Consider the following 144,179-nt stretch of genomic DNA (forward strand, 5'->3'; position numbering starts at 1 on the left):
TTGTGGTTCAGGTTTGGTTCGCGCTCAAGCGTATTCCCGATATATCACTTCTGCTTCCGTTGGACATTCTGATATATGGCTCCTTTGATTATTATTCCGTTTCTTAATTAGATTATACAAATGGTGAAGAAATCTTGGAGCCTTTCGTACCGGTCGTAGAAGCCTTCTAGAAAGGTTAAGCACTGTACGTACAACAGCCCGCCCGCGTGTAGTACTGTTCACTGTTAGCTCCATAGCTCATATATTTTTATTGTCTAAATGGTACACCGGCAGCACTCACAGGTTATATACCAGATAATAGTATCGTTTAGAAAAGCCACTTTTGAAAATTTGAGACCACTAACTTTTTCAAGTGCGACAAGCGCCGTTCGGTGGCTGTAAAAACAGACAACTAAATATGCAGGAGAAGATGTGCGTACGAAAGTCTGAAGCTGCATGAATGCTTCAAAACACAAAGCAATAGAAGCGCTCCGTGTCTACATTTATCTCCGAGGCAGACTGTCTTGCAGATCAGCAAGAACGTACGCAACGCCAGCCCACAGGGCAGTGCAGAGGTCTAGAATGAGCGGGTCGTGAACAGTCATCGTGTCACCATCCGTGTGGTGGAAATAGAAGTATTTCCCATTGTCCGTCGTAAGTGACGCGACCGGAAATCCTGCTGAAATCCATTGCACGAGGTCTGGTGCGTCTGCTCCAGTCCTCAGTTCGGTGGCATTTATGTCGCTGAAGAGGCTGAGCACTTCCGCAATCACACATTTTGCCCGTTCACTGTGTCCGCTGAATCCGAGCCCCATCGGCCTGAAGGTTCCCATATCGGACTCCATGGCGATGTTCACGCGTTCCTTCTTTTCGTCCCCGTGATCCTTGAAGTACTGCGCAGCACCTATGAGGCCCATCTCTTCGGCTGTCCACAAGATCGAGCGAACAGTGCGACGTGGCCGCAACCCGAGCTGGTGGAGCACGTCCACTGCCCGCCAAGAAATGAACGCACCTCCGCCGTCGTCCATGGCGCCTTGGCCAACGTCCCAGGAGTCGATGTGGCCGCTGACGATGACGACCTGTGTTTCGAAATGCTAATTCAAATACACGCAAGAATTTGCAATAATATGCCGCACTTGAGTAGATGCGTTATTATAGCACAACAATATCATTCGGATGGGAAACTAGCCGGAACTTCTCCGGACACCTTATTGAAGTATCATTACCTTATTGCGATAATGCGCGAGTATAATACCGGGACAACCACTTTGCTGGCACCGTATTGCGAAGAGTGAAGAGCAAGCGCGGAGAAGGACAATGCACTATTTATCTGCTATTGCACTTATTACGGTAGTGGCGAGCTCTAAATGAATGATTTTCTGGTTTATTTCTTTGCCAAGAGCTGCGAATAAATTACGGCTTTAAAATATAGTTTTTAAACAGTGTGTTTTAAGGTATGTAGGTTACATAGCGCTTCCTATACGGCCCACTCTAAAAACCTAGAGAACTCAATGAACTTCTTGAGTACGCACAGTTGGCCAAGAAAATTTACTGGACGTGAGTTCCTCAACAAATGTGAATTTATTCGCTCTTGTGGAGCGGCGCTTCTAATTTATTTAATCACCGTGTGTATAACAAAGGCTACTGCAGCAATGAAAGTCTAAAATCGAGGCTATGTGCCCAGGCTTTTCAGGTGTCCAGCTTTTTCGCAACCTCCGTGTACAACAAAGTCTTGTGGCCGACTGTGTAAAAGTGGGTAATTTCTTGAAAAGTGCTCCAGCACGTGGAAGATGACAAGACTACAGTGCAACGACGACCATTTAAAACGATGTTGAAGTTGCGTGCGCCACACAGAGCTCAAAGACCGGCTTCAGTAGCAGCGCTGTGTAATACGCATACGAAGCCACTCATTAACCTCTCGTTATCATTAACCAATATACTTTAATTCCCCTTCCCTCTTCCCGATTGCAGAGTAGCAGGCAAGAGTGCTCCAACTAATGCCGATCCCTGTGAATTTCCGTTGTATATAAACAAAAATCTCTGTGTCATGCCTACATAAATGTGTCGGAAATGATGCATAAATTGTGAAATATTGATGGCATATTCATTCAAGTTTCCAGATCAGTTGACTTCAGTTACCTGAGTTACATCATTTGACAAAGTGAATTTTGTTTTTGTGTAGTATCAATTCGTCACGTCGCTTTGTGTGTGCGTACATAATCATTTTGCCCAGGTCGTGCGGCCACATCTAGCACACATTTTCTTTCTTGGGATATAAAATATTTTCTTTCCGTGTGCTCGTGCTGTTTTAACTCACCATTTAGTATCACGGGACTTCCATTAAATGACGCACTTATTTTGCATGACTATGGCGTTGAACTAAAACTGCAGCGCCATGTGGAGGGGAGGGGTATAACTTGAAATAGCAGGTTAGTTATGGCGTTCCTTTGTAAATACTCTTGAGCGAATTGCTGTAGGATGTGTCGTTGTAGTGCTCTTCTTGTGTTTTTCTTTGTTCCCGGTCTTTCCGCTTCTGTTCTTTTTATTTTATCATGCATTATCTGTTTAAATGCGCATACCGTAACTATCACTGATTTACTCTAACACCCCTGTGTAACGCCCGTATGGGCCTTCAAGATACTTCAATAAAAAAAAGAACTCATTGACCCATTACAGGGAAAATGAAGCCACTTGTTATAACAGCGAGATACCTAATCATAGACCTCCTGCTTAGAAAAGCGTCATACCTGTAGAGTTGACGTCCTGATCGCGGCACTAGATTGTCATGCGCATAATGGTGAAAGATACAGAAGGGAATGATTGCGATGATCGAATAAGATTAATGCAGTAAGTCCGGCATATTGGGACCCCGTTGCAGACAGAAATAAGCTTACCTGAAATTTTTTCTCGCTTTCACTTATCCGCGAATACTGGAAACGCTATTATGTATATACGAGTGCCACTGCCTGCAGGAATGGCGATGATGTTACGTTTAAACTGGCCAAAGCTTTACGATGGCCGACGATGATTCAAGGGATTTTTCACGACGGCTTCTGGGCAGGCATAATTATGTGTAGCCACTGAAACGTCCCCTTACTGCTACAACGGGTATAAACTCGTCAGAAGACGGCAAAATCGCAGAAAAAGAAAAAAAGAACAGACATCGTAATGAAGCGTTACGCTTCACTGACATCAGAGTTCCCTTCAGCTTTAAGGAAAAATCCGAGTCTATAAAGTCCGACAGCTTACCTCACGAGGTTTTTCTCTTCCGGTTATATCGGCTACCGTATTTCTGGAGATAACTGGAGGCAGATCCTTGTTGCGCATGATCAGCTTGACGACAGGAGTTATGCCTGAGTGAGGCACAGAGATTCAGGTATTTACAGGGAGAATACTACATTCAGAACAAGTCATGCTCGTTAAACCAGCATACTGCCGTGCACCGTAAGAGCGGGCCCGCGCTCGCATGTCCAGTAGGATGCTTTGGTGTACTCTTAGAATATTCTTTCGAGGAAGCGCAGCATGAATGGATAGAAAATCTTGAGGCAATGTGCGTGCATTTAAAAACAGGAGAAGTTGCCTTTGAAAGCGAAGTTCTTGCATAAATACGAATTTAAAAGAAAAGCAGTTGCCTTTCAACTAAGTAGCTTAATAGGCATTACAGTAGCTGACAGTTTTCTGGCCAATTATTTCTTCTAAGACGGAAATTACAATTTTAAAAAGGTCGGAAAATTCGCTTGGAACTATGGGTTTCTATTTAAAAGAATTCAAAGCCATATGATCAACCACACAACGAAACTAGATTAGGTTTGGCTGCATGACGACCAACCTGAATCTGATATACATGTTATATGATGCATATATGGTACCGGAGCCCACCATCGCTTATCTTTACGCGGTATTATTTGCTGCGGATCACGCCCGTGCCTAATGAAGCCCTATTGTAGGTGGTTACACCTCTGGAAAATAAATTTATGAGTCCCCAGACATGTCAACAGCGAATTCGTCAAGAAGCGCAGCGGCATGAATTGGACTTTAACGTCTGTGGTGTGATGGAAGGAAAACTTGGCTTAAAAGGAACCTTCATTTCGATGCCCACCACTGTTTTCCTTACTCAAATACTTGCAAAACACATAAGTGTCCTGTAGTAAACGCGTTAGACCGATTTGAATTAAATTCCTAGAATTTAGAGAAGAAGATAAATCTCGCAACTTTAGGAAGCGGCATTTTCATTTGCGCCGCAAGTCAGTAAAAACAGAAAAATAGAAGCACAAGTTTTGGAAACCCGTAATTCTGTATAGCAACAGTGTTAGTCTCAAAATTGAGGTATTTCTCAGAGCGGAGTCTAATACATTATTATTGTGAGCCTTACATATATTATTAGGCGCAGTTAACAGAATTGTGATATTATTTTCATTGCTGGGTGAAGAGTTGTATACTTAAAGATGCGATAAATTATGAAGTTAACCAATTTTCACACTTCTTTCAACAAGTCACATTTTTATAATACATCTGCTTCCAAAGTCGCCATATTTGAACCTTTTTGTTGTATATTTGATTTCGGTTTGGTGATCACTGCCACTGTTGGTACTAGTCTCTCCCAGTGTATATAGGCATACGTGCGTTTGAATAAAGGGATATTTGCTGCTGTGTCGTTTGCTCGATCACTTTTTATTTGTCAGCGACACACGTCGCCACTACATTGGCGACGAGGGTTAGTCGGCTTCGGGGGGCGCAATTTTCGCGAACGGCTTCCATTCATCACGAGCGTTTCGGGGCACGTCCCGCCGCCCCCGTTCCTGCACGCGCCATGGCCTTAAGCCGTGGCCAAAATGGCTGCGCAGCTTCGAGAACTTCCTGCTCGCTGCCGGTGCCTCGGACTGTACGCCGGATCGTTGCAAGGTCCTACAAATTCACAGCCTCGGCCTACAAGGTCGGGGCATATTTTACACTCTTTATCTTCCAGCATCAGACGATGCTAAGCGCTGTGAGCGAACTCCTAGTTATAAGCTATCAGCAGATGGCAAGGACACTGTAGACACACTGCCTGAAGCATCTTCGTACGGCATCGCAGTCGCGGCTCTGCGTACTCATTTCAAGACAGCAAGCAATGTTGTGTCCGAACGGTACCTTTTCGACAGCCGCGTTCAGCAAGCTCGTGAATCAATTAATGAGTACGTTACCACATTGCGGGAGCATTCTGCTACCTGCTCTTTTCATTCCCAGGAAAACTCGCTGCCTGGCCAGTTCGTTGCGGGTACATCACCTCAGAGCTTGCGTGAGTGGTTTCTTATGGAAGGTTCCTCTCTGGTTTTCTATAGCTGTACTCGCGACAACGCAGCTGCAGCAGGTAACCAACGGTCTCCAAGAATCGGCCCATGCAGATATTCAGCGCACAAATAATCGTGAAAGACGCCAACGCGCAGTATATTCAGACGGCAGCTAGAAGCGTTCACGCAGCCACCAGTCATACCGCCCTGCGGTAAATTCCAGCACAATTCCAGCTCATTTCGCTGTCCCACCAAGAACAAAGAGTTGTCATCGTTCCGGTACCATATGTCACCATCGCTGTGTTTGAAGGAGACGTCGCACCGGTTCCTGAGCTAGGAAGGGAAAATTGAGCCAACGAGGAAGTATTGAGCATTTTGTCTGTGGCGACGTTCGCTCACCCTGCAATTCACGTTACAGTGTCAATTGACCATACGGATATAACTGACTTCGTAGATTCGGGATCATCAGTTTCCATTCTAGCTCAGGTCCTTTTTAGGCGGCGTTTCGAAGGGCCGGTGCTTTCTGCCCCTAGCGTTAGGCTAGTAGACTATGTTAGGCTAGTAGACTAGGCTAGAGAAAGCGGCAGTCATTCGTTTGGTCTAACGAAGTAGACGCCAGTTTTAGAAACATTAAACACGCACTTGCATCCAGGACCATACTGCGAATGTTCTATGCATCTTTAATGTTGTCGTTTCCGCTGACGCTTCTGACTGTGCGTTTGGAGCGGTTCTACAGGATATAGATGGAGATGGATTACACACTGTTGCCTTCACGTCTCTAGTTCTTTTACCAGCAGAGAGAAAATATTCAGTAGGAGAATGTGAAGCGCTTGCGGGTGTGATAGGTGGCACGTGTACTTGTAGGAACGCCACTTCACGCTTCTGACCTACCACCAATCCTTGATAACATTGCTTTCAGCTCAGGGACACGGGAGGCGTCCCTTGAGGGTAGCACGATGGGCAGAGCGCACATTCCGGTTCAACTATGCAGTCAAATATTGCAAGGCATCGAAAAATCTAGTAGTGGGTGTATTTTCACGTCTCCCCGCGTCATCTTCGCAAGGAAGAAAACTTTGTTAAGCTAAGTGGCATCAGTTCTCCAACTCCCTTCTTGAATTACCAGAGAACAGCTTGAAGAGGCCCAGTGGAAAAGCATTGCCCTGCAACAAAGCAAGGCCTATATACAGTCGTCGTGGCCAGCTCACAAATCCTTGCGGGATGAACTTCAGCCCTTCAAAGTACGCGACGAACTTTTAGTGGTGGACAACTTGACCTTGCGTGGCAAACGGCTTGTGGTTCCCCTTTCACTTATGCTTCAGGTAATTGCCGCAGCTCACGACGCTCATCCTGGAGTGGTGCGGACAAAAGCGTGGCTGCGAGAAATATATTGGTGGCTGGCCATGAACCGGCAAGTCGAGCTAACAATGGATATACCAAGCAGCCTACAAAAGCACTAAGGTAACGGCTGCACCATTGAATTTGGTCCCCTTTTCAGACCAACCTTGGCTTAAGCTGGGCACGTACATTGTCGGCCCATCTGATGGAGCGCCGCACGATTACAGATATGCAACCACGCTAGTCGATTGCTATTCTAAATGAGCCGAAGTATACTTCTGCAGCGATACCACAACCCGCACAGTAAGAAGCTTCTTGGCGTCTGTGTTCGCGCGCGAACGCTACCCAGGTGAAATTGTTTGCGATGATGGACCACCGTTTTCATCTAGGGAGTTCGAAGCTTTCCTGGAAGACCCCGGTATCCGCTTGAGACATTCGTCCGTATACTACCCGTAGGCGAACGGTCAAGTAGAGTGGTTTAACAGAGTTCTTAAAGGCTTCGTTAAAGTGGCTACACTCGAGGAGCAGCGTTTGCGCCAGGCGGTAACGGACGTTTACCGTTGCACCCCGCACGCCACAACTGCAAGTGGCCCAGCGCAACTCCTGCCCGGACGGTTGCCAAGAACTCGACGGGATGTGGTCGGCCACCCGTCTGCCGCACTCATTCGTGGCCCTAGTTCGCAGCTCCGCCATTTCCGTGAGCGGGTGAAGCAAAAACAGCAGTATAGCAAACAATACACGGACGCTCGGAGGGCCGCAAGAGAAACCAGAGTGGATGTTGACGGCCTCGTCAGAGTAAAAAAAAATCTAGAATTGCCTTTAAAGGCCACCTGAAATTCAGTTGCCAAAGAAAAGTGATCACCAAGAAGCGACCGTCCTCTTTCCGCATTGATGACGGCAAAACGCGGGATGCCTTGAAGTTGTCAAGAATGCCACGAGACTTTGCTGGCCTTCTTACATGGGCAGAAAGAGCTTCAGAGCTAGGGAAGTCTCGTCTCCACCCACAAGTGAGGGACGTATTCCGGAAGCGACCACGCTTGAACTTCAGCTGCTGCTACTGCAAAGCAGTCGCCCATGCCACCTGTCACTTGCAGTGAGCCTGAACTGCTTCCAGTCGCCAGTAGTTCTCCTAAAGCAGCAGTGCCGCAACCTAGAGTTGAGCCACCAAGAAGTAGACGACCTCCAGATCGGTTGACTACCAAGTGTAGGCAGCGACGTTGCGCTGCTGTGAATAAGAGCCTGTCAGACTTCTCGCGAGTGTTACCTTTATTTGGAATTTCAAAGGAGTTTGTTTTTCTTTTTTCTATTTGTGTATAGCTATGTCTACAGCACAAACACGTTGTTGTTACTCTACATAGACATCGGTGTAGATGCACTAACTTACTAACTCACTTTACTACTCATCGAACCTCTGTTCTTGTAAGGAAGGGGATATGTTGTATATTTGATTTTGGTTTAGTCATCACTGCCACTGGTGGTACTACTGTCTCCCCGTCTATATAAGCATGCGTGCGTTTGAATAAAGCGATTTTTGTTGCTGTGTACTTTGCTCGACCCCTCTTCATTTGTCGGTGACACACGTCACCACTACACTTTTATTATAAATGCACCGATCCTGATTAGTATCCCTGCATTGGTTGCCGAGAAAACAACATGTCCACTACTATGTACTCAAATTAAGCTAAAGCTAAAGCTTCCTCTTTAGGTCAACAATCGCGTTCACGTCACCATTACAAGGATGAGCTCGTACGATAACAATAATGGCGTTATCAATACCGTTCATACTTGACAACGCGACTGAATATCAATATTTGATTGCCTTTGTCACCGCTGGTTCAAGCTACAATTAGTGTGTCTCTCATATTTAAAAAAAAAACAGTAATGGATGTGTGGATATAACAATGAAACTTTAGCCTCTTAGCAAGAAACCTTAAAGAGCACTTATATTTCATCCGCGGGGGTAGCACAATCCATTATGGGAGGATTTTCTTAGACCCATACTGTGCATGGCTCGTTAACAAACTTAGAAATTATTAGAGACAAGGACTGTCCGACTTGTCATTTGTATATCGCAAAGATGTTCAGTTTTGCGGTGAGAAAAAGAAAGCACAAAATCGGCCGAGCGTGGAAGACCGCCGCGGAAATCCGAGAATAAAACGTTCACGTAAGGTATATTGCTACGAAAATGGCATCCTTAAATATTTGCATTTCGACATGGAAAACAATTTTAGCGCCAGCAGACGAGGACGGAAGCAAGACGTGGACAACACGTATGCTAACATCGACAAATTTATTCCCAGGAAAAGCCTAGGACACATGACCACTTCGCCATGAGCACCACTCAGCCGTCCTTCAAGTTAGGAACTCCTCGCGGGCATGCGAGCACGTCGAGGCGCTCGGTCGACGCCTCCTAGATAGGGGAAGGCCGGTGCACTTTGATATGTGACGACATGCTACGCCCCCGACTTCTGTAGAATCCAATAGGGACGCTCTTGTGTAAGGGCCGAAAAATAAACTGTTCCTTAGCTCAGTAAGGAAGCCTTCATTGCGGTGAGGCCACTTTATGTCACTCTGAAAGCATCCTTACTGAGGGGCCTTCTGTGAAGACCTCCTTGGTGCTTCATCAGCGTAAGGTAGCTCCGAAGCTACCTTCATGCGTCCTTACGCCACTCCTGGCACTGAACGAGCGCTTCACCTCAACGCTTAGCCACGTGACGTTTTCTTGCGCATGCGCGCTGTCGCCCGCCTGCGTAGAAGCGCGATCACGCTACGTCTTTCCAGGTATGTTCGTTTCAGTCACGCGTGTGGCATGAAAGCGTTGCTAAGCCTTGCCAGGCGTTGCTGCAGCACATCAAGTTTTGCACTGTAGTGTGGTACTTTCTTTACGTTTAGTAAACAAAAGTAAAAGAAAGCGTCCACGCATCGCTACATTAGCTCTTCAATTTAAAATTGTACGACGATACAACATTTTTAAAGCTTCACTGTCCGCGAAATTGCGATTTCACCGTGGCGTTGCTTCGAGGACGCACATGACATCACAACGCGCGCCTCGCCGCGGATATTTCTCTCTCTCTCTCTCTCTCTGTCGCTCCCTAGTCACTACTGCGCATGTGCCACTAGTAGCGCCGAGCCACAGGTGTTCCGCCGCGGCGCAACGCCACGCCTTTCGGCCGCCGCCGTTTGGTAGGACGTCAACGCGTTCCTCGTCGTTGCACTCGCCTCCGCTCGCTTCGCCAGTTGCGTCGCATGCCTGATAACATGCCGGAGGATTGAAAAGGAGAGCTCGCATGCGCCTTAACCACAGTTGAGGCGGCAGTATGGACGGCGACAATTCTGATAAGCTGGAGGAGGCTTGGAATCGACATCGGAACGCGATGAGGAGGAAACGAATCGCCCAGGAAACAGACGAACAGCGCGCCGAACGACTGGCTAAACGCCGCAACACAGCGAGACAACCAGACTAACCTGGACTTGCAATGAAGGTTAACCAAGGCTAACCATGCTATTCCTTAGCTTTGGCTACGTATATCTTGGCATAGCGGAGCTAAGCCACTGCCAATTTTTTTTATAGAATAATGGGGTTCGCGCAAGGATTTTAAGAGATCATATCGAACCCTGGCATGCGGCAACCGCTCCTTACGTGAGGACGGGCGAAATGAACTTTCAGAGTAGGCTTGCTTCCTCCATCGGTCCTTCGCTGTAAGGAGGCCTGAGGTAAGGTTAGGAAGCGGTCGAAGGAAAGGAACGTTACATTGTGTGGGCCTAAGCCACGGTGACTTAATCTTGACGCCTTTCATCACGTCAGTCTTAGCAATGGAAATTTCGGTCCAAGTAGCATGACGTCATCAAGCAGAGTGCACAGGCCTGCTATCTAGGAGCCGTTGACTTGACGCGTTTTGATTTGGCCTTACGAAGGCGCAGTTAGAAAGCAGGGGAGAGCTCGCGCGGACACAAGCTAGTGAGAGCGACGATTCCCTGGGGTCGCGGCGATGCCGTCTCCCCTCACGCAACGCCTGGCGCACTATGAATTCAGCACATTGTTCCTTTCGCTCGCTCCGTTCCGTCAAGGCATGCTCGTGTCGTGACGTGGCATCGCAGCTAATGGGAGTTTAGCTGCTGTTTTTCGCTTGGCGGAGGGGGGGGGGGGGGGGGGAGGAGGCAACAGAGGCCCGCTTTAGCGCTCAATGGGTCGTCTGATGCTTTCGCATCAAAACTCCACCTTTGCACGCCATGCACAGCAGCGCCACACGTGATCAATATGTCCAACAATCTTTTCCACAACGGCTTTTTCTTTATCTAGCAGGTCTATAGATTCAGCACTCACACAGCTTTCACCATTACGATTGATAGCTTTCGCCTCAATAAATTTCCCGCACCTCTTTATCTCTGTGTCCGGCCACAACCATACAATCAGCAAAAAAAACGAGGGCAGCTAAATTCGTGACATTCAACAAACAGGTCACAGTCATTGTATTTATTCACGCTCAAATGAGGCTCTCTTATTCGATCATTAACACGTCGTCCTGTTTGTCCTATGCACTTTCCGCAGGACAGCGATAGCTCTACAACTCTGCGTCCTTCTCACCACTGCGTACAGCAACCGCAGATTTTCTTCACGGGTCTGTGAACTGACACACCTCTCTTAACTCTTTCTGGAGCTTAAAAAGCAACCCTTGTGTTCGGACACCTAAGCAATTTTTTAAGACAGTGGGCCGTCCTGTAAAGGTACGGCACAACCGCTTTATTGCGTTTGTTTTGCGCCTGTTCATTTATGTCCAATTGCTATATACTAGACGACATCTTTTCAGTAAGCCCTCAGCTACAGCAACTTGCAAGCAATTCGTAAGCCCTGCTTTAGATAACCGTTCTGATTGATTCTTCAGCCTTGTGGAAATCTTGTGATAGCACGACTTTTTTAAAGCATTTCCAAGGCATATGTTAGCGATGCTCTTTTCAACAACCTACGAATGGGCGCAGTTGTGCGGTAGCAAGCGCTTATAAATGCAACACGCGTGTTGGTCTGAAAACTCAAGCTGTGTGTCTGAACACCGCAGTGCTATTTCGGCGAGCAAACCAACCGTCAGTGTTAGTGGAATAAGGGCTTTATTAAAACATTCAAAAGTAAAACATAAAGAAGTTTATTCACTGTAGCATATGCGTGCTCATTAAAAAAATAAATCAGTGTCGGCATATATGAACAATTTAGAAACAATAACTAAATCAAGGCATCCGACAAGTTTCTATTCTGTCGTTAAAATGACGCTCGTGTTATGGCACTAAAAAATGCTTTCCAAGTTCCGATAACATCAAGCCGAACATACAGGATTGCATTTTAAGCCAGCCGCTTATGTGTCGCACGGACGAGATCATGAGCTGAAAATTCATGCCATTTATATTAAGGATGACGTCTTTCGCTGCTTCATATTCTTTTTTTCAATGACCGATAAGAGATTGGCACGATTGGCCTCCCAGTATTGTGAATACTATGAGAAAGAAGACGATGTGCTTCTGGTCTCTAGCTGCGCACGAGATGAGGGCTGCGTTCTTTTGGAACCGCCTGCAATTGCTCATTGCTCCGTGACCACAGTGAACTGCTTAAAAATATTTTTCCTATTAATAATTTCTTCTATGCTATAGGCCTTAGGAAGGCTACATTGTGACTGTTTCCTTCTATGAGTTGTTTCCTGCTCCGCCATTGACGGCAACTGGAACCAGGCGGTAAGAAGATTAATATAATCAATAGCTTTGCTAGGCAATACTGATCATATTTAGAATGATATATCTCTGTTCTGTGTAAGCGTTATCTGCAAGGAAAGTCGCTCAGACCGGAAATCGGTGCAGGAGTGCCCGCTGCCTTACCTCGGTTCTGCAGCCGTTTCAACAACTCGGCGTCTTCAACCGTTATGCTTGCGGCTGGTACGCGATTACTTTTCTCGGTAAACTCCGTGGACCCTGTGTGCGGAGACGCTATGGAAAATGGCGTCACCGAGCGTACTAGGACGGCGACAGCACCAGCTTTTGCCGCTTCGGCTGGACCTTGCTTCCTGTACCTTGCCGACGCACTGTAGGAAACGAACTTCTGGTTGAAGACGAGAATCTTGCCAACCACCTGTAAAGTGAAAGAATGCGTTATTCGCAAGCCCATGGCGTATCTATGTTCGATGGGACAGTTGGCATATGAATTAGGAGGTTCGTGATGAGATACAGATGACTTCGTACGCGACGAATATGCGATATCGAGTCAACGTTTCACTGCACTTATTGCACAGTCTTGATTGCTCCGTGTAACGGAGGAAATTGAACTTTTTCATGAAAAAGCACATGTGCAATTCTTAGCTGCTTGCAAGATAGTAGGGATTGTCAACCTATACAAGCAAACTTTCGTTTCCGTCTTCCCAAAAGCCGTCTTACTTAAAGATAACTTATTACTCCTTTCATGGCACGCAAGTCATAGCGCCATTTGAATACCATTTGATAAACTTGCTGAACAAATGTAAGTCAGTAGCCTCATATGGTATTCGAACGCAGATAGCCTTTTATTTGCACACTCATTTAATTTAGGTGTTCATATATGCAGAGTGTACTCAAGGGCGTATATAATATGCTGCCACTGTACCCCATCCCAACCTGTGCATTCTTGCGCAAGCACAGGCTTTTTGCATTTTCCCTGGTGCTTTATGCTCACTTTTTACAGTGAAGCTGTTAGGCGACCAGAACCGTTCGAAAACGCTTGATGACGGTGTGATGAAAGAAGTCGCCGATTCACCAAGCTTACATTTATATGATTATAAACAGCATGTCCAGGATCATGTCGGGTAATTGCGGGCTCATCAAAAATGCCTAAGCGCGCGTATATTACCTCTTCAAAGATGTCACATGAAACACTTGCAATGTGTCACCGCAGCCCTTTGAGAACCGAACGAGGAGGCAACTATATTTGAAGAAAATCTGCGGCATGCTACGGGCTATATATAAGGAAAGCTTGAAGTTTCTAAGTTACATAGGTGGCTTCGAAAATATTGGCGTAGCATCCATTCAAGACAACTGACGATGCTACAGTGATTAACAACTTCTCCTGCGATGTGTTACTTACTGGTGATGATATTTTATGATCATTATTAGAAGCGGCGCTCACCAACTGGTGCACAAGCCGTAGCATACACCCACTGGTTGAGTCGCCGACTCCGTTCTTCCCAGAGAGATTGCCATGCCCGAAAGCGTGTTGCTCTCCCTTTTGAGGAACGAAACGATTCATCTCATCTAGGCGCCTCGCCGGAAGCACCACAGCGGCTGTCACACACACACACAAATACGTGTAATTTTGAAGCATTGCGTCACAGGATCTGGCACAGAAATAGTTCAAAGCATAGGAGCACGTAGAAAAATAACAGCACTTTACGGACGTTTCAGCCATAGTCCGGCCTTCATCAAGAGTGCGATTGCAAGCACACGTTTACGATTTACGTTTTACCTTACATTTTAATTTTACATTTTATGATCTGAGCTCGCAATTTATACGTTTTTCTCCGTATAAGCAAAAAAGAAGCACGAATACAAACTGTGCGAACTTGTGCGAACACGCCCAAAAACGCACACACGGATATTGAATTTTCCATTGTATTAATAAATGCTTCTTTCTGTTCCTCTCTCACCCAGTCGCGCACAAGCAGTGGAATATAACCAGCGACATAACGGTTAAATCCTAAATAATTGCTGGGTAGTGCGTCAAGTGTCCTAACAATTCAAACTGCAATATTATTTCTAGAATATTCGTTTGCTCCCTATTTCCACGCATGACAAGAGAGCCATAGTTGATTTGTCCTGTCTCCTTGGTGAACTAAACAAAGTATGTTCCTCATGTGTCTTTTAAATGAAAAGCAGGTTGCCAGTCACCTGCGACGTAGGTTGAAACTGTGCACGTTGATAACAAGATTTCAAGAACGCTGCATGTACGAGCGTACTTTACTAATGGCGTAGGAAGTTGGCCCAAAGTCCTCAAAGAAGTCAACGTTCGCCAAAGTTGATATTTCAAGTGAATAGGGCCAATCTCATGGAAAATGAGTGGGCAACATTTAAAGAGCTTTACTTATATGGGCCTTGCAAATACGATCAATCGCCGAAACATAAAATGCGCGTTACGGTTTTTATCCGTAAGCTTTCCATGTTTGCTGAAGCAAATGTAAGTCATACCAGGTTCACATATGGAAAATATGTGGGGGATTGTAATTGTAACGTGTGGAAAACATTTTAATGTCCTTGGCCTAATTAGGAGCTTTGAAAATTACCACTCAAGCAACGTTTTCTTCCTATATAATGCCTGCCGCAAGGCACGTAGTAAATAAACAGCACGTGGTTCACATTTAGTGAGAGTAAGGTGACTGTTACGAGTAGGCAACGTTCAGAGCTGGTGGGTCAGTTGTGGCCTTTGCAGTAATATAGGCACGCAAGCACCACGGCGCATTGTAAGCAGCAGGCTTTAAGATCAACGCAAAGTTTGGGCCGCTCTATTGAGAGTAGTATAACTGCCTACGAAGCAAAACTATTAAAATCAGCAAAAACATAATACAGTTGTGTCGTATGTCAAATTTGTGCGAGTGCGCGGGAATTTATTACAGCTCTTGTGAAAAAAACCACCTGTGCGTCCTTGAATGCCTGATACGGTGCTTATTTGCAATGTTTCCCAATGTGTCCAGAGAACTCTATGCCACACAATGTTTATAATTGGTGGGAATTGGGTATATGGTGTAATTATATGTGATGAAAGCTTAACGTTTCCGAATAGTTATTCAATTCGTAGATCATTGCGAAATGCCTCTTTTCTCCACATCTTATTACGTTTCATGAGGTTCCTCCGGTGTCCTTTGTAAATTAAAGGAGCTACCTTGATTATGTTTTGATAAACGTGAGACAGCTTACTTCGTTATGTAAGTAAACATCTAATTACGCGGGTTAATCATGTCATTTGCAGAAAATTACTTATACTAGCACTCCAGAGCATTGTGGGTGCTTTATAAGTGTCGTAGACTTTAGCTAGCACTACTGGTAGAACCAACAAAGAAGCCTAGACAAATTGGGTGAAATTGGTGGGAACATTATGACTGATGGACGCACGAAGTACGATGAATGTGGTTGAACAATGACATCTGCTACAAATTTCTTTAATATGTGCCTAAAGCTTTTTTTATACCTTGTTTTCTTTCTTTGCTTTTGTGTTTGTGTGTGTACTAAGTGGGGTGATGAAATTTAGAAATCTGCAGGCGCAAGTTGGTGTCAGCTAGTGCAAGACAGGGATAATTGCAAATCGCACAGACAGGCATTTGTCCTACGGTGGATATACATAGGCTTATGATGCTGGTGATGATCATAAATGATGATGACTATGAAATAATGAATGAAGGAACGCTGTACCTTCATTTATATTGGCATACTGTAATTGTACAATGTGCCGTATACCGCACAGTATTTATGCTGAACTTCGATATGTGTTGACCTTCTCTATTGACCTCGAACTGTTTTGCCCACTTGGTGACAGGTACGTAATAAATAAATAAATAAAATACATAGATAAATAAATTTGAAATAAATAAATGCGCTATGTGAAACATTTAATGCAGCTGCTCAAGAAACGGCGTCGCTGGAAATTGGGTCATTATTTGGCAACATCGCCCGAGCCTGTTGTCTTTTTGGTAATATCATTACTTGAATTCTGTAAGCCAAAGAAAGGCTGCCAAGCTCAGTCGTGTACTGCATAATTCAGGGTACAGTTAAAGCTCCATCTAGCGAAACCCGACATTACGAAGTTCCCGATCTAACGGAGAAATTTGAGTTACCCAGCAAGTAGCCATCAGGTTCGATGTAGTCATTGACCCAAATTAACGAAATTAGCTTACATTCAACCCCAATTAGTGAAGGTTTCTCAGAAATAAGTACGTAAAAAAGCTGTAATTTATTTCTAATTTAGACGCAGACGAGCTTTTGTTCGAGTGTGCGCTCCACCCTATCGCGTTAAAACAAACAGGCACCGTAGTCACCCGCGGATGACGTTACGATCTGGGTGTCCGAGGGAAGCGACGGAGAAATCGAACAGCGATTACAGAACGCGGTGGAGGTGGTGGAAGAGTACCTCGTCGGAACCGGTCTCGCCTACTCGCCAGAAAAATCGGAACTCCTCCTCTACCGCCCGACGCTTAGGAGAAGACCCCCCAAGGCTTACATCCAGCATGCTGCATACGAAGAAATTTGCATACGCACCAAAGACGGACAAAAACTACCCAGGGTGAAGCAGATTAAGGTGCTCGGACTCATCATAGAATTGAACGGCAACAGCGGAGAAACGGTCAGGCATTTGGAGACTAAGATCGCGAACACGATGAGGCTCATCAGAAGAATAACCAACAGACATCCGGGTATGAGGGAGGCCAAAGTCGTCAGACTCATACACTCCTTCATTATTAGCCACATTACCTATGTGGCCGCCTACCACAACTGGTACGCAGACCAATATGCCAAACTGAACACCCTCATTAGAAGAGCACACAAGATGGCACTGGGCCTTCGAGACAGCACCAGCACGGAACTTCTGCTACAGCTGGGCGCCCACAACACGCTTGAAGAGTTAATTGAGGCACACCAAATCTCGCAACTCGAAAGACTAGCGAAGACACGAACGGGCAGGAGCATCCTGGACAAACTCGGGATAAGTTATCACAAGCAGCACGGCGACAAGACATCCCTTCCAAGCGCGATCAGGGAAAAGCTGCAGGTGGCGAATATACCCAAGAACATGAGCCCCGAATTCAATCAGGGTCGAAGAGAGAGTAGAGCCAAGGCTTTACTCCAAGCCTTCGGTGGGGACAAGGAAGCGCTGTACGTAGACGCGTCAGAATACGATAATCGACGTGCTTTTGCAGTGGCCGTCCTCAATACCGAGAAACAATTGGTCAGTTCTTGTGGCATACGTGTAAAAAACCCCGAGGTAGCGGAAGAGGTGGCGATAGCTCTAGCCATCGTTAACCCCAGTTGTAGATACGTACTCGGTTACTCGCAGACGGCGGTCAGAAACTATGCACAAGGCAGAATTTCGCCGAAGGCTGAGGCTATACTCAAAGCCAACGCGAACTATGTCACCTCCGAGGAGACGGAGGAACGACACATTATATGGTTCCCGGCTCACACGTACCCGGACACCCCCATACCCAACCTCAACGAGGAGGTCCACCGCGTAGCGCGAGGTCTCACGTTCCGCGCCCGCGAAGAAGGATCCTCTCTTGGGGTTGGAAATCCAACGCAGGCATGGACAGAGAGGAACAGAATGACCAGATACTGTGATATTACAAAATTTTATCGAAACTCAAGGCGGGTTTATCCGCCCCCCAACCCCAAACTCGACAGGGCCCAAGCAGTAGCCTGGAGGCAGCTACAAACAAAGACCTTCCCCAACCCCGTCCATCTCAGGAGGATATATCCGGACATCTACTCAGATGATAACTGCAAACTATGCAGCAGTGCTCACGCATTTCTTAGACACATTCTCTGGGAATGTTAAATTATATGCAAAGAAAATGCAGTTTCCCCAGATGAAGCTGCGGCGCGATGGACGGCCGCGTTGCGCAGCTCAAACCTGGAAAATCAACTATGGGCCATCCAGCAAGCCCGTGAGGCGGCGAGGAGACAGGATCTCCGGACCTCCTCGGGGGCGGCCTAGGCCCAGGCCACGAATTTGCCGGATTGTTAACAAAGTTGTTACCACCACCACCTAGTCACAGCCCTAGTTCTACATTGAAGAGGGTGCACGCCGCGGCCATGCACGGAACAACTGACTCAGCAGTCGTTATCGTTCTTAGGTACCAGATGGCACTCGGGCGCCGGTAGTTGGGCCGCCCTTACGGACTTTGAAAGCGAAAGGTTTACTACGCCAGCCAGCGAACCATTTCGGCTCGTCCTGCCGTATGCCGTGGCTGATGAACGACCTTGAGCCGCCATTGCCTAGCAACGCCGCAGCCGCGCTCCAACGGAAGGCGTCGCGGTCGACGCCGGTGCCGTCGCCGCTCGCTTCACTGCTCCGCTGGACGTAAAGGGAGAGGGGGTGTCGCCTCGCGGGGGGGGGGGGGCTATATATATATATGCGCTTCGCTCACAGTGTATTTGGTCGGTATGGAGAGCACGAAAGATGCGCAACAACAACAGAACGAAGCGAGGAAGAGACAACGCGCTGCACGACTCGAGAAACGTCGGAATGAGACGCTGCATAGACGACGTGTCGAGGAAACGGAGGGAGAACGTGCAAGAAGTCTCGGAACCACAAGCGTAGCCATGAAACTGTTGTTTCCCCAATTAAACTAGGGTTAACCAGAGCTAAACCACAGGCAATTTTTACACTCGCAGGAGTGGGTTAGCGGCAAATACAATGCCGTAATGCCTGGTGGGTGCCGCTACATTTCGATTTTAGGTTTCGAAGGAGCAAAAGCTCTCTTACTCAATTTTTCGAACTTCCCGATCTAAAGAAATAATTCGAGCGTAGTGAACATTTCGATAAACAGAGTTTCAACTTTATGCTGGCAAGCTCTCTAGTGCGTCGTTGCGACAATTCAAATGTCTCTCCTCAATTTGCTCTCTCTCTCTCTCTCTCTCTCTACACACATATATATATATATATATATATATATGTGTGTGTGTGTGTGTGTGTGTGTGTGTGTGTGTGTGTGTGTGTGTGTGTGTGTGTGTGTGTTTAAAGCCCACTACGAAAGCACTCTTTTTCTACTCACACAATAGTTGTTTCCTTGGATATATGCAGTTCCAGAAAAGGTTAGCCACGGTCTTTCTTTATAATATACAAAAGGCCATATCAATATTTTATGCGACATGTTGCATACCGCACTACTGTTTCCGAATATTGAGTTGAAGACCCCATAGCTGATTAATGCGCAGTTAGACAAAACTGGTACATTTACGCAAGCAACGCAGAAGTGTGAAGTTTTTGCTGCAGTGTTGTACAGAACCGACTTCAAAAATAAATATTATTGCGATAGCGATTATATGGACACTCAAGGTACATTTCCGCTGTCGCCGTCACCGTGAGGTTCCGTATAAAGTCAAAGAGCGATAAAACCGTCGGCGCGCTTCCTATGCTGTATGCGCCAGTGAAAGCGCCTGAGGGTGAGCCAGCGACCGCGGTTCAATCTCGCGTGCGCGAACGAGGAACGCGGGATGGAAGCAGGATACACCGGGATCAGGCGATGGAGGGGCGCGTTCTTCTCCGGCGGCTGCTAGGGTGCCTCGATGCCCTCATCGTCCGCCACTCCGTACCGAGTGGATACATGCGGCGTCTACTACGGCGTTGGGCCAAAACCGCCTAGAAAAAAAACGGCCGTGGCTTAGCTTGGTTAAGCCTGGTGATTGCGAAGCAATAGTGTGTTATTCTCGGATCAGCTGCTAGTATGGCTGGTGGTAGTCTTGGGTTATGCTAGTGTTACGGCTTACAGTGAATCATCTAAGAGGAAGTCATCCGTCGAATCCGAGTATGCCGACAAACATTTCCCTGACCAGCGTGCCCATTACAAAATCTTCCAGTATCGATGCAACGGCGAGATGCAAGATGCATCTTGCCAGCCTTAAGCTTCGCCTTCAAGAGTGGAACGCGATAGCGTTATCGCACCCCGTTCGCACCGCCTACGCAAACGCGCTACGCCAGGCAAACGTCGCGATCGGCACAGATAGCCGGGCCCCGACGCGCCATGAACGCGGACGCGATCATGGGGCGAGTGGCGCGCCACCTGTTCGGGCAGCGCCGTACATTGCGAGGAGGGGGTTTCTGTGTTAGCCGCGAGATAGCTCTGCGTGTGCGCAGAGCGCAGAAGAAATGTAGCGGAAACTTACTTCGCTACTCGTGAAACGGCGGCTTCTGTAAGTTACATGGCCATAATTACCGATATACACCGCACTATAACTTTCTACAGCACGTTTCTAAGGCAACACCGCATTCACTAGAGGCAATTTTGTCCCGCTTTGAAGGAACGAGCTCGTGGCTGAGTAATTCCGCGTTTGGCTTTCGAGGAGGACGGACGCGTGATGGCTCGCTCCGTGCGAGGTTCTTCGGCAGCCGCTGTTGGCCGCGGCAACAGCTTTTCTTCTGCGCCCTCATATTATAGGATTTTGCTGCCAACACTGCCTTCCGGCGAGAGCGTGCAACAGCGCGTTTTTTTTGCACGGTGACCTGGCAAGAAGGCCGTATCGGCTGGAAGATTTTCGAGAGCCATTGGAGGAAGCTGGTATCATCAAGAACATCACGGGTATAGGAGCCTTCCAGATGAATCACATCTGGCTAGTCAAGTTGCGCAGCAAGGCGGACAAGGATGCTCTGGTGAAAACGGGTGGACTTCAGGTCAAGGGCTGCTTCTGCGCTGTCATTGACCCCGTCCAAAAAGACGTCACCGTGAAAGTGCACTGGGTCGACTTTGCTGTCCAAAGTGAGAGCTTTCGACAAGCGTTGAGCAGCTTTGGTGACGTCCTTGACGTGTCGAACGACAACTGGTCCGTCGCCGGTTTTGAACATGCGACACCCACGACGAGAGTCGTGCGAATGAGATTTAAGGAAGGTATTGAGCTTGATGACCTGCCTCATCTTTTCAAGTTGGGAAGTGGCACCGTCCTTCTTGTGGCCCCGGGCCGGTACCCACTATGTTTGAGGTGCCGCAGGCAAGGACACATTCGACGGGACTGCCAGACGCCACGTTGTGGCGTGTGCCGGGCGTTCGGACACGAAAGCAATGATTGTGCAAGGAGCTACGCTAGAGTAACTAAAACGGTTCTCCCAACAGAAGAAGTACAAGAGAACATAATGGACGTGGAGTAGGCTGAAAGGTCTGCCCCGAACAGCAACACCCAGAAATGTGAAGGCAAGACCTGGGAGACTGACGCCGAGAAAACTGGAGGGACGGCACCTGACAGTCGGGACTTGACGAAGGCAACTGAGGAACGTGCCGATATAGGCGGCACGCAAGAGCCACTGCCCTTAAGTCAAGCAAGTGAAGTGGAAGACATGAGCGACAGCACCGAGATCACTACGGCCGAAGATCAAGCAGACGCTACAGGGGCGACCGCGGGACGCGGGAAGCGTCCCAGAACAGGCATTCCGAAGTTGACGGAGGACAGCACCGAACGCAAGGTTAAACGCCTGGAGCGTCAGTGGCACCGCGTTGCTGGCGCCAAGGGCAATAAATATGTCCCCGAAGTCCGGTCGGCGTCATCGTCACCAGTTCGGGGTCAGGGACGCGATAAGTAATACCCTGGTATTCCCACTGCAAGGTAGAGCCACGGTTACCGTTGTACTGGTGGTTCGCGCTTACAATCACAATGATTAGTATACCTGCACCATTACGCGTCGGTACGCTCAATGTACGGGGTCTAGGGACTAGACGCAAGCAATATCAAGTCAAACCCATAATGCAAGAAAGAGACCTAGATTTGCTTGCGGTCCAGGAGACGAAGGCTAGCACAGAGGAGGCGACCGAAGGCTTGGTAGGAAAATTTTCTTTAAGGTACAATGTATGCGTGAGCCATGCGGTGGGAACATCAGCCGGGTGTATGTTGTTTGTTAAAAATTCAGTTGGCATTGTCGTTGAAACGGTTACAAGTTGCTTTGCAAGGACGCTTTGTTTTGTGCGATCTTTCTTACGGGGAAGCGAAATTTAGATTTATTTGTGTCTATGCACCTACAAAGCCGCATGAAAGATGTTTGTTCTTTCGCGAATTGAGTATGTATTTTGATTGTGAGAGGTGTTTGATTGTATTGGGTGACTACTATTGTGTCCTTAATCAGGAAGACCGTTCAACCACTGCTAGTGTAAATGATGAAAGTGCTGCGTATCTTAAAGAATGCGTGCGCAAGTTCTCTTTAAATGATGTGGCACAGTTCGCAAGAGGTGGAAGTCGCCAGCATTTCACACACTTTCAAGGCACCAGCCATGCACGACTAGATCGAGTGTATGTGTGTTCGGAGATTGCGCCTTTGTGTCAGAACTACGATGTTGATGCTGTTTCTTTCAGTGATCATTGTTTAGTTACCTTCGAGATCGGCCAAAAGCAAAAAAGGAAACTTCAATGGGAAAGATGGAAATTGAATGCCAAGCTTATCAAGGATGACGTGTTCATAGATAAAACCAAAAAAGAAATGCATTATTTTTTTTAATGACACTCTACGCAGTGCCGCAGAGAAATGGGAGTTATTTAAACAAAGGGTAAAATTGAACGCAATAGAAAGAGGTGGGCATATGAAGTATCAGGCTCAAAAACATGAACAGGGGCTGCGGCAGGAGCTCGAAGACATGGTGAGAATCGAAACAGCTAATCCGGGTTTGGTGACGCAGGAACTGCAAGTCATTAAAAGAAAACTAGAAAGCTTAGAGGAGGATAAATACAGAGGTGCAATTATACGAGCACGAGCTGAAAAATATCTCGCGGGGGAAGTACCTACAAAGCGAGCTTTGTCAGATGAAAAGGCGTACGCTCGAGGAAATGAAATATTGTAAATAGAATGTAATGGTAAGATATTCAGGGAACAGAAAGTTATCATGACGGCATTTGAAAGTTACTATAGAGATTTGTTTGCTTGTCGTGAGCCAAAGGTGCTAGGCTACGAGGATGACTTTCTGGCAGAAATGCCGACGCTAGGCAAAGAGGAAACGAATTTATTAGAAACGAATATTAGTATGGAAGAGGTTGAGAGGGCTATTGAGGAACTAAGCTCGGGCAAATCTCCTGGTCCGGATGGCATTACCGAGGCATTTTACAAGGCGTTCAAGACGGACATGGCAACAGCATTGCATGAAGTATTTTCAGAGGCACTCGAGCGGGGGACTTTACCTCCATCGTTCAATCGTGCGCACACAGTACTAATCCCAAAAGGCTAAGAAAAAAATCTACTACGTAAAGTAACGGGATACAGGCCAATTACGTTGACTAATGTTGACTACAAGGTTTTCATGAAAGTTCTTGCAGCAAGGCTGCAGGGAGTTATATGCAAGTTAGTTGGGCCGCATCAGACATGCGGCATCAGAGGTAGGAAAATATTTACAAATATTCATACAGCTAGAAGCATTTTAGAATATTGCGATAGCACTCTCCTCAAGGTGGCGATGCTGCAAATAGATCTAGCTAAGGCTTTTGATATGGTACCACATAGTGTTCTCTTTTTATTAATTAATTATGTAGGGCTTGGTTCCGTCATGTGTAAATGTATCAAAATGGCATATCAAAGCTCATGTACCAATTTAATTGTTAATGGTGAACTATCACAACGCATACAAGTACTCTCTTCCGTTCGACAGGGTTGTCCGTTAAGTCCTTTACTTTTTGCTTTATTTTTGGAGCCGCTCTGTAGAAAAATAGTTAATAGTACAGAAATCAGGGGGTTTAAGATACAGTTTTGTGAAGTACGTGTTCTAGCTTATGCCGATGACGTTCCCCTATTTGCTGCAGATAGGGAGAGTGTTAGCTCATTATTAAAAATTACTGAAAGGTTTTGCGAGAAAAGCGGCAGTGAAATCAATAAGCAAAAGAGTATTGGTCTCTGGCATGGCCATTGGAATGCCACGCCCGGTGTTTTTGAAAATATTCGGTGGCTCACGACACCGAGCACTTACCTGGGGGTACCTCTGAATGGGTATAGTGAGAACGAGTCACTCTGGCTCGAAAAAACGGATGAAATACGTGCAATGGCCGAAGCATTGGGTGGCCGTGAATTGTCGATATTTGCACTTGCCACTATTTGTAACGTTTTTCTCGTTGCGAAAATATGTATCTTCTGCAGGCACTGTATTGTATACGCAAGCACTTTCAAAAATTTCACCGAATCTTTGCCACGTTTATCTGGTGTTCTACGTGGGAGCGAACATCAAGGACAAATTTGTTTCGTTGAGTAAAGAAAGGTGGTCTGTCGGTGTGCCACTTCTTTCTTCATCAGGTTGAATCACGTTTCATATTGATAAGGGACGAGAGACCCGTTCCTGTGTTGTTTTTTTAAACCATGTTAACAGTTTCTATGCCAGATTTTTTTGTTTCTTCAGCCATTGGCCCTCACTACACATTTTAAAGGTTCTTTCGTGAAGTTGTAACGTCCTATCGTTTCCTTAGGGCAAAATTTTCCCTTGAGTACCTCCCCAATGTAAAAAGAAAGCGTCTTATGAAGGATCTCATTGAAAGTGTGTTCCCTGTTCCATTCTATCGGTTAATTTTTCAGGAAGGACCTGGGCAAGACGTACTTAAAAGGGTTAAAAATATGTGTATACCGGCGAACGTTAAAACATTCTTCTTCAAGCTTCACACATGAACCTTGCCTGTTAAAACGTGGCTGGAGGAAAGAGGGATTGATGTTCCATGAGGAAGCAGATGCTTTCTGTGCAACAAAGCTGAAATGATTGAACATGTTTTCATTGATTGTAATAATGGCATATTCTTTTGGGATATATTACAGAGAACGTTAAAGATAGACCTACCCCTCAATCCACATGGCATTCGTTTTTTACCCCCTGAACGCGATTTTGAACAGATGGATGTTATCTTTTTACTAGGACTGCACGCAGTATGGCGTAGTCGCTTGGCATATAGACATTGTGATGTTAAAGGCCGAAATGTTTATGAATATTTTGTGGAAATGGTTGTGAAGGTACGTGACGTGTACAAGATGAATGACTGTGATGAAGCTGTGGTGTCAATGCTTGATACTTTGACACATATAAAACGGGTGTGATCTATGATCACAAATACTTTTGAGGCTTGTAGCCAAGCTGGAAATAAAGAAAAGAAAAAGAGCTCGTGGCTGAGTGGTAGCGTCTCCGCCTCACACTTCGGAGACCCTGGTTCGATTCCCACCAGCCTATCTTGCAAGATGTTTTTTACACAGCTGGTGTGACGTCACTCTAGGTCACGTGGTGTGACGTCACGCAGCGAGGTCACGCTAACGGTCAATGATGCCTACCACCACCTCGCCGCGGAACGGGCTGAAGTGCGAACTGAAGTAGTATCGCTTCGCAATAAAAATGTAAGGCCACCGCATCACCTCCTCTCCTAGTCAATACGTCACAAGAGTCGGATGGTAGCGGTGGATGGGGGAGCGCTGCGTTATTACAACGCGGCGCGCGTTCTGAAAACAAGTAGTAGTATAAACGTTTATTAAAAAAAAATAATCACATTCAGGTTCAGTGGGTGGGTCCCTCAGTCCAGGGCCCCACTGGCGATCGCGGCACGCCGGGCTTGGTCGAGAAGGGCCAATTGGTCCTCCCGCACCGTGCTGGCTAGCCACACCTCCCACTGCCTACTGTTGGAGTTTTGCCCCATAAGGGGTGATTGGATTTCTTGTGGCCGACTCTGGCACGACCATGTGATATGGTCAAGAGATGGCCGCCCTCCGCACCAAGGGCAAGTGTTGGGATACCGGGTGGGGTGTATGTGGTGTAGTAGGAGTAGGTGTGGGTATGTACGGGTTTGTAGCCGGCGCCAGTCCCGCATTTGCGCTGAGTCCAAGGATGTGTCTGGAAAGCTATACCGTTGCCTTCCTCGTCTCTGTGCCTCCAAGATATCTTTTGCTGTGATCGGAGATTCTACGAGAGTGCGTTCCGTCGCTCGGATGCTATATTCTCGACCGAGGCGGTCCGCCCTCTCGTTACCCCTCACTCCGGCGTGCGCCGGACACCACGTAATAGCGTGGTGTTCCGTGAGATTTCTTCCTAGGATTTTGATGGTGAGTTTGGGCAGGGTGCCTGCCATGAAAAGGCGACATGCCGATTGCGAGTCATCATCATCATCATCATCAGCCTGATTACGCCCACTGCAGGGCAAAGGCCTCTCCCATACTTCTCCAACTACCCCGGTCATGTACTAATTGTGGCCATGTTGACCCTCCAAACTTCCTAATCTCATCTGCCCACCTAACTTTCTGTCGCCCCCTGCTACGCTTCCCTTCCCTCGGAATCCAGTCCGTAACCCTTAATGACCATCGGTTATCTTCCCTCCTCATTACATGTCCTGCCCAAGCCCATTTCTTTTTCTTGATTTCAACTAAGATGTCATTAACGCGCGTTTGTTCCCTCACCCAATCTGCTCTTTTCTTATCCCTTAACGTTACACCTATCATTTTTCTTTCCATAGCTCGTTGCGTCGTCCTCAATTTAAGTAGAACCCTTTTCGTAAGCCTCCAGGTTTCTGCCCCGTACGTGAGTACTGGTAAGACACAGCTGTTATACACTTTTCTCTTGAGGGATAATGGCAACCTGCTGTTCATGATCTGCGAATGCCTGCCAAACGCACCCCAGCCCATTCTTATTCTTCTGATTATTTCACTCTCATGATCTGGATCAGCAGTCACTACCTGTCCTAAGTAGATGTATTCTCTTACCACTTCCAGTGCCTCGCTACCTATCGTAAACTGCTGTTCCCTTCCGAGACTGTTAAACATTACTTTAGTTTTCTGCAGATTCATTTTTAGTCCCACCCTTCTGCTCTGCCTCTCCAGATCAGTGAGCATGCATTGCAGTTGGTCCCCTGAGTTACTAAGCAAGGCAATATCATCAGCGAAGCGCAAGTTACTAAGGTATTCTCCATTTACTCTTATCCCCAATTCTTCCCAATCCAGGTCTCTGAATACCTCCTGTAAACACGCTGTGAATAGCATTGGAGAGATCGTATCTCCCTGCCTGACGCCTTTCTTTATTGGGATTTTGTTGCTTTCTTTATGGAGGAGTACAGTGGCTGTGGAGCCGCTATAGATATCTTTCAGTATTTTTACATACGGCTCGTCTACACCCTGATTCCGCAATGCCTCCATGACTGCTGAGGTTTCGACTGAATCAAACGCTTTCTCGTAATCAATGAAAGCTATATATAATGGTTGGTTATATTCCGCACATTTCTCTATCACCTGATTGATAGTGTGAATATGATCTATTGTTGAGTAGCCTTTACGGAATCCTGCCTGGTCCTTTGGTTGACGGAAGTCTAAGGTGTTCCGGATTCTATTTGCAATTACCTTAGTAAATACTTTGTAGGCAACGGACAGTAAGCTGATCGGTCTATAATTTTTCAAGTCTTTGGCGTCGCCTTTCTTATGGATTAGGATTATGTTAGCCTTCTTCCAAGATTCCGGTACGCTCGAGGTCTTGAGGCATTGCGTATAGAGGCTGGCCAGTTTTTCTAGAACAATCTGCCCACCATCCTTCAGCAAATCTGCTGTTACCTGATCCTCCCCAGCAGCCTTCCCCCTTTGCATAGCTCCCAAGGCTTTCTTTACTTCTTCCGGCGTTACTTCTGGGATATCGAATTCCTCTAGATTATTCTCTCTTCCATTATCATCGTGGGTGCCACTCGTACTGTATAAATCTCTATAGAACTCCTCAGCCACTTGAACTATCTCATCCATATTAGTAATGATATTGCCGGCTTTGTCTCTTAGCGCATACATCTGATTCTTGCCAATTCCTAGTTTCTTCTTCACTGCTTTTAGGCTTCCTCCGTTCCTGAGAGCTTGTTCAATTCTATCCATGTTATACTTCCTTATGTCAGCTGTCTTACGCTTGTTGATTAACTTCGAAAGTTCTGCCAGTTCTATTCTAGCTGTAGGGTTAGAGGCTTTCATACATTGGCGTTTCTTGATCAGATCTTTCGTCTCCTGCGATAGCTTACTGGTATCCTGTCTAACGGAGTTACCACCGACTTCTATTGCACACTCCTTAATGATGCCCACAAGATTGTCGTTCATTGCTTCAACACTAAGATCCTCTTCGTGGCTTAAAGCCGAATACCTGTTCTGTAGCTTGATCTGGAATTCCTCTATTTTCCCTCTTAGCGCTAACTCATTGATCGGCTTCTTATGTACCAGTTTCCTCCGTTCCCTCCTCAGGTCTAGGCTAATTCGAGTTCTTACCATCCTGTGGTCACTGCAGCGCACCTTACCGAGCACGTCCACATCTTGTATGATGCCAGGGTTAGCGCAGAGTATGAAATCTATTTCATTTCTAGTCTCGCCGTTCGGGCTCCTCCATGTCCACTTTCGGTTATTCCGCTTGCGGAAGAAGGTATTCATTATCCTCATATTATTCTGTTCTGCAAACTCTACTAATACCTCCCCCCTGCTATTCCTAGTGCCTATGCCATATTCCCCCACTGCCTTGTCTCCAGCATGCTTCTTGCCTACCTTGGCATTGAAATCGCCCATCAGTATAGTGTATTTTGTTTTCACTCTACCCATCGCCGATTCCACGTCTTCGTAGAAGCTTTCGACTTCCTGGTCATCATGATTGGATGTAGGGGCGTAGACCTGTACAACCTTCATTTTGTACCTCTTATTAAGTTTCACAACAAGACATGCCACCCTCTCGTTAATGCTATAGAATTCCTGTATGTTACCAGCTATATTCTTATTAATCAGGAATCCGACTCCTAGTTCTCGTCTCTCCGCTAAGCCCCGGTAGCACAGGACGTGCCCGCTCCTTAGCACTGTATATGCTTCTTTTGGCCTCCTAACTTCACTGAGCCCTATTATATCCCATTTACTGCCCTCTAATTCTTCCAATAGCACTGCTAGACTCGCCTCACTAGATAATGTTCTTGCGTTAAACGTTGCCAGGTTCATATTCGAGTCGGTTAGTATTAACGCAGAACGTGCTCTATTTTCAGCGTCACGTATAGCCAGAGCCACCGCAGTAGCCTCTGCTGTGGCCACCGACTCTGTTCTGACTGTTGCGGAAATAGTAGTTTGTGCGTTTGTGGCTACCACAGTAAAAGTTTTGCTATCCTGTTTGCACGCGTCCGTGTAATAAACCTCCGGATTTCTACCGAACCTGCGTTCGAGTGTCCTGGCCCGTGCAAGGCGCCGTTGTCTGTGGTATTTCTCGCTCATGTTTTTAGGGATTGGGGACACAGAGATCTGAGCTCGTATGTTCCGTGGGAGGAGTTCTGTTTGGTCGTTACAATATGCCGGTCTGAGTGGATACCCTAATCGACGGAGAAGTGTTCGACCTTGCTCCGTGGAATTGAGCCTTTCTCGTTGTGCAATCAGTGTTGCAGCCACGAGTTCTTCAAATGTGTTGCTAATACCCATTGCATTAAAAAGGGTCGTGCTAGTGCAAATCGGTAGACCAAGCGCCGCCTTATAAGCTGTGCATATGAGGGCGTTTATTTTAGTTTCCTCTGAGATACTTTTTGGAAAGGAAGGCCAAAAGTTACACGGCTTATGATAAATGCCTGTACGAGCCTTATTGTCTCTTCCTCCTTGAAGCCTTTTCTGTTTCTTGCTACTCTGTTTATCATCCTAGACACGCTGTTAACCGTTTTCCGGAGATTTGCGATCGTGTGCCCTACTGCTCCATTTTCCTGTATCCATAGTCCGAGTATCCGAGCTTTAGATGCCTCCTGTATTGTTTGACCTCCCAGAGCAAGCTTTATCGGAAGTCTATCGTCCTTTCGTGTATAAGGTGCTCTTACTCGGATTAGTTCGGACTTCTCCGGGGCGCAATTCATGCCAGCTTTTGTTACATGATCCTCAACAATGCTAATTGCCTTCTGGAGGGTTTCCTGACGTTCCCCTAAAGATCCCTTTGCGGTCCAGAGAGTTACGTCGTCCGCGTAAATCGCATGTCCTAAGTTTGGGATCCCTTGTAGTTTCACCGCTAGTCCTTTCAACCCTATATTGAAGAGTAGCGGTGAAAGAATTGAACCTTGCGGCGTTGCTCTTTTGGGGGTCTGTAGAACATCTGAGCGGGTGGATCCTAGCCCTATCGTGGCTGTGCGGTTGTCTAGAAAGGATTTTATGTATTCATAAGTGCGCTGTCCGCAGTGCATGTTCGATAGTTCCGTTAAAATGCTTTCGTGCGAGATGGTATCTAAAGCTTTCTTTATATCTAATGCCACTATGAATCTGTCTGCATTTCCTCTTTCTGTGTTTAATACTTATTTTCTCCGTGGCTGCAACGCTAGAGCGGCAACGCGTGGAGCATTTTCTTGGTGGCTTTGGTGGGGCTGACTGCACCGTAAACGCGATTGTTTTTCTTCGATTGTGCGTGGGTCATCGTACACGGAAGCGCAACGATGCCTGGCTGTTGTTGCGCACCAAACTGCAAGTGCAATTATGACGGAGGACCAAGTGTCCGAGTGCATATGTTCCCATCTGACCGAGCCACTCGGGAAGCATGGACGAGAGCAGTTCCTCGGAAGGACTTATCGCCAACGAAGTACACAGTGGTAAGCATTTCTTCTCTCTGTTGTTATTCTGGGTTTCCACACGAATTGGTTTCGTCAGCCTAGTGCCCAATGTATTCGTGCACGCGTGCACAATAGATGGGTCTCTGCACCTGTCGACGCGCTTGTAAATTCAACGTTTTCGTCGAGCTTCATACCTGTAATGGCTTGTTCTTTTTATTTCAGGTCTGTGAAAAGCATTTCTTGCCAACGGATTACTTGAAGACGACATCTTACACGGACGTCAAGACAGGAAAGTGGTCGAAGTTGCCACGAAAAACATTCGTCTGAAGAAAACTGCAGTTCCGAGCTTGTTTCCCAATTGCCCTGCCTATTTATCGCGTCTGCAAGCGTGCGTTCGAGAAGCGCCGGGTGCGAAAAGAGAGCGCTTGGAAGCCACATATTTGCAAAAAGCAATATTGTTTTCTCAGCAAACCCAAGCAGAAGAGGACGCCAAAAATGTGGTTGGTAGCTTTGCGGACTTGCTCAAGGCCTTGCCAAGCTTTCAGAGTTCGGACTTCTGGACAGTTTTGAACAACGGCTCCAAGGTTTTCTATTTGGACTTGTCACTTAAATTTGCTCCTGCAGTCCGTACTTCGGTGATCGTGTCCACAGACCTGCGCGTCGAAGTATTTTTTGTTGAAACGCGTGTGAGGAAGTGTGGTAATGTGTTAGTTCCTGAAAAGCTGTGCGACTTTAGAGTATCGAAAAGTGTGTTACACATGATCGAACAGACGCATAAGGATATCAGCACTGAGCGTTCTGAAAAGGCCCGTCATCTACTGGCACTGGTTTCGACATTGCTAGAGGAAGTAAGTGGAAAACATTTTGCACGCGAGTTGCAAGAATAGCATTTGTAAGTGCTTAAATTCTTGAAGAGTCAAGTTGATCTTGTTTTGAATAATGCTAGCCGATATCCCCCCGATTTATTGGTTTTTGCTAGCCTTTTGTTCACAATTTCACCTCATGCATACAGATTCCTGAGAAGTTCGATGAAGCTTAAGATGCCGCATCCTGATACGATCAGAAGACTGTGTTCATCGTACGATGTACGCCCTGAAACGGAGCAGCAAGAATGTAGCTTTCTTTCCTATGCATAGCGTATTGTAAGCACATATAAAGAGCATGAAACGACTGTAACGTTAATGATTGATGAGATTCACCTTCAATAATTTTTTTATTACAAGGCTGGCTTTGTTACTGGTGCTGCGGTAAATTCATCGACTGCAGGAAAAACTGCCAACGTATTTATGATACAGAGCCTGCTTTCTTCAAACAAGGATGTTGTGCACATTCTTCCTGTGGCACAAATCGATGCTAAGGCGCTGCACGACTTCCTTCGGAAGATTGTTCTTGATCTAGAGGCATCTGGTTTTAGAATAATCGCAGTGATCTCGGACAATAACTCTATAAACAGGAAAGCCATGTACTACTTTGCTAAGACGGCAAGTGTCAGCATTGTATACCAGCATCCTGCTGACCCATCAACACCCCTGTTTTTCGTGGTGGACCCAGTTCACATACTAAAGTTTATAAGAAATAACTGGCTGAGTCAAAGAAACATTGGCAAATGCATGTACTTTCCTGAACCGAAGAGTGATGAGGCGGAACCAAAGATACTTACAGCATGTTTCAAGGTATTATGCCAGTTGCACGAAGCTGACAAGCATGAGCTCATGAAGCTAGCGCCAACGCTCACTTTGAAGGCACTGAACCTCTCGAATATGGAACGGCAGAACGTTAAACCGGCGTTAAAGATTTTTAACTCATGTACTGTTGCTGCTCTCAGTGTCGCAACGTTCCGGCATGCAAAGGAAACATCTCAATATGTCGACACCATTTTGACTTGGTGGAACATTATTAACGTCAAGACGCCAAGAAAAGGACAGCGGTTGCGAGATCAGTTGCAAGGTCCAATAGTTTCATCGTCATGTCCTCAACTAGAATTCTTAGAGAGAATAGTTCAATGGCTTGATCACTGGGGAAGCCTCAAACATGACAATGGCCGCCTGACACGTGAAACGCACAGAGCTTTCAGCCACACTACCCACGCCTTGCACGAACTTGCCATATACTGTCTCGAAGAGCTTCATTTCGAGTATGTTCTTTTGGGCAAATTTCAAACTGATAGCTTGGAGGATCGCTTTGGCAAGTATCGGCAATTGTCTGGTGCCAATTACCACGTGTCTATAAGGCAGATATATGAATCTGAAAAGAAATTGCGTTTGCAGAAGGTTCTGGACCTGCCAGATTTGGACATGCTACTACCACCGAGCGCGAGCACGTTGGAGACAAGTGTAAATTCAGGAAACGGCTAGTTTCACGTCACTGTGACTGACTCTGACATTGAGAAAAAAACGTCAAGGCTACCGGCACTAACACATGTTGCCGGCTATTGTGCCCATGCAGCTCTAAAAAAGTTGACATGTGCATCTTGCAGTGAAAGACGTCGATCTAGATGGCCCTGAGAATGCATTAATCACGAAGATGACGAGGGGTGGCCTGAAGTTTCCACGAGCAGTTGTAGTTAATGCTGTACTCTTTACTGAAATTATATTGGACAAGCTCAGGACACCAGAATATGCTGTACGATTGTTCTGCCGTCCTAGGCAGAAAGATACTCTTGTCGGCCTTGTGTTCGCTACGCTTCATGACTTTGAGGATGTAGATGTGTGTGATTTCGGTCATCCTGCACAGGAGGTAATGGGCATGTTGTAAGTGCTGCAGCGAATACACTGCTGAACAACTTGTGCCGCACAGAAAATGACAAATTACGCAACGCCAAGAACGACCGAAAATTGCAGACCTTGAAGGCCTGAGATATGTTTCTCATTATTTATTTTTTATTCATGAAGCTCTGTTTTGTTAACATCTACGTATGTTTGTGTTGACATCTACGTTGCTTGGTTAAAAAGAAACCTGTGGCGTAGCTAGGACTTCTTTGCCTACATTATCAAAATTTAAACCCTGCATTTTGGCGAATTCAAATGTTAACGTTTGAGTTTATTGTGCTACCTGTTTATGATTCGAACTCCCCATGCTACCGCAATCCATTAATTGCATGTTTTCCTTCAGGACTGAGAGCAGGCCTGTCGTTTCTGACTTACTTTTTCACCATTATCTCAGCATTTTATGAAGACCAAAAAGGCCTGCAAACAAGGCGGGTGGAAATAAAAGAACCACAAGAAATGGTACGACAAAGACGGAAGCTTATTCTATTTGACAATTAGTTGTGCGTGACCCTATAATAATAAAATTTTCGCAATAAAATGAACCTCGACATTCGTGTGTCCAGCGAGGACTGTTTTACGCAATGCAAGAATGAAAATGATAATTGTATATGGAAGATTTAAAATGTTTGTTTCTGAATGCAGTTCTTATCATTGGTGAACAAAGTATATTCTGTCTTCAATATTCAGTTTGCCTCTTTCTTTCTTTCCGTCTAAGGTTAAAGTGACTAAGCAGCATGCAGTTTTCCTGTCTTAGTCTCGACCAAACATCACAAGCACAATAAGGCCGGTCGTGTTGCGATACACGCAAAAAAAAAAAAAATGTCGCCAGTCAAGTAATCTAAGGAAGGTATGAAATAATGTTGCTTCCTATGGTGGTGTTGACTGCAGTGAACCAGGTGCTCCCCCTTATTTTTTGCGTCAGCTATACGTGTCTTGCTTTGGAACCGAAGCATATGCATTTATAGGTTGCTGTCACTTTAAGGACAGCACTAATTTTCCCATGCCATAGTATCCGCGACGCGCAGAGACGCCCTGCAAGCGCAACGAACCTAGGTGCGGAGACGCCGACGGCGTCGACTGTCCGGCCCATCCGACTAGCGTGACGTCACACCGGCGTGGCTTTGGTTGGGCACGCAAATGGCGGACGCCGCAGTAGACGCCTTTGGCGGACGCTGTAGGGATGCGTTGCCGGCGCTCCTGTGTCTTGAAAGCGGTCTGCGACGCGGCCAAAGTGCGCACCCACGCGGCCCTGGTATTTGAAGCGTTCTGCGATATTTCCAGAGTGCGCGTAGTGCACGTAGCAATGTATGCGCTGTGCTTTCGATGTTTCGTATGCGTTGAGGCGAGACATGCACGAAGGTGAATTCACTTGCTGCTGCCGCGATTTTCAGTTCAGCATTTCGACCGCAAGTTTCCGCGTTCATCGAGTGAAATGTCTTCATGTTTACCTGTGTGCGTGCGAGACCGTGCTTTTTAATTCAGTTAAACCATGTTGGCAAGCTAGTTGGCTGGAATCCATGATGGAATATGTAAGCGTGACTGAAGATGGAGGTAGAAAGAAGCAGACACAAAAAGACAGCGCTGTGCTTGTGTGTGTTTCTCCCTATACGTCCTCGTTCAGTCACGATTACATATTCTGTCATTGCTAATATAGTTAGCAAGCGAATGTTTACAAGTTTACACGACCACTACTACCACTATCCTTTCTTCATATAGCTATTCACTAATTTGCTATTGCAATCGGTGCATCACCGTCTGTGCGAAACTGCAATTTTTTAGGGAGAGTGCCACATTTGATTTACAGTAAACAAATTTGGTCTACCTTCATCGCTCTTTTACAGATAGAAAAGTGTGATTACCAAAATTCAATATCGTAAAGTATGTTTAGGTAAGTTGTTCACTCACGCATTTACTTTAGCAAAAACATATCGTTCGGTTTCACCATACGCCCTGCCCGCTTCTGCTGTTTCCAGGCAATTTACGGTGCACTTGCTCAATGAAACTACAGAAAAGCGTTCTTCGTTACACAACCTCGAGAGCAAGCTGGGCATACTCCATGCAGTGCGAGCACAAAAAGGAGCCGTCACGGGTTAGTGCACAGCAGGGAAGGCGAGTGTAACCGCCTTTTGTTCTCGCCATATTTGGTATAGCTGCGTACGTATGTTCGGAAATTAGAATTGGCTTAGCCGCAGGTTCATTGAAAACGTACCTTTTGGCGATTTTTCCGCAGTTCTTCGAACGAGTCTACGACTAGGACTGGTGCAGTAATACCGCGACGAGGCGTGGCCGCACTGTATCCGAGTCCTAAAACGGGCAGCTTCTTCAATTGCGGTGACATCATCCAAGCCTCTTCAGATCCTCTAACCCAACGCGGTACTCTCACTGGCTCCGTGTGCACATTGTCGAGGCGGCGACGCTTGAGCAACTTGACCATGTAGTTTATGCTTCTCTCTAATGTAGCTGTACCAGTGAATCTTGTACGATAGGTGTCGACAAAAAATGCCAGCTCTTCGTAGGTCTTGTTTCGCTCAGAGCCGCGCACAACCTCATTGATGATGGAATGTATGACTGGGGCATATTCTCGAACCTCATTCACGATGTTCCTGCTCGGGAGGCGGCGGAAACAAGAACGAGAATTAGGGCGCTATTAGAGTGATATTGACGCGAGTGAAGCAACAATTGATACTTAAGTGATTCAACGAATTGTATCAAAGTAATAAATTCAGTGAGCGCACATTGTCAAGATGCTTGCATTTGCTTTTCAAATTTAAATTTCTTTTGTACTTTGCACGATGTTTGGTAAATTTCAAAGAGGAGTAAAATCAAGGTTATCACCTGTTGAATTCACAAAAGCATCCACTGATGATAAACAACAAGACGACCAATGCTTACCGTTATACATTCGGGAGTCTAGGACCATAACGAATAAAAATAACTAATTCTAAATATCTCCCCAGGATTTTTTAAATTTCCGTCTTAGGAAGCCACAGTGGCTTTGTTTACCGGCGGGGCGCAAGCGCATTTATTATATCTGGGACGAATATAAAAAATTTTTACACAATCTTGAATATTATTCAGTTCCTCTATTTGGAGGTTGGCACGTTCACAGGAAGGCCATGCGCGAACGTCTCTATTTGTGTACTGCTATACAAAAAAGTGAAATGTTTGATATTCGACTATGTGGTCCTAGACAATGCATTTGATCTAACTTAAACATTGTCGTAACTTTATTGGCTAAGGGAGATTCATTGTGCATTACCTGGGAAGAACGTCTCGCTCCTGGCATGATGTCCTGATATCCTCTGTGCAAAACGCTCCCTTAGGAATACTTGAAACGATCAGAAAAGCCACGCAGTATGACACTCTTGTAGAGATCCCTCTTCGCAGCATCTTATATACCTGCGGTGAATTACGCAGAAGGCGGGAATTACATAACGGAGCCATGCAGGGAACATTAACCAGAATGATTTTACTGTGATGAGTAGTGGTAACATGCACTACGCACATGTAATAGCACTTGGTTGCTAAATACTACACGACTCCCTCCAGAATAACAGAAAACAATCCGCGAGCGATTAGTTTCTCTATGTCAAGTTATTATCACGAGCAATCACTTCGTCGCTGTAGCTGACGTTCTAATCAATGGTTCGTGAAACCTGAAAATATCAACTGAGCTTTTGAAGCACCCAGCTTCTGGGTGGCGAGGAAGCTCTTGTCAATGCGATGAAATCTTTCTCCGACTACGCCATAAAATACACGAAGAAAGCAGAAATAAATGCACAGGTACAATGATAATCATCTTTCAGAACAGGACCACGTACAAATACGTAAGCAGACATACAATACTAAATATTTGTGACTCGAGAAGGCGGTTGCGTAGGTTGAAAAACATGGCCACCCGAGCCAAATCTTTATTCCTCCTCGCCTTATGCTACAGTGCATTCCCGAAATTTTACGAATTTCACCCTACCCCTCCCCCCCCCCCCTCCTCCCTTCGTGAAAACGTGAGCGACAAACATAAGAGGGGATAAGATGAGCCTTATAAATGAAATATATAAAAAGTTTCCGTTAGTCCAATGGCACAAGATAGTTCCGACGAAGCATGAGTACATAAAAACGGCTCTTAATTTCAACCATCGAAATTTCCAATCCGCTAAACAATGATTAGTTTTATGAGGAAATTGCTTGGTGGCGTCCATCATAGCTCACGTGGGCGGAACTAATTGTTGCGCTGCGGACAGTGTGTACATGCCCTCTAACGTGGGATAACACTGTTTGTGGTACACGTTGAACCATTGCCACAACAGAGCAAAGTTCGAGCGTTTTCAAGAAACAGGAGCTGTAGTGGTGGTTACTGTGCAAGCTAGTGCGGACAGAAAGCTGCATGTCCCAAGTTGTCTAGCACATTGCTTTCACGTGAGATGCACCGTTCGCGTGGGAGTACAACGTCACAACGTCATTTCCTTGCGAAGCCAGTGCACATTGAAGTGCTACAGGCTTGCGCGTTTGGTTTTAACCACAAGGTGCTTAGGCCAGGAAATGCAAAATAAGGGTAGCCTTTAAGAAATGGAGGTTTACTCGTCTACGAGGGTAAGCTGTCTGTACACCTCACTCTTACTTTCTCAGGACACAAAGATTTCTATGCTTGGCTGTTGTCACTAATCAAGGTGAAAACATTCCAGTCGAATACAAAATGCATTCAGTCGAAGAGCAGACAAATTATGCAAAATCGGAAGCCAAAGATTTGCCCCATGAGGCTTTGAGTGCACCTGCCATGTGACTCAAGCAAACATCCCAATGACAAGAGGCATGGCTTTGGCAAAAAAGACCTACAGAAATCCCACGTACACGTGCAAAACAATGTGATGCATGTAATATGAATTCTCACTGCAAATAAAGCTGCTCTGACTTGCGGGCTGGGTATCATATGTTTGTGTGTAATATTTGCTACATTTCATTATCTGAAACTCTTGCTGAATTGATCTTTTGCTTGAAGTGATCGCAGCAGATTTCCTTCATTCACTTCTTGCTACAAATCATTACAAAAACAATTTATCTCTATATTTATCGCAAACTTGTTTTAGACTGCCTGGAGAAATACATAGGTGACCATCCAATGGGGCCACCAGCACCACCTCCGGAGAACTGAATTGTTTCTGTGCGGAATAACCTTCGGAGCTTTTTTACAGAAGCAGGTCACAAGGGCAAGCGAGTGCGAAACTAAATACAGGATAGGTCCAGTGAATTTTCTTTTTCAATAAAGTGTGCTGATATGCAACTTAGCATGTGGGGCTTTACATTGATTCTTTATGGCATGAAAACAGCCACATGTGGAACAGACTGTGCAATTCACGTGACTCAAGATCCCATGAAGATAGCCCGTCATGAGCTTCCCAAGTGCAAGGGCTACTCCTTCAATTCATCACACAACTTGCCTTTGACGTGCTCTATCCACGATCATATCCAACATGCCACCCGTCACTCACCCGCCCGTCATTCACCGTGCCGCCCAGTACCCACCGTGCCAACCGACACCCATCGTGCCACCCGTCTCCGACCATTCCACCCATCACCATAACCCACCATGATGGTGGGTGATGGATTCCGCCATACCCAGCAGCGGGCAAATTTTCAATAGTGTTTTACGTTTTACTGGAAAGCGGGCATAATTTATCGCAGACTGAGCTACAAATAGCAATGCTAAGGCGCAAATCCTTGCACAAATTTTCATCGAAGCCGCAATTATTAAGTGAGCTCTTCGTTGACTTTATCACTTGGGATGATGCATCGTGAAACTGATAAATGGGCAATAATTAACGGTGTACAGAAAGGAAACGTTACCTGCAGCCTTGAACATTCTGTGGACCCATGTGAACTCTTATTTTCTGACCAAGAATTCCCTCATTTAATCAAGTGTCATCACAACTTGACGTCTTGCACATGCATGACGCGGCGCACCAATTTTAATGCTTCTAAGGGCCGAATAGTGTAGCATTAAGCTAAATTAACAGCATTTATCCTATTTGCTCCGCATTATTGTCGCAGCTGTTCATCGTCCTTTCCCTGTGAGCTGTGACAGACACCGCGGCTAGGTCTATTTGGTGGCACGCAGACACCAAACCAGGGATAAACGGCAAAGAAGCTAGGTTGACAGGATTTACCAGAGCGGCTCTAATTCCATAGTGTTATCAGCATCGGCCGATCCACGTTCTGATTCAACTGTTTTTACCATTGGTCCCTGTTGCAAGCCATATTAAAGCCTTTGCGCACATAAAGTAATGGTGCGAAAATCAGCCCACCAAGTCACCACATTTCATCCCACAGTCACCGCTATCGGCTCAGCTTCTTCGACAAGACATGTGGCGTATGAAACCCAGGGAAGCTAGAAAAAAAAAGACTTCACATAAACAAGCGCCAGTAATTGAGCAGCACATCCGCACAGATCTATGAGGCGAGTGGTGTGACCCGGCTCCAACGGCAACGGTAGGGCTGGGTCAATAGGGCTTGGGTTGGCATTATTTTTTCTTACGTGCAAGGCTCTTCGCAGCTGATCAACCAAACATAATACAGCGACTCTATGATGTGCCGCAAACAGTCCGTCAAGAAATTCTGGCAAATTTCCCCGAGCTGCCTGCTACAGGACACTTTAAATTTGCTCACACAGTCCAAGGCATTTAAGATAGGCTCCGCCAACCCCAGTTCCCTGAAGATAACCACACGCCACATCAGAACTTGCCACTTCAACGAAAGATGGGACGCACTCCAAACCCGATGAATGGAAAGCACTACATTTCTTTTACCCTCTTCAGATAGATGTTTCGGTTGAAAATTGAGTAGAAGACAGAGAAAGTTGTGTCATCAGATGTGGAACAAAAGAGCCTTCGCTGTAGAAGGACGGAAAAATGGGATTTATTGCGCTGGGAACAGTCAAGGAGCGTTAGAAATGGCCCTTAGTATAAGCCAGGAAGTCTTGTACTAGCGCCCACGAATTAGACCACGTCGTTGTCTTCAACATTTAATATTGAACAGCATTATGATCATCGTCGTCATCTGTGCATTCATATAAATCGCATTGTACTGGAAGGCTTCACCACGGGGCTCGTCTTGTCTACATTTCGGTGCCGTGAAACACGGGAGAGAGGACCTTCAGAGGTGAGATCGGCTAGTCTTTAGGTTTTCGCGACCGCACTGATACCACGAGGAGTAGCCTGAATACACCGAGGAGTCAAGCTGGTGTGCAACGTGTAGCTATACCCGAGACCCAGATCTGGACGAACGTCATGCTGCACAACTCCTGAAACTTCTTCCTATAAAATATTCATATCTGAGTACACCGGAACGTCTACCTGACATTGTGACGCAGTCGACTAGTGATTATTTGCAATTTCTGCATTGAATCGGATCTTGTAGGCGCTACCTGAGAGGCAGGCGCCTCGTACATAAGGCCACTATGGATATCTTCGCAAACAACGAAGGCGTTTTGCATGTGGAGTTCCTACCAATAAGTGAGCAGCAGTACCTACATTGCACTTTGATAGAGCAGTTTCATGTGCTCAGGGAAATTGGTAAGGAAGTAGAGGTACTGCAGATATCGACTGATTGGAAGCAGAAATTAGAGAAGCTGAAAGTTACCATCACAGAATAATTCAAGCGAAATTCGCAACTGGATTTACTATCGCAGTCAGGCAAGAGTTTTGACGGACTCGCATGAAATCAATAAAAATCACATTGTGGCGGAACTGCAAGAAACAAGGCACTGTCCATCTATGTCTCCATCATCTAGCCAATGCGGCTTCCTCCTCAAGAGAAGCCTGCATATGTCCCTGGACGATTCGACCTCGCGAATAAGCTTTCAAGAAGTTGGAAAGACGGAATTTAGCGTTCGCACAGCAGAAAAGATTATCCGAGAAATAATGATCCCTGAGGAACTTCAAATAATAGAACGACTTCCCATTCACATTTTTATAATGGCAGCAATGAGAGTCCGCTACACTGATGTCAAGATCGCAGCTACAATTCGCAGCACTGAAACAAAAGGTTCCTATATTTGGAAAAGGGGAAGCATCTAGTGAACCTGAAGACAGTCTGCCGGATTAAATATTTAGACTGAATGCAAGTCGAAGAGTACGAGCTACAATGTAGTGCCCGCATGTGTGCGCATAATCGTCTGATGGAACGAAACGAAGGCTATTTTACCAAAGGAAAAGAAACAGATACAAGACTAAAGGGACAGAAGTCTGCCAATTGTGCTTATCATGGCTACAACTTGTCGAGCAATCTATAGAGGCGATGGCAGACAAGCATATGAGTGAAGAAACACCTGGAAGCGAAAACGCAATTCGCCAAGACTGAGTTACAGCAGTGAATGAAGCACTCTAGACCAAGTCATATAGATAAGACGTAATGATTCTGCGGAAACCTGCAAGGTGGAGATAAGCAATTTATTAAGGGAAAATGAGACATCTACTCAATCGTAGCAATTGCGACAAAAGAAACCCATACGGTTTCTTTTTAAAGCAAAGCCACGTATTTTAAGAAAAATTCTTTCTGGTCCGGGACTCTAACCTGGGGCCACCACCTTTCCAGGACAGCCGCTCTACAATCTTAGCTAACCATGCGAAAGTGGTTAATCAGAAAGTGGTTTTGGCACGTACCACCGTACAATCTAATCTAATCTAGAACAAGTTTTTCTTCAACTTCGAGGCTTTTTATTCGAGGAGCCTCTATGTGATCCTTTGCAGCAATTGGTACGATTGGGTGGATGTCTCATTTTTCCTTAATAAATTACTTCTCTCCACGTTGTGGGTTTCCGCAGAACTATTACGTCAAACTCTAGCCTTTGCTTCGAGTTGTTGACAAAGTCGACTTCGCTCTGCCATCTGCTCGTCGCCTTGTCAGCACAGATGGAAGAGCGGCTGTCCCGGAAGCGTATACGGAAAACATATCCCGTAGGCGCCGGGGGGGGAGGGGGAGGGAGGGTCAGAGGGGCGCGCCTATTGGCTCGTGGCACAGGCCACTTCCGCTAGCATGGCGGCACCCAGGGATGCGGCCTCCGACGTTGCCTCTTAGATTTAAGTTTGCTTACGCTCCGACGCTGAGCTGCCGCTCCGGTGCACTTGATACAGCTCTATGATGCAGCAGTGGGAACTCACGCCCATTCGGTGATAGGAGCGCGCATCACTTTCAATGTGGTGTATCTGAGGCACGTAAAGCAACTTGAAATGTTTCAAGAAGCGCCTGCGCAACGTTACGCAAGGGTTCTGTGCAGGCCTGTGACAACACTGCGCCTCGCTGCCGAAAGCCGCGTCGCTCCGTTTTGAACGACGCTGAAAATCATTCATGCGTAAAGCGGACACACGCCAGCCAAAAGGAAGAGGACGGCGGCATGATATTGGGGTCATGTATTGATGCAACAGCAATAACGACGACTCGGTAAGTTTTGCAGTTCAAAGAGCATATATTCGAGAACGCTAGTATGACCAGGTAAGACATAACGGCGCATAGGTTAGGCGGAGCGCACACTTGTCCAAAATAATTCGACTTCGCACAGAGTGACTGAGTCCATGCCACGCAGAATGAGAAGCGCGCATATATTTGTAGGTGTGCGTCCATAAGTCTTCAAAGCGTGCTTCAAACCAAAAGTGCTTTCTTGCTGCCGCGCGTGCGGCTTAGCTGTGACGCCCGATTCTTCGTGGGATATGATTTTCTTGTAACCGCTATGTGTGAAGGAAAAGCGCGTGGCCAACATGCAATTGTCTCGCGCCGCTTAATGGAATAAGCCGTAGACCAAGGAGAAACTCTACTAAAATACCGACCTTCCTGCAATTCTTCAGTTATTAAAGAAAGCAAAACGGTAATTTATGATGGTTTCAACGCACGACAAATGTAATGCCGCGAAGCACTCAGTGTATTGCAGAGAAGCGAGTGAGAATTCGCTCGAATACGCAGTATAAGCAAGACACGGTCTGGCCTTTGCTATTATCTCAGGTTCGCACCTGAGGTGTCCACTCTGAAGCGTGCAGTGTCTTGCAGCGAAGCGAAGTGAGAATTTGCGCGCGTACAAAGCGTAAGCGAAATGTTATTATAAAATCTGGAAACACAACTTGACTTGGTTGTAGCCTTCATTATTATCTTAGGTGCGCACCTGAGGCCTCCGCCTGCCGGTACTATGTTTCTTTTCGCTTGCTACATTATTTCTCTGCAGTACTTATAAGTATTCTGGAGAAGGGGGGGAGACAAAGGGTAGGAAAGACAGGGAGGTTAGCCAGTGAAAAACCGGCTGGCTACCCTGTGCTGGGGACAGGAGTAAAAGGAATTACAGGAGAAAGAAGACGGGGAAAAAATAAAGGAAACCGGAAAATTCACACAGTAACGCAGTACTACGCGCTACAACACTCAAAGACGGTCGCACAATTCGCATGTCCTTAAATACTTCAGCAAAGCCCTTAAGGCCTTGAGTGCCGAAGCCCGTCTTGACCAGTGCCCTAGAGCGTTTTCCTCCGTAAAGGGGCGATTGCCCAGTTTTTCGAGCGCGGTAACGAGCACTCTTCTTGGCACTTTGTATCTGGGACTATCACAAAGGAGGTGCGCAATCGTCTCCTCGCAGCCGCAGGTGTCGCAAGTAGGGCTGTCGGCCATTCCAATGAGGAATGAATAGGAGTTCGTGAATGCCACACCGAGCCACAGGTGGCACAGAAGTGTTGCTTCCGCTCGTGGTAACCCTGGTGGTAGACGGAGTTGCAGACATGGATCCAATCTGTGGAGACGTGCGTTCGTGAATTCACTGGTGTTCCACAGACTTGCGTAAGCTCGCGGGCGAGGGAGCGAAGACATGTGGCTGCATCTCTTCGTGAGAGTGGTATTGGTATAACATGGGCACCATCGTGGGCCGATCGGGCGGTGTCATCCGCACTCTGATTTCTCGAAATTCCGCAGGGACCCGGTATCCACTGGTGGTTGATGTCGTGCCCCTTGTTGATTGCATGATGGTGGAGTAGTCGGATGTCGGCGATTAGTTGCACATTTGGTCCGTGGATGAAAGGGGACATCAGACAATGGAGAGCTGCCTTCGAGTCACATAAGATGGACCATGAATGTGATGATTTGCGACCAATAAACTCCAGAGCAGCTCGGATAGCTGCGAGTTCTGCAGGCGTCGGTGATGTAATGTGAGACGTCTTGAACTTGAGGGTGACAGACTCTGCGGGAATTTTATCTGCTCCAGCTGAACATTTAGAGGAGACAGAACCGTCCGTGTAAACGTGGATGCGTTCTTTGTGCTTGTTATGTAGGAATGAAAGCACGGTTTGTTTGAGGACGAAAAATGACATGTCCGTTTTTTTTTTATACCGGGAATAACAAGAAGAGCCTGCAGTGTATGGAGGCACCACAGCGCTAGGGATGGTCGTGCTGCAGGCGTGAAGCCTGACGGTAAAGTTCCATGGTTGGCGGCAGTAATCCTGCTAAACGCTGAACGAGGTCGAGCGGCAGAAAGGGAGCCGAGATGATGTGATGCAAGTCTGGCGAAGTGCCTGATATGCATCCTTAAAGCGTCGACTTGAAGATACGTGTTGATGGGGTGGTCATGCGCCATGGCTATTGTTGCTTCCGAGGATGCACATCTGGGAAGACGAAGGCAGATTTGCAGAGCTTGAGCTTGTACACACTGGAGGGCACGGAGGCTGGTCTTACTGGTCCCACCCAGTACAGGTAAGCTATAAGCACAGGAGACCGAGGAACAGTGCGTTATAGAGTTGGCGCATCGCACTCACAGACGCACCCCATGACTTTCCCGCAAGAAATCTGAGAACGTGGGTTATCATGACTAGTTTTCTTTTTAGCTGGGAGATATGAGGGCTCCAGGAGAGGTCTCGATCTATTAGCACTCCTAGAAAGCGGTGCGTCTTCTTGTAGGCAATCGGCTGTCTATTAATTCTGACAACGTATGGTTTCATTGCTTTGCGCGTGAAAGCGATCATAGAGCACTTCTCGGAGGACACCTCCAGACCTCGCGCTCGAAGATAACTTGATGTTAGTGTGGCCGCTTTTTGAAATCTGGCCACCTGGGGACACGTCGCTCCTGATGCCCAAATTCACATATTGTCTGCATAGATCGACACATGGACGGATTTCGGAAGGGTATGAACGAGGTCGATGAGCACGAGGTTAAATAGGGTGGGGCTCAAGAATCCGCCTTGTGGTACACCACGGTAGGTGTTGTGTTGTGATGACGCACCATCCTCTGTTTGCACAAAGAATGACCTGTCCTTCAAGAAGCTGAATATCCATCGAAAAACCGACATCGCCCAAGACGTCCAGGATGGCTCGATGGGTTACGTTGTCATAAGTGCCTTTAACATCCAGGGAAATCACCACTGACAACCTCCTTAAGCTTTTTTCGTGCTGAACTGACGAGACAAGATATATGACATTGTCTACAGAGGAGTGTCCGCGTCGAAAGCCTGACATAGCGTTACGGTATAACTTGCAGTGTTCTAGATACCACTCTAGAGGCGTCAGCACCATCTTCTCCATCACTTTTCCTAGACAACTGGCCAGAGCAATGGGACGATAAGACGCCAAGTCTAGGGGGATTTACCTGGTTTAAGCAGAGGCACAAGGCGGCTGGACTTCCATGCAGCAGGGACCACTCCTTCACGCCATGAATTATTGTAAACGTCTAGAAGAGCATGCCGGGCTGTTTGACCGAGGTTTCCAAGAGCTGCTTATGTCACCCCGTCAGACCCTGGCGATGAGGAATGTTTGCCCGCTGCCAACGCCGCCTGCAACTCTTTGATGGAAAACAGATTGTCCATACGAGAATCCCGCGAGATTGGAACATCATAGGGATCTCGTCTAGCGAACGATGGCGGTAGACCAGCAACCTTGAAACAGAAGTCCTCCGCTGCGTCGATCTCTATGCGATTTTGGTAGAGAGCCAGGCATTTAAAGGTGTGGCGTTGTTTCGGTGACGTTCGAAGACCACGCACCGTTTTCCATATATGTGACAGGGGTTTTTGCGGATCAAGGGAATTACAGACGGTTTTCCGTCTGAGAGACTGCAGGAAGTTGATACCACGCTGGATCATCTGTGTGCGTCTCGCCTCCCTTAGGCCGTAGATGGACGTGGTGCGTCTGTACCTTCGTTCCGCGCGACGGCGGATTGCTCGAAGCCGCTCCAATTCTGCTTCGAATTCATAAAGCTTAGGAATAGGCCGAAAAGCTCTTGTGGCTTCTTGAGCAGCGGCGTTAATTAGCATCTCGATGTTGCCAGGTAGACAGTCCTGTATCCCTTGGCATTTCTTCTCCATGAGCAACGTGTATTATAGGCCAGTCGATGTGATGAAGAACTGTGGTAGAGTGTGACTTGCGTATGCCGTCGATTTTAATATATATTGGAACGTGGTCACTACCATGCGTTTCGTTGTCCGTAAACCATTTCACATTGGCACTGAGGCATCTTGAAACAAAAGTTAAGTACAGGCAGCTGCTGTATATCAATCCCCGCAGAAAAGTGGCACTGCCATCACTTAGGCAGTAGAGCTCGTGGCCCGACGCGAAGGATAGTACACGTCTTCTTCGACAATCCATCTTTAAACTTCCCCATCGCGGATGATGCACATTGTAGTCGCCGGTAATAATCCATGGTCCAGGTGTCGCTGTTAAAATTGCACTTAGTCTTGCGTTGTCAAATCGACTCGAAGGTGAAATGTAGGCACCTACGAGCGTGAGCGCGACGTTCTTACATCTTATAGTCAAACATACGTAGTGATTGTCGTCATCAGGTGCCACTGGGTGTAAAACATACGTGAAATCACATCTGATATAAACGATGACTTTGCTGCGGTCGCTACAGGTGGCAGACATGAAAGCTTCATATCCTGATAGACGGATGGCGCTGTCAATGTTTGGTTCACAAATGACGAATATTGGAAATTCGTTCTTAAAAAGAAACGCACGAAAGTCCGAAATGCGGGATTTAATGCCTCTGACATTCCATTGGAAGATAGACGCTTCCTTCACCTCTTTAATGAACAAGTGTAGAGAAGCAGCCATGGTGCTTCTCAAGACCCCACAGTACCGCATTGAGGGCATCCAGTATTTGAAGTGCACCTCTTGCCGCCGGAGTGTGTATGGCGGTCAGTAATACTCACTGCGTGCTCATAAGGGCCCTTATCATGGTGACAACCTGTTTGTCGTCGCCTTGGTTGCTGCCAGAAGGTGAAGCATGATTCGGCGAGCGTGCTACATCCTGTCGCTCCGCTGGTGGGTCTAGCCGTGGCAACGGCGGCCACTCCTCGCATGAGGCAATGATATTGGGGACTTTCTGCTTAGGATCCTCATTGCTACTATTGCTAGTTGTACGTGGAAGTTTGTGAACTGTCAGTGGACGCGACGCGTCCTAGCAATAGCAGCGGGTTTCCTAGATCGCCGGCGACGTGAACGTCGACGTCGCACCTTAGCGGCGGCCTCCCTGTGCGAGGAACCATCCCTGACCGTTTGCCTCAAGACTTTCACCTCATTTTTCCCATGTGGGCAATTCTTTGAAGTTGCATCGTGAGATCCTTGAGAACTGGCGCACCTTTGGTTTTCTGCACGACAGGCGTCGGAGCTGTGCGACCCAGAGCATCGTGAGCACACGGCAGCATTTGTGCAAACCGGACTAACGTGCCCTATCCTTTGACTCTTCCTGCACTGAAGCGCTTTTGGCACAAAAGGCCGTACTATGTGTCGGAAGTGACCGACCTTGACGTGTGACGGTAGGCTGTCCCCTTTGAAAGTTAACTTCACACACTGCGAGTTTCCCAGGCGACGGGCTTGCAATATGGCAATTCCGTCTGTCGCCGGCTTGATGAGTATATACAGGTCAGCATCGCTTATGGAATTATCTACGTCGTAGCAGCATACGTTGATGCAATCCAACACCTTAAAGTTGCTCAGGATGTCTAGCGCGCTGCGGTTTGTGACATCCGTAGCGAGGATGTTCTTACGGGCGTTGATCCTTACATCTTTGATCTGACCCGGAACAAGTGCTTCGAGTGACACAGATGTGGCTTGGCGGCGATCCGGTTTAGATTGTAGCTAGGGACCACAGGCACTACTAAAATTGTGAGGTCTCATGGCTTTCGCGTCGGGATCACAGTTGCCTTACTTGTGGAAGGAGATGTCCTGACGAGTCTTCTCTTTGCTTTGTGCTTCGCTACGGACACGAAGTCACTGTCATCCGAGGTTTCATCACTGGTCGCTGAGTAGATCACAGTGTCCTCGTGGTCGCTGTCACTCGGGCGACTGGACCGCTTTCTCGGAGCGGCCGCTGTTGACGTAGAAGGACCAGGAACCCCTCCAGGTGGCTCCACGTCCATCACCGTAGTCAAGAGACCGGCGTCTCCCACAAAGTTGCTTCAAATTCGCAGAGACCAAAAAGCAGCGTTCTATACAGTAGACACTTCGTCTAAAGCACATTCACCATCATGAAATGCGTATAAAATATTGCTTACGCTGCATATGCGTGCCAATTCTCACTCGATTCACTGGAATACACTGAATGCTTTGCTGCATTACAAAGATGCGTGCGCTGAACCCATCATAAATTATCGTTTCCTTTTTTTCATAACTGATGAATCTCAGCAAGCTCGGTGTTTTAGTAGAGTTTCCCCCTTGCTTTGCACTTTATTCCAATAAGAGGCGAGACACTTGCGTGCTGGCCACGCGGGGCTAACCACAGTGGGAGCACGAACTCTGTCGAAAACTGAGTGCAATATGGGGAAGTGGTGCTATCAGGGTCATCATCGTCTCTATGTTCTAATAAAGTAGAATGAAGAGGGTGCTTCACCATGCAGAATTCAGCTTGCTCCTTTCAGCCCTTTCCCGATGTGAACATCCGGGAATAGACTCTGCCTCTACTGACGATCGCACGCGCTTTGCTAAAACAAATGTACTGTCGAGCGGTTGCACAATTTTGTTGGCCTGGTTTTTTTTTTTGGGGGGGGGGGGGCAGCTATCCTCTTCGGCCAGTTTACTGATCACGGACCTACGCCCAAAGTGTTGAAGCCGGAGCTAACCACAGAAAATACTGTGCCTAATAACAATAGCCCTGATTGTACAGCTGAGTACGTGTCAAGCAGAAGCAAACAAGCCGACAGCGCGTCTGCACAACATACTCGCAGACATGCTGGCTACATAGGTGGGCGTCCAACACAATCTCTGGAACGCCAGCCACATGTAACTTTTCCCTACAACAGGACCGAGCAGCAGACGAGGCAGCTGGTACTGTTACAGATGGTGCACATGCAGTAAACCGCCATAGCACTCGGTTCCATGCTGCCGCAGATTACAGATGAAGATGTCAGCCCGAGGATTAACGGCTTCCTTCAACGCGCACGAGACGGCTGGCTGCTCAACGGCCAGCGGAGCAAGGACACAAAACACACCGACGATCCACGCTACGAGTTCGTAGCAAGTAGTACTCCTTCGGACAGCCTGGCCAGGTGTGGACAATCGTTCGACGAGGCGGACTCTGTGAGAAACTCCGGCCTCACTATATTGGCGGCGGCACTATTGTTGAAGCCTGTTGAAAAACGCCATTATAAAGGCATCACTGACGAAGCGACATCGTCAGTACGCTGAGGCGAGCTATTTCGTTGCTGGTCCTCGCATCCTACTTGCAACGCAAACTTAATACATACACAGACAGAAAGAAGCAAACTCGATGAGCACTTAGCGCCAGCTCGGCTAATCTACTTGTTTCCTTTGGTGTGAGTATGCATTAAGTTCGTGCTGCAAACACGAAAGACACAAAGTCGCAGTGACACAGTGCATGTCCACAGGTCATCCACGTTGTACGTGTCAGCACGCTATCAGACTGAAGAAACCTTAACAATTTACTTTGTTCTCATTTGTTTCCCTATCTTGAATCTTGTTGGGGCTTACGCGAATTTTGTCGTCGTTACTTTCATGTGTTTCAGCATCGGCTAGATCTTTAAAACAGGGAGGCACTAACAGCTCTTTTTTTCTGTTTCGTCCAATCGCTTATTTCCCTTCCCGTCTATTGCATATCTGTGCGTTTACGTCCAATAATAATATTGCCTTCAATAAGGGCTCTGCTGTTGCAGAACTTGCGCTACCTATCTTGCGTAAATTGTACTATACTTCGAACGCTGTTCTTCCATATATAAATAGAAAAACCTAGTTATATCATGCAACTGACGGGAGACTGATCCGTCACGTAATGGTTGTATTATCCCATGAAATATTGAAGCTTACTGGGGGCATCCGGTATGAGTACGTATAGAAAAAGTCCTGCGCAAGAATAACGACATGACGACGGACCAGGCGAGTTGCTATCACGGTTTCCAGATGGCACTTTAATTATGACCGTAGATTTTTCTACCAAATTACTGAAAGCGACTCTGGCACTACTGTCTAGGGAGCTGCACGTATGGTTATTAAGGCAGCGTAGCCATGAAAATGGCCATACGTCGTTCTGGCTTTAAACGTTTTGTTGATGATGATGATGTATGGGGTTTTATGGCGCAAGGGCCAGGTATGGCCAATGAGCGCCATGTCTGTTGTAATGAGTTTGCAGTGTAATTATGATTACTATGAAGTTGGTGTGACGTGGCTCTAAAGGGGCCTTAAAATATACGCTCTAAAGTGCGTAAAATCTGTATAATAAAATTAGGGCGATGACGTATGACTTGTACTAGGAACATTTATATGCATTTAAAAATAATGATACGATAGGTAAAATATATCAGATTATAAGAAATGCTAGAGCACTACTGCCTCCTTAGAGCCCTTGAAACACAAGGGCCTGGAGGCATGTGCTATACATTACAACTATCCCAGCGGCATTCTCTCAAGAGAGGAAGCGCTACGAATGCATGGGGCTAATAACATGCACGACCACGTCTCTCAGGAAACCTAGGACAGTGTCTGTATTAAAAAGCAGTTCTGGGCCGAGGAACATTACTGAATGAAGAGAACTGTGCTGTCTGTATGCTAAGGAAAAATGTCACATTCTCTCAAATTCGGCTTCCCGACACTCCAGAAGGACGTGGAGCACGGTCAGCCTCTCCCCGCATCTACCACAGGTTTGAGGGTCACTTCCAGTAAGCAGATAATTATGGGTGCCGAATGTGTGTCCTATTCTGAGGCGACAGAATAGGACATCTGTTCGCCGAGATCTTGTTGGGGAGGGCCAAAAACCTAGCTGTGGCTTTATAACGTGCAGTTTGTTATTTATTTGCGCCTCCCAGGTGCACTGCCAGTGGTTTCGCACTTTATTTCGTAATAAAGGCCTCAGATCTGTGACAGGCACATCTACGGTAGGGTTAACAGCTTGCGATGCGACTGACGTGGCGATATAGTCCGCCAGAACGTTACCTTCGATTCCCCTATGTCTAGGGACCCAACATATTATGACATTCTGGTTAGATGAGTACGCTTTACACAATACCGAATACAGTTCATTGAATACCGGATTTTTATGTTTGTAGAGTGACATTAAGGCCTTCACGACGCTTAGAGAGTCTGTATAGATCGCTGCTTTTGGAAGTTTTCATTTTCTTATATGCTTCACAGCAGAGAGTATTGCGTAGGCCTCGGCCGTAAAGATGCTTGTTTCCGGATGCAGTACATCGGATTCCGAGAAGGATGGGCCGACGGCTGCATAGGATACCCCGGCATTGGACTTCGAAGCGTCTGTGTAGAACTCTGCGCAGGAGTGTTTGTACTGAAGTTCAAGGAGATGCATTCTGATTTCGGCCTCAGGAGCGTGCTTTGTAACTTTTATAAAGGATATGTCACATTGTCTCACCTGCCACTCCCAAGGAGGTAAGAGCCTGGCCAGGTGCATTAAGCGATGCTCGAGGAGTGGGATATGCATTTCATTGCTAAGCTCCTTCACACACAGCGAGAAAGGCTGTCTTATGGAGGGACGATTGCTGAAAAGTGTAGCGCACGTCATATCGGTAACGGTATCAAACATGGATGTTCAGGATTAGAGCGCGCTTTAAGGAAATATGCAAAGCTGATGTATGATCTCTGTAGGTGGAGAGACCATTCATTTGATTGGGCATATAAGCTTTCAACCAGGCTTGTTCTAAGCGGATAAGCGGATACCTAGATGGTGTACAGGGTCTAGCATCTTTAGCGCGCTCGAGGCGGCAGAGTTATATACCACGGCACCATAATCTAATCGTGACCGGATTAGCCTCTTATAGAGATTCATTAGGCACTTGCTGTCACTACCCCACGTAGTCTGGGATAGAAGTTTCATTAGGTTCATTGTTTTTAGACACTTTTCTTTAAGATGCTTAATGTGCGGGACGAAAGTTAGTCTATTGTCCAGTATAACACCTAGAAATTTGTGCTCTTTGTTTACAGGTATCTGTTGTCCACACAGTTCTAAGCAAGGATCCGGAACCAGGCCTCTCTTCCTTGTAAACAAAACACAAGAACTCTTTTGAGGATTGATTTTAAATCCATTTTTCTCTGCCCACCCTGACACCTTGTTCAAACCATGCTGTACCTGTCTCTCGCACACTGCGAGGTTACAGGATTTGAAACCTATTTGAATGTCGTCCACATAGACGGAATACAAAATGGCCGGTGGTAAGGAAGCACGAAGTGTTGTCATCTTAACAATAAAAAGTGTGCAACTGAGCACGCCACCCTGGGGTACACCAGTTTCTTGTGTAAAAGGACGTGACAGCACATTGCCGACTTTTACTCGGAAGGTGCGATTGGACATGTAGCTTTTTATTGCGTTTAGCATATTACCATTAATGCCCATTTGCGATAAGTCTTGAAAGATCCCGTATCGCCACGTTGTGTCATACGCCTTTTCCATATCGAGAAATATCGAGAGGAAAAACTGTTTATGTATAAATGCGTCCCGGATATTTCCTTCAATACGTGCAAGATGGTCGGTTGTGGAACGCCCTTCTCGGAAGCCACACTGATAGGGATCAAGCATTTTGTTCTGTTCAAGGAAATGGATGAGTCGCCGATTTATCATTTTTTCGAATACCTTACACATGCAACTTGTGAGGGCTATCGGGCGGTAGCTTGCCACTGAGGAAGGATCTCTGCCTTGTTTTAAAACAGGGACTACAATGGCTTCTTTCCATGAGGTTGGAAAGTACCCTGCGCCCCAGATAGTGTTGAAAAGTGTAAGTAGTGTAACTTGCGTGTCATTGGGTAAGTTTTTCAGCATTTCGTACATGATTCTATCAGATCCTGGTGCGGAGGTCTTGCATGCGCTCAAGACAGCTCTCAATTCGGCAATACTGAAAGGATGGTTGTAAGGCTTATTCTCTCGACTTTTTCTTGTTAATGGCTTACGTTCTTCTATTTGTTTATATATTAGAAAAGACTGCGAATAATTGTTTGAACTTGACACGCTCTGAAAGTGCTCCGCAAGTGAGTCTGCCTGATCTTGCAGTGTATCGCCCTGTGTATTTACCAGTGGGAGTGAATATGTTTGTCGCCCTCTAATTCTATTTACCCTGTTCCAGACTTTGGCCTCGTCTGTAAACGAGTTAATGCTCGATAAATACTTCCGCCAGCTTTCTCTTCTGGCCTGTCAGCGGGTTCTCCTGCCTTGTGATTTTACTTTCTTAAAGTTGACTAGATTGTCTGCAGTGGGAGAAGCGCGTAGCAACCCCCACGCTTTGTTTTGTTTCGTACGAGCGATCCTACAATCGTCGTTCCACCACGGCACCCACCGTTTACATGCCAAGCCATTTACTTCTGATATGCATTTAGATGCAACATCTATAGTGAAGGCTGTGAGATGCTGCACAGCAGCATCAATTCCTAAAGAAGACATGTCATTCCATGACATACTAGTTAAGTTTCGGAACTTCTCCCAGTCGGCTGTATCGATCTTCCACCTCGGAGCCTGTGGTAGACATTCTTTTTCTTTATGTGTTTTTAGCAGTATGGGGAAGTGGTCGCTTCCGTAAGGATTGTTGGCAACTTCCCATTCGAGTTCAGGCAGTATACAAGGGGAAACTAGGCTGAGGTCTACTGCAGTAAATGTTCTGTTTGCGAGAGAATAATATGTGGGTGTCTTCTTATTCAGCAGACACGCACCGGACGAAAAAAGGAATTGTTCAACGAGACGACCTCGCGCGTCGGTACGAGAGTCTCCCCATAGGCTGCTGTGCGCATTGAAATCGCCAAGAACAACTTAAGGTTCTGGCATTTGATCTATCATGGACTGAAATTCATATTTGTTTAGCTGGTAATGCTGGGGTATGTAAAGCGAGCAAATGGTGATGAGTTTGTTTAGTAGGACAACTCGAACCGCCACTGCTTCAAGGAGCGTTTGTAGTTGTAAAGGTTGACACGCTATGCTTCTATGAGTGACAATGGCAACACCGCCTGATGATGCGATGGCATCATCGCGATCTTTGCGAAAAGTTATATACTGTTGGAGAAAGTTTGTGTGTTTGTTTTTTAAGTGTGTTTCCGGTAAACACAGTACTTTTGGATTGTGTTTGTGGATTAGTTCTAGAACATCATCAAGGTTTGTTAGGAGACCTCTGACGTTCCCTTGAATTATCTGTGTATTCATATTGGAAACAAATAAGTACTGTGTGTACGGAAACAGGTATTAATTAGAGAGATTTCAGAGATTAGATTACACAGCTCTTTCGAGGCCCTGTAACCGGGGTCTTGCCCTTTCTGGAGCGTTCGAGGGAGCCTCGCCGCTCCTTAGGCGTTTGGTGCACCTTCAGGACAGGTGTAGTGTACATTGCCTCTAGTGAGGCTCCGGACACGTGCTCTTGAGAGCGAGAGGTTACCAGAGAGGGTCCCGCCTTGGAGGGCAAGACCCCTGCGCCCACCAGCCCGGAGGTCGATGTGGCTCCCTGAGGTATTTGACTGTGCTGGCTGTTGCCAGCGCTGGAAGTGGCCGGGGAGGTTGGGGCAGCCTCGGCTGCGCCCACCTTCGGGGTCGATCGCCCCGTCTGCTGTGTTGGCGTAGCAGCGTTAGCTGCAGCCGCCGGGGGGAGGGGGGGAGGATGGCGTCACTTCCGCCTCACTGGGTGTGGGTCGGTCAGCCGCCGGAGGCCGTTGTGGCGCTGCCCCCTGACGCGCCACGTCCGCAAAGGTGCGCTTTGGCAGGAAGGATACCCGCCTGCGTGCCTCTTTGAAACTTATGTTTTCTTTTACTTTAATTGTAACTATTTCCTTTTCTTTCATCCAAGATGGGCACGACCGCGAGTATGCAGCGTGCTCGCCTTCACAGTTTACGCACTGCAGAGGGTTTTCACAAGATTCAGAAGTGGGCTCAGTAGCGCTGCATTTAGCGCAGGTTTGGCGGCCTCGGCAGCTCTGTGAGCTGTGACCGAAACGCTGGCATTTGAAGCAACGCAGGGATTTGGAACATATGGGCGAACATGGATCTTGATATACTCGGCCTCGATGGACTCGGGCAGAACACTTGTGCCAAAAGTAAATATCAGGTGTTTGGTCTGTATTTACTTATTACCCCGCCTCATCTTAATTCGCTTAACGTTGATGACATTCTGCTCATTGAAGCCCTCCAAGAGCTCAGCCTCGGTCAGCTCCAAGAGATCATCATCGGAGACTACGCCACGGGTTGTATTCATAGTACGATGCAGAGTTACTGTTACTTTGGCGTCACCAAATGATACTAGATTGGGCAGCTTTTCATGTTGCTTCAGGTTGCGGAGCTCCAAGAGGAGATCACCGCTTGCCATTCTGGATGCTTTGTAACCTGTACCAAAAACTTGGGTCCGAGACTTGGACACGAGGAATGGTGAGAGTGTTCGCACGCTTTGTTTGGTGTTTCGGAGTGGACTACATGGAAGCCAGGAAACGTTTATTTTTCACGGGCAAAAAACTCTGAAACATCATCGGTGCGCCCCGTCTTCAGGAAGCGACCAGGTAGTGGTGGAAAGGAAGTAGCCATAAAAGATTGTAATTTCGGCAGCAACGCCAGCCACCCACCGTGTAGTCGTCCTACAAGGGGACGCTGCAGGGCGTGTGAAACACGGCCTGCAATCGCCAGCTGTACATTACCACTATAACCGAATATGAAATAACCTAGGTTGGCTATTCACACAAGGTTAACCCTTGTTGCCTGGAAAAACTTGAAGTAAACGGAAGCTAGGAGAAGACAGGAAAGATGAAAAGTAAGAGAAAGACGAAGATTGGAGAGAGAGAATGACAGGAAAAGGCAACTACCGGTTTCCCCCGGGTGGGTCAGTCCGGGGGTGCCGTCTATGTGAAGCAGAGGCCAAAGGGGTGTGTTGCCTCCGCCGGGGGGCCTTAAAGGTCCAAACACCCAGCATCAGCTCAACCCCCAGGATCCCCCTTTCCCCGGACACGGCTAAGCCGCGCACGGCTACATGCGGGAGGGTCCAACTCTCGTGTGCTCGGGTACGTGGTGTCGCCACACACCAAATGCCTGCTGACGCAGACGCCCCTGCGGGGTTAAATGTTTTGTGGCTTTGCACATTGATTAAAAGTAAAAAGAAATTATGTGGTCTTACATGCTAAAACCACGATCTGATTATGAGGGACGCCGTAGTGGGAGACTCCAGAAACTTGGACCTAGTGGGGTTCTTTAACGTGCACCTAAATCTAAGTACAAGGGTGTTTCTGCATTTCCCCCCATCGAAATGCGGCCGCCGTGGTCGGGATTCGTTCCCGCGACATGCGGTTTAGCAGCCCAACACGAAAGCCACTACGCAACCACGGCGGGTTTGCACATTGATTATCTTCAGTAAAACGGGTTATATATTGCAGCATTGAGTGTATCTGTAGCTTGTACATTTCAGTTATTCGCAATGCTTATGCCTCTGAGCTGTTGCCTATTACTTTCGTGAGTTTCGAAAAATAATTAGTTTGTTCGGATAAGCGTAATAAATAAAACCCTATGAAGGGCTCAAATCACAACATATCCATTACGGAAAACCAAGCACTGCCTCGTATTCTCATGACAGTTCGGTGGTGGCAGCACCAGATAAAGATTTGTAAATTTCGCGAGACTCTGCGTACAATATCCCATTTCAACAAGCTCCACGAAAACGTAAAGTCAGGTAGGATATGAAATTCTGGGAATGAGGTCCTGGCAAACACAGTAAGCAGTAGCAATGGTTACAGATATTTGTCAATATAAAATATTAGAAAAAAGCGCTCAAAGTACATATAAAAAGGGCAATTATATAGTACCACACATAACATGTGTAGCTTGAACAAGTGTAGGTAACGATAACTTCGGGGAAACATGAAAAATACTTCCGTGCTCACGTGCTTTCTGTTAATTGGAAGCGAGTTACGAATTAATATGGCGGTACATTTCTTATAAACAGTGTGCGCTCATAGAACGACTACGTTATATTTATGGTTCAGTAAAGCTCGCGAAATATAGTGATGAGTTGTATGAAGAAATAGTTAAGAAACACATCTACGTTGTGGCATTGAGCATGACAAAAGCCTTCTTTGAAACAAGCCTGTAATTTACTCGACGTTAACACTAGGACATGTTGCGATTACATAGGTTAAGTTGTGGGAATTTACGTGCGAATACAACAAACAAATTTTGGGGCATGCTGTAGTGGCGACTGCGAAGTAATTTTCATGACGTGGAGGTATTTAACGCGTACCGAATGCACAGCAGAGGGTCGTTGTTTGCATTCCGCCACTCGTGAATTAAACCACTGCAGCCAGCATTGCACTGGCGGCCTCATGCTGAGCACCACAAGGCCGTCGCCGTGCAGCCGACGCTGCGGGTGGCTCTAAGATCAAGGTACAGTTTTTAGTAAGGTTTTGTAGAGTATTATCGCATGAATACTCCACATAATCAAACTAGAGAAGAATGCAAGTGAACTGGTTGAAGGACTGGCATATGGTATGTCATGCTCGTTCTTGTTGTGGATACACTTGTGATTGTCTTTATATTTTTGAAGTATTCGAGGAAGAGAAGCCACGCGATTATATTCCCTGGTGAATCCCTTGTTCTTGTTACCACAAATTGTACAATATTTGACAATTTACCTGCCTTAATTTCGTCTGGTAAATAATGGCGTAGAAGGGTCAGAAGAACGAAACCAACATCTAATATTTATAGTTTCTTAAGAAAGTGCTGTCAATAATTACATCGAATGCTCTTTTTTAATAACAATACCTACCCCCCATTTTAGGCCATTTGTGGGTAAACTTTTTGATCTAGGAGGAGTAGGTGGCGTGCAACGATGACTTTGTAATTATGACGACTCGAAAGTATGTAAACAGCCGCTTCGTCAGCTTAACGAAGAAAAAAATTGGACGGCTGGATGGACGGAAAGACCGACACCGCGAATCCTCTTTTCTGCACTAAACTGGGCTCACAGTTAAATTCAGTCTGCGGTTCCGTACCTCGTATCCGCACAAACGCCTATTTCCAAAATAAATATTCCTCTGCTCGCGTGCACCCCATTCAAAGCAGCGATACGTGCGGAAAATGGGCGTGCTGCACTTCGTTCATCCTTTCCTCTCTGATAGCCACATGCAAGCTTGTTTTTGATCCACGCATCTCAAAACAGTTTATCTGGGCAGCGTTATCCTTTTACGCTTAGGCCTACTAGGATACCGGGTTACAAAATAAGTGGAAGGAACGCCATCGCGTATGCCGCTGTCGCACTCACCGGAGAGGACCGCCAGCCTTCTTTAACGCATCCAGCCATGACAAGCCAATCGGCCCAGTCACGCCGTTCTGAAACCCATATCGCGTGTTCAGTCGCAATTTGCATGCTTTTGTAATAGCAACCAATTCCGAAGGTCTTACAGAATGCTCCAAAAGCGTGGGAATAGAATGCAAAGTAACATGCACGGGCACGCAATAGGCGCTGATTGGGTCGAATAAAGAACGTAACGATCTTTTCAACGCTTCTTTCACGCGCTTCCGTTGACAGTCAGTTCTCTGCGACAGGCGAAGGAACAGTGGTTAGTATTCTTGAACGCTGTAAAGCGCAGCAAGCAGCCATGTGGCCGCGGTAGAATAAAAGAAATGCCTGTCTCGAATGCACGGGGCCCTCGGGGGCTGTAGCCTGCCCATTCAGAGTTGACCTGTCGCTCTGCTTAAAAATGCATAATAACACCATTGGAAAAGGTAGTCACATGTAAACTAGAAGCGTTTTGCATAATAAGTACAAGCCCGCGGCCTCGAAAGCTTGATTTCTCCTGCCGGTTCCAACAGCGCGGGTTCTTTTGTATTCGTAAATCATTTCTCAATGTTCCCACTTTTTTTTGCAGTCGTTGTAAGCGTGGCAAGAACAGAACCAGCTTTCTTTTTTTCTTTCAAGGAATGAACAACTAACTGATCTCAAATCAGGAGTGTTGACGATCCCTTTCTGTGTTGAAGAACAGTAAGGGCGCTCTACAGTATAACGATTACTGAGAAAAGAGATGTCCATGTTCGTTGCCCCGTAGTAAAAAACAAAACAAAAAAACAAGATCCATTTGTGCTGACGTAATTCACATAGGTAAATTGCGGCCATGGAGGTGAAATTCCTTTTTACAGCAGAAAATAAGGAAACGCGAAGACACAGGATTGTGTGGAAATGCTGTGTGTGATGACGTTTATTTGTTTGTGTCATCCTACAACTGTAAAGGGCAAGTTTGGAAGAAAAAGAAATCTCTATCTTTCATAGAACCGTTCATTAAGTTTCGAAATATAAGTAAAGGAAAAGTCATCAATATTGCATTGCCGACCATTTTGGAGTGATTTATGTTTAAACATTTAGCAACTGCGGCGACAACGGTAGGACTTCATCTAACCGGCTCGTCTCCTCATATGCGGTGTCCGGAGGAATCTTCAAGCCTACAGTATCTTTCGCTTTGTTGACGAGGCCACGATCGCCGACACTGGTAGCTTGCTTTCACCTGCGCGGTGCGTCATTTCAAAAGTGATATATTGTATTATGAAATAACCATTCCCATATTGTTAAACTATCGTTGGACTATTCTATGTGTTGATGTATATATTTGCGTCTAAATTCTACGAATGGGCTTGTAATTTCACTACTTCGGTTTATTTTTCTGGTTGAGGATTTCTGATTTTCTTTAGAGTAAGTGAGATGTGTCCTAGACAGCCTGAATTTATTTTTCTTATTGTTCATCAGTGCATATCTCCTTTAGCATTTTTTATCGCGGTATGCAGTCAGCCATTTTCGAAGATTTTTTTTACCTGTTGACGGGAGTTCACTTTTTCTTTCCCTGTGATTATGTTGACGCAAACGTAGTATTGTGGAATAATGGGCGCTATTTACATAGATTGATACAATGTAATTTACTTGAAGAGAAGAAAATAGATGCGGTGGTGCTTGCTTATATGTAAAAGCTGGGATTTCTTATTCATACGTTACTGAATGGTCGCTACGTTTCAATAATAATGAGGTGGCATCTTTAAAAGTCTCTCGATAACTGTCTGTTCATAGGGTGTATCAACAACACTAATGGTAACTTCGATTGTTTTTCATGTTCAAGAATATTAGACTTAGTATTAGGGGGGCGGGGGTATATATATCGGGAACGGAGGTACTACGAGCTAACATGTAAAGCACGTTTTTTTTTCATTGCCTCTAACTGTTCCTCAATACGAACTGTACCACGACCTCAATCACCGCTACAAATGGTGCAATGATACTCGTAGATCTCTTTATTACTAAAAGACGCCTACACCAGGACGTTTTGGGTTTACTCACGTTACAATTAAGCCTGCGATGCAACATCAAATATAGCCAGAGATTTATTATCATATATAACTCCATATTCACTTTTGTTTTTCAGTTAGGAACGTAGCTAAATAAAATGGGACGATATGGCTTCCTACTGATAAAATATGTATCTGTTTATTGGCACTCTATAAAAAAAAATTTCCCAATATATTCGAAACCAGCCAAAGCGTGCAAGTACACTGTTTATTACCAGTGGAATCCTAAATATATATATCAAGGAAGAGCCTGTACAACGTGCTTATTGTAGGGCATGATTCAGATACATTTAAAAATAAAAAGAGCAGAAATATCTAGCAAAGGCATGTGCAGAAATGGCCCAGAATAAACGAAACAGGACAGAAAAGACGCTATCCTGCAGGGTAGAGATATACGTTAACTCATCTGCAGAGGCAGGCTAAACTCACTTTTTTTTTCTGAGTCCACCGGTGCTGTGCAAAAAAAATGGGGTAAAGTATAAGGTGTTATAGCTGTAAACAAACAGAATGAAGTTCTTGGTCTTCTAATAATAGGCTATAAAAAGTAAAGCAGAAAGGTGTTAGCTGAGTAATTACTATGTTAACGTTATTTATGTCTTAGTGGAAAGCACGTAAGGTCTGGATGCTTTCTGGTACTTCCTATTGCCGTAACAAATTCTCTTTGCTCATCATATTTACATGCTAGAGCTTAGAAATGTACTTAAAATTAATAAGATGAGTAAGGTGAATGACATTGGCGGTTTGAAAATGAAGAGTAGTTGAAAACTAAGCATATTGGTACCATACGAGAATACGCAGGAACAGCATGTGAAGACTGGACACGAGTACATGCGTCCTGGGTTGTCTTCTTTCCCCCGTCTTCTCGCACAGTTCCAAATTACCAAACATTGGCTCTAATATTTTTCCACCCTAATCCTAAATTTAACAAAAACGCTATGCTATCTATACAAAATCTGCTTGCACATGCGGTTTATGCGTTTTCGCGGAGAAAGCTGTTGCGGCAAGTTAGAGTCACCACGAATACAATTAAAACGACTTCCTGAGTGAAACTTTGTGTCACGAATATGGTGTATATAAATATTTAAATTTTGAGGCCAATCGAATTGGCAGACAATTTTACTTTCTTTGATTCTCGAAGAGCGCTTCTGATATGAGATATTCATAATCACATTTGACACTCAATGTGTTAATTTCGTATTCAAGAGTGTAGATCTCGACACAGAGTTACGCCCCCTTGTGACTTCGGTTACTGTGTGTGTAGCATATATTTTTGAAGCTGGGAGAAGCTGATAACAGCTACGCTCTTTCTCTCAGCTGGCGAAAACAAGCAACGACCGACTTTTCTTCTTTCGGTCACATTGACGTTCTCTTCATGATTAAAGTTTTATCCTAATACACGCCCCTGAATGCAAAATGAGCTGAACGCGCGTCAAACTTGAGGATGAATACCTCGAACTAGAAGCATTCCACGGGAATCAAAGTGAAGTTGTGTTAAAATACGGTTTCGGTATAACCTTTAAGTATAAACAAATACCATAACCGTGACACGAGACCAGCTAAGCTTTTCTTTAAAATCGTTCTAATTATTAGGTTTTACGTGCTAGAACTTTCATATCATTATGAGGCACGCCGTAGTAGGGAACTCAGGAATCAGTTTGACCACTTGGCGTTCTTTCAGGTCCACTGTGCACGGGAGTGTTGCATTTCGCTACCACCGAACCGACCGCCGTGGCCGGCATTTGATCCCACGTCTTTAACGGCGCAACGCCAAAGCCACTGCACCAGCACGGCCCCTAGTTCTCGTTAATTATATGTTTGATTACCCCAATTTGTTGCAAAAAGTTGTTTGCCAGAGCGCGTAAACCGCCTCTGTAAAATTTTCCGTTGCTGACCTAGGGCTTTTATAAAAAAAATTTGCGTTACTTTAAGCGCACCCTGAAATGATTTTTACGATCTTGTACAAACGTACCGAGTCGTTAGAGTAGGTCACTTTGATCATCCATTGACGCATCTTAGGGCTCAGCGTAAAGCGTGCAGTTTCTTATAAGGTTTTCAAAATGTACATGGCTGCCGATCGCAGCACATCGCTCGGCTGAACTTTAAGCCGCCCCTACCTATTTGACGTGGTTTGCGCCAATGACGTTGGTAGGGTGAACTATCTGATCGGATGCCTAGGGCGCGTCATCAAACATTTTTCCAACTTTATGGTGAACAATTGTTGTTCTCGTAATAGTTGGAATGTTAGTTAAATCGTTTCTACAAAAACAAAGTAACAGAAAGAGAATGCACAAGAACAATTTCTCACTTCACTTAAGCACTTCCGGCACACAGCAGGCGTCGTCTCATCGTGCTACAAGTGCTCCATTTTCACGCGAGCTCCGCGGTCCGAGTCGGTCTCCGTCTTTTCGCGAGCACCCTGATTTGACTTTGTTGCATTGTTGGCTGCAAACGTAGCGACTAGAAATATGTCATGCTGTGACATCGTGTCCCTCTGCAAGGCAACATACGAGCGGACTGGCTGCAGCGCATCGGAGGGCCGCTATCCGATTGGCGCCAGGATTTGCGCGTTTGCGGTCATAGCTTTACATCCGAGAATTACTACCGCAATAGCGTTTCGCTACTCCGGTATTCGGGTAAATGCAATCGCAAGGGGACAAGGTCTGGCCGCCTGACCCTGCCGTTTCACGGGATGAGCATAAGTGAAAATGTGAATGACCTTGGACTGCACGGTGCATCCACCCTGTGGCACAGAGCTCAACCACACACAGTAGCAGTAAAGAATTGTATTTTTCTTTGCTGCTGGCGTAAATTTTTCGCAGGAGTGTAATCGTTAACATGTTGTTTTTGTATATGTTTAACATGTTTTACACTTGGTGAAAGCAATATTATCGCTCTGTTTGGCTGGTTAAGCTCTGCGCCAGCAGGTAGCTGGACCGTGCAGACCGATCAGGCCACTCACGTACGTCTACGCTAAATTTGCTTCGTCAGCTTGAGTTTATGCCTCCACCCATCCGGCAAAACGTCCAGTTCGCCTGTGGTTACCGGAATACCGGACACGTTCGGCTTTGCGATAGAATGCTCGCAACGCACGCTGCTTCCATAGCTCTCGCTTCGGATCGACTGCCCAGCAGCTGTCGGAGACGGTGCAGAGACTTCGCGCGCTCGCTCCTAGAGAACCGGAAGTCGACGACACGACGTGCCATCATGACGCAGAGCCAGTGAAGTTGGAGCCTAGCCCCAATCACTCGGCGAACGAGTTGAGGACCAAGTGCGTGGCTATGGAGGAGGGTAATTGTGATCGTCCGTAGCTCTCTTAATATGAGACGCTTCAAACAAATTATGGTACGAATTATTAACTTTAGCTGTAGCCTACGCGTCTACAATATCTCTCCGAACCGTTTCAAGGGCCATTGACTTCGACCTAGAACTATCCACGTTTACATGAATCCGCAGTTTGTTCGGCAGCAAAGTGACGCCTAGTGTCGTTTTTTTTTTCAATGTTAGCGCACTCACTTCCGTTAAGCCTGCTTTTGTTGTCGCGTCATGGAGTGCACTGTAAATATCGGCAGCGTGACGGCTGCATTCCTCAGGTTGTCACTCTTTTCTCCGCGTGGGCGAAGTTACGCGTCGCTTATTTTGCGGTAAGGTACCGTATTATATCACAATAATGAAATTTACCCAGCGTGTCAGCAGTGGTTGCCATCTCCAGTCGCAGCCGGGCGCGGCCTTCTCAGCTTTTATTACCTCGAGTGAGACTTGGCTACGTTAATTACGGGAATCAAGTAACTCACCGTTGATAAGTTAGTGATTAATTACAAAGACGTCATTATTTGAAAGCGCGTGATGTAGTGGCGAGTGAAAAGAAATCGCGTGCCGTCAGCTTCGTACGCGGCCCTTGCTTTGATGTCGCGCAGAGCGGCAGCGGCCGCCGCCGGTCGGTTGGCCGGTCGTCATCCTGCAGCGGATGCTCTTGCTTAATTCCTGATGCGATGCGCTTCTCTCCTATTCGCGCAAACGCCGCTACGGATATGTTTGCACAGCATGTGTAGGGTGATAAAGTGCTATATAAATGGGGTGGAAACAATAACTTGGGCAAATATAAGCCCCCCAATTTCAAGAACACCAATAACATTGAAGGGTAAAAATTATATATTCAATGGGCTGACGAAATGTGTTGAACGATCCATAATAAAGCTTACGCAGTATCGCTTCTTTCGGGCTTTTCCACAGAAACCCACACTTTCGAAAATGACAAAAATGAAAATGCTTATATAAGGCCTCTATTCTGGTTTTTTCGATGCTTCAGATAATCATAACCATAAAATGTTAATCGAAAGCTATTTTTTTGCAATTCATGATCTTGTTTATATCTCATAAGCAGTCACTTGAGGACTCGACGTCAAGTGTGTGCCTTTAGAGGAGCGCGATCTGAGAGATTATTAGTATTTATCGTATGTATCACACTCAACATTTTTACACCCTTATGGGTGTTAAGAGGGCTGCTTTCTGCATTTACACCCATGTCCACATCTTTTAGCACCATTTTCGGTCAAAACACCCTATCACAAGGGTGTATACTACACATAAGGCGCGACTTTGCTAGAAGAAGGGTGTTAAATCGACGACTGAAGGGTGTTGAACGCATTGATGCATAAATCTAAGTAACGTGTACACGTCCACGCATTGAGCAATGTGTGTAGGTATTGCATTTTTAATGATAAAGCATTTTATGGCCTTTCAGGTAGGAAAGATGGCGTTCTCCGCAACAACAATCCATACGGGACCCTGCTCATGGCAATCTTGTCATTTCCCTTGAAAGCATTCAGAAAGCATTGAGAACCGCGCCGCCCTTTAAGTCTCTCAAATTATTCACGTCATTTTAGCGTCAAGTCCATGAAAAGAAAACTAGGTCAACCTGACCTTTGGTTACGTCGTAGGTACCTTCGTCTGTGTATTTTTCATAGAATATGGTACTTTAACCCTTCTCTTAAATAAAATATTTCACCACACCAAGTTATATCTCGTCTCGCATCGACCATCAACACAAAATTGATGTGCCATTCTTCCTTTTTGCCAAGAACAGCCACTGAATGGAACCGCCTTCCCGCATCTATAGTGTCAGTTTGTGACACCACTAATTCAACATCGCTGTTCAAAGTGTCTTACAGTTTAATTTTCTATTCTTGCCCTGCAATGCAAATATTGTATACTTTCACCCCTTCTTTCCGTTGTGTCTACTAGGCCTTGAAAGTATGTATAATAAATAAAATGTGACGTCATCAGCGTATTGTATGACGTCAGTAGTGATGCAGAAGGTAGTAAATAGAACAGCGTTAATTATGAGCAATTGTGGGTAAATAATGTGAATTAGGGTGGAATAAATTCGGTTAAGGTTCGTACAAACTGTAGCAAGGTGGATTACGGCAGATAAAGGTAGAATTGTGAAGGACACGTGACAATGTATGACGTATCACGGTCACGTGATAACTGCAAGTGTACATCCATGAAGTCATTAAGTTTTCGCATTCCTAAGTGACTGTCGATCTCTTTCTAGGATTCTGATGTTACTGGCATGACGGCCACTCCAAAATGCATAATCGAGAAAATGTACGCACTTTTACTTACAATTTAATTATCACTATATTTTGTGCTCACAATTATATTATCATGCAATCAAATACTTCTAAGACAAACTGCAGAAGCAGAATGAAAATGCGCGAGCAACTCGCACAATTCTGCACGAACAATTCGGTGCCCTTAAAAGCCCAACAAAATGTGGCGAAATTAAAGAAGCTGTCTGGATAGATAGCTGAACAAACAGGGACGTGCTATTAGACGAGCCTCTGCTGTACAATGGCATCAACGTAAAATTTGCTTGGTGAAGCCATAACGAAGACATTTATAGCGGCGAGATCACGCTGGAAGTTCTCAAATCCAAATCTCCACGTAACTTGCCTAAGTTATTCAGAGTTTTACTAAGCTACTGGTCTGCCTTATAAGCGCATCCTCGGACACAGTTTGTAAGGCTCAGCCTATATATTAGGGGCTGGTGTCGTCAAAGCTGTAATTGCTTATCCACAGCATACGCTCTTACAAACGCATTCTTCAGTCGCCTCATGAATGCTTACGCGTCGCTGTCGCACGACCAAGATGTGAGGGTCTTTATCGAGCAAGGATGTCGCTGTAACTACGCTGTGACCTCGCAAGGTTGCTTCGTTCGGACGCAGCGAATAATCTAATTGCACCAGCAGAAGAGCGCCGATCGTCTCGCTCACGGTCCCGATTTGTGTACTGTACTCTCAGTCATGCAGCACAGATTGCGCCCCCCCCCCCCCAAAATGCTCGGCACCAAACCTAGTAGCAACTACCCGCCTCACCGCTCTAGTTGGAGACCACAACGAAGCAGCAGCAAACAGGCGGTCATGCGAGCAAGCAAACCTGCCAGAATAAACGTTCAATTTGCGCGCCCTCCCCGTGCCCAATGAAAAGCGACCGGAAGTGACGGAAGTACGCTCTACAGTCACTTTGGCGCGCGTCATGATGGGAAGGCGGAAGCTACGCCATTATTGCATTCTTTAGCTACATGAAATGCGTTCGCGTCTCGCGCTGTGCGAAATAATTTTAAACGTGTGATTAGTTTTGTGAGCGGTGTAGAAAAAGGTGTGGCCCGTGCTTTGTGTATTACTCGTGCTCCACTTCAAAGCAAAGCGTTCGTACGCACTGGAAGATGGATCCACGGACGCTGAGACGAGCAGTTGCAACGTGCCCTGTGTCGGCGGTCGGTAGTACTGCCATTATGGAAATTTTCAGGCAAGTGCCCATTTATTTGGTATTACTTTGGTGGGTTACGTGTTTTTGTTCGCTCTAGAAGTATCTTACTGTGATCTCGTAGCATAATTCACTATTGTAAGACCAAGAGCAGCTGCACTCCTAGTAGGGCAAGTTAACTACCTCGATCGCGCCCCGTCTTACATCGTGCTAGTAACAGCGCAAAATGTAGACAAGGGACGAGACAAGAAGACACCACAAGCGCTGACTTTCAACAACGTTTTTGGAATAAACGTTGTTGAAAGTCAGCGCTTGTGGTGTCTTCTTGTCTCGTCCCTTGTCTACATTTTGCGCTGTTACTAGCAGGATGGAAAACCAACAAGCCCAAGCTGCTATTCTAGTCTTACATCGGGCGTGATGCGCTTGCATAGTTAAGCCTGTTTCACATGATGCGATTTTCGTCGCACCGGAAGTGCGATTTCCGTCGTTTGCGATAAAAATCGCAGTCGCAGTGCCGACCCCCCGATTTTCGGCTGCGACCAACCGGTTGGTCGCACAGTCGCACCGTCGCACCGATCGCTGCGATTTTCCGTCGAAATTGCGCGGAGAGCTGTCAACGGAGCTATTTCGCCGGTTTGTTTTGGAAAATGGCGTCTGGCACGACAAGTGCAATGCGCGGAGACGTGGATTGTCGAATTCGGTACGTACGTGAAGGGAGAATAAAAAACTTGTACCGCATATTCGATTCTCCCATTTATGTACATTTGTCGACACGGTACGCAGCAAATAAAGTGCATTTTCACGTTTGCTTCGTACGCCTTTGTGAGTTGTCAGTGCTAGGAGGTGTTCGATCCCCAGCAGACGACGAGGTCGTCACAATTTTCTTTTGTTGAGTAGCATGCAAAAATCGCGCTTACGGAGCAGCTTGAATTATTTCAACCTCGGCAAGGGCAAATGACAAGACAGCAAAGTACCCGAGGTTTCAACGTTACGCTGAACGCGGTACCCTTCAGTTGCATTTTCTTGTCGGTTTTCAAGCATGAATTTCCCGATGCATCTTGAAAGCTTATCTTGCCTCTTATTAAATTTGACAGAGCAAAAGTGTAAGCTGTCGTAATGAATTTGCTACGATAGCATTAAATCCGTGGCTTGAATAAAATATTACATGCGCGTTAAGTTGCACCTGTTCTCTGGAGAATTTTTTTTCCTTGCCCAGAAACCAATAAACATTGACTATGTTGCGGACTTTGTATCCTTACTGCATCTGTATGAACACTTGCTCAGCAACGTAATTAACTGTACAGCTAGTAGATTAAGTAAATTGCTTGCTATAGTGGCACAGTGACAACGTACCCTCCTGCACAATCATGTAGAACTCGTGCAACAATGCGAAAACCAGGCAAACGGCCTGTTCTTGTGGGGATAAAACAGTATAAAACGACACGCTGAAGAAAAGTAAATCAAAACTGTGCAGTGAAGTCAGCCAGTAGAAGCAGTTCTTGCACGTTCACAGCTGATCAAGTGTGCAGAAACATTCATGCCTTACATGTTTCTAGTAAGTTTCTAATAAGTTTGTGATCACATATATTAGTGTGTAAACCCATGTAACGATATCCGCTGCGATTACTATCTTTATAAGTAATGAAATACCATGCTACTTGCAAGAACATATATCACCCGAGGATTTTAGAACAAATTTCTGCATTTCAACTATACACAACATGTGGTTTATTCAATAAAAGACCACAAACTGGGCTTGTTTGCAGTGACAAACTTATTCCAAACTTTACTTACATACAGGCAAGAAAAAAAATTATAGACAGACATATCGTTCTTCAATTTGTTCACCTGCCACTGTGGCTATAGCATTCTGCTGCTAGCACAAGGCGAGGGGTTGATTTGCCAGCCATGGAAGTCGCATTTTGATGGGAGTCATAGGCGAAAAAAAAAAGCTCTTGCACTTAGATTTAGTTCACCACCTTTCACTGAACCCTTACACTTCAAAATACTATTGCATAGGGGGGCATGCTTATGCACCAATAGAAAGCAAAGGGCAGAATTGTAAAACAACCATCTTTCGTGATAATTCGAGTGTGTAAATATTCATTGAATCAATATGTATTGTTCAACAGCACTGCACAAATAAGCATGATCAGGTATAGCAAGTAGGAAGCTGGTTCTACAGATGTATAAATGTCAAGGCATGAATGCTCATGCTACGTCGCACACATAGCACAAAGAAAACCTTTTTCAAGAGTTGTGCCTTCTGGCAGATATGAGTGGGCCATAAGCAGCAGAAACTTTAATGCAGGACATTGTGTAATACCGCTTATGAAGGAATGAAGAGAGTGAAGAGGCTTTTAACAGCAGTACCTCATGCTACTCTAATAAGAAGAACGATGAGCAAAAACATTTCTGGTAGAGCACTTAAACAGTAAATTTCTGAAAGACAGAAAATTCCAGGTGAGAGTTGGAGGTACATTTGGCCCACACACACCAACAACGCGGGCATACTACAAGAAACACTACAGCCTATGGTGTATTACAGTCTGTGGGAAAGCTATCTTATACAGAAATCAAGAATGACGCAACAAGCCCTCCACAACACTGCAGACTTTCTTGGCCAGTCTGGCCTCTCGCTTTCTGATAAGTCAGCTCATATCGACGGCGGAAAAAAAAAGACTAGAATCAAGAACTGCCCCAGATTACACATTGTGATCCACATAGCTGGACAAATATGCCTGGAAGTCAACATCTACAAATCCTCAGCTAGTCTAAGCCCATGACGGCAGAGCCAGCACGTGGGTGAAACAATTATGCAATGCCTGGACGCAACTTCCACACCTGGTGAAAAGAATAATCTCGAAATAATGGGGGTGTACGAGTGGATACTATGGAAAATCACAGATGCTGTGCTTGTGTCCAAGGTATAGTACGGTATGAATTACCAGCAGCACACAAAAAAGACAACTGATCGAATACAGGCATCAGGTAGTAATAATAGGTCTTTCCAACTTTACCATGCTTGAAGGCCTCTATGAGAAAGAGCTAACGAACAAGCACCTAGACAGAGTAGAGTTGCAGCCTGCAGCAAAATTCTTTGTCTCACGAGCTCAGAACCTCGTCCCAACATACTATGCCAACTAGCATATGAGATGCAAAGATGACTACCCCTCCCTTCAGAAACACAACCTTGGGAGTACCTGAACTTGAAACACAACAGGCCCATGTCGTGAAATATGGGGGCAAAAAATTAGGCCAGGAGACTATATGCAACTGCCAAACACACAGAGGAGGTTGCTAATTATGAAGATGCAAGCAAACATAAGGCACATATAGTACACTGATCTGGCAATAGCAGTGTAACAGTAGTATGACACTACATAAAACTAAACCACATATAAGTGAGTACCATTCCAGGTCATCCTACACCTATAAAAACTGAAATGAAAGCATTCAAAGCAGCACTTGTAGTGCAGATTACACCCTGTACAACACCCTGCATGGATTCACCAGAAGCTGTCTGGGCCTGCACATCATACAAGATTGTCAGGAAAATCAGGAGATTGACACGCGACTTGCAAGCACATGGCCAGAAATTAAATTACAGGATACATAGCCATGCAGAAATTCCAGGACACAAGCGGGCTTATAAGCCCGACATAACTGAAAACTAGATGAGTTTGTGTGTATTCATTATTAACTAAAGTGCAAAAGATTTCCCCAGAAAAAGAAATACATCTTTGAAGGATAGATAAAGATTGGTGCTTGATGCAGCCAAACATAAATAAAAATGCTACAGAAAGAAAATAGAGAAAAATTCCAAGTGCAGGAAGAAATCATTACAATTGCCAATCCTGCATGCCAGCACCTTTCAAGAAACACTGTTGTTATTCCAATAGACAGACTGACAGCTTGCTTATGCAAGCACATTCTTCCAGTTCCATGCCATTGGGAAAAAAATGAGTTTCCTGGAAGGTAGCCACATGCACACTTGGTGATCACAATGTATTTTTTCCCTGGACTTGTATATCTATATGTATTTTCTCCCTTTCCTGCTTTTATGTTTGGTTTCATCAAGCACTAGTCTTTATCAGGTTTTATTGCTGTACTACTTTGTGGTAACCTTTATAATCACTGCATTTTCACAATAAACCTTTTAATTAGAAGTTAACGTACCCTGTTCTTACTGCTTCACACTGTACAGTCTTGCTACATTGGCCAAATAAAAGATTTTATAAGGTATCATGAGGGCCATTAAAGTGACTTGTTGCAGTCTAAAAAAAATATGAATAGCCTGGCTGCAAATGGCACCAGAGAACACATAGGACCAACAAGAAAACCGAGATGATCTAACAACCAAAAGTTTAATGTACACACCGAGTAAATGCTCGCTGACAAGCAATAGACTGAACATACACGAAAAGGAGAAGCAAAAATTCATGTGCGTTTCCTGACAGGAAATGCATCCATTTCTAACGGAGGCCGTGCTGACAAGATTAACCCAGCATTTTTAGATCTACAGCTTCCGTAATTTCTCTAGGCAGCCGATCTGCACAGAATGCTAGCTTCTTCCTCTACAATGCACGCTCAGATGTGGAGAGTGCATTGTAAAGGAAGAAGCTAGCATTCTGTGGAGATCGGCTGCCCAGAGAAATCATGGAAGCTGTTGATGCAAAGACACTGGGAGAATCTTGTGTCAGCATGGCCGCTGTTACACTTTCAGAGATGGATGCGTTTCCTGTTGGGATCTGTATGGACACACATCAGATCTTGCTTCTGCTTTTTGTGTAAATTCGATTTATTGCTTGTCAACCAGCATTTACTCGGCATGTTCAATAAACTTTCATTTGTTTATATACCTCATGATTGTCTTGGTCTCTAGCAGAAAGGTGTTCATTCTTTTTACAGTGAAGCTGTATATGCCTAGGCGAAACACTCGTGGTCCGATCCCAAAAACCCTACTGTAGGGGTATGAGCCATTGTTTAAGGGGGTGTGAGCCATTGCATTCGCCTTGCATGATGGACAGAGAAATTTCATGTTGGGTAGACATAGAAATGCTTATGCATTTCAAACATACATTTATCTGCGTATTACTGCAGGGAAGGGACACAGAGGGGGATGGGGTTAAGACAAGATCATGATGTCATTATTATCTCGCAGCAAAGGTGTGGTGGGCCATTGGCTAGACCGATAGTGACGTCGTTTCTCTCTAGCAGCAGAGCGCGCGTGCAGCAGTCTCTCTCCGACTTCCCAATAGGTTCGAAAATGTGCCCCTGTATTTAATTAAATGAAATGTGCAGCCCCGGTGTGTAACTTGGTAACTACAGTGCATAACTGAGTCATAAACATTATGATTAACGGATTACAAAACGCAAGTGCGTAACATAATTCAGAAAGACTTTGATGGGCCCGCTGGATTAACACAATGAACCACTCATTGCACTTTCCATGATGGTGATCTTGCAAAGTGCAATGTGTGGCATTCCAAATAAACAATGTGATAAACCCAAGTCAAACATGTGCATAACCTCATTAAGAAACACAGACATAACCAATAATATAGAAAGACCTGAATAAACCATTGGAATTAACCCAGTGATAAACACCTGGGCCGCACGTTTCAGCTTCGCTGGTTTACCGTCTGTACAGGTTGCATGGGCAGTAACTTTTTCTGTTATTGATTGTTAAGTATTGTATAATGTTGTGCCAGTAAAACACTTTGGGCTAGTTGGTGCAATGTATTGGTACTGCTCTTATTGCTGTTTTTTGTCTTAATCTTGTGCCCTTCTTCCTTTTGTAACAACTTTTTTATTCCCCCTTGCATAATACTCCAACCTTGCAGCCTGCGAGGTATATAAATAAATAAGTACATAAGCACGTCATTCATTCATCTGCATACACCTCACACCATTCCTTGCTCAACAAACGTCACTGTGTTGATGTCTCGCAGCGTGCATGTACTTTAACTGCCGTTAGTGTTTCGGTATGGTTTGTGAACAGTGTAATGCATAAAGATTACATGACATTAAGGTTGGGACCTATGCGGTGCATAAGCAAACCTTGCAAAAGATGACATGTTGGATGTTGAAAATAAGACAAATTGTATATATTGCAGTTACTTTAACAGCATTTAATTGACCACTTGACAAAAACTTCACTTCGCATAGATTCCAACACGTACACTGCATCTGCAGTTTTTTTTTTTTGCTTATTAATGTGGTCGTTACTGCATGGCCACATTGCAGATTTGAAAACAAAGTTAAATAAATTTGTTTGTTGCAATATAACAATATGTGTAGATCACTGCGATTGTAACACCAGAACTTGATACAAACATGCACACTATAGGATGCCGACAAATGCTCAGGACAAACTCTAGAATGTTTGCATCCTGATACTTATGAAAGTGAACGGTTTCATTCCATGGCTGTCAATGAGAGGGAGAGAGAAAACTTAATTGTGTTCGTGGAACAAAAACGCATTCATAAGCTTAGAGATATAGTAATTGCTTAACACTCTCGAAATGAATAATTATAGCTTGCTATCGACATTGAATCAGCCTTTCGACAGCAAGAAAAGGAATCAGTTTTTCCAGCTCTGAACATTGAATTGCAGGAAGTGCAAGCAGGCATAAAATTCTGCCACTATAATCTGTTTAGGAATATTAAATTGGAATAAACATTGAGACTTGCATTTGTACTTTCTCTGGCTGAGCAACCTAGTTTGAAATGACTCCCATAAGCATGTCGTAACAATGTTGATCTAATACATGTTAAATGCATGACTAGCTTAAGAAATCTGGATGATTGCTATAAATTACTGCGAAGGAACTATAATGTTTTATAACATTAATAATATAATAATAATATTTATTTCCACAAGACAGGCTAACTGTGAGCGGCGTGCGAGGCTGGGCAGAAAGCCGAAAAATTCTACGGCAAGTGCGCCTACCGTCGGCCTAGGATCCTGCATTATGAATAGCGCGTATTGATATGGTCTTCTTGTTAGAAGTTCCGAGTATACTACCAGCGCGAGACACAAAGTGGACGAGAAGCGTGTCTTTTATAATGCTGTGTTACAACGCACAGGTTTCTACAAAAGTAACGGTAACTGCTCGAAACATTTGATGCGTCGGCTTTTGCGCCTTTAGAAATGTTTAGAGAGGGCTCCCATATATATATTCGCAGCGCAAGCACGGCGATGGATGAACCAGGCTAGCGCTAAGGTTGAATTTCACAACACAATTTTCATTCCACGTCCAGTAATCACACAGATCATTTGAGGCTTCGTTCAGGGGCACACGCGGGCTTTCGGGTTGGTGCTTCTTGTTGCTTTTGGCGCAAGAATATGGCTAGGAGCAGGCACCACATATGCGCAATGACGGGCAATATACACACATCATTTCTCCAGAAGCTCACGCCGAGCACGGGTAGCGCGAGGATCTTGTTGGGCTGACACGACAACTTCGTGGCAGCCGAATTCCGAATACTGCATAAGCGGTGAGGGTAGCTATATGAACTTGTCGATAGGTCATCTTGTAGATTGTTGTAGCGCAAGCAGAACGAAACGGTCATATAATGTAGATAAGACAACACACAGCGCTGAACCACCTGCGAACAGCTGTTTACGTGCGCGATGTCGCACTGAACTACAGAAACCGCCGTCCCGCATTCCAAGACAAATCTTAACTAACGTTTTTAAATTAGTACACGTACATATTATTTGCTTCTTATCAAGAGAAGTCAATAATATTATAGTGTCAACGTTTTATTCACTACAATAAAAGAATTATGCAGCGTGTGCCACGAAACCTGGCAGTCAACAACCCTGGGCGTCGCACCAGTCGCATTGTTGAAATCGCAATCATGTGAAATGAGCCCTCTAAAAATCGCATTGCGACGCGTGCGACAGCACCGATTTTCGTCGTTGCAGTCGCAGCATGTGAAACAGCCTTTACGCTTTTCTCAGCGCTTGAACGTTCGTAGATGCGATTCTTTTGTGCATTCAGCGCGGCTTCTTGTAATACGGTCGCTCGCACTAAAGTTAAATGTGGTCGACCACTTTTGCGTCGCGTAGAAAAAGGACGAGTGACTTTGCCACCTTTCGAAAGAACTGGCGCGGTATTGGTTCTCTCTGATGCGGTCGCGTGCTGCTGTTGCTGCTTGCCGGGCGCCTTTAGCATGTTTTCGGCTCGGTTTGTGTGTGCGTGTGTGCGCGCTCACGCTCGGCTCGATTCGTGTGCGTGCGTGCGCTCAGCTCAGCTCGCTTTGTGTGTGTGTTTGTGTGTGTGCGTGCGTCTTGCGCGCGCATACATGCCGGTTTGTATGGGCTGGCGTGCTTGTCTGTGTCTAGTGCGTACGTGTTTTGTGAGCGTGTTTCTGTGTGGGTCACTGTGTGTGCGTGCACGTGTTAGCGTGTCTGCCTGCATGTATGTGTGCTTGTTTGTGTTTATCAATCTGCGCGTGCGTGCTTTTGTGTCTGCGCTTTCAGAGTGCGTATATTTGCGTGCGCGCGAGTGCGTTTTGTGTGCGTACGTATGTATTGCATAAGGCCGGTAGAGTTTTACTCACAATAAAACACTTCAAATTTGGTACAGCGAGTGTTGCCGCCTGAAAGCCGAGTTTGGTTTCAAGCCAACCTGGACAACTGCTGTATGAGGCGCTGTTTCTCAGGAGGATCAGTGGGAAGGCGTCAGGTATACGCTTCCTCCTTTTTCCCGCCTCTGCCCGGATGAATCGACATCCTTGATTGTTATTCTAAAAGGAACGGTACATCCAGAGCATAAATAAATGATTAAGAAATCTGGTAGTGTGTTTCGCTATTACACTAATTCTGATCTTAAAGACGTGAATTTCCCATTAGCCTACATTTCCGTTGATGCAGACAACCGCTGAAATTGTGAACAGCAGGTTATTCGAGACCCCCCGCCCTACGTATATAGCTATTGTGTTCAGGAGCTTTAATGAATTTTGAAAATTTGAAGTGTTGTTGTTGCGCTTTAGAGGTATCATATGCAAGCTTTAGGTCTCTCCGGGTAGTTTGCATGCCCTTCGAGAGCTGTCGCCTATAGCCCTATTGAAATTCGTAACTACAGTTTGGAGCACTAGGGAAGCTGGAGGGCTTGTCCTGGCTCTCGAGAAAGTGTTTAAGCTGGAAGTGTAGGTTGAGGAGTTTGGTGTTGGTCGCACGAAGGCTTTTTTATGCTTTAGCAGTAGGAGTGTCAAAGGATAAAAAATGCAGTGTGTCAAGCGTGGGAAGCTGCTTATGTGGTAGAGGCTTGTCTGTGTGTGTGTGTGCGCGCGCGTGCATGCATGTGTGCGTGTGTGAATTCGCTCCTCACAAGGGAGTGTGTGTGTGAGCTACTTCTTTGCTGGTGCTATTTGCCACAAATTGGTAAGAAAACACAATAATCAATATAACTTGCAATAATAAGCTATGCAAAGCATGCTGGCACAGTAGCGACAGCAGCATATGAGCATACAAACATGCAGCTGTGTGACAATCTTAATGCATGACTGCAACATCTGGAAGGAAGCTTGCTTCTTTTTCAGTAAGCAGCGCAAAGTCCATATTTTTTTGCTTTTCTCGTGGAAACCAAAACGAGGCTCATTGCGAGTGATCTTGTCTTTCATTCTTATAGCATTTGTTTATCTTAGAGTGTTGTTTCTCGCAGGTCATGCAGATTATAGCATCAATTTCACGATGCCCAGCCTTGGTGCCCTCCATCAAGAGCAAGCCACTTGCGTTCGCCTTCAGGCAGATGGTTGATGACTTCTAGGAAGCAGTTGGGAAGACAACATTGTAAGTAGATATAGGTGTGTAGTGTAATATAATAAGTCAAGTTATAATTTAAAAGTCTGAGGCTCCTTGGCGGCCTAAGCTTGATATCATATGCAGTTGTGTGTGTTTTTAAATATTGCCGATTGTAGTGCATACTGCAGGTATGATTGCTGATCCAAAGCATACACTTGCATTTTCTTGATGGCCTTTCATAATGAGGATTTTCTTTGTGCAAGAATATTCACAGACGGGGGCATTCCAGCATGATATTCTTTATTGTGCATTCAGTGCTCATTTCGTATGACCTTCCTGCTACCAATGTTTTTGCAGGAAAGGAATATTTCTTTACTCTATGCAATGAGCTTGTTATTTGCTCGTTGCATTACTCTTATACCTTTAATTTAATCCCGTATAATTCTCATAACCCTAATATTTGAGCGGTTTTTATTTCAAATACAATATTAAAATGCGGCGGATTCCAATCTAGACTGCAAGGGATTGGAAAAAATTACAAGAAACTAGGACCTCTCATGGGTGTTAAAAAACATTTCCGCAGGCATTGCGCCTATTTCTTGTACTGAGCTAGCTGCTCATGAAAATTGCAAGCATATGTCATTGCACACAGTTTTGCAGGATATAGCAGGCCTATCATTGTCACTAAGCACAACCTTTCCTCATTTGCATCATGAAAATCTGCCTCATGCTTAATTTGGGACAAGTCTTGAAAAATGAATGTTTCATAATATTGAAACTACACAAGGTATTGGTTGGGGCTTGGCAGTTTTCAGACAACTTGACCATGTTGAACCTAGCCATTACAAGACCAGAAAAAACATGCACAGGACGACTCATTCAATCAATTGCAATGCTGTGGTCATTTTCCATGTGGCAAAATGTACTTTTAGGCGGGAGAGGGCGGGTAGCCAATTTACAACCATTGCGACTCATGCGGGTAGTGGCAACACAGGATAAGAAATGGTTGTGGCTCTGAGGTTCATTGAATATGTGAACACTTATATACAAACCCTTCCCACCCCCCAAGTGAGGGGTAACCGTGCAATATATTTTGGGCGGTAAAGATGATTTTTTTAAGAGACAAGAAATTTCAGGCTCTAGTTGAGAGGCTACACAAAGAAGGACCATGTATGTATTCGCAGAATAACATAAACTGCCTAGGAGGGGTATCACAGTTTAGAGCATGAAGTAGAAAGTGGGAGCATGACGAAGGATCATAAGTTTATTTAACCTTATGATCTTTGAGAATACTACTTGTCACCGTTTGCCAAGCTAACCCATTGAAAGAAAGGGGCGTGCTCTAAAAGAATAGTTAACACATGCTAAATTTTCAAGTATGCCGAAACGTCAATTCTTACTAAATTAGTAAATAAGAAATACAGAAAGGATCTAATAAACTGCATTGGGGAGTTGGAGATTGTTGGGCTGGATGCATGTATTGCAGGGCAAATGAGAATGCCAGTGGGGGTTCCCTCATTTTCATTTTGTGGGCACTCTCTGTAATACTATTTGTCTCCTAGTGTAATAATGTTGTGTAAAAACAGCCATTTTTTAATGTCTTGTGCATGTCACTCTTAATGTGCCATATCCCGTAAGGTTCTGAGCTGCAGTACTTATAAAGTGTAATACAGAGATATATTGCACATTTCATGTCGATTTTATATTAAGGTCACATACACACTCTTGGACAAATTTCTGTTGAGAGATGTCATTGGTTGTGTCCTTAAATTTTATTCACTTTTATTTTCTATGGTGAAAAGGCTACTGTAACTTTATTTGCTTTTGCTGCTGTATGTGCCTTCTTGTATTCACAGTGACATAGTGGTTTAGTGTTCACAGTAAATGCAATTCCTAAATTTGCAAAATAGACATTTTTCCTACCTTTCACCTGTCTTGGCCAGTTGCCTGAGCTGTTCATTGTTCCCAGTCACATTAATTAAGTTTGTTACTTTCAGGAGCTTGTTGCCTTATCAAAATTTCCAGAATGCACATGTGTAATTGCACAGGCTGAACTCTCATGATTCTCTTCTTATTCTGCTAATGCAGGATGCAAGATTCCAGCAATGCCATGCGCTGCATTTATTGGTCAAGATGCTCAGAGAATGGAGTCCCTGCACCTCGGGGTTAAACGTGAACATCTTTTTTTCTTTTGGAAAGCTAAACGTCATTTGCTGTATCAATTGCATTCTTGCAGCTTAGACGTGTACTATATTTTTTCTAATTTTGAATCAATTAATATTCACTGTTCAGTATAAAAATGACGTACAGTGTGAAGGACAAGGACTGCGAGAGATGGCATACACTGCGCTGACTTCCAACAATATTTTATTGCGTTGCCACATCGTGTGTTTATACACAAGAAGGGTCATGCGCAGAAAATGAAAGGCAGTCACAAGGGGTGTTCTAACAGCAAGTCATTGTACTAAGAACATGGTCACTTAAAAAAAAAATCACAATTTCTATCTGTGGAGATACAAGACTTCACTAGGGGTCAGCGTGATAGAGGGGGCACTAACGCACACACTACCCATTTATCTGGTGAAATAAGCTTCAATAATGTACCGGGTGAGCTGTGTCTCGCCAGAACTTGCGTATCTTCAAAGAGGGGCATGTAGCGGCAGTCCCGGCAATGAATGCCCAAGTGGCCTTGAACAGTGTTATGGACGTTGTAGTGCACTCTTAAACGATCATTTAGGCACCTGCCTGTCCGTACAACGTATTTACTGCCTCAAAACGGTAATATGGTAAACCACATTCGTTACACATATCGCAAAACGTTTTCTGTGCCCGACAGCAAGAGCTCTGACACGATTTAGGCGCGTTTACACGCTTACAGAGCTGTGCCAGCTTTTCCGGGGCTGAGAAAAGGACTGGGATTCCTGGAGGTTGCCAAATCTTTTTTTTAGCCTATCGGAGACATCATGCACATACGGTAGCACTGCGAACCTGTCTTTCAACCGGCTGGTTCCTTGACTCAGTGCGCTCATCACGTTTTGTGCCCTTCAGAAGCTGTTCCGCCATGGCAGAAATTAAGGCCAAAGGGTAGCCAACCCAAGAAAGGCGATCAACCTGTGCCGCAAGATTATCTTGCATTTCATGTGAGCAAGATTTATTGAGGCTGTTAACGAGGCAAATCATTACAATACCTCGCTTAAAAAGCTTTGAATGTGCAGTGTTAAAGGGCAAGAGTGACTTCTTACTTGCTAAGCACGTGATTTCTTTCTGAATGGCCAGATATAATTCAGAATTTGCAGCGTTTTGTTGCACACAAGAGAAATCTAAGGTAGAACATACGTAACGATGACTGTCGACGCTTATGCGATTGATTAAGTTGGAAGGATGAAGTTCAGTACGTTAGGATAAACACTGTTAAAATGTCGTATGGTATATACTTCCGAAAAAAGAAACGCCACTCTCTGTATTTCAGATTGTTAAAGAACGGCCATATTGAGGGCCTAAAATAAATGAGAAAAATATGGAAGACGCTTAAGCACCGCCTTTCTGAGTGGAGCGTGATAGCATTCAGATATCTCTGACTGCTTCTCACGCTTACCGGCAACTGTAGCTTTTCTGATCGCAATGTTTACCGGGAAATTCTGGCGGCGAACGCTATACAGAAAGGCGAGCATCCTGGTAGAAACGCGGCCTCTTGGACGGACCGTGATGCGGGCCTTACGATGCGGCGGAGGCGAGCGCTATCTGGAGGGGTTGCAAGGAACCGGCCGCACCGCTGTATGACCTTTGAGATTCATGCGCGCAGGCGCGCGCAAATCAGCAGGACATAACCGCCCCGTCATCGGTAGAAACGTTAATGTCACGATCCACCCGGGCTCGGAACGTCCGTCCTGCCAGAAACTTCCGTCCTGGCCCACCCTGGTCTGCTGGACAGGTGGTGTCCCCTGCCAGCGCCTCATCGCTGCTCGTGCACATGCCAGATGGGGCCATGTGGCACTGACACGCCGACCATGTCAGGCCTCGCCTCGGGACCTGGCCAGCACCCTCGACTACCACGTCTGAGTTCCAGCCCGCAGGAGGACTAGCGGCAGCACCAGTCGCTCCCAGCAGAGCACCACCTACCTCGGAGGCGCCAACCATAGCCAGTGGGGCGGCACCCATTGGACCAGTGTCGAGCCCAGCACCACTCACGAGGCCGACCACTACGGACCCTCCCATGGAGCAAGGCTGGCTCAGGCAGCACCCGGCGTTGCCACACCCGACCCGTCAACACTGGTGCCCAGGCGGAGTACTCGGCGGCGGAGGCCACCGGGCCGTTACTCGCCTGGATAGCAGGCAGCGTCGACCCAGCTAGGATGGAGGCAGAGCCTCATATTGCGAACATGGACGTTTGTTTTTCATTTAACAAACAAACTGGGGGTAAGGGGGTGTAGCAAGTATGTAACGCCCGCCCGGGCATAATCTTGGTTCGCCCGCAAAGCTCGGTGGCCTGCTAAAGCTCGGCAGGCAACATTGGTCACCGCACAACAATAAACACCGACGAGCACGGCTGCTCGCCGGTCAGTCATCGTTCAGCACCACCACGCAGCGGAGCGTCCGTCTATCGGAGGGTGCCTCGAGCCCTCCCTTGTTCACGAGTCCGGGTGGATCGTGACACTGGCGACGAGGATGGGATCCTCGTGACAGTTACAAAAGGGGTTTGTGATATGTTCCTGATAACAGAATGTTTATTGTGTTTTCCCGTATATTCAAATTGGAATCAGGCGCTTTCATGTCTGGCAGTTGTGTGTAAGCCGTATTTGACGATTTTCTGACGTATTTTAATTTCAGAAATTCATTTAGTTCAGTAACTTCATTGCTGTACATGGAGGGCCTGCGTGGTTGATAAGCGCTATTTCGAATAACTTTTCGCCGAAATGATGGTTGACGTAGGATACGGACGCCAGGTTTACTGTGACCCGGGGGCCTGAACGCTATCACGTTAATAAAGCGCGATCTCGTGTTTCTCTAATAATGGCTGCCATAACGGCTGCATTATTCTTGCAATATTTTTTATTGCGCATGTGCCGGACGAGCGATGCCAGAGATTATTGAATGTAAGATTGCTGTTTCTGGCTCACGATGTATATTGTATAGAACATTTCTTCATGTAGAGATCAGGTCAAAACATTGTGATCGTAATACTTTTAAAGAATTGACAGATTTAGTTTCCCCGTGGATTATTTCGACCTTCTTATAGTATTTTGTAATCTAAGTATTTCTGTTGGATATGTCTTGCAAAATTATTTACAGCGAAGCTGTTTATGGCCAGTGTTCGCCGCATTTTTCGTGTCCGTCAGCTAATATGTGTGAGTCAAAACAACCATCAGCAAAGGGCTCGTGCCAGTGCTCGCGCTTTCGTCGACGTCTGAATTTACAATGTGACCTTCGTCGTGAAATAACGATCTTGCAGTACGATAAGACATTAAACAGAAGAACACATGAACAATGGGATGATCTATTTGCACAACACAATAGTAATTGGAGTTCTCACGCTATGTAAGTTTTCATTGCCAAGAGGTAGAGCTTGCTTGTTCTCTCAAACTGTCAGAGTTGGAAAAGAGACTTCGTGTCGTCTTTAAGGCGAAACGTTCTTGTAAGGTAAAATAACATGACGGAGCCTCTGCATAATGGGGCTATACTTTTCTGAGTAAGTAGGTAATTTGGTCCAACACTCTCAAACAAATGTTCACCCTTTTCGGTCGAGTCTTGCCAGGCAACAATAATCGATATCTGTCTTGCTTTCGTATCCCTTCTTGAAAACGACGCGCTCGCTACTTTCCTGTCGAGAGTGCTCTGTCATGCTAATAACGCGCATGCACTTTGTGACTTGGAAGTACCGGGCTCGCAGCGTTAAAGAAAGGAAACGCGGAGAAGACAGATGACGGTGATTGTTGTGTGGCAAGATGCGACTCGAAGGGTGCAACTGCGTTTAAGAGTGTACAATCTTAAGCACTGCACTGCAATGCGATAGCGCATGAGCGTAATTACGTGGTTTTATTTGATATTTCGCGAGATTTCTTTATTCGCTGGAAAAAACCACACAGCATGTACGTCACCACAAGAAATTGGAACAGCCGTTTTCGATTGCCCTTTACAACTTAACGAAACGCACTTGGCTGTAAAGGGGGTAATAAAAATTTAGCGTTATTGCTCTCGCTTAACCAATTAGGCGGCGCAATATAGAAAAATATCCTAAGGAGCGCCACATGACGGCAAACCATATGAATTTGGTTTCGTTCGGTTGCCCTGAACCACTTTTTCTAAATCATTGGTTCAAGTTACATGAAACGCCCTGTAGAATCCTGGCGCCACGTTTCCCAAGAACTCTTATAGGGTGCACCTATTCATTTCTTACCAATGGTCTCACCGAAAGTCGATCTCATCCATGGCGTTGGAGCGGCTTTTTCAGAGCTAACGGCAAAAAGGCAACAAGAATAAAAAATGAAAAATACTGCTATGTAATACGGACCATGAAGCTTTATATTTAATTATTCCTTTCGTTCCCTCTTCTTTTTATTTGTATATTCTTTCTTTCTTTCCCTAAAGACCCCATACGGCAGTATTACCTGAGGGGTGGGATTACAAGAATAGTTAAAACAATGTTAGTTAAGGTGAGAGCATGGATGACACTTCTTCCGTGAATGCAGATGAACTGGTATATTCCGATATATACATATTTCATGTTATTTTTTTGGTGACATTTAGTAAATTTTGCTCCATTATTCGGTATTTCGTTATTCGTGGCTGCACTATAACCAGTATCGGCTACTCCCGAGGTCCAAGGATTTCATCGGAGCATCTAGCAAAAACACCTTCTCTCTCTCTCTCTCTCTCTCTCACACACACACACACACACACACACACACACACACACACACACACACACACACACACACACACACACACACACACACACACACACACACACACACACACACACACACACACACACACACACACACACACACACACACACACACACACACACACACACACCGAGCACAAATCCCAACCATGAAATAAATCACCTGAGATTCTTTTATTTGTCACTGTACTTGAAGAGGTTAAAGAGTACCTCGAACCATGGCAGCTCAAAAAGCCTTGGGAGTAAAACCGTCTTCATAAGGCGTAGAAGGATCCGTAGTGGTGCATCGATTTGTTTGCTAATGCATGCATTTGTTACGAATTTCGCCGTGCATTCAGAAAACGTCTCTCCAGTTAGAGCGCTACCTGAAAAGCCGGTGTTGAGGTACCCGACAGGCAACATACGTTCGGCTTCAAAAAGAAATGATCGCCTCTCTATTGGCCAATCGCAGCCAGAACTCACGTAAGTTTGGGGGATCCAGGTCCTCATACAATGCAAGGGCCTGACTATTCATGTTCTGTCACAAAAATAGCTGTTGACCGTATCAGTCGTTTGGTACCGGCATTCTTTATTCTGCTTCATTCTACTAGTCCTTGAATACAGACAAGCCAGCTCTCAACCATCGCTGAATCACGTTTTCTGAATACGAACGGGTAATTTGAACAAGCCTATGACAATGTTTTTATCCTTGTTGCGGACCTCATTATTACGTAAATGTAGAAAAACGCCATCAGATGCATTTAGTTTAAGTTTCCCGCACGACACCTTCATCCAACTAATATAATATACCCTTATCTAGCCACTCTACTTATTCAAAAAGTCTCAGCGGATTCGATTTTAACCTCACTCCTAATTAACAAAGTTGCGGTTGACCAACCTCTAGCAATAACAAATGCAGAACACGCTCAGCTGCTTTCCACGTCTTCTTCCTTCGCAAAGACCGATAGGCTAATTGAGCAGATTTCTTTTTGTCTAAAACAATAACAGAATGGATGGGTTTAAACATTTTTCCACATGTTCAGATCGTGTAGCTCGTCGGCAAAAATATCTACGTTTGCTAACTTCGTGCACCCTGTTTAATCTAGCATAGGCTCCGAAGTTTGGAATAAATAAGAATACAACCTGAGTACTTCCTTAGGGCTACTGTATTTTTGTTCCATGCATGAATAATATAATTTAGCGGGGCTTTTCGGTGAAGTGGTGGCTTCGTACTGTTGTGCTCAGATGTTCGCATTCTCAGTAGGTGATATTTTTTAGGGCGTTGTATTTTGTCGCAGTGTTTCTTGCCTAGTTCTTCTCTTGCATAGAAAAATTGCCCACGAATAGCTAAAGGGCCATTTTTGCGAAGATACACTGCCCCGGTATGCCACGTCTCAGCATAATACCCGGTCTCACACGTCTGGAGTTTGGCCAGTACTACACAATTTTGCAATAAAGAAAGTAAATCTTTGGTCGCAGAAATACAATTCTCCATCGATGTTCAGTTAATTGAGACCAAATCTAACCCATTTCTCCTGTCGCAATGAGCCGTCATTGATGAAGCACTGTCACATGCTTAATTCAATGTTTCGACAAAAAGGCTTCTTTTAGTCAAGTATCCTCATCAAAATGTCTGGAGCCTGTGGCACCCGTTTCGGGGCATTTGTCGGTCACTTCAAACACCCATCTTACTGCGAACATCTTGTCTTGTATTAGAGTCTTGCATGACAGAGACAACTCACCTCCACACACAGCACAGGATTAAAACTTCAGTTTAACGGGGATGCAATACTGCAACAATTTCTATCTCAGAATTCTTCAGCATTGCGGCGTCGTTATCGCTATTAATATTTGAAATCGAATGAATATAAGCTGTTGGGGGGTGCTCTCGTAAAGGTGGCCCCTGGGAAGTATCACCACTTCCAGGATGATGATTCGCGAGAAAGTTACGAAGTAGCAGTCGGCAGACATGCACGCGCAGGAGTTCTGACCACTGCACGGAACTTCGGAGCGCTCCGTCACAGCTTCAAAAATACGCTCCTTGACATTCGCTACGTGTCTCTCATCTGCAGCTGCAAACGCTTGCAACAACAGAATCTGCATTCCTTGTCCTCTTGATGGGGAGTGAGAATAATCTCCTGAACGTGGTTCTCCACGAAGGCAACATTTCTCTAAATCAGAAGGATAGTACATGCTACAGTGAGAGTCTCCACCGACATTCGCATTGAGTACGACACGCTTGGAGTAGTAGAGGGCAATACCTTTTACCGCCGGTAGCTTCGCTAGCAGAGCTTCAATTTGAACAAGTTGGTAGCAATTTAGGCCACTGCGGGACTTGTTAGTATGCAGGCGGCGTTTCTGTCGTCCTTCCCTTTCTTTCTTTTATATGTGTCTGCGCACCTGCCCTTCAGTGGCTTGTCTAGTTTATCAGAAAATCTTAAACTAGACTCGATGCAACGAACGGCCTTCACGGTGCATGGAAGATAAAGCGGAATAAAAACACTTACTTTGAGCGAAGCAGAAAGGCTTACATTTCACAAGGCAGTTAGCCGCCCGCGAACAGGTCTGCCTGGAGCCTGCGTTTAAATATATATGTCTCTCTCACCCTCACTGACACAAGCCCGGTCCGTTGATGGCGGTTAATTCCAATCTGTTGCACTTGACGAACATTTCTAATGTTTAGGTTACCGTACGTAGCTTCCTGCAGATCTTCTAATAAAAGTACCAATAGCAGTAGACCAAAATGCGCTCTTCAACCGGCTACATCTGACGCCGCGCGCGGCAGCATGTGGCCGTGCTGACAGCGTCGTGACTCGGTGGTTGTAAATCGCCATGATGTGCTTCACTGTGCGCAGGAACTAATTTGCAGGGATGCGTAAGCATCACGCGAAGCAACGAAAACGCTCAAGCAGTGAGTTAGTGCTGATGTATATGCTCTAATCTAGAAATTCTGCAGATGCCCCTCGCAGCGAGTAGCATTGTTTATGGAGCAGTGTCTATGAGAAACGCATAAATAATTTCCGCAATGATGACATGATAATTGTAGCTGTCATCGAGACGCCATTGTCGTCGTTCTGCTGTTATCTATTCGTAGGATCATCGTTCATTCCATACTGTCGCAGTCAACTTAACATTATCCCCGTGACGCCGTCATTACTGTCGTCGTCGTTGCTCCTGTTGCCATGCCATCGGCGTAGTTATTGACACGTTTCCAATAAAGTCTGCAGTTGTTGCCATGACATCGGCGTAGTTATTCAGACGTTTCCAATAAAATCTGCAGTATAATCCGGTCCTACTGAGTTAGAAAAGCAATACAAAAAAGAAAAGAAAGAAACACGAGAGGAAACCGCCATATCCACTGGTACCTAGCGGTGCGCCCAGCAGGGAACACGTCGCGTTTTTGTTCATGTGGGCCATCGTGTATCTTCGACCTTAAACCAACGCTTTCCTTGGATCGCAGTAATAGCAGTGACATACTCATATATTGACTAACCGATACTACGGCTTCAGATGCAGAGTTAGGAAACGTAAGTGTAATCTGGTTCCAGAGCACTTAGTAAGATTGAGGCTAAGCCCCCCAAGCACGCGTAGAATAAAAGGCACTCGCCTTATGACTCGTCAACTCCACGTATACAAAGGTCAAGTCAGGCGGCGCACAAGACAGGAGCGTTGACTCGTGGACAACCACCGCATCACAGAACCTGACTGTAATATTTCCCGTTGCAAACAAATTGAGCGCGGCGACTACTTGTAGCAGTTAGTAGTACTGGTACTGCCATGTTGCCGCCGGGTGTGCGTCTTCTCTCCACAGTTTGACAATAAAAACGGTGCCGTCACGGTCGATGCTTGACCGGTGTCAGCGCTATTTGTCGCCGGACCATCCGAGGACGTGGAGCGAACAAGTATGGTCTATACAGAGACGTTGCCACTGCAGGCTTTGCGAAATCAAACGGACTCGCATAGCTCGAGAAGAAGCCATTTTGACAAGCCGCGAGTTGGGCAAGCGGATGGTTTTGTTATGTCGCCATGTAGGTAGCACTAAGTCGCCTTGTGTGCCCGCCGCATGTTCGCGTCCAGAGCGGCTGGACACAGCGCGGTATTAACACAGAGGACTCGTGTACCTCTTTAACAGACAATAAATTTGCCCGTAGCTATCATTCTTCGTGTAATTGGCGCCTGGTTGTCTATTAACACTTTCCATTACTCTGTACCTTGTTGCAGCTTAGTTCATATACTCCTCGATTCGGCGCACACGCTTCTGAGGCACAAACATTTTTATGAACTTTAGCCACGCATCTATTTTCGTCCATGCTTCTGTGTCCAACCTCAAAACTAAATTTGGTTTGTGCTTCTCTGATTTCAAAAGAGGCCCAGCGGATATCTCCCTACAACCCCTCCTTTAGGCTCTTACCATGTGCCCCAAAGGCCGACCAGCTTACCGACCTTTGGTTCACATGAAAACCCGACAAGATGGCAGATTTTAAGCTGACAATGACATTCGAGAACGTTAACGCTGGCACCATTACACCCCCTTTCTAGATTCTTCGCTGCCCATCATATTTATTCTAGCCTGAAAGTACCATCTTACATTACTGCTGCATTCCACTTCATGTTCGTTTTTAGGTTATGTCGGTCGGATATATGCTTCAATAGGTCTTTCCTTCGTTTATGCACGCACCATGGTACTTGTATCGCTTGACTATGAGTATGACTTGCTGTTCAACGGATATCACGTCATTACTCGTCTCTTCAACAGATATCGCAAGTTCCGATATCTTTGTGCTAAACCTGAGTCGTAGGGTAGCGATAAGGGCGTTTTGGTCGGTCATCATTGAAGGGTATCTGTATAACGCAACAAAAGAAATGCACAAGAAGAAACGAAGACGAAGACAAGCGCTTGTCTTCATCTTCGTTTCTTCTTGCGTCTTTTTTTTTAACTATACAGATACCTTTATGGCCTAGACTTGTCGTTCCATTGACAAGTACATGCGGAAGTCTCTATAAATCTCTGCATTCTCTTGCATTCTCTTGCATCGTCCTCAAGTAGCAATATGTTTCCCGAACAGATCAGCGCCTAAGCTTTCCGTTCCACCCTGCGCCCACTACTGATGTGAGATAAATGAAACAGCCATTCACTGTTTTCTAGCCGTCTTTCTTGACCAATAACATTAAGCTGGCGCAATAATAAAGAGAGATAATCCTTAGGCACTTTAACGTAAAACTATTTCAATGTGTTTTGATTCCATTCTTCTGACGCCAATTTGCGTAAACGGCGACGCAAGCATAGGGTGGTGACCCGCAGAGTTGTGATAACCAATAAACCGGTCTCTTCGTTTAGAGGAGGTCACTTTTGTTCGCTTTAAAAACGAATAACATTGCCTACACTGAGCGCCTTGTCTTGTCTAATTGGTTGATAAGAGACGAGAAGCACGCTGAATTAGAGAGGGATTAGATGGTGCCGATCCAGTACACTGAAAATCGATAACGAGCTGAGAGGGTGCTGCTGGCGTCTGCGATTGGTCCGCTTTCCCTTACTTAGCTTGCGGTGGCTGGTCGAAAATCGCGGCGGCATGCAGCGGAAGGTGTAAAATGCTGCTAAAACGGATCCTCAGCAAAGAAGACTTAGCAGAGTAAGGTCGTAAAAGTGACGAAAATTCACGAAAACGTTACAGGACCACGCAAGAAGTTTTATTGCACGCAAATAACCCATGCTCTCATGTAGGTGTGAGTAGCCAGTGCCTGAGCAATCAGCGGCAGCCATCTTTTATTCCTTTCGGAACGGGGTAGCCTGCGGCTATTCAGATTAAAAAATTCAATTATGGTTGCCATATTAATGCATCTTTAACACCACACGTCACTTTGGCCGGGTAAGTTTTTGCGGTTTCTTTGACGTCGCGTGTCAGGCAAGTGAAGTGGTTGCAGCCCTAAAACTTTTGACTAATATCCGCGGTATAATGGCTAAAAGGCATCGAATAAGAATTAGCCATTTTTTGTTCGGTTCAGTCATGCATAATCAGTGTGCACACATCATATCAGAGGGGGAGCTATCGCGGTTTTCGTAACGTCGCGTTACAGACAGGCAAGGGGGGGGGGCGCAAAGTTTTTGACCAATCGCAGAGGGCTGATTGCGGAATTGGAATAGAAAATTTATAAATAGCTTTACGTTATAGCGCCCCAGGTGTGCCCAAAGCGCGCCAAGAACTTGTACTGAATGATCGATCGATGAATAGCGTTAAATAGATGTATCCTGGCTGCATAGAGGCCTAAAACTAGTCGCTGTATAAGTGCTTAAAACATACTTGCAATAAAACTATGGTAATCACTACAGTGGCGTGTGTTGTGTACACAGGGTGTCCCAGCTAACTTGGACGAAGAATTAAAAAAAATAAACATGCGTTCTTCAGAACAGAATCGCATGGATGTTGTTAGCGTCTATATAAACTTACAGTACCATGTTTTGCTCGTCTTTTCTTGAGTAATTAGCCGAGATAAATAATTAACTTTTTAAATATAGCTTGAAACGTTCAGGCGTCAATAGGAAAGTAGTGAAGCTTTACAAATATTGCCCAACCAAGGTCCTTCCAACGAGATAGACTTAGCGTGGCCATTTCTTTTAGGGAAAAACGAAAGCCCGCGGAGTTTGAAAAATATCAGGTGACAGCGCGCTCTGTGCGCCCAATTGCGCCGCGATAACAGCGCTCTCATGAGATTTGTAAGAACATCGTCAGGGCCGCGTCGTCTCATCACTTACCAGAAAGGGATACAACCTTTGCTGCGCTCTGACATTCCCGCAGCGGCTGGCGACGGCACTCTGAAAAAGCGCTTCGTCCGCAGCCGCTCGCGCCTGTCGCCTATGAACGCGCCGTCATCAGCCGTTTATTCCGACGTGACGAGAAGAGCAATTTTTTTCCAGCGTTGAAGTCGATGCGGAATAGAAAATTACACACGAAACATGCATCATACATCTGCAACCTGTGCGAGAGATCATGGTTTGTTACAACGCCGCTTTTCTTCCACGCTGTGCCAGCGGCTAGATGCATGTGAGGTAGGCTGTCTAGTAAAGTCGTGCAGCGCAACCGTTTTGAAGAATTTATTTGCAGTGTCTAAAGCATGCCGTACTCAAGCGAGCAGAAGACGAACATGGTCTTAGCCTTGGGAGCGGCACGGGGCGACAAGAGAAAAGCTGCCAAGGTATACAAAATTGGCAATGTGGGGGAAGACCTAGCGCGAACAGAATTTTGAGGAGTTACTTGACGCTGGAAGAAACAGGTAGCTTCAAGAAGACGTGGCACAGAAAGGAAACTATCAGAGAAGAAGCTGAAAGAGACATTTTGGCTTTCATGACTGCAAACCCTCATTCCAGCGAGCGTGATCTGAGTGGTGAGGTCAGTATTCCAACGTCTTCAGTGTCAAGTGTTATTAGGAAGGCTGAAATGCATGCATATCACCTCCAACTGCATCAAAAGCTGCAAGAGACTTTCAATGGTGGCTTTATTTCTCAAATTGGATCATTGTGCACAGCGACGAAATAATGGATTTTGTTGACAAACTGCTCTGGACAGATGAAGCAACCTTCTCCAGAAATTCTCAAGTCAACATCCATAATGCGCATTACTGGAGCGATATGAACCCGCATTGGGTGGCGCAGACCAGGCACCAGCACCAATGGTCATTCAGTATGTGGTGCGGTATCTTTGACGGAAGAATAATTGGCCCCATATTTTTTTACCACATGCTCAATGCTCAGCGTTACGTGAACGAATGCCCGGTCGAATATTTTCCCTGTGATCTTCTTCTTGCGTTTTTAAAGCGAACTTGGTATCAGCACGACGGTGCACCAGCTGACAGTAGCAGCCTTGCCCGAGCCTGGCCTGATGCAGCCTTCAAACGCGAGTGGGTCGGGCGGCATGGACCAGTGACATGGCCTGCAAGGTCACCGGACTTGACACCTTTTGACTTCTTCTTGTGGGGACATGTGAAAGAACGTGTGTGCCGCAAACCTACAACTACAGTAGAAACGCTAAAGGCAGATATTCCTAAGGCCTGAAGCGAGATATCGCCTTGCGTCATCAAAAAGCTACATCGGACATGCTGAAAAGGTGCCAATACTGCATTATGTCGAAGGGTGACTTGTTTGAACACATTCTTCAGGCAGATATCACAGCGAATAAATCTCTACAACCGTTATCGACGAAAATAGCCATCTGTGTGAAACTTTTGCATGACGTGGAAAAGGCACCTAAGTAATAAGAAATTACAAATTCTTTGCCGGCAAGCAATGAACAGGAAGCTAAAAAGTAACCTTCCATGTCAGTTTACCATTGTTCCTTTTCTGGCAACCAGCGTAATTCACACGACGTTATCAAAGTTGTTATAATGCGTGTTTGCTTGTTGGGGTCATGGGTCCCAAATTCGAATTCATGAGCTTGTAATTTTTCCTCCACATGCATTCTGCTAGCGTGAGAGTGCAATCATAGCCGCAGAAGCGGGAGCCGCACTGTATTTCAACTACCGCACGAACCCTCTGGCGTTTGTCTCGGAACCAAGCACAACGCGAAGCTCTGTCGTGGGAGCACGGAAGGCGCGAAGCGAGCGATGTTTTTTACAAAGCACGGTTGAGAGCGCCGTAATCGTGGCGCATTCGGTTGCACAGAGCGCACGGTCATGTGGTATCTCTGAAACTCCACTGGCTTTCATTTTTCCCGAATAAAAACGGCCACGCTAAGCCTCTTTCGTTGGAACTGCCTGGGTTGGACAATATTTTTGGAGCTCCACAACTTTCCTATTGAGGCCTGAACGTTTCAAGCTATGTTTAAAAGGTTAATTAATTTATCTTGGCTAATTACTCAAAATGACGAGCAAAAATGGTACTGTACGTTTAGATAAACCCTAACAACATCCACGCAATTTCTGTTCTGAAGAACGCATAGGTTTTTCAAAATCTTGGTCCAAGTTAGCTGGGACACCCTGTATATATGTCATAAGAACTTAATGCATTCGATCAGCTTTCCAAGTACCACAACTGCCTCACAAGGGCCCTTGAACACGAGGGCTTGGAGGCGTGTGCTATAGATACTACTGCCGCGGCACAGGCCAGTATTGTTTGGCCATGCCACGGATCACATGGGTGTATAACATTTAGTATACGAACATAATTTAAAAAAGTCTAACAGTGATTTCGTATCAATGAACGGGTCTTTGCCGAGAAACAATGCAGGCCGTAATGGAATACGTTGTCTGTTTGCTAAGATAAAGGGCTAAAAAATTAAATTATGTGATTTTAAGTGCGAGAACCACTTTATCATTATGAGGCACGCCGTAGTTGAGTACTCCAGAAATTTCAACCACCTGGGGTTCTTTAACGTGTACCCAAATCTAAGTACCACGGGTGTTTTCGCATTTCGCCCCCTTCGAAATGCGGCCGCCGCGGCCGGCATACGATCCTGCGACCTCGTGCTCAGCAGGCCAATACTATAGCCAATGAGCAACCACGGCGGGTGGAAAAGGTCTTTTTTCTTTGCTCTTCTACTTCGCGACATTCAAGCAAGACATCAAACGCAATTAGCGTCCCGCCATGTTTCCCACAGACAAGAGGATCGCTGTTCCAAGGGTCTGCCGACTGTCAGCGGCAGCCCGATGTCGGTGTCGGGTTGGGTTAGTGCGAATGATTTCCAAGAGTTAAAGTGCGTGCCATGCGTGTTACCTATTCGAAGTTGACAGAAAGTGACCTCTGTTCGTCGTATTTTTGTTGTAGGTGCCCAACTTTCTAAATTTGGCTTTGTTAGAAGAAGCTTGTTTGAGTGTTTTGTGTCTCACAAGCGTTAAAAATAGTACTTCAGTTTTTAGGTGCAAGCGTAATGGCCAGCTAGTGAAATCGGCGACCGCATGTTTGAAGCCGCGAAGGAAGCGAAGGAAGACGGTGCCTGGAGGTGAAGAGAATGGTGCGTGGCGGAAAGTACGATGAAGCACGCGGAACGCGCGGTGAAGTAACGTCACCTTGAGGAAAGTGTAGGTAACGTTGAGCAAGGGCGGGATAGAGAAACGAGGTGTAGGTTCGCGGAGGAGGAAGGTAGGCGGTGGCGCGCTGGGTTGACCTCCTGTGGCAGTTGCTGCGGCTTGTGTGAGCGTGATGGAGGTACCGGGGTCTTCTCGTGATAGAGTGGCCAAGCGCTGAGCAAGAAGAACGGAGCAGCAACGTACGCGACGGCAGGCCGACCGCGAGTCCATCGACCCCGAAGTCGTCGCCAGGTGCCGGGCACAAACTGAACAAGTCTGGCAAAAAGCGCGTGCTTCGCGTTCCCTGAAGACTCTCGAGAAGCGTGCAAGGCGGCTTGCGACAATGCGGGTGTATCAGGCAAGACGCCGTAGCTCAGGCACTCGTCAATAGCGTGAAGTCCGTTTGGAAGCCCAGCGCAGTGCATTGCGCGCAGCGTAGAAGTGGAACACCGAACAGAATGTATAGATTGCAATAGCAAATTCGTAGACAGCTATATGAAGTAGGGATAGTAATTTTATCGGCCGTCTAAACTTCCAAACATTCGTTTACTAATTAAATTAGCAAGCGCGGTGTCAGCACCGACAGGTAAACATGAACACATCACACTCGACGACCGCGGACACCCGCTGCCAAAACACTTCCGTAAGCATGCGCAGCAGCAGCAGCGAGTGTAGTGATCTTCGTGCTATCTATCGCTTCAACGCAAACTCAGTGGCGAGCACACCGCGATCATACAGCTATGAGCCGTCGGCGCCGTCGCTACACCTGTACTCTGCAGATCGCTTTCAAGATCACTTTCAAAGCATGAAATCGGCCCATCTGATACGTGCGGAATAATTATACATGCTTAGACCGAACGAAAGAAAAGAAATATTACTTATTCGACGCCTTTTTTGACATTAGCCATCTGCTATTGGTCCAAAGTTTTCGGGCTGTGCACACTTCGTCTGTCTGTCACGCGAGCTCACAATAGAAAGAACTCACTGCGTCAGAGGGACGTGTACGCGTTAAAGACGAATTAATATGTCCTGCAAAACGGAACTTCTTTCTGAATAGCCGGAGACCGCCACGTTTCCAAAGGAATGGAAGATGGCTGCCCGCCCATCGTATCGGGGAGCTGCCGGGAGCATCCATTTATTTGCGTATAATAAAAAATTATGCGTGGCAGCATAACGATATCGAGCTCTTTCGGTATGTATGCAGGACCGCTTTGCCAAGTATTTTTTTTCCTAAGGATCCATTCTTGTGGCATGTTTAAGCTTCCGTTGAACGCCGCCTCAATTTTCGTGCAGCCATAGAAATCTAAGTAACGGGAAGTGGGCCAATCGCAGACGCCGGCGCCACCCTCCTAAACCGGTTATCTGCTTTCACACTACTGACTCAGCCCCATCGATACTCTCTCCACTTGAGCGCACTGCTCGCCTTTTGTCAGGCAATTAGACAAGGAAAAACTGCAGAACGCAATGCAATGCATTATAATTCAGTGCTTAACAACAAAATGCTATTCGCTTTGAAAGCAATAAAAGTGACCTCCAAAAAACGAGAAGCGCGTTAGATTGGGCTTTCCAAACAGCACTGCGGGTTACCCCACGACGCTTGCCATGTTGTTTACGTAAATTTGACGTCAGGAGATTCGAAGTAAAACAGATTGGAATAGTTTTGCGGTATAGGGCCCCTGGATATGGTTGTAGATTTGCAGCTGAGAGCAATGCAGAGGCCTCAGCCGTGAAAATACTCGTTTCCTGGTGAAGAGCAATGGCTTGCGAAAACAATGGGCCCTAACTTCATACAAAACACTAGCATGCGACTTTGGTGCACCTATGTACAATTTTTGACACGAGTATTTTGCCTGAACTTCTTGGAAGTGCATCAGGATGTGTGTGTCGGGGGCATGTTTTGTAACTTTTACGCAAGACATGTCGCAATCTATTAGCTGCCACGGCGGCAATGGCTTCGGTGCAGCCATTAGGTAATGTTAAAGGAGTGGGACACCTATTTCGTCGCTGAAGTTCCTCACCCGCAGAGAGAAGGGAGCTCTCACGGCAGGACGATTATGGAAGACAATGGCACTGGTAATATTGTTTATGGTGGAATAGGCGTGATGTTTGTTGTTAGCATGTGTTTTCCGATAATACGTAAAACTTGAGTACGAGTTTTGAAGATGAAATGACCATTCATTTGGTTCAACGAAAAGACTCTCTACAACACTTGGCCTGAAGGCACCAGTCGCTAAGCGGATACATAACATAGATGATGAATAGGGTCAAGCATCTTCGAGGCACTTGAACTGGCAGACTAGTACACTATGGCCGAAAAGTCCAAGCGTTTACGTATGCAAGTTTTGTACAGTTTCATGAGGTGCTTCCTATCAATGCCTCACGTTGTGTTCGATAAGGTTTTTAAAGCATGCATTGGTCCTATGCATTTCTTATTATTATGTTTTAAGTGGGTAACAAATACTAGTTTTGCATCTAGTATGATGCTTAAAAATCTCTGTTCCATGTTCACATGTAGGCGCTGCCCGTGCAGCTCGATATCAGTAACTGGGCCCAGTCTATTTCTCGAGAGTAGAACCGGGTACCTTTCAAGACGATTTATACTAAATTCATTTCGAGTCACCCCCTTTGATACTTTATTGAAGCCAAGTTGAATCTCTCGAGCGCAGACAGCGAGAGTGGAAGACTTGAACTCTATCCGCACGTCATCAACAATGGTTGAATAGCTCTCTCGGATGTGCGGAGCCGGGTTTCGGCCCTGAGGGTTGAATAAAACATACTTCATGAAACGGATGACCGTAGAGAATTGAATTTTCCAATATAAAGGGTGCGACTAAGCACCACACCCTGTGGTACCCCACTTTTTGAATAAATGGCCTGGATAGAGCATTGCCAATCTGACACGGAACATATGTTAAATAAGTAACTTTCTTATGTTCTTTCTATGTTATGTACTTGAAGTATCTTAGGTAACTCTCTTTTGTTTATTCTGGCATTCCAAGTGACTGCTTAATGTCCTCGCACGCGATGTCAGTAATGGATGCTGCTTGAGACTGCGTCGAATACAACATCTTCCGGAGTTCTTCGCGCACAACTTATCTGATTGTATCTCGCCAGTCACTGGAGCAGAGGGCTTGAACTTCTGTAAAGTCTGGCATTGAGTGGCGATCGAAGTGCCTGGTGCGCAATTCGAACATCTTCTCCATCGTCGTGGTTTTTGGCAGAAATTCTACCACCGAGGACGGGTCGCGCAACAACAGTTCTTGCTTTACCCTACGCTTGAGGAACCGAATTTTCTTCTACTCAGGCATATCCGGGTCAGCGTGTAGGAACAGGCGCGTCATCTCCTCGGTTAAGATTGCTATGTTCTCGTTGGGCAGCAGCATGCTAGTTTGCAGCAGAGCGTGGCCTCGCTCTTCTGCGCAAAACGCTCGTGAAGTTCGGCAGAAAGCCGTTCCAGAACAACTACCATGTAATCAGGGTTGATTCCCGGTTCTCAAACAACGTCCTGGGGTGCTATGCAGGATGCGCCGAGTTTCTCGTTCACCCGAGTTTTATCCGAGTTTGCTCGACGGCAGTCAGTGAACGGAGATAGCGTGAAACGCGCAAAGGCTGCAGGCAAAAAAATATTGTCACGTGGTGGTGACGTTAAGAACACAGTAGCAATACTGTGAAAGGCAAAACTAGACTTTATTGGGCGAACCTGTGCCCACAAAACAGGCTACACTTATAGCACAACGATAGCGGCGAACACGCTCGGCGATCGTCGAAAATCTGATCAGCGGGTCAAGCGCGTCGGCTTTTATAGAGCAGTCATCGAATGTTCCAGACTAATCGTTGGGACCCGCGCGCCTTCCACAATGTTCTACACCATTCGCGTCACACGATGAAATCAGATAACACAACGTTCGGCGACAACAGACAGCCGGGTAGAAGCATCGATAACTTTCCAGAAACTTCGGATACATGCAGGCGCGTCCCGCGCTGTGCGATTAGATTTGTTAGGTGGCGAAACGTGGTCGCCCGATAAAGATAAGTACACGTGTCAATACCCCCCTCTTAAAAAGCATCGACCCGATGCTGCAAACAAACGAGGTTAAAAAGCACTCGTAGCAAAGAAAAGAACAAAAATGACGAAGTTCGTCAGCGTCCGTAAAAGGGTTTAAGGCGCACCACGTGGACCACTTCAGATCGTGCGCGGCGCCGCTGTGAATGCGAAATGCCGTCTGGCACGACCTCATAATCCAGAGCGCCAATACGTCGGATGACCTTGTAGGGTCCGAAATAGCGTCGGAGTAGCTTCTCACTGAGTCCTCGTCGGCGTATCGGAGTCCAGACCCAAACACGGTCGCCAGGCTGGTACTCGACGAAGCGTCGTCGGAGGTTGTAGTGTCGGCTGTCGGTCCTCTGCTGGCTCTTGATTCGCAGGCGGGCGAGCTGTCGGGCTTCTTCGGCGCGCTGGAGATAGCTAGCGACGTCAACATTCTCTTCGTCAGTTACGTGCGGCAGCATGGCGTCAAGCGTCGTCGTCGGGTTCCTGCCGTAGACCAGCTTGAACGGCGTGATCTGCGTTGTTTCTTGCACCGCCGTGTTGTACGCAAAGGTTACGTACGGCAGGACCGCGTCCCACGTCTTGTGTTCGACGTCGACGTACATTGCTAGCATGTCGGCGAGGGTCTTGTTCAGGCGCTCCGTGAGACCATTCGTCTGCGGATGGTAGGCAGTTGTTCTCCTGTGGCTTGTCTGGCTGTACTGCAGAATGGCTTGGGTGAGCTCTGCTGTAAAAGCCGTTCCTCTGTCGGTGATGAGGACTTCTGGGGCACCATGTCGCAGCAGGATGTTTTCGACGAAAAATTTCGCCACTTCGGCTGCGCTGCCTTTTGGTAGAGCTTTAGTTTCAGCAAAGCGGGTGAGATAGTCCGTCGCCACGACGATCCACTTATTCCCGGATGTTGACATCGGAAACGGCCCCAACAAATCCATCCCAATCTGCTGGAATGGTCGGCGAGGAGGTTCGATCGGCTGTAGTAATCCAGCTGGCCTTGTCGGTGGTGTCTTGCGTCGTTGACAATCTCGGCATGTCTTGACGTAACGGGCAACGTCGGCGGTCAGACGCGGCCAGTAATACCTTTCCTGTATTCTCGACAGCGTACGGGAGAATCCGAGGTGCCCAGCGGTTGGATCGTCGTGTAGGGCGTGCAGTATCTCTGGACGCAGCGCTGACGGTACAACAAGAAGGTAGCTGGCGCGGACTGGTGAGAAGTTCTTCTTCACGAGCAGGTTGTTTTGTAGCGTGAACGACGACAACCCGCGCTTAAATGCCCTAGGGACAATGTCGGTGTTCCCTTCCAAATACTCGACGAGGCCTTTTAGCTCCGGGTCTGCTCGTTGCTGTTTAGTGAAGTCTTCCGCGCTTATTATCCCAAGGAAGGCGTCGTCGTCCTCGTCGTCTTGCGGCGGGGGATCGATGGGGGCGCGCGATAAACAGTCGGCGTCGGAGTGTTTTCTTCCGGACTTGTATATTACCGTGACGTCATATTCTTGTAGTCTGAGGCTCCACCGCGCCAGCCGTCCTGAAGGGTCCTTTAAGTTAGCTAGCCAACACAATGCATGATGGTCACTGACGACTTTGAATGGCCTGCCATAGAGGTAAGGGCGGAATTTAGCTATAGCCCAAATGATGGCGAGGCATTCCTTTTCAGTCGTAGAATAGTTGCTTTCCGCTTTTGACAGCGACCGGCTAGCATACGATATCACCCTTTCAAGTCCTTCTTTCCTCTGGACTAGGACGGCACCGAGGCCTAGGCTACTGGCGTCAGTGTGGATTTCGGTATCGGCGTCCTCGTCGAAGTGTGCAAGTACCGGCGGCGACTGCATGCGTCGTTTGAGTTCTTGAAATGCGCCGGCCTGCGGCGTTTCCCACTTGAACTCGACGTCACATTTAGTTAGCTTTGTCAGCGGCTCAGCGATGCGTGAAAAGTCCTTGACAAAGCGCCTATAGTAGGCACACATGCCAAGGAATCTGCGCACTGCCTTCTTGTCGGTTGGCTGCGGGAACTTTGCGATGGCAGCTGTCTTCTGTGGGTCGGGGCGTACTCCTGATTTGCTGATCACGTGGCCTAGGAACAAAAGCTCATCGTAAGCGAAACGGCACTTTTCCGGCTTCAGAGTGAGCCCTGATAACTTGATGGCTTCTAACACTGTCGAGAGCCGCCTAAGGTGATCGTCGAAATTTCCGGCGAAGACAACGACGTCATCCAGGTAAACAAGGCACGTCTGCCACTTCAGTCCGGCTAACACCGTGTCCATGACGCGCTGAAACGTTGCAGGCGCCGAGCACAGTCCGAATGGCATGACCTTGAACTCGTAGAGGCCGTCTGGCGTGATGAAGGCAGTCTTTTCGCGATCCCTCTCGTCGACTTCTATTTGCCAGTAGCCAGACTTGAGGTCCATCGACGAGAAGTATTTAGCGTTGCAGAGCCGATCCAATGCGTCGTCTATCCGTGGAAGGGGGTACACATCCTTCTTCGTGATCTTGTTCAGTCGACGATAATCGACGCAGAAGCGTAGGGTTCCGTCCTTTTTCTTTACCAGGACTACAGGAGAGGCCCATGGGCTTTTCGACGGCTGGATGATGTCGTCGCGCAGCATTTCGTCCACTTGTTGTCTTATAGCTTCGCGTTCTCGCGTCGAAACTCGATAAGGGCTCTGGCGTAGTGGTCGAGCGCACTCTTCGGTTATTATGCGATGCTTTGCGACTGGTGTTTGTCGAATCCTCGATGACGTCGAAAAGCAGTCTTTGTATCGTCGAAGCAGACTTCTGAGCTGTTGCTGCTTAATCACAGTGAGACTTGGATTTATGTCGAAGCCTGGTTCGGGAACTACGGTCGTCGGGGTAGATGCAACAGAATCCGAGAGGACAAAGGCATCGCTGGTTTCCTGAATTTCCTCGATGTAAGCGATCGTCGTGCCCTTGCTGATGTGCTTGAACTCCTTGCTGAAGTTTGTCAGCAACACTTTCGTGTTTCCTCCGTGCAGTCGAGCGATCCCTCTTGCGACGCAAATTTCACGGTCGATCAGTAGATGTTGGTCGCCCTCGATGACGCCTTCTACGTCAGCGGGTGTTTCAGTGCCGACGGAAATAATAATGCTGGAGCGCGGCGGGATGCTCACTTGATCTTCGAGCACACTCAAGGCGTGGTGACTACGAGGGCTTTCCGGCGGCATCGCTTTATCTTCCGACAGCGTTATTGACTTCGACTTCAGGTCGATGATTGCGCCGTGTTGGTCCAGGAAGTCCATGCCGAGAATGACGTCTCGTGAACACTGTTGGAGGATAACGAAGGTGACAGGGTAAGTCCGGTCGTGAATGGTAATTCTTGCCGTGCACATTCCGGTCGGCGTAATCAGGTGTCCTCCAGCGGTCCGAATTTGAGGGCCTTCCCATGCAGTCTTAACCTTCTTCAACTGGACGGCGATGTGTCCACTCATGACTGAGTAATCGGCGCCTGTGTCGACTAAGGCGGTGACTGCGTGGCCGTCTAGAAGCACGTCGAGGTCGGTGGTTCTTTGTCTTGCGTTGCAGTTGGGTCTTGGCGTCGGATCACGGCTACGTCGTGTTGAACTGAAGCTGTTACGTCGCGTCGTTAAGTCGTCTTTCGGCGGTGTAGTCTTGGCTTCCTGACTTCCTCGGGACGGCGGTGTGTCGTTATTATGTCGTCGAGATGGTTTCTTCGGCGTCTTCGTCGGCGGCGGAGGATCTTCGTCAGTTCGACGAACAGCAACCGCACCTCCATCGGTTGCTGCCTTTAGTTTTCCGGATATGGGCTCGCTGACCGGCCCCGGGCTGGGCCAGTGTAAGGTCGGCGCTGCGGCGACAGGTAGCGGCCTGGTGATGGCGAACGCGACGGTCGTCGAGAGCTCCACTGAGTAGCGGCGAGGTAGTCGGCGATATCCCGGGGGCGTTCACCTTGCTGCGGGCGCGGAGCGTTCACGGCGAAACCTCGCAGTCCCATCTCCCGGTATGGACATCTTCGGTAGACGTGACCCGCTTCTCCGCAGTGGTAGCACAGCGGGCGGTGGTCAGGAGCGCGCCATACGTCTGTCTTCCTCGGGTAGCTGCGCTGGGCGACGGGTGGGCGTGCTGGCGGCGGGGGTGGTCGACGGAATTGCGGCGTTACAGGGCGCTGTCGCGGTCGCGGAGGAGGACCTTGACGGCGTGCGACGGCGGCGTAGGTCATCGCTTCTGGCTGGGGTTGCGGTAATTGAGGTTGCGCCTCCGGAACCCCAAGTGACCGCTGAACCTCATCTTTGACGATGTCAGCGATCGAGGCCACTTGAGGCTGCGACGACGGGAAGATCTTCTGGAGCTCCTCTCGTACGACTGCCCTGATAGCCTCGCGCAGGTCGTCGGAGGCCAGCGATTGAACGCCGGCATAGTTTGTAGAGTTGGTGCGGCGGTCGAATTGCCGGTTTCGCATCTCGAGTGTCTTCTCGATGCTAGTGGCCTCGCGAAGAAACTCGTCGACGGTCTTCGGTGGGCTTCGTACCATACCGGCGAAAAGTTCCTCCTTTACACCACGCATCAGTAGCCGGACTTTCTTTTCCTCGGACATTTCCAGGTCGGCGTGGCGGAATAGGCGGCTCATTTCTTCCGTGAAGATGGTAACGTTCTCGTTTGGTAGCTGCACTCGGGCGTCCAGCATAGCTTCAGCCCTTTCCTTGCGCACGACGCTTGTAAAGGTGCGCAGGAAGCCGCTACGGAACAGGTCCCACGTTGTCAAGGTCGATTCCCTGTTCTCAAACCAAGTTCTGGCGGCGCCTTCTAAAGCGAAGTAGACATGCCGCAGCTTGTCGTCGGAGTCCCAGTTGTTGAACGTCGCGATGCGTTCGTAGGTCTCCAGCCATGATTCCGGGTCTTCAGCCGCTGCTCCATGGAAGGTTGGTGGGTCCCGAGGTTGTTGTAGGATAACGGGGGACGCTGGGGCAGCCATTGGGGTTGTTTTGACCACGATCTTCTTTGTCGACTCAGGTAGAAGTCCGTGCTCTGGGGGCAGTCCTTGAAGTCTGCGGCTAGCACGCTGGTCTTGGGCGATGTTGGTTTTGTCCTCGGGCTTCGGGCTTGGATCGCGGCTTTGCGGGGGCGTTCGGTACATGAACGCACTAGCACCTCCACCAGATGTCACGTGGTGGTGACGTTAAGAACACAGTAGCAATACTGTGAAAGGCAAAACTAGACTTTATTGGGCGAACCTGTGCCCACAAAACAGGCTACACTTATAGCACAACGATAGCGGCGAACACGCTCGGCGATCGTCGAAAATCTGATCAGCGGGTCAAGCGCGTCGGCTTTTATAGAGCAGTCATCGAATGTTCCAGACTAATCGTTGGGACCCGCGCGCCTTCCACAATGTTCTACACCATTCGCGTCACACGATGAAATCAGATAACACAACGTTCGGCGACAACAGACAGCCGGGTAGAAGCATCGATAACTTTCCAGAAACTTCGGATACATGCAGGCGCGTCCCGCGCTGTGCGATTAGATTTGTTAGGTGGCGAAACGTGGTCGCCCGATAAAGATAAGTACACGTGTCAATATGTAGACAAAAAGCCGCGTACGACAACATGAGCGCACCCTACGCGGCACGCTGCTTCCACGTTTCAAGCGCAGAGGGCTGCACAACGAAACGCGCCAGCGCCGCGTATTGTTATCAACGGATTACTGCAACTTAGCAATACCGTGACTGTCCCGCTGTCTGTCTGCACACTTGCCGTGAGCCGCTTGCCACGCCTTTCCCGGGCGCGTCAAGGGCGTGCCTCCTCTTTCGGGCACTATCCATCGAATGCGAACAGGATGCATGCGGCGCATTCTGGCACCTACGCTTTCGCTCAAACGAATACGTTAAAATACAACAAATAAAATGACAAACATTTTTATTTCTTTAAGTGTCTGTTTTTCGTTTTGAATGCTAGAAATTTCTGATGACCAACGGACATCGAGCAAATTATTAAATTGTGCACTTCTCGCCGCGAGTGGCGACAGTGAGGCGAAAGCTTAGAAGCGGATACATTGAAGCGAGTAGCACGCACGAGGCAGTTCATACGGTGAGAAGTCGCTTGGGGGCGCTACAGTGCTATTGTCAATAATGTCACTGATCGCCAGTTTTGCTCTATTAGGAGAATAGAAACGCAGCGTCTCGGTATGGTTGTTCATGGCAGGCGCTTTAAGGCCCCCGCTGTACCAACTAAAAACGATAAACTAGTCATAAATACGGGAGCAACGGCTGTCGCTGCAAAATGGCGGTCCGTAGCGCCCGTAGTGACGCAGTTCAGTGAAAATGTGCCATTTTATCCTTGTGCGCGAAGCCTCGGCGATGCACTGCGAAGAAGTGCGTGCTTCCCAGCGACACAATTCATCGCTTGTCATCGCTTGCCCAGTGAAAGTGCCTGTGAGCGTATGTACGCAGTATTTGAGTGTGTTGTGCGCACCAAGGTGCTTGCGGATTACTTATGCTGGAGCCAGCAGCGATCGCAGAAGTATATACTTAGAACTGAGGAAGGCGTTAGAACTGTTGAGTGCTCAGTGCTTGTGATGAAGAAATGCCATTGCACTGGGTCTAGAAGAGCGAGCGATTCTCGGACGCTGATCGTGTTTACGACCGATGACAGAGCAGCCATCTCAAACGACTGCTGCGATACGCACTCCTCAGCATCGTCGTCACCCTCGGCGCATCGACGCCTTGCAAGCAGCTACAGTTACGTGCCGATAATTATGTACTGTGCGCTACGTCGCCACAATGCAGGAAATGAAACCGCGCTGTGGGGCCATCTCAGCCTGAGAAGGTATATGCATAGGCCAGCGACAGTCAACGCTTTGTTTTTGATAGTAGTGCGCAGTACTGTACGTCACCGATGACAGTGCGTTGTGTGTGTTTTATGTCGGTGGTGAATATTGTTGATGCCTCTCAGCTGTTGCCGAAAGATAAGTTGGGCGTGGCCCAACCGTGGTGGGTGCGCGCACAAGAGTTACATGTCTCGCGTGGGGCGTGACCTCTGGCTTTGATTGACAGGCGAACTCGTGCTAAACTCGTACATCGTGAAACCCCCTCCGAGTTCAACTCGGGAACATTGCGGCGGCAGCAGCAGCAGCCTGTTATTACATCCAGCGGCAGCAAGCGTCAGTATGACCGTCTGGACCTGTCCACGAACATGACCATCGTGGAGTTTCAGCGTCATTTGCGCCTGTCGAAGACATCAGTGCGCTGGCTGTGTGACGAGCTAGGCGAATACTCTCGTCTGTGGAGACAGCGTGGCGGGCTTCATTCGCTCACCGTCGAAGAGCAAGTCCTCTGCGCCCTCCGTTTCAACGGGACTGGGAGTTTTCAGGGAAGTGTCGGCGCCGAGCGTTACATTGGACGTCATCAAACTACTGTGAGCTTCTGTGTCAGAGATGTCTGATGCGCTTATTGATGCGGCAGTGCGGAAGCGGTGGCTGGCTTTCCCGAAGACTGCGGCTGAGCGGGCATTTGTAAAAGAACGCTTCTTACTCCGCGGAAACATTACGAACGTAGTCGGGTGTGTCGACGGAACGTACGTAGGAATTCAGGTGCCTTCAATGTCAGCATTACTGTGATTAGCATTGAAGCAATGTCTAGACGCACCATATTGCCAAATTTGTCACTTCTGTGTAGCCGACTTAAATTTTGTGTTACCGACATCACACATGCGGCAGCCTATGGTAGAGACTGTTTCGCTGGTTGCTGACTTTTTACCGATTGTTCTACTTGTCTATCAGGGTGCCTTCCAAGTGGCTCACGTTTTGGGGAAAGAGGTTAATGAAGTATAAATAGATAAATAGGTATCCCAAATTGTGTGAAGTACCCTGTGAATGCCAATCTCACAAAGGACTTGGGGTTTTTTATATGATTACTTAGTAGTTAGTACAAGTTACTTAGTATGCATAATGCTGAATTTTGGTCATGCGTCATCTATTGGCCGCACTATGAAACAGCAAGTCATTGCACAATTCGTTGCAGTGGGAGATGCGGATGTCGCGCCAAGCCGGTTGTGCCTATGCATTTATGGCGAAATGAAAACGCATTGAGAATCTTAGTGTGCTGGCTTGCACGAAGAAAATACTTCAGAGTGTTTGCTGTGTTCACTGTTGCTGCATGTGCCAGTGGTTCAGTGTATATTCCTTTGGGGGGGGGGGGGGGGCAGCGTTATTCTGTATGGACAAATCGTATATTTTCGTCTCATAATGGGGCTCTAATTCTTCAGCAGTAGAACAATGCAGATATAATGCTCTGCAGAACTCGGTGTGCGTGAAGATGTTGTGAACCACCAAGGCAAAATTACATATCGGGAGAAATGTGGCGCAGATGCCAATAAAAAGTGGGTCTTTAACCCACCATGATAAAAATAAAGATTCAGAGCGAATAGACCTTTTGTACAGCTTTAGAGCAATAATTACACAAACTGTGACATGCTCAAACGTGTAAAAGCTTGCCGCAATGCCAAAGTAGGAAGAGCGATATGCAGCATATTTTGGCATTGAACATGTCTTGTAACTGCTATTTTTATTGTAAGTCTCGCTGTCACGCCTTTCCCTCCGGCACTCCCTTTACTGAAACGCAGCACTGTCTTTTTATTGGTGTTATGATGATGATGATAACCGCAGCAGTAAGGCTGGTTAATGCTTGCTCCTTTGATTCCTGCGAGTTTAGTGGCACAGAATATGGCACGTGCATACACCTGTGCAGCAAACTTTTACGCTTGTGGTGATTTGTTGGAGAGCTAATTCGTGTTGGGACATTTGAAAGATGTGCGCCATTGTAGCTTAATACCTAGAGCATTGGTGAGGTTGAAGACCGGTTGTATTGGTATAGAAGCTTGAAGTTGAATTGCCCAACAATTCGACGGGACACAAATAAGAGAAATACACACAGCGGAACGCTGTGCTGTGTGTGTTACACTTCTTTGTGTGCCGTCGAATTGTTCCGCGATCCAACTTCAAATAGAGCATTAGGCTTCTTTGGTGCAGGACTGAGGAAGTGTGAGCTATTCGACACCATGCCAGTGCCTTACCACACAATTACGGAAGTGTGAATGTTTGCAAACAAAGCTTTGCTTTCAAATTCACCTGCTCATGTAATACAAGCACTGATTGAAGGAACCGTCATACAAAAATAATGCTGAAATAAATGGCCTTTGAAAATTTGTATATTGACACTAATGACATAATAGGTGCCACACCGGACTCGAGAATTGTACTGGACAGAGCAGTTTGTTTACTATGTGAAGCACAAGCTTCCATTACATGCTGTGCAGATAACCAAGCTCAGTTTGTTTATACGTGGTACACAACATTTACTGTAATCTGTTTTTGATTCTAAAGAAGTGCCAAACACCCCCTCTTTTTCAAGGATGTCATGGGAATGTTTGGGTGAGACCTTTTTACAGCCCCTCATAATGGAAGTGGGAAGTGTGGCCAGCCAGCTTTGCTTGGGTGCCTTTATAGGTTTCTGTTCCTGATCATTGTGTGCTATCAAGTTGATAAAGTCTATGCAACCAGTGCAAGGCAGTGCGTGATTCTATAGTCGGATACAACTTTAGGAGGCCGCAGAATCTGCACTCCAACGGCAGGTGAACACAAGCCTGCACCAATGGGCACACACTCTACACTGACGTCGTGCCACTGGACGCACTAATACCCGCTCATTGGAGAGGGACTATTTAGATGTAGAGGCGATTGGCTGCTGCACTTTGGTCATCTGGGTGGGGCCTCTCCTGTCTTGTGAAGTTGTATCCTACTAGAGGATGCCGCTTTTCATACAACACAAAAGGACAAAGTGTACAATTATTTGGCCTATGAAATGGATACATCACAAGTGAGCTATGCATGGGCTTAAGTTCTGTGAGAATTAGTACATGCAAATATATGACATTGTTAAAGAATATGTGGTATCGAACAAGCATGTAATGGCACGTTTAAATCGGGGAGTGTTGCATTCATGTGCACAGTCTATAGGTGATAGCATTATTAAGCTCATGCCGTTTTCTGTCTTTTCATAGTGAAATACACACACCATTCATCTTGTGGCTAATCAACACCCACTGTATTCTTGCACATAGAAAGAACAAACAGCGCAATGACGTATATGCTGCAGTAGTGTCTTTTTCATTTACAGGGTCCAAGAGTGGCACAGGTTGTCTTACGTTTTCGCCCATTTTGAAGAGACATCAAGTGCATGTTACAAGTGTCCCAATATGCACAGCACAATGTTTACTGCAATAATTTTATTCATGGTTTTGAATAATAAACAAAATAATAAACTGAAAGCTCCTTTATAAGGTGTGTTCTGGGGGCTCGATTGGAGAGCAGTGAGGGCACTGATCCTACTGTTGCAGAGCAGCCCTCTGTACCTTGCCACACTCGCAAGAGCACGTGCCTGGCGCTCGCCTACTGCCACCAGGCGGTTGAGTGCCTTCAGCAGCAGAATGTATTGCTGTGAAAAAGTGGATTGTTGGAATGAATCAACCGCATATATACCATTATTATTGCACTATTGGTACTAAATGCCCTTAACTGTGGAAGCCTTTAGTATATGCATAATAAAACAATTTGTCGGGACAACGTTGCTTTATTTTTCATAACGGGTTGTTTTTTTCTGAGCCAATTGTAATGTTTATGAGTGCGCCAACAGCAGAGGTGTCCTCGCACCTTCACGAGTCTCTACTGTCAGCACCACAAACCTATTTTTCTTCTCTGCAAAACCAATGCCGCTCCCTACAATTCCGTCTTATGCGAGCTGATTGCATCCTATGCCTACAAACATCATATTTTTGTCCCATTACGCAATTTTCTACCATCCTCGGCTGCAGTTCTCTCTCCTTGACATCCATTCTGTCACGCTTATGTAATCACCTGTTATAAATTGGCAACAAGTGATTGAAGACGTGCATGGCCTGCCCGCCGATTCCATTTTTTTTTTCTTAATCTCAACTAGCATATTGTTGCCACGGTTAACTACGCCACTGTCTTTCTGCTTTAATGCAATCTCCAACAATTCTTGTTACTTCGCTTTCTGCAGTCCCCGACTTCTTAAGTTTCTTTGTTAACCTCCAGGTTTATGTCCCATATTGCATAACCGGTAGAATGCAATGATTCTAAACATTTTTCAAGGATATCGGTAACGTGGCGATCAAGATTCGGGAATGCCTCCCATGTGCTGTTCAACCCATGGAATGTTTGTATAGGTTTCCAGCTGTCATACGTAAGTGCCGCGCGTCGCCCCTAGAAGATCTAAGCGGCCACTAAGCGCCGTGAACGACGAGGAAGACAACGGGTGCACGAGCACGCCAGCACGAGGGCGCGCTCGCGGTGTTCGATCCAGGCGGGCAGCAGCTCCGAGCTCCTGGGCGGAACGAGGCGAGGGCTCCTGCCAGGCGAGACGTCCGTGGCAAGATGCGGAGGACCGCGGAGCCGAGCGTGGACGTCCCAGGGCCCCTGCTGCCAGTGCTCGAGATGCTGGCTGACCCGAGGGCCGCCGGTCCCTGAGCTGCCGCACCTGAGCTGTGCCGAGCAGCGTTTCAGTCTGGCACAGATGTTGCTGTGCTAGACGAGGTCCTCACGTGCGACCGCCGCACGTGGATTGCGAGCGGCGCACGAGCTGGGCACCGAGGTCGTGCTGGAAGTGCGACTGTCGCACATCGGTCGCGAGCGGCGTTCGAGCCGGACATCGAGGACGTGTGGAACAAGGCGTCCCCTGGCTGCTGTCGCGGCGGCTCGTGAGCGTGCTGAGTCCGAGAACCGTGCTGAACGGGGCCCGAGCGTGTGGTCGTCGCGGCCAGCTCCAGCACGGGTGGCCGCACGGTGCCGTAACGACCGAACTGTGAGCCTCGCAACGCGGGACTGTTTCAGCCCGTGAACACTCTGACTGCAGTTACGCTGTCATCAACTCTCTGTACATATTCATATTTTAGAGGTTGCTTTGAGTTTTATAAACGCACATAAATGACTCTCTGTCTTTCTTCCGCATCACCGCGCACTAGCGAAAGTGCCGAACAGTCCTAATCACCACAATTTCTGGCGTCCACGACAGGACTAAGCTCTAATTCCATCCTTAAGAGCCGCACTTCGCTTGTGTGCAGTGGTCGGAAATGGACTGGGAGAAATTTATTCCGATAGGCAGAGACCTCGGCTTGTCAGGTAAAGAACTAAGAGAGTGGATTGACCAGCAGCTTAACAGAGAACGCGATAAACGAGCTGAGGACAGGGAAGCAGCACGAGTAGCCCACGAACAGGAGATAGCTCGACTGACGGCGGAACGAACTTTGCTAGAGACTAGATGTCGTCTTGCAGAGCACGCGTCTGGGACGGTTGAAACTGGAAGCGAACGCGCGGAAAGCAGCGGTGAAGCATTTAGAAGTCCCCACAAGCTTATCCCTCCCTACAACGAGAGCCGCGATGAACTCGACGCGTACATACAGCGCTTCGAGCGGGTAGCCACGAGCCAAGGATGGCCAAGCGATAGGTGGGCGCTATCATTAAGCTTGTGTTTGTCAGGCGAAGCCTTGAGCCTGATCTGACGCATGGCTCCGGAGGATGTCACAGACTATCCAAAGCTAAAGCAAACTTTATTGCAAAGGTTCCGGTATACGGAAGAAGGATACCGTCAAAAGTTTCGCGAAACTAAGCCTGAGAATTCCGAGACAGGGCGGCAGTTTGCTGGTCGACTGCTTGGGTACTTCGATCATTGGCAGCAGATGGCAAAAACAGAGAAAACATATGACGCATTAAAAGATAAGATTGTTTCTGAACAGTTTTTGCTACGTTGCGATGAGAGGCTCACCATCTTCCTGAAAGAGCGAGGATGCCGCGGCCTCGACAAGCTAGCCGAAACGGCTGACCATTATTTGGAGGCCAAAACCTGACAAACCTCGCCAGAGGAAAAGAAGAGAGAGGGTCTAGTAAAGCAGCCCTGCAAAGCAAGAATACCGAAACAGAGGCCAGGAAAGGAAAGGTTGAGTGTTTTCTATGTGGCAAGCAAGGACACCGTGCTGCAGATTGTTGGACGCGGTCAAAAGGACCGAAGTCCTCGTCTTGCTGGAAATGCATGAAACATGGACATAAAGCTAACGAGTGCCCGAACCTAAACGGCAGCAACACGGAGGCGTCTAGTGTCATTACTGGCTGCGACCGGATGCCTGCCACCCGGAACGAAGCAAGTCCGGCTCCTACCTCTAAATATGAGGATAAAACAAGGCCCCCTGTAAAAACATATGGAGAAGACATCTGCCTTGGTCTTCAGACGCAAGAGATGCCGACGGCAACCGGATATCTCGATGGCCATCCTGTGACGGTGCTGAGAGATTCCGGATGTAATACTGTGGTTGTCAGACGTTCGCTGGTACCGGAAAAGAGTTTCACCGGTATCATGCGCACCGTTTACCTTTTGGATGGTTCATGTAAGCAGCTTCCAGAGGCAAAAGTCTACGTAGACTCCCCTTTCTTTCGAGGAACGACACTGGCACTCTGCATGGAAAAGCCACTCTATGATGTTCTTGGGAACATCGACGGGGTGGTCGACCCTATTGGTTTCAACACGCCACATGACTCGGCTGATGTGTCCAAACTGCACAAGAAGTCAGCAGCAGAGGAGCCTGTTCAGTACCAAAGCGTGTCCCAAGATAAAGCTACCTTGAGGGCAGCGTCAACAAGGGGACCCAAGGAAACGAAGCTACCCGTTGCTACATCGAACGCACTAGAAGTGGATCCACAAGTTCTGGAAGAGTTGCAGAGAGCAGACCCTACCTTGGAGGGGTGTTTTTCGTCGATCGGGAAGTCAACGACGAAGCGATCAGCAAACGTCGAGTATGTTTGTATCAAGGGAATACTTTACCGACACTACAGATCGCTGACGAGGAAGGAAGTCGACCAACTGATTGTTCCCCAAAGCCTCCGCCAGTTCGTCCTTAAGATGGCGCACGAAGGAGTTTTGGCAGGCCACCAAGGTATTAAACGCACCACTGACAGGGTACTGGAAGAATTCTATTGGCTAGGTGTGCAGGCTGAGGTAACACGATTTGTGCTCTCTTGTGACATCTGTCAGCGCACTGTTCCGAAACACCTAGTCGGACGTGTCCCCCTAGGGAACATGCCGGTGATTGACACGCCGTTTCAACGTGTGGCAATTGATATAATCGGGCCACACTCACCGACGTCGGCAAAAGGAAACCGCTATATTCTAACAATGGTGGACTGCGCAACACGCTATCCTGACGCCGTTGCATTACCAAGCATTGAAACAGAGAGGATAGCAGAAGCCTGGGTGGAGATGTTCTCGCGTGTGGGAATACCACGAGACATCGTGAGCGACAGAGGCCGATCCTTCACTTCAAGTGTAATGCGAGAACTAAGCAGACTACTGTCCTTCCGACATCTGCCGACAACCCCATACCACCCTATGGCGAACGGCCTTGTTGAGCGTTTTAATGGCACGTTAAAGCAAATGATACGACGCATGTGCCAGGAAAGCCCAACGAATTGGGACAGGTACTTGGCGCCATTATTATTTGCTTACAGAGAGGTGCCTCAGTCTAGTCTCGGCTTTTCTCCGTTCGACCTGCTCTATGGTCGATACATTAGAGGGCCAATGGCCATACTAAAGGAATTATGGACACAAACAACTCTTGATGAAGAAACAAAGACCACATATGGTTACGTTATGGAGCTTAGCGAACGGTTACAGGAAACGTGCAGAATCGCTCACGAGGAGCTGCGAAAAGCTAAGCTGACACAAAAGAAATATTACGATCGCAAAGCGAAGTCACGTCTGCTCTGCGCCGGAGACAAGGTGTTGTTACTCTTACCTTCCGATAACAACAAACTAATACTAACCTGGAAAGGCCCATTCACTGTAGTGGAAAAACGTAGTGAAATCGACTATGTAGTTGATCTTGGCAACCGCACCAGTCTGTTCCACATCAATCTCCTGAAAAAATATGAGGAGAGACCACTTTCGACGGACACCGCGGGACGTGCGGCTGTCACGTTGCAGAAGGAACAACTAGAAGAGGACCCGGAACTACCATTCCTCTCACTTCACCAGCGCGAGACCTACCGTGACGTCAAAGTCGCTGACACCTTGGATATTAACCAGAAGACGCGGGTCGAACAAATTCTGTCGAACTACCAAGACATTTTTTCGGACGTTCCGGGCAACACGAACTTGGTTGCGTGCAAGCTCACGACAACAGCTACAGAGCCGGTGAACGTGCGCCAATACCCGATACCATTTGCTGTGCAACAGGCAGTAGAGGAAGAAGTGCAGCAGATGCTGGCGCAGGGGATTATTGAACCATCGGACTCACCCTACCACTCGCCTGTTGTCGTGGTTAAAAAGAGAGACGGCAGTATGCGCCTCTGCATCGATTTCCGGCAGCTAAACAAAGTAGTCGTCATGGACAATGAGCCTATTCCACGAGTCGACATGATGTTCGCAAACTTAGGGAAGGCTCGCTATTTCTCCAAGTTTGATTTTACCAAAGGGTACTGGCAGGTACCAATGCATTCGGACTCGAAACATATGACAGCTTTTCAGTCAATGTCAGGCCTTTACCAATTCCGCTTCATGCCCTTTGGTATTAAAACAGCGCCTGCAGTGTTCACTAGGCTCATGCGAAAGGTTGTGGCTGGTATTTCTCATGTATATCATTACTTCGATGATGTGCTTATAGCCACATACACGTGGGAGACGCACGTAACGACACTAGAATGTTTCTTCCGGCATGTGCGGCGTGGCTACCTCACAATCAAGCCATCCAAAAGTGAAGTTGGTTCAACTTCGGTGAAGTTCTTGGGCCACATCGTGGGACATGGGGTCTTTCGACCGCAACTGGAGACACTTGAAAAGATAAAAACTGCAAAAAGGCCGCAAACAAAGAAAGAAGTCCGTTCCTTTCTGGGCCTTACCGGTTACTACCGTGACTTCGTACCCAACTATTCCAATGTGTCTCATCCTTTGACAGAGCTCACTCGAAAGCGCGCGCCGAACAAGGCAATATGGGAACAACGTCACCAGGTGGCTTTTGACGAACTTCGACGATTGTTGTCCACCAATCCCATCTTAAAGTCTCCTGACCTAGAGAAGAAATTTATTCTCCGCACAGACGCATCGTCTACCAGTGTGGGAGCTGTACTCATGCAGTGTCATGAAGGCGTTCTTCATCCTGTCGCCTACGCAAGCAAGAAGCTCCTTCCGCGGGAGACACGCTACTCTACCGTGGAGCGAGAGGGCCTTGCTCTCGTGTGGGCTGTTCAGAAATTCCACGTCTATCTCTTCGGCAAGCAGTTTGTACTTCAGAGCGACCACCAGGCGCTCGCCTACATTAACTCGGCCAAGCACACGAACAGCCGGATACTCCGCTGGAGTCTAATACTAATGGAGTACGACTTCACGGTGGAATATATAAAGGGTAGTGAAAATGTAGGTGCCGACTACATGAGCCGAGTGTGAATTACATCGTGAAGTGTGCCTACTGCATTTATTGCGTTTGTAAACACTTCAGGAACTACTACTGCGCGTGTGGAAAGACTTTTGCATGTGAACACATTGCGCCTTACAGACTGTGAACTTTGACCATGTACGTGCTTTGGAAAGTTGTTTTCATGAAACAACTTCTTAAAGTGGGGGGTGAAATGTCATACGTAAGTGCCGCGCGTCGCCCCTAGAAGATCTAAGCGGCCACCAAGCGCCGTGAACGACGAGGAAGACAACGGGTGCACGAGCACGCCAGCACGAGGGCGCGCTCGCGGTGTTCGATCCAGGCGGGCAGCAGCTCCGAGCTCCTGGGCGGAACGAGGCGAGGGCTCCTGCCAGGCGAGACGTCCGTGGCAAGGTGCGGAGGACCGCGGAGCCGAGCGTATATATATATTCATATTCATATATGTATATATTCATATTTTAAAGGTTGCTTTGAGTTTTATAAACGCACATAAATGACTCTGTCTTTCTTCCGCATCACTGCGCACTAGCGAAAGTGCCGAACAGTCCTAATCACCACACCAGCTTTATATCAGTACCTGCTATTAATATTTCACCTTTATAAAGATGCTCTTCCATAGATTCTGCGGGCTGAATGTCCCTGATGAATTTCTGTTATCTCACCAAATTAGTAAAGTTACCTTTATCTTTTCCATATTTTCGCGGGCCCGCGTACATGTAAAAGCACGAACACTCATTGGTTCTCAATGCCTTTTTTAAATTGTTGGACATTCAGTTCGTTACTACAAAAGTGACTTAATCCGTGCACTATTATTATGCTAAATATTAAACAGTAGAAGTATACTTATCTGCAGCTTGTCGATGTCTCCTTCACTGTGTTAGTTGCGAAATCCATCGTCGGCACCACCTCCTTGTCGCATCGTAGCTATATCGGCTGTCTTCCTTTTGCACACACTATGCAATATTCGTAACGCTCGCAGTGACGCAGAGTGGAGGAAGTCAGCGCACTCACAGAAGACGCACCGGATAAGGGTTTTGTTCAGGATTGTGCCGTGAACAGTAGGTGCGCCTTGCGATCTGTAAAATCGCCGAATTTATTGGCAGTCTTTCGGAGTGCACGGAAAGATTGCTCACGGAGGAACAGAACTATCCAAGAAATAGTGGTCATCGTCGAGCCTGATCACTACGTCGCGCACTGCAAGCTCGTTGTACGAGTTTGTTTACACTGGGCCTCTTCGATGTTTAGCCGCCATGCTCGCCCGAAGAATGTATGTGATGACGCCACCACAGCGTTCCCTCGTGGTATAATGCGAAGCGTACTAAATTACAAATTAGTCGAATGCACATTCGGTGTACATCTTGTAAGCGTTAAAATGCTTTTAAACAACGGTAAAGTAACTAATAATATTGTACTAAATGCATTTGTTTTATAACTCGCTTGTGCGTGTAATGCACTTGGTGGAACGACAAGCAAGTGAAAGAAGGCACGACCATGCACCGACGGTATGATCACGTGAGCCCCAGTTTGTCGACCGCCCAGAACGCAACGCCCAAGGAATGATAGCCACCCAGAGTGAATCTAGATAAACCAAAGAAACTGGAGGCTTGTCGAAAGATAAACTGTGTCTCGGTACCATTTGTGCTTTCATCTTTGGGTGTCGCCAGAGATCGTGAAGATCCCGAGTTTCGCCAAACTCGGCGCATGCTGCATAGCACCCCTGGTGGCGTCTTCAAAGGCGAAGTACACATTCAGCAGAATGTCGTCGTAGCTCCAGTTATTGAATGCAGCGGCCCTTCTTATGTTTCCAGCCAGCTTTCCAGGTCTTCAAAGGACGATCCGCGGAATGTCAGTGGCTCCCTGAGCTTTTGCAGCTTAATTGGGGGACAGTGGGACTGCCATTGGGGTTGTCGAGTTGGCCACACTCTTCTTGGTCGTCTCTGATCCGGGCTCCAGGGGCAATATCTGTATTGCAAAAAAAAAAAAATGTCTGTATTGGTCTTCTGACTGAAGAGATGCCGTCGGCAACCGGATATCTTGATGGACATCCTGTGACGGTGCAAAGAGATTCCGGATGTAATACTGTAGTATTCAGACGTTCGTTGGTACCGGAAAACAATTGGACTGGTATCATGCGTACTATTCTTGACTGTTCATCTAAGCAGCTTCTAGAGACAAAGGTCTATGTAGACTCTCGCATCCACAGGTAAACGACACTGGTACTTTGCACGGAAAAGCCACTCTATGACGTTATTCTTGGGAACATCAACATGCCACTGGTTTTACCGCGCTACGTTACTCGTCTCATGTTGCAAGGCTGCATAAGCAGTCAGCAGCAGTACAGGATCAAGTTCTACGCCTGAGCGTGTCCGGAAATAGATTGACCTATTACAGCAATAAGAGGAACCAAGGAAGCCAAGTTAGTTACCTTTTTGCTACATAGAACACATCAAATGTCAGTCTAGAAGTTCTGCAAGTGTTGAAGCGAGCAGACCATTCTTTCGAGGGCTGTTTTTCATCGATCGCAAAGGTAACAACGAAGGGATTCGCAAATGTACGATTCGGTTTGACCGAGGGCATGATCTACCGATCCTACAGGTTGCTGACGAGCAAGAAAGTCCACCAACTGGTTGTTCTTGAAAGCCTCCGCCAGCTCGTCCTTAACATGACATACGAAAGAGTTTCCGCAGGTCACCAAGGTATGAAACAAAGCACTGGTAAAATACTAGAAGAATATTATTCGACAGGCGTGCATTTTGAGGTGACACAATTTGCGTGCTGTTGTGATATCTGTTAACGTACCCTTTCAGAACACCTGCTCGGACACGTCCCTCTAGAGAACATGCCAGTGATTATCACGCCGTACCAATGTATATCCTCTTTATTTTTCCTTCTTTGCAGTGTACTACTGCAAGGTGCACTGCCGTCAGTGAAATAAGTTTTGAGAACTTCTGAACATAGTCGCATTATCTCTTTTTATCATTCATTAGGGTAATATCTAGGCACGGTGCAACGTTTTTTATAGCTGGCTTTACTCAACAATGAAGTGTACCATAAACATAGACGTTTCGCGACCTATGCGGGTGGCGTCGTCAGAGAAATAGCAGCAAACTTCACTATACTAACCCGTTAAAACTAACATGCCGAGGATGATGAGGCCGCCTTTGGCAAAGGTAGGTCCTCTTACTGAAACGTTGGCCAGTCTTTCTGAGATACTTTATTCTTATTTATAACCCTTAGAGCTCCACATTTAGGTATGATATTGCAGTATACATCCGGCAAGGGGCCACAGTTTGAATTGCTTGCAGATTGATTGTGACGGATAAACCATGGTCCGAAAAATTTTCTTGGGCCCCATCGGTGTTCCCGTACTAATGATTATCAAAATCTAACATGCGTCCTTTTGTCAAGAAATGATCCACCAGTTCCATCTTTGCAAGTGCGACATGCGTTGCTTTCGTGCGTCCCTTATGTTTTCTTCGAGGCAAGTGAGATGTCGCCACCCTGTCTCGCCGATGTAAGTGGCATCATGTCAGAACAGTCAACCTTGTAGACGATGCCACATTGTTCGTCCGGAGTCGTGTGGTCCTTTGGCTTTGGGAACACGTTTATGTGTACATGGATTTGAGCACAGTTCGAACACCCAACGGCGGCAAAGTCATGCGCAATGCCCCTGATACATCGCAGACATATGGTATCCACACAAAGGAAGCCGGCCTTCAGGCTGTGCTCTCGCGGGGTTTTTGCATGCGGCACTGCGTGTCCTGAACAACGCGCCGAGGGTAATTCGGTTTATTCAAAAGAGCGGCAACATTAGTTACTTTTTGCTCCATAAATGTTTACTTTGACGACAGTGCGTCGCAAAGTGACAGGAATGTACGTGCCACTGCATATTTGTGTTCTGTAGGGTGTTGTGAGTCGAAACTCTGCACACTCCTGCTATCGAATGTTTTGCGATAAGCGACGGACTCCACTTAACCTCCTTCACTTCGACGTACCAGCACATCTAGTACGGCTGGGCTCCCACAATGCTACGTATCGCATGGAAATTGAGTCTCATATTGGACGGCATTAAGTGCCTCATGTATGGCATGCAGGCTTTGCTTTTCTACAATGCCACAAGTATCATCTGCACAGCAGCAGTAAATTTTGACAGGGAAGAGCAAAGACGTCGTCACAGTCGTTTCCGCGTGTTGCATTAACCGATCAGCAACGCTTAGAGAAACAGGACTGCCCACCGGAACGTCTTCTATCTGGTGATATAGGGTTCCGGCAAACGCGAAATATGTTTGCTTCAAACGCAATCTAAGCAGAACCATGATGTCATGATTTAGAATCCCAATCATGTCCTGAACAGAATGATGATGTTTCTGACACATGACAGGTACTGCAGCTGTAAGCAGTGATCGTAGCCGCAACATTTTCGCGAATGCCCAGGCGCTCAGTCAAATTTAAGCAGCAAAAAACACGTTGCGCTTGTTGACCTGAAGTCTGATGCATCTCTCGTGGTCTTAGAAGCTGATAATGGGAGAAGTATTGTAATAATGAACCGAAAAGACTGTGATAGAAAGATACAACTGCTTTTAGATGACACTTTGCACTTTCAGAGGATACAGTACGGCCCCACTTAAAGTTGCAAAAGGCAGTTGGTCGACTATTTGCCTTTCTTCAGCCGTTTCAGACGACGAGCGTGAAGAAGTTGATGCGTTAATGGTTTCGTGCTTTTCGGGCTCGCAAATTTCTTTCGAAGAACGCGCGTAAGAATTAGTCAACTCTGTGGCCAAAATTCAGCTGAAACTGATATTTTGCGCAAAATGACGTAATGCCACCTACAAGACTTAAGTGAACTTGCTCTTTTGATGTATTACTTGTTGGAGTACAGCTATATGGTGCACTGCGCACTTGTGAAAGCTGTGAGGTGCTGTGTAAACTAAGTCGCGTTATCGCTGCAACGTCACTGTTAGAATTCAAGCCGCTGATGCTTGCAACGTTGTTTTTCACCAACCGCATGAATCGGGGCACATTCTCTAATTTGGTTAAGTTGCGTGTACGTTCCATGTTGGCCGCTTATAATCATCATTGTCACATACACTATATCAGTGATACCGCCGACGCTGCTTTTACGAGCATGACAATAAGCAATTGCATGCCGGTATGCCGCCACGTTGTCAAGAACAGCTTCTATACCATGCATTCAATGTCTTGGTCATCCAATACAGTATTGCTCATTCTGGCCTCCAAAATACATACACAGGCTGCACCGCTTACAGAGTGTGTGGGAAGCACAAAACTTTGCAGTAATCACACAGCACTGTTGTCACGCGATGGTGCGGTGGTGAGAAGGCACGAGTACAAAATGCGCATTGCTCCAAAGATGGGCTCCCTGATGAGCTCCTTCTTAATCAGACGTAACTTCAGGTAGAGTGATGGCTGACACAAACACGGAAACGATTTTCCTTTTTCCAGCCTATAGCACTAAAATCGCCTACTGTTATTGCATTACACTGTTTAAAATGTTTGTGCCATTTGGGCCGTATCTTGTCCCACAAAGATAGTCGTAATCTTTCTTGCTCGCATTTCCTTTCTTTAGCGCTGCGGTCCCGGTACTTACAACTCACGAATGGCTTGCGCGTTATCAGCGTGACATATTATGTGACATATTATGATACTATGTAACGAGCGCTAAGTATTCAAAAGGAAGCCAAGTAATGGAGATGACAGTTATTGTTTTAGGACAAGACCCAAATAGTGTAAACATTTTTGGTTGTGCACAGTGGGCGTCGCGCTACACTCTTAAACAAATATACACCCCTTGGGGTGCAGATTTGCCACGAAACAACATTCGTCATCTGTCTTGCTGGCGTTTCCTTTCTTGAAAACGCTGCGTTCGCTACTTTCATGTAGAGAATGCTCTGTCATGCAGATAACGCGTATGCCGTTCGTGACTTGAAAGTGCTGGGCTCGCGGCGTTAGAGAAAGGAAATGTGGACAAGACGGATGCGATTATCGTTGTGTGGCAAGATACGACCCAAAGGGTGTAATTTCACTTGAGGGTGCAGTAAGTACTAGCGTGAAGATCAGCGGTAAGAGGTACTTGAGACACAGATGACCTACCTACCAATATAGCCAGGAGTAACTCAGTGAGTAGACGACAACTGTCTTGTACAGAATTGTAGCGGTAGATGACTATAACTTCAGATCCTCAGTTAGCTCCAGTAGTGCTTGAGCAAAGCTTAAGCTATGCACGACGTTTTGCACTAGCCTCGTATTGCAGTCCAGATGCAATAAAATGAAGACCCACAAGTAGCAAACCAAATGAATTGCAATTGAGAAGGCAGTTGCCGCTTCAATAAAGAGGCCTCCAGGCATGTAAATGTACTGTTCTCTCTTTATTCACACTGTGCTGGCGTGGTGATCGGGAGAACAATGCATCTCGTTGGAATTGACGAATGTCTGTTACGTGCAGCTAGGTAGAACATCTGTAGGGGCGAGTTGGTACATGTCCAGCAAAAGAGAATGTCGCAAACCACGACGTCCACAAAAAGAGAGGCACACACAAAGACGCGCTACTAATAACTGCTTTTATTTTGCCACCACAACGCACATATATACAGCATGGCCACACTAGCGCAAACGTAATGAAAAGGAACACATCACTTACGCCAGGAACTTAACAGGTATCGGAGCTTAAAAACTGACACTCTGCAGCGTAAAGAGATAAGGATGTATTACTGACACACTGTGTGTGTCCCTCACTTTTGGTGGTCGTCCTGGTTCGCGCTATTCGCTTTTACCGTGCAGCTAAGGATAGGTATTGAGAGGGTGGAATTTAAAAATTCTCGTGTGCCGTGCTTCGAGTGCAAGTTAGAGACTCCATGTGGTCAAAATTAATGTGGGGCCACCCCTGCAGCGTGCCTTATAACCGGATTGTGATTTTTGCGCGTAACACCCCATAAATAAAAAAAATTGAGGGTTGCGCCCCGGCGCAAAGCTTCTCCTTCCAAAGCACAATTAGCAGCAAACTAAAATCCACGCTTTGACTGAACGCATTCGACGCAGCGTGCAGCTGGCAGCTGGTTGTACTGACAGAGTTGTGACTCGGATGTTACGAGTCATCATGAACGCTTCATCGCTTGAAGGCACCGATTTTCACAGGTTCTGCAAGCACCCCGCGATGTAGAGAGAAATAGAACTACTGCTGATGTACATATTATTTTGTTGTGGTTACATTCTACACTGAATAGTGTGTAAAATCTCACCCACTATGGAACTCAATCCATACAGAAATAAAGATTGTCTGAAGGAAACACTGGTTCTTTAAACATAAATGATAAATGTCCGCGAATTTCGCGATAATATGTATACCAGTCTATCAATAAATAAAAATACTTTGTATTTCCTTTCATAAGGAGCACTACAGGACTAAAAATTTCAAAGGCTTGTCGAAATTTTGGCCAATGGCAAGTTGCCAATACAGCAAAATAACGACCAGGCTTACAGGTGGAATTGTACAATATATGGGCTACACTACAATGTGCTGAGTGATGTGGAAGAAAAGTGACAAATGCGCTAAACAAACTAATTTTGTAGTTAAAACGATATGGCATAAACATGAACAGCTGATTTAAAACAAGAATAGATAGGATATGTGGTTTATATCAGTTACGGGAAATCACAATGCGGATTACACTGCCTGATCAGCCCACGATGGTGCCCACATTATACTAATACATGTAACTTTCTCTCTTTCTCTCTCTAGTCCTGCAAGTAACTAATGTGGAAAAAGCTTTTAATGCAGTATTTTGGGTTAAGAACGATTAAGGCTTCACGATTTCACGAGTTTAGTAGCGAAGGTAGGGTCATAGACAAAGATTGATCTTCCTAAAAAGTTTTAGTTTTAGCTACTAACCACATTTCTTTGCCTCGTCTGACGAACACCCATGTTTACTTGTAATTTTTTGCGGTGATTTATACAATATATATACAGCTTTAACGAGAGCTGTGTCACACATTGTGATTCTATAAGTGTAAAAACAACAAATCTAAATATTTCATGCTTTCAAAAAAAGCGGTTTTGTTGGGTAAGCTTATTGTAACGCACATGTCTCCTCTGTAGCAAATGTAACCCGCACATTTGTCACACCACTTGTGCCGAGCACCACGCTGCAGTATTATATGTGTGATACGACAAAAACGTTGTATAGTGTAATTTTGGCCTTCGTAGGGAGAACTCGTAGCAGAGCAATCGCAACAATTGCACATATTCTATTGAATTGTAGGTAGTATACATAGAACTTCCAAGTAAGGTGCTTCGACATATGTACTCCAAATATATGAACGGAGTCCAAAATCTCTGACTGTTGGAATCTCAGCTTCATCAGCTTTTCCAACGTTTCGCGTTTAGTAGGCGTGTACAAAATTACCTATGTTTTCTTAGAGTCTATTTATGTACACATTGCCGCGGCCCAGATTTCTAAATCAGGCAATGTCTTGTTAGCCTTTTTTTCTTTGTCGGTTTTCAGGTTACCTGTCATTATAAATATCATGACATCAACGTAATAAACAAATGTGTCATTATATGTGCAGCATGCTATGTCATCTATGCAAACCAAGAGCAGCAGTGGCCCTAAAATGCTTCCTTGCAGCACACCAGCAATGACTAATTGCCTACAGATGTCGTATTATTGCTATCTACGAAGTGCTTTCTGTTTGAAGGATAATATTTCACAAAGTCAAGGCGCTTCCGCGCACACCGTACTTTTCTAATTTGTTGAGATGAATGAAACGAACATATAATTCAAAAACCTTTGCAAAAAACCAATGTATATGCCTAATTCCAGATGTTTACGACTGAATGCATCTACAATGATATCTTTTCAGCCAGGAAGGCCGCTGAACGGCGCTTTCTCAAGCATATTCAAAATCACCAAGCCCGTTGTGGTGATTAAAACAAATTGACAGCACTATGACCTGCACTATTTTTAAAATACCTTTATAAAAGACAGCAATCATAGAAATAGGCCAATAACTAGCTAAGCTTCCCGTGCATTAGATAGCCCCGTCAATTTTTTTTATAGGAGAGATGTGCGTTATATAAAATTTTGAAAATATTCAAGAAAGCTTAATATACTGAGTCACTGTCTAGTGCTCGGTAAAAGCACTCCTAAGAATCCTGAACGGTAGCATGGCGAAAGGCTTGAATGTTTAACATCTTAATACACTAACCAGGCTAGCCGCCTTGTTAGTTCAGATAGTAGAGCGGCTGCCCACGAAAGGTGGTGGTCCCGGATTCGAGTCCCATACCAGGACAGAATTTTCTTCAACAGCGAAGCTTTTCTTTCGAGGAATATGTATGGGATCCTTTCGTAGCAATTGCTACGATTGGGTGGACGCCTCTTTTCCTTTTAATAATCGTAATACACTGTACAAAAACTGCTTTGCTACGTTTCTGGTTCGCCTGGTGCATTTCATACCCAAATCATCACTAATATGTGTCTACACAACGTTGGCGACTAATCAGTGAACAACAATGTTTATAATGAATACATCTAATAAGGAAGCGCTGTCAGCAGTAACACGGTGGCTTGTATCTAGTTTATTGAAGTTTGAAGTTTATTATTAGAATTTTGACAATACAAGATTGTCATGGCGCCGGAGCAAAAGGCGAGACTATACACGCCTGACTAGGCCCCTGGCGCCACGAGCACAGCAGACAACAGTGCAAAAAAAAAATATATACATATATACACATAATACACACATATACATACTTATATATACGAATGTTACAATTATACATACAAGAAATCATTGCAACACAATCAGTATAAATAATGAAAATGAAGAAATAAAGTGCGTACAGAAAGATACAGGAAGGCCAAAAGGCCACATGGGAACAAAAAGTCTTGCAACGCATGAAATTGCATATCAGTCGAAAAAACAGGAAATAAATTACAAAAAACAGGTGTCATTTGTTGGAAAAATACAGTTTTGATTTCTTTCTGAATATTGACATGGTTGAGGAATCTTGCATGATATCAAATAAAGCATGCTCATCATTAAGTAAATTAGGAATCTGCCACTGTAAAAGCTGATTGCCGTAGTTTGTTCTAGTTTTTACCTTAATAAAATTCCTAGCTCTTAAGGTGTAGTTAGTTGTGGTATTAGTATATATAGAAAAAAAGTTCTCACGATTACTTATGAATTCTAAAAAAGCTTTTTCGGATAACTTTTGTTTATACAAACTAGCGACACTCAAAATACTGTCCTGGTGAAAGTACTCAGAGGTATGTTCGTACATCGATAGGTTATTAATAATACGCACACACTTCTTCTGCATTCGGAATAGAGTTTCCAAGTTAGCCTTAGAAGTGACACCCCAGATAAGTAGACAATAGTGGAGTCTAGAATGGATAGTAGAAAAGTATAACTGACGTTTAAGTTTTAAAGGTAACAGCGTGCGATGCTTATTGAGCATACCAATTAATTGTGCTATGCTACGTTTAATATAACTTACGTGATGCGTCCACCGTAGATTTTCATGGAAGAGTACACCCAAGAACTTGTACTGGGAAACCCTTTCAAGTGGTTGCGATTGAAAAATTAAAGAAGATGCGAACTTAACTGGTTTGTTAATAGGAGTAAAAACAATATACTTTGTTTTTTTAACATTTAGGCTCAACTGATTAGCCGGTAGCCATACTGAAAGGGAATTTAACCAGTTGTTAATAAGAGGAATTAGAGTAGAGATGTTATCAGAGGAGAAAAAAACGTTTGTATCGTCGGCATATAATACAATATCGGGTGTTCCTGGTATTGCCACGATATCATTGATATAAAGAAGGAAAATCGTAGGACCTATAATAGAACCCTGCGGGACGCCGTACCTAATGTCTGCTAAATCTGATTTTATGCTGTTGAGTTCCACAAATTGGGAGCGGTGCGATAGATAGCTACGCAGTAAGTCTAAAGCAATGCCTCTAATTCCATAAAAGGGTAATTTAGAAAAAAGTATGTCATGTTTAATTGAATCAAATGCTTTATTAAAGTCTAAAAATAAGCCTATCGTGTATTGTTGGTTTTCTATATTGGTAACAATTTTATCACGTATTTCAAGTAACGCAGATTCAGTGGATTTACCCCTTTGAAAGCCATACTGATTCGGGGATATAAGGTTATGCTTTTGCATGTGTCCAGTTATTCTAGAATTTAAGGCTTTTTCAATAATTTTTGAAAAAACTGGAAGTATTGATATCGGCCGGTAATTACTGATGCAATCAGTTGCGCCACCTTTATGCAAGACGACGATCCTAGCAATTTTCATGTTATCCGGAAATGTGCCTGTAGAAAACACAATATTTGTTATGTCACAAAGTGTACTTGAAAACCAGATGTTGTGATTAAACACTGGAAATTCCGTCGTAACTGGGAAGAAAAAAGTACGTTAATATTGACGCCTCCTCCCTACACAAAATTGATTTTACAGCTAAGCTGTTTGCGTGTAGTTGGTGGGGATTTTTCGTGGGCTCGTGCTGTGCTCATCTAAAACAGTACCACCACCTGGTGGCCGCGGCCACGCAGACAGACCTCAAACGGCACGTTTCCGCGTAACATAATTAGGTCTTCTCGCGTATTCGAATTAGAACCCGAAGCTATCATGCCTCCAGCTTGTGTGTAATTCGTGCTTCACAAATTTTATCGCACAATTTTCTTTGAGAAATTAAATTTGTTGAATAACGCACTGGCGCTTGGCGGAGCGTCTAGAAGAATGAAGATGTATGCTGCACTCCCAGCACACGTGCGTTAGCGCGTGACGTATGTCGTTGGTTGTGGTGGTGCCTGTCTAACGTGGGTTGTACTTCTGTAACGTCGGCAACAGCTTCGCTGTACATCCAGTTTCGCAAGGTTGAATGCAAGGTGGTTTTTTTTCATCTGTTACGTAATGTTGTGACTTCGGGATGGAGGACGAAAGACGGACTCGTTCCGTAGATGAAGAAGAAATGAAAAACTTTATACAATATTTACAGATACTGGATGATAGCGTACAAGCGATGATAGTGTTATTATTACACATAATAAATGTGTAATAATAATAAATTGATTAATTGGTTAATTGATTTAAAAAGTAGCATTAGGAGCACATCAGACCGACTGGGCGGCTGCAAGCGACTCTCTCTCCTCACAATGGGCCGGTTCTTCCTTAAATCCCTTCGGTGACGCCTCGTCGGCAGGAGCCAGGTGGGGCAGGCTGAATACCTCACCCGCGTCGAATCCCTGATTCGTCGCGGAGATGTCAGGGCGCCACGGAGATGGCTGGGCGCTCCTTGAAGTCGCCTCCCATGTCGAATTCCCGATTCGTCGCGGAGAAGTGGGAGCTCTCGTCGCCGCGTGGTGGCCACGTGGTGCATGTAGTAGGGCAGCACCCGTCGCCTCGTGGTCGCCACGTTGTGCTCGTAGTATGGCACAACAGCAAGTAATAAGTTTTCGAGGAAAGCTTGAAATCGGTTGCATCACCAGATGGTGGTCTGTAGAGAATAAATAGTAAATTTTTATGGTGTCGTATTGTTAATATCTCATATTCTTAATTAAGTTGAATCAGTGAACTCGTCAACCGGTTCTGCCACAGTATCATCTTTGAGCAAATGTGAAACACCGGCCCTTCCTCATTCTGACAGCTGCAGAAAAAGGACTGACAACCAGAAAGATGGAACGTGTTCTATGAGGGCGTTAACCAAGTTTCGGTTAACATAATCACAGAAATCGGCGTCCGAAAGATATGAAAACACGATTAGATCACTCACCTTATTTGATAAAAGAGATGGAACCACTTTTATGGAAGTACATAATTGCAGGCTTGTTGGTGAAATAGTTCTAGAATGTCCAGTGATGGCGACGTCATGTTAATGATAGTTATCGCATGTCACCAGTGTCGCTATCCCATCTCCATAATTTTACTATCGTATTAGTACAAGAGCAGCGAGAGAAACAGGGACTCTCGCTGAGAGTCGCTGAGGGTCCCCTTGTTGAAATCGCTGATTTCAACAACTTTATTGACAATGCTTTCTTCTTTTGCCCCTCTTTCTCGCGCTGTTTATATTTTGATCAACCAATATGTTCATATATAACGTTTATAAACTCACTGTTCCTATTCTAACCTATAAACTTGAAACCTAGGCGGGGTCCAGGCCCACGCCACCGAATCGCAGGGCACTGAATAAAGTTATTTGAATGAATAAACTTCAAAATTCCCCATCCTCATCCTGTCGTCACCGTCATTGTTATACCATTGTCGACGGTATATTGCGATCATCGTGCTCCTCCCGTGCTGTCATTTCTACGTGTGTTTGAATTTACAACGTTTTATCGCAACACCACCATGCCACCGTAGCCACTCCATAGTTGCATAGTGTCGTCGTTGTAGTTGTCACCATGGTGCAGTCGTCGTCGCTGTCCACGTGATCTAAACTCTGAATAATAAAGGAGTCATCGAATAGGAAGTACGACATCTACGTCGCATGCAATCCATTTTCACTTTTCGAACACGTTTGTGCAGGTGGAGTAAGAGGAAAATAGAGCAAGTGCTTTAGTTACACTCTAGCAGGCGCAAGAACACTTTACATCGTAAGTCGCGCTAATCAGGCACAGGAAGTTTGCTCTGCAGCGTAAAATTTGTTTCGTCTGCCTTGAAGAATGCGCCGACTGCAAGCAATGCAAGCACTACACAGAGAAACAATAAAGGAGCACTAGTTGAGCGCATAAATCGCCGGGCAAAACAGCGGCGCTTCGTGCTTTTAACTGGTGTCTCCTTTGTGTTTCTTCGGGTTGTCAGAGCGTTCTTAAAGGAAATCAGAATGAACCAATTAGCGTCATTCATTGATCTGTAAAATTTGCAGTTACTTCCACTGCCAATGCAATATTTAGAGGCAACTCAAACTATTGCATGTCATGTTAATTTGGGGAATACAAAACTCCTAAAATAGGAAATTAGGGTCCACCACCATTTAATTATTGATCGTAGATTTAAAACCCAGCGCCCTTGGTTACCCTGACGCGCACCTAAATTTAACGCGTTTCGCACCTCCATGTGGCACACGCACTGCGCTTCTGTCAACGAAAAGCACTCGTACGTATGGTCACGTAAAGAATTAGGGGCTACCGGAGGAGCAACACATTTTTTTAGCGGCGCACATTCGTCGTCAATTTTCTGATACCCTCATTCCGGCTGCAAATGTAGCTCAAAGAAACGTACATACACACATATATGCACACAAATGTACACAAACATGCGCATAGAGTTTCTTGTTGCCTGCACGCTTGGTTAATTTGACAAAGAAAGTGATAGCGCTGTCCGTGTGAGAACTTTCGATCTCTGGCTGGCCCAGTAAATCAGCGAAGAGACAGAATAGTCGAGTAGAACAAGCCGGGGACGCCAAGAAATAAATAAAGCATATGGAAATCATCAAGGATGATTGACGATGTAAGCGAATAGCCGAACACTTTTTAGACAGCTAAATTCTTTATTAAAGGAACGATGCACTTGCAGGCGTATATTTGGTTGAAGGGAGGACATTTGAGTAGTATTCGTTGTTTCTTTGCCTAATTCCGAAGAACGTAGATGCTTTTCCCGCACATCTGTACCTGCCATGTTGCGTTCTCCTGCAGCCGCCGTGGTAAAAATGGAGGGCCATCCCTTCCGTAGCGCTCCATTAGGGCATCTACTCCTGATGCCCAGAAACTCTCGTGCGCCAGAGCGACAGCACTCCTTCGGCTATTCATTTATACGGACAACGTTGCAATACGAAGCTGCACGTTCACATTGTCGCCTATTGCCATTTTTGCGCCTTCCGAAAGAGCGCTGGAGGTGTGTTAAAAATTCAGGAAATATTTTATTTAGACTTACGAATTTTGTGTCTTGAACTCATAAGTTAATGAGCATTACGTTGGCATCGAAGAAACTTGTAAACTTTTAGATGAACGGCTCCTTGGAAACTTGAAACAAGGTCGTGGGCGCGACAGCCCGTACCTCATTCTCCTTGTCCTTTGAATGCGGCGACGCCGCAACCGAATGGAGCACACGAACATGATTATGATTAATGGCAGCTATGTCGTCATCTTCAAAAGACATAACTCTCGTCAAGAAGGAAAAACGCAAACACAGCGCCATTCTTTCAGCAGACGAAGGAAAAGCACGCTACATCGCGCCCCTACACGCAGACTAAACGAGAGGAGGCAACAATTTCATGCTGCCTCATGACTGCCGCAGCAGCTGGCCAGCCAGATGGTGTGGCCTCTCTGCCGCAGCTGCGCTTTGCCGCCGGCGGAGCGCCGCGCACGTTTCTCCTCTAGTGTGCGTGCGCCTTTAGGCGCCCGTTCCATCGATGAGCGTCGGCCTCGGCGTTACCGAGCACAGCGAAAGATCAAAGCGAACGCGGAGTGCAGCAGGGGGGGTGAGAGACGCCAAGAGCAGAATGGAGAGGAGGATGCAGCGCAACAATGAAGCGGAAAGCGGAGCAGGGTACGGCGAGAAGCGTGAGGATGAAAGGGCAGTGCCGGCACGACTAGGCATGCGGCCAGCGCTGAAACAAAGCTCTGGCGTGAGCTTCGGGCCCACTGCCCATGCGCTACTTCGCCCGTGGCGCCATCGCTGCTACAGAATTTGCTGGGCGCGAGCCACGCGTTCAGGTGCTCGCGCTTTGTTTCTGAATAATGGGCGACGCAACCAGTGGAAATGCTTAGTCTGCCGCTGCTGCTACACGATCTGCCCGAGCAGAGACTAAGCGCTGCCGCAGGTAGAACCTTGTCCTTAAGAATCGAATGCTTTGCCCTACTATATCGAGAATTCAGAATGCCTAAATAGTTGCGCTGGAATCGCATTATGGAGTATCTTAACTGTCGGGGAAATTTTTTTTTCACGAGGTTTACCACAATCAGACTCCATGCGGTATGTTGCAGATCAGGCCAGCCCATCGTGTGTCGTCGCGACTTGATAATCAGCTTAAAGTGGAGCTTATCTTTGTCCGAACTAATCTTTTTCCCTCACGGCTACATCTTGCCATCCGTCATTGTTGAATCAGCTTACGGCTGACATCGGACGTATTATTGATCGTAACACATTTGTAAACGCTCTTAAATATATATATATATATATATATATATATATATATATATATATATATATATATATATATATATATATATATATATTTTCAATTACAGCGAAGGTGTGTATGGATAGCCGGCAAATTTTCTGCGTGCGTGTGTGTACACCGTTGCGTCGACAAAGATAAATTTTCGTGTCGAGACGTAGTGTAGAAGAAAGTCTAGTCGTTTAGGTTGATTAGAATAAGTGTCGAAACATATTATGGGTGGCCCATTGTTCATCCTAGTGCGCTTGCCACAAGTGTCAATTCGAGTAATTGATCCTTAAAGCCACCATCCTTAAAGATACTAACTTATCTAACTTTTGTCAGACGTAAGCTAGAATACGCATGCTCTGTTTGGGACCCACACCAAACCACCCTTTCTAACACTCTAGAAGCAGTTCAGAATCGTGCAGCGCGTTATATTTATTCTGATTATTCTTACCACACTAGTGTCTCTCAGCTAAAATTAAAAGCAGTAATTTACAATCTAGATATAAGGCGTCATGTTTTCAGACTGTGTCTTTATCACAAATTTTATCATTCTGCTCCTAGTGCTTCAGCCATCATTCTAGCACAGCGTCAGTCTTGCCGATTACGTCACGAAAAATCTGTGTATCCTCCGCCTGCACGGACCACTGCGCACCTACATTCTTTCTTTGTGAAGACTGCCCGGGACTGGAATGACCTTTCCGCCGACGCCGTGCACCACTCCTATCCACATCATTTCAAGGCTGCCATTGAGTCGATATTCCACTGAAGTGGTCACCCATCGCTTATGTAATACCCCACACTGGGGCCTTTGAGGCAATAATAAATAAATAAATAAATAAATAAATAAATAAATAAATAAATTTTGTTCTCGGCACGGCGTGCCTTCGTCGCCGTTAAGGGGCGCGCGTTTATAGCAACCATGTGTATCACTTTTCGAATTGATATCAGGAAGCCTTAGAACCCGCACTTATAAAGAAGGAAGAACAAGCATGTGCATGGATGCACTAAAGCTAGCGAAACAGTTGAGCATGCTTTATTAGAATGTGAAGATACATTCCCAGTGGTCGATTTAGGCATATCTGGCTTCCTTGAAACCCTTGGGTTCAGCGAGAGCAGGAGGAAAGTAAACATGTCTGCAGTAGAGATTAGTAAGCAGTGACTTGAAATTGATGGAAGTAGGAAAACGACAAACGGAGGCGTGCAAAAACAAAGTTCACAATGGGGGCTCAGAAAGTTTGGTTATGGGAATTCATCGTGGTTTTCCTCCTTTTCTTCTTTCCGCTTTAACATAGGACATTAGGCAATATAACAACAAGACCTTGGTGGGGCGGGGGCAACTTAATTCCCCGCTGATATCATCCATCCATCCATCCATCCATCCATCCATCCATCCATCCATCCATCCATCCATCCATCCATCCATCCATCCATCCATCCATCCATCCATCCATCCATCCATCCATCCGTCCGTCCGTCCGTCCGTCCGTCCGTCCGTCCGTGTACTTGTAAAGGCCGCAGTAAATGTACACGTATATACGCCCAATGTGCGTTCGTCTGTAGAGTGATGTCAGTGTCACATAGCGACGTTATGGGCAGTTATTCTTGAGTGGCTACATGGGGCGGACGCGTATGGCACGCACGAAAGAGGAGCAACGTGTCCCTCTAGAACGACGACGGGAGCGACAGCGAGAATGGGCGCCCCGGCGGCGGAAGGCTGCCACGGCCGATCTTAGCGTCCGTCGATGAGCCTGGCCCCTCGTGTGTGCCGACCGACGCAGCATGCCCGTCAAGAACAGCGGCGTGAGCAGAACCTGGAATGTCAGCGCCGGTGACGGGAGGCCGCCAATGCCCGTCGTAGTTCTCCCCTCCCCGGCGACGATCCGCAGCGTGCCCGTGACGAGCGGTCACGCGAACAAAACCGAGAACGTCAGCGCCGGCGGTGTCTTTCTCTTGATGTTTTGAGTGCATATATAAAGGGATACATATATATAATTTTGTCATTTTAGTTGAACATCAAACTGGTTCGCTGGTCGTCCTAACAGGGTGGGAGGTCGGACCGGTGATTTGTTGTTTCTAGCTGTGTCTTGGCTGCGGAATAGCATCTATTTTGGTTACGACGCATTTGTATATTACGTCTTGAGTGCTTCCGATTGCTTTGGAAAACAAAAGAGCCCAACACTAGGATCCTCATATCACCAAGACTGCTTCACACATAGGGGCTGTGCATTTGAGAATTGGATGCTCCACTCTTTATAAAAGTTTGTGCGATTGGCTGGAGTGGACTGCGGGATGCGAAACACATATTTTTTTTCCATTGTCCCCTTGGCAAACTCATGCCACAGTGACACCATTTTATCTAATAGATGGAAATAATTAAGGTAATACGAGTCCTATTTATACTTTTGTTCTCACAAAATCTTGACTGCTGCTATACTAAGCGAACATAAGCTCAATGTATGTGCCATGTGGCATAGAATATTACTCCCACGGGATAGATTCTCACAACTTGGCGGTGAGTCGCCTGTTCCTCTAGTTCCTGGAAAGAGTTTTATCATGACCGTTCTTTTCTAAATAAATTATGCGGTTTTACGTGCCAAAACCACGAATTGATTATGGCGCACACCGTAGCGGGAGACTGCGGAAATTTGGACCACGTAGGGTTCTTTAACGTGCGCCTAAATCAAGTACACCGGTGTTTTTTTTTTCTTTTCGCCGCCATTGAATTGCGGCCGCCGTGGCCGGGATTCAATGCCATGACCTCGTGCTTAGCAGCCCAGCACCATAGTCAATAAGCAACCACAGGGGGTAATGACTGGTTTTATTTTTCACTTCTCTGCACTACAATAATCGTAGGCTGCTGGACGACGGCTGGAATTTGGACAACCACAACTGCAACATAAAAGGCAAAATGTAATAATGAGCGTGTTTTCAAGCATGCCGCCATTAACACCGACAAGAAATCGTAATGATATTTGCTAACAATGCATTAACTGAACCCTCTATAGAAAAACGACTAAGGTCCTACATAAAAAAACGACCAAGATGACATAAACTAGGCAGGTTTCTCAAGAAAGACGGGAATTTTATCGCAGGCAAATATTGAAACACATAGATAAATTTGTTATCGTTAATTAAAGAGTGAAGTTGCTGCACCAATTTGAACTAAAGGCATATATAGCCGTTGACGCTAAAGAAATAACCGATACTTTGACGTGACGCCACGCACGCACCATCTCATCTCCCTAGTACTCAGACATGGCGGCTACCACAACGTCAGAGCACCAAGCTATCACGCGTACCTTATTTTCGTTTTTGATGATCACTTTCTTTAATTCATTATTGCTGCTATCAATTTGTCACAAGGCGCGAGATGCGCCTGCCCTGCTGTCACATTCCCCTGCTGCCCTGGCACATTCTTTTTCCAACCCAGCTTCCCCACCTGCCAATACCCGAGAATGTTGCAATATGACACCAATGCAACGATCTGTACAATGCGTAATAATAGAGCTTCCACCGAAAATGAAGGCATTTGGAGCCTCTTCGGGGGCATTCAGCAACACTATTCTAAATATTTGCTGATGTGCATAATTTTCAGCCACATCATATCAATGAAATTGAGTTTTTTTTTATTTTACACTGCACGTTAATGGGCACATATGTTGCTGTCTATTGTCACCCTGGTATCGGAATGCGTGAAGTCAACTTCCGAGATGAATAGTCCAGGTGGAAGATTTTCTAACGTTGTATTTTACTTTACAGTCCGTTGCCATTGCATTTCTTCGCCATTGGCTCGGACGCTGCTCCCACGCCTCCGAGCCGCCGTTCCTCATCATCATCATGATCATCATCATCATCATGATCAGCCTGGCTACGCCCACTGCAGGGCAAAGCCCTCTCCCATACTTCTCCAACTACCCCGGCAATGTGCTAATTGTAGCCATGTTGTCCCTGCAAACTTCGTAATCTCATTCGCTTACCTAACTTCCTGCCATCCTGCCACCCCCTGCTACGCTTCCATTCTCTTGGAGTCCAGCCCGTAACGCTTAATGACCATCGGTTACCTTCCCTCCTAATTACATGTCCTGCCCATGCCCATTTCTTTTTCTTGATTTCAACTAAGATGTCAATAACTCGCCCTTGTTCCCTCACCCAATCTGCTCTTTCCTTATCCCTTAACGCTACACCCATCATTCTTCTTTCCATAGCTCGTTGCGTCGTCCTCAGTTTAAGTAGAACCCTTTTCGTAAGCGTCCAGGTTTCTGCCCCGTAGGTGAGCACTGGTAAGACACAGAAGTTATAGACTTTGCTTTTGAGGGAAAATGGCAACCTGCTGTTCATGATCTGAGAATTCCTGTCAGAGGCACCCCAGCCTATTCTTATTCTTCTGATTATTTCATTATCATAATCCGCATCCGCGGTCACTACCTGCCCTAAGCAGATGTATTACCACTTCCAGTGCCTTGCTACCTATCGTAAACTGCTGTTCTCTTCCGAGACTGTTAAACATTACTTTGGTTTTCTGCAGATTAATTTTTAGATCCGCCCTTCTACTTTGCCTCTCCAGGTCAGTCAGCATGCATTGCAATTGGTCCCCTGAGTTACTAAGCAAGGCAATATCATCAGCGAATCGCAACTTACTAAGGTATTCTCCATTAACTCTTATCCTCAATTCTTCCCAATCCAGGTCTCTGAATACCTCCTGTAAACACGCTGCGAATTGCGTTGGAGAGATAGTATCTCCCTGCCTGATACTCTTCTATATTGGGATTTTGTTGCTTTCTTTATGGAGTACTACGGTGGCTGTGGAGCCGCTATGGATATCTTTATGTATATTTACATATGGCTCGTCTACACCCTGATTTCGTATTGCCTGCATGACTGCTGAGGTTTCGACTGAATCAAACGCGTTCTCGTAATCAATAAAAGCTATATATAAGGGTTGTTTATATTACGCACATTTCTCTATCACCTGATTGATAGTGTGAATATGGTCTAGTGTTGAGTAGCCTTTACGAAATTCTGCCTGGTTCATTGGTTGACAGAAGTCTAAGGTGTCCCTAATTCCATTTGCGATTACCTTAGTAAATACTTTGTAGACAACAGACAGTAAGCTGACCGGTCTATAATTTTTCAAGTCTTTGGCGTCCCCTTTCTTATGGATTAGGATTATGTTAGCGTTCTTCCAAGATTCCGATATGTTCGAGGTCATGAGGCATTGCGTAAACAGGATGGCCAGCTTTTCTAGAACAATGTGCCAGTAATCCTTGAACAAATCTGCTGTAACCTGATCCTCCCCAGCTGCCTCCCCCCTTTGCATAGCTCCCTAATCTCTACAGAACTCCTCAACCACTTGAACTATATTATCCATATTAGTAACTATATTGCCGGCTTTGTTTCTTAGCGCATACATCTGATTGTTGCCTATTCCTAGTTTCTAATTCACAGCTTTTAGGCTTCCTCCGTTCCTGGGAGCATATTCAATTCTGCTCACATTATACTGTCTTATGTCAGCTGTCTTACGCTTGTTGATTAACTTGAAAAGTTATGCAGTTCTATTCCAGCTGTAGGGTTAGAGGCTTCCATGTATTGGCGTTTCTTAATCTTTCGTCTCCTGCGATAGCTTACAGGTATCCTGTTTAACGAAGTTACCACCGACTTCTATTACACACTCCTTAATGATGCCCATAAGATTGTCGTTCATTGCTTCAACGCTAAGGTCCTCATCCTAAGTAAAGCCGAATACCTGTTCTTGTAGCTTCATCCCGAATTCCTCTTTTTCTTCTTACCGCTAACTCATTGATCGCCTTCTTATGTACCAGTTTCTTCTGTTCCCTCCTCAAGTCTAGGCTAATTCGAGTTCTTATTATCCTATGGTCACTTCAGCGCACCTTGCCGAGCGCGTCCACATCTTGTATGATGCCAAGGTTAGCACAGAGTATGAGGTCTCTTTCATTTCTAGTCTTGTCATTCGGGCTCCTCCACGTCCATTTTCGGCTATCCCTCTTGTGGAAGAAGGTATTCAGTATCCGCGTATTATTCCGTTCTGCAAACTCTACTATAACTCTCCCCTGCTATTCCTAGAGCCTATGCCCTATTTTCCCAATGACTTGTCTCCAGCCTGCTTCTTGACTACCCTCGCATTGAAGTCTCCCATCAGTATAGTGTATGTTGTTTTGACTTTACCCATCGCCGATTCCACGTCTTCATAGAAGCTTTCGGCATCCTGGTCATCATGACTGGAGGTAAAGGCGTAGACTTGTACGACCTTCAATTTGTATCTCTTATTAAGTTTCACAACAAGACTTGTGACCCTCTCGGTAATGCTATAGAGTTATTGGATGTTACCAGCTATATCCTTATTAATCGGGAATCTGACTCCTAGATCTCGTCTCTCCGTTAAGCGCTGGTAGCACAGGACTTGCCCGTTCTTTAACACTAATATGCTTCTTTTGTCCTCCTAACCTCACGGAGCCGTATTATATCCCATTCACTGCCCGCCAATTCCTCCAATAGTACTGCTAGACTCGCCTCACTAGAGAAGGTTCTAGCGTTAAACGTTGCCCGATTCAGATTCCAATGGTGGCCTTTCCGGACCCAGAGATTCTGAGCACCCTCTGCTGTGTCGAAAGTCTGACCGCCGCCGTGGTCAGTTGCTTCGCAGGTGCTGGGGACTGAGGGCCGGGGTTTGATGGTGGTATTCATATAGAAGGTTGTAGCCAAGTAGTGTACCAGGGTGGCCAATCTTGCTCTGGTGAGGGAGTGCGTTACCGGTTCTGGTCACCGGGATGAGGCCACCCTTCAGGCCTGATTATGCAATTTAATCAACACGCAGATGTTTTTTTTTTACCAGTGGAAAATTGCGCGGCACCGGGATTCGAACCACGGTCCTTCTGCACGCGACGCGGATGCTCTACCTCTACGCGACCACTGTAATATAATTAATATTATTGATAATGAACAAGTTCAGTCTCTCATAACGGGTTGACTATTTCTGTTAATATTCGTTATTCTGCTGCTGCACATGCTTTTGATTATTTTTCATGCCTCTTTCAATAATTAGCATTGCCAAAAACTGATGTATCCAATTTCCTGGTATAGATAATCAACTTGCCTAATTATTCTTATTGGTCACATGACCATACTTCTTTGCTGTTTTTGCATAATAACCCTATCTATGTAAACATAGGAGGTCGCCCTGACAGTTTTTTTTCAAAACTATGGGACCTCCTGCCGTAATACTATTCCCTTGTAACTTTAACATGACTGTTGCTATAAACTTGACTTGACTTGCTGAAGATAGTTGCCGACTTCGGACAACTTTGCTCTGCTCACTGCCGAACAGTTGCCAGCTTTCAACAGACGTCGCGTCCCCAAATCTCAGTGCGGATGCTGGCACATGCGAATCGCTCTAGCTAACTAATAAAAAAAATAACTAATAAGAAAGCAAACGTAATAACAAAATGCTGGCACGGCGAGAAATTTTGCTGGTCGCCAGTACATGAGGCTGCCAACACGCTATTGCTTGGTGCCAGTCGCTGGTTACCTGTTTGGACAACCAGAGGGCGCGTGAGAACCGCACCGTACCAAGCGGTTTCAGCATACATGAAATTTTCTGCCCGATCGCGACGACCGCCCGCTTTTCACGAACCGCCCGCGTGCGTTGCGGCGATGGGCGGCTCGAGCGTAAATCGGCCCTTAATGCCATTTCAGACTTGCGGTCATGGCAAAAATACTGGAAAGTCGGGCGGCGAAGGCGTTTTGCGCCCGAAATTTCAGTCACTAACCTGTCAATAACAGAAATTATCGGTGTTGCGTGCCTGCGCACGCCTGAGGAGTCTTGCCTAAGCTCTTCCTGCATAGCAGGGTCAGAGGAATGCTGATGGGAGGCACCGCCGGGTAATTTGGCGCGTTGCTGAGAGCATTATCGGAGCACAGTATGTTCGAATTAACCGACGCAAGTTCTTGTGCGTTCGAATTATCGGGCGTTTCCGCCCATTGGAGCACACATAACGTTTACGGGACCGCAATTTGAACCGAATGGTCGAATTAAGCGCGTTCGAATTAACGAGATTCGTCTGTTTAATGAAGTACAATACAACCTCGTTGACAAAATTCCGCTATCTCCTGGCGTGAACATTCGCAATGGAGAACGCAAAAGATGACCCAATACAGTTACGCTTCTGTTTTACCTGCTGATATGTTCCAGGAAAACATTACTTATCAAAAACACCTCTTTTTTCTCGTAACACGAATGACGATCCGAGACACATTTCAGTAGCATTTTTTTCTTGCTCTACAAGCTGCGAAGTTTTGCTGCGAAGTCTTGCTCTACAAGCTGCGAAGCAGCCAAAAATTACATCCGCACTGAAGGGAAGGTTGCCCTTTTAGCTCCATGCTGTCGAAGTACTATGTGTTCATACGTGTGAAGCGTCATACGTGTGAAACGTTCATACGTGTGAAGACTAGGATTATTGTTAACGGAGATGCCTGGTCAGCACTTGGTCTTTCCGTGTTCCTTTGTTGTCTTAATATGCGTAGTATGAAAAAACGCGTCTCCGTCTTGAAACAGCGTTCACTGAACTGAAGATTTCTGTTAATCAGAACTCTATTTCAGTGAAACAATTTGATTATATTCCGCCTGAATGTGAGCTTGATAAATATTACGTTCCATTGGTGACTGAAATGAAGAGCATGTATGATACCTGAAGGTTGGGGTTGTTTGATCACAATAGCAGAGGAGCTTGACGGGGGTACAAGCACGTTCGACGCAACTGGTTGAACGATTCCCAAGGACGGGCCAACTTCGAGGAGCATGTTTTCACCTAAATCATAAAAAAAAGATAACTCTTGCATTTACGATTTTCCGTTGTACTTCTTAAACGGTACTTCGGTTCCGACAAAGAGCATTATTAAGCCACGAATAGTGCATAACTAACATCAATTTGCTCGTCTGAAGAACGAACGCCAGAAATTCTAGTGTTATCGTATGGCCATAAAGATAAAGTTTTGCATACAGTTAATGGAGGTGATCACTTGAACAGTGGCACACACGTTTGCTCACCTCATCACATAACTTCTCATTCACACATTTACAATACGTACATATGGTGAGATTCAGGTGACCGTCCACCTCAATTTCTAATGATACTCGTTTTTGACAATTGTATCATGCTACGCTCCTGGACCGCAACGTCGATGGTTGGGAAAAGCGGCCGCAACCCTCTTCGTCTCGGAATCTCTGAATGCCATCTACCAGACCTGTTGGCTCGACAGCTTCGGGTAATTGCGTGGAGTGGTGCAGCTGTCATCGCGAACGACAGACATCTTCGCATTTAATTTCTGTCGGGAATACCAGCACTTCCACCGAAAAACTACGATCACCTACTTTGAACCAGTCAAAGGCTCTGCTGCCTGCTTCGCAATCGAAAAACATCTCAAGATAGTGTGACCTATGAAGAACAAAGCCAATGTGAATTATAAACTATAGGCTACCACATAGGGGATCATTCAAGGCATTTTACGATCTTTTACGGTGTGCTTTACTTCAACACCGTAGATCCACAAAGGTCCATTACGAAACACAATATTATTACTCGCCCGAGTGAAAAGGCCTGTGCGCCAACGTGCCTACCACGTTCTCATATGAAGCAAGACACAATGCGGGACTACATTCAACAAATACATGCCGAGCGACATCATACAGCCTTTGACAAGTCCCTGGGCGCCGGCCACTCATATGTTGAGAAGGAAATATGATGTGACGAGTTTTTGCGCTCGTGGCTCCAAGTGCAACAATGTTGCAAGGATAGACGCCTAACCTCTTCCCCTCCAAATTCGACGTTTTCGACCGTCTTTGAGATGTTCGATTTGGATGATCAATTAATTTGCGTGGCGGCTACTGTCAGATAGTTACTGATAACCGTCAGGGTGTGAAAACAAGCTTCATTACGTCCGAGATACTCGACAATTTTGAGGTGCTTGCTTTCGAGTTATGCTGAGTGCCTGCTGCGTTTCCTCGAACGATGAACACTGCTTTGTCAGGTATTTCTTGTTTCAATTCTCGTTTATTTAGATGCCATAACCTTGCTTTCTGCAACTCTTGAGCAGAATATTCAGTGCCTACACGCCTTGCTTGATTCAATTTGTACTCTCAGCGTGCCTTGAAAGCCATTAGTGCCATTTCTCATAGGACGAACTCATGCTTTAGGCCATGTTTTAGTTGCTAAAATATTCGAGCACACTCCGACAAATGCATGGCGGTTGCCACCTTTACAACACCAATGAAGAAAAGCCACCTCCTCCGTTCTTTGGGGCTTTGCCTTTACTATAAGTGCTTCTTAGGGGGTGGGGTGATGGGGGGCTAACTTTTTAAGATAGCCGAACCTTTACACGGACGTAAAAAGGAGAAATGCCTTCTTTTGGGGATCAGCGTGAACACAATGCCTTCTGCGCGCTCCAGAAAAGTCTACAACCACGTCCCCTTCTTAGACATTAGAGAAAAATAACATTTGGCGGCCGTGTGGGAAATCGCTAAATTGCGAACATATTAGTACGGCCTATCCATTAGAGTCGCGACAGACACCCATCCTCAATGCTGGCTCGCCAATGTCGAGGATCCTTCTGGCTTTATCCTATGTGGTGTATTCGCTTGCAATAACACGATATAACCCACCAAGTTTAGGGCCAGGCGTAAGCACACCGCTGCTGACGGCCTGTTGCGCCCTCCACTTCAAGCGTCGCCTCTATACGTCGGTGAAGGGGGTGCATTTCTATCCGCCATCAGAGCGACGATTCATTTTTTTACATGCATTTCAGATAGCTATTGTACCGTGCATAGTCTTTTCGCCTCAAATGTACGAACCTATGCCTAGAAGTGTGTCTGTATTTTTATTGTAGTCTGTATTCGAATATGTAGATTGTTGTAAGCGTTTTTTTTTGTGCTTTGGCGATATCATATTATTGTACTTTCTCCGTTTACCTAATTCCTAGAACAACGGCACGTAAGCTACGTTGAAATAATAAATAAGGAAATGAACCTCTTCGAAATGAGTCAAATCAACCTACAAGAATTTGTGAAAAACGTGAACCTTTGTTGCCGTACTGAAATTCTAAGCTATCCAAGCTATTATTTGATTTCATCCAGGTGTCAGGTAGGGCAACCGCATAGCAAGAAGTAATGAAAACCTATGCGTAGTTTTTCACTAATATTTGCATGTAAACTTGCGATTTGGCACTTTTCAACTTGAAACACTGAACTTGAGGCGGTTCTGGGCGGCAAGCTTCGTTAAAAAGAACTTTTAAAATTGTTTTATGTGGTTTCGGTAGAAAAGCCAATATTGCATTGGAAATTAGAGGCGCTGCATGCTTCATAAACGCTGGGAATAATATATAAAGGTTTGTGTTCTTGAAAGCATAAACATCCTTCTTTGTATTCACTCGAGATTTTTTCTCTTGAGGACGACTGAAGACAGTGACAAAATAAGTAAGCTAACTTCCAATAATACTCCCATGCTGGCTCATTCACATTGCATCCAAAGAACTCCCCCATCGGATAAGTGGATTTAGTTTTCTTTTTATCCATACGCCAGCCAGACGTGGCTCATTTTTAAATAAAAATACGAACTGTGCACGTTGTTTGCTTGCACTATTTGGCCCATTTCGTTGTGAAACGTTTCTATACGAAATTTGCTAGTTGTCGTCGCATATCTAGCTAGCATAGTTTCGGTTTGTGAATTGTGCTCGTGCTGAAAAAAACTAAATAAATAACTCCGACCACTCATAGGCTGGCTTGAGTGCTGTATTCTGACGTTCAGCAATACACTGTCGTCGTTTTTTTTTTCTCTGAGATGCCATCCTCTACAAATTGAACGCAACCATGTGCCTCCATGTGATGTGGTCCGCGTTCAGTGAGGAAACCTGCGCGCCTACTAGAACGAGACAGCCTCAAGTCATTTCGGTTTCGCGCACACGCTTTCACGCATACACCATATTTAATTCATGCCTACCCTTCCCCGTGGCTTCAAGCAATACGATAACACATCCCGCAACTGCTAGAATCAAGAGACCACCAGTGAGACCAGCTAGCTGATTGCACCTTGCTAATCGCCCACAGCTCCCGTGTTGGCATATATCTGCTTGAACCGATCCGCATTCCAGGGCTGGTAACTACTACATTCATATTGCGACGAAATACCCGACGCGCTACATTGAGACATGGGCCCTCCCACAAGGTACTGTGAATGAAATTGCATCATTGCTTTCCTATGACATCGTACTCCACCACGGTGCTTGAGCGATCGTTATAGCCGACCGCGGCACAGCATCTACAGCGCAGATCACAGTAAATATCAGGTAGCTCTGTGGCACCGTTCACCGAAAAGCCACAGTTTACTATTGCCCAGGCGAACAAGCCACAGACAGACTAAACAAAGCCATAGCTGATATGCGTTCCCTGTTCGTTCTCGTCTATCATCAAAACTGCGAATATGTTCTTCCATATGTTGATTTTGGCTATAGCACGGCCGTATAAGAGAGTACAGACTTTACCCCTTTCCATTTGCTACATCGCCGGAAGGCTGCAACAATGTTTAACGCAATCCTCCCACGCACTCAATGTCCCACCCTTACAATGGATGCTGCCGACTTTGCTCAAACCATCGAAGCACGTCAGTTTGCGCTCACGCGTGCGTATCCGCTATTAACAACGCAACCACGCACACCTGTACATTTTTTTTTTTTTGAGAGGTCACGTATAAGCCTGGCGTTAATATATGGGTGTGGGCACCAATCTTCCAGTATCGTTATTCGTAGAAACTGCGTCGCTACTACGAGTCAGCGACGTCACATACGGAGTGCTTCCCGAATGA

At 46.1% G+C, this 144,179-nt stretch overlaps 2 protein-coding genes and 1 long non-coding RNA gene across 4 annotated transcripts in view; 1 reads left to right on the forward strand and 2 right to left on the reverse strand.

Moving 5' to 3' along the window:
- Positions 1 to 229: 229 nt before the first annotated feature.
- Positions 230 to 87,290, reverse strand: LOC126524079 (carboxypeptidase Q-like). Of its 2 annotated transcripts, none has more exons than XM_050172444.3 (6): positions 87,187 to 87,290; positions 36,801 to 36,940; positions 35,751 to 36,144; positions 12,444 to 12,693; positions 3,229 to 3,332; positions 230 to 1,058 (listed from the first exon to the last, which is right to left on the reverse strand). In XM_050172444.3, exons 2-6 carry the CDS (start codon positions 36,929 to 36,931, stop codon positions 483 to 485), a joined length of 1,455 nt encoding a protein of 484 aa, XP_050028401.3. In that variant the 5' UTR covers positions 36,932 to 36,940; positions 87,187 to 87,290; the 3' UTR covers positions 230 to 482. The 2 variants fall into 2 exon arrangements, with proteins under 2 accessions (XP_050028401.3, XP_054923259.2); XM_055067284.2 differs by lacking the exon at positions 87,187 to 87,290 and adding an exon at positions 59,206 to 59,279.
- Positions 76,643 to 80,541, forward strand: LOC129383061 (uncharacterized). Its single transcript, XR_008610999.2, has 3 exons — positions 76,643 to 76,738; positions 77,717 to 77,844; positions 79,885 to 80,541. It is a non-coding gene; the product is annotated as an uncharacterized lncRNA (long non-coding RNA).
- Positions 87,291 to 134,114: 46,824 nt separating the features above from the next.
- Positions 134,115 to 144,179, reverse strand: part of LOC126524077 (carboxypeptidase Q-like) — a 121,953-nt gene continuing 111,888 nt past the window's right edge. Inside the window, exon 8 of the mRNA XM_072287372.1 lies at positions 134,115 to 134,202. Within this exon, the coding sequence (XP_072143473.1) occupies positions 134,152 to 134,202 (51 nt within the window). The 3' untranslated portion in view covers positions 134,115 to 134,151. The remainder of the gene's footprint in view (positions 134,203 to 144,179) is intronic.

The sequence above is a fragment of the Dermacentor andersoni genome, chromosome 3 (genome assembly GCF_023375885.2).
Source record: "Dermacentor andersoni chromosome 3, qqDerAnde1_hic_scaffold, whole genome shotgun sequence".
Lineage (NCBI taxonomy): Eukaryota > Metazoa > Arthropoda > Arachnida > Ixodida > Ixodidae > Dermacentor > Dermacentor andersoni.

Bases quoted from the DNA above. Each gene is read 5' to 3' on its own strand.
- LOC126524079 (XM_055067284.2), bottom strand. From the start codon at position 59,244: ATGGCTGGATGCGTTAAAGAAGGCTGGCGGTCCTCTCCG. The intron at 36,941-59,205 runs GTGAGTGCGACA...AATTCACCGCAG, and splicing joins AAGGCTGGCGGTCCTCTCCG to GTATATAAGATGCTGCGAAG. The intron at 3,333-12,443 runs GTAAGGCAGCGG...TGCCTCACTCAG, and splicing joins GAAACGGCTGCAGAACCGAG to GCATAACTCCTGTCGTCAAG.